This window comes from Chaetomium strumarium (assembly GCF_033439665.1).
Source record: "Chaetomium strumarium strain CBS 333.67 chromosome Unknown B0T15scaffold_6, whole genome shotgun sequence".
Classification (NCBI taxonomy): domain Eukaryota; kingdom Fungi; phylum Ascomycota; class Sordariomycetes; order Sordariales; family Chaetomiaceae; genus Chaetomium; species Chaetomium strumarium.
The window spans coordinates 2,414,191-2,522,326 of record NW_026944434.1 but is presented as its reverse complement, the minus strand read 5'-3'; the positions used below and the strand labels follow the sequence as shown (position 1 = coordinate 2,522,326).

Here is a 108,136-nt window from a genome sequence, read left to right as displayed (position 1 = left end):
CTAGAATATGTTCTCCACTAGATCAACCCGCCCCAGTATAATCGATTATAATGCAAACCGCAATTACTTCTTGTTCCCCTTAAGTCGGCAAGAACCGCCTCGCAAAGTCCCTGCACCGTAAGGACTGGTGCCATACCCAGCCACGACACTCATCCTGAAGCTTCTTCTGCAGATCCTCGCTCTGAAACACATGCTCGGACGCATTACCCCCGTTCCTGGTCGTCAGAGACAGTCGAACCCCTTCGCGGAACCGAAGCGAATACGCAAGGAGTTCGGGGGGATTGTAGACCTTAACCTTCTTGATGGCGTTACACTGGATACAGTGATCATGGGTGGAGTTGTTGCTCTTGATTTTGAGGGCGTACGTGGCATTGATGTGCTCTAGCAGCATCAAGTCGATTTGCGCTGTACAGTACGTGCTGCCCGCGGTTATATAACGAACGGAGCCCCCCCTTCTCTTGTCTACTTCGCCATCAAACCTGCGAAGTTCAGAGTTCCGCCATGCCCCCATCCTCGTCCTCGTCCTCCCACCTTTCCCTCGAACTGGACTCATCATCAACCTCGCCATCCGTTATCAACCCCATCAGCGTGTCAAACTCCTCGGCGGAGAGATCGTCCAGCTCCTGGTCCACTTCATTCACCATGAAGGCAATGCCCGCCGGGGTCGTCATGAAAATGTTGAGCCAGAAGTTGGCCATTGCTTCGTCGTCATTGCTATCGTCATCGGAGATAGGGTCCTCTTCGTCGTCCGCCTGATCATCGGTTTGCTGCTCGTCCGCCCCCTGTTCGCCGTCCTCAAGTAGCCAAGACGAGGACAGGGAGGGCGATGAAGTGTACATGCCTTCGAGTATTGACGGGACATCGAAATCAGTGTCATCACTGATGTTGAAGTCCGCGTCGGACGGTGACGGCATGTCGAACCATGCCCGCAGAGCGGAGAATAGTGAGGATTCCGAAGTGGAGTGGGGTAGTAGGGTTTCATCGCTGAGCGGCAAAGATGATCGCGGCAGAGTGGGCAGCGGTGTTGCGGCAATCGTATTTGCAGGTGCATTAAAAGGGAGATTGTTGTTGGTGGTTGACAAAGTGTCCTCGTCGTCTTCAGCGTCCCAGCTGCTCTCCCACTCGTCGTCGGCGTCGTAAGGAGAATCAAAGTCGTGATGGTTGCTCTGGCCTTCGCCTTCGCCTTCGCTATCATAGGCCAAAAGGCCACCAGTTGTAGGGGCCAAACTGTTGTGGTCCATTGGGTCCGCGTTCAGGGGGGAGTCCTGACGCGCCGTATATCGGATCGTGACGGTGTGGAGATCCGAACCGATATCAGCCATATTTGACATTGGACGTATGAGCGACTAGAGATTTTGAAGTCTGATAGTGCGTTGCTGGGGGATGAGGCTGTCACGACTCTTAAGATCCGATGGAAGCAAGCACCGGAATCAAAGTGTCGACGCAATTTCGGTCGTCTTTTTCGGTGATGTCTTTAGAGCAATGTTCCTTAATTGGAGAGATATAGGATGAAAACGGGCGATTGAGCCAATGGTATGGCGTAGTGTTGGATAAAAGGTAGATGAGGTGTATTGGGAATGGGATGATATGTTGTGGAGTTGTGATGATGAAGTCGGTTTGAACCTCAAGGAACCTTGGGGAGGAGAAAGCAAGCCTGTCGGGGTTCTGTTCAGCAAATTCATATGCGACGGCACGCTTGATCAAAACTGAATTGGCCCGAAAGTCGTTCCAAAACCCGTGCCCACGATAGCATTGCTATGTAGTCCATTGGGAAGGCGCGCCGCTTCATTCATTAATCCGGACTCCCGGCTCGCGCCACACGACCAGCGCATAACACAATAGCATCATAGCCATCCTCTATTCCCAGCTCAAATTCAATGCTCAAGCGCATCCTCAAACAACCTTCTCAACTGGTCCCTCTCTTGCTCCAGCTCCTTCGCCAGTCCCGGCGCCAGCACCAACACCCGCGCCTGCGGGATTGTGCCCTCGACCAGTTCCTCGATATGCTCGCGCCCGAATCCCAGCTCCCTCAGGCCCTTCGGCTGGTCGCCCAAGTCCGCAAGAAACTTGGTCAGTGCCTCGGCCAGCACCTCGCCCGCACTCTCCCTCTTCACATTGCTGACATCCACGCCAAACGCCTCCGCCGCCGCAAGATGGCGCTCCGGGTTGGACGGCCCCGTGAAGCGAAACACGGCCGGCGCCGACACGGCGACGGAAACTCCGTGCGGAATGATGGGCGCATCGACCTCATACCCGGCATGCTTGTAGCCCGGGTTCTGGCCTGAGATCGGGTACGACATGCCATGGCACAGATGCACCCCCGCATTGCCGAACCCGACGCCCGCCAGCGTGCTCGCTAGCAGCATCTCGCTCTGTGCCTCCATGTCCTCCGGGTCACGGACGGAGCGTGGCAGGTACTTGACCGTCGACCGCAGCGCGTTGAGCGAGAAGATGTCGCTGATGGGGTTGGCGCCCTGGTAGGCCGGGCGGAGGATGGGGTTGGTCGGGCGCGGGGTGCGCTCGTTGAACGGGATGGCGGTCCATGACTCGAGCGAGTGGCACAGCACGTCCAACCCGGAGCTGGCCTTCACGGCGGCGGGCATGGTGCGCGTGTTGAGCGGGTCGCAGATGCCCAGCGTCGGCTTGAGGTTGCGGTGGGCGACGCCCGTCTTGGCGCGCCGCGAGGCGAGGTCGAAGATGGCGGTGCCCGTCGTCTCACTGCCCGTGCCGGCGGTCGTGGGTACAGCGATGAGCGGGCGCAGCTTGCGGTCGATGGGCCGCCCCTTGCCGAGCGGCGCGTTGACAAAGTCCAGGAAGTCGGCGTCCGGGTAGCACGAGTACAGGTTCATCAGCTTGGCCGTGTCGATGACCGACCCCCCGCCCACGGCCAGGAAGGCGTCCGGTGCGTACGGCTTGACCCACTCGATGGCTTCCTTGACGCTGTAATCCTTCGGCTCGACCTTCACCCCGGTGTACACTCTGTACTCCACCCCTTCCCCGTCCAACGCCTCCCGCACCTGCCTCATCGCCTCCAGCTTGTCTACCGTCGCATCTGTGACCACGCACACCCGCTTGGCCCCCATGTTCTTGAGGTCCATCCCCACCTCCCTCGTGACGCCCGGTCCAAACCGGATAGAGGACGCAGCCATCTCAAAGGCATACTCCTTCTGCAGGGAGGCGTCCCGCGGCGTGGCGTAGCCACGTGCCCCTGTCCCGGTCCCGGTGTTGACGAGACGGGAGTTGGTGCGGTCCGCGAAGCGGGTGATGGTGGATGAAACGGAAGGCGAAGCATGGTTGTGGTGATGATGGTTAGGGTTGGAGTGGCAGGGGCAAGAGGGTGGATGTGAGAACTGGATGGTTCGTAGGAGGTTTACTGCTCTTGCCGCCCGCTGTAAGAAGGGTGAATCGGGAAGTTAATGTTTGGTCACCGGAGCGTGGCAGTTACCTTGTTTGGGGTGAGACGAGAAGGGCGGTTGACTTACATTGGGCACGATCCGAATTGCTGCTCCCATGTTTTGAGGTGATCGAGATAACCTATCTACACTCTGGTGGCTCAGGATTCGGAGGTTCCTAACAGATGGTGAGGTTTAAACCTCGTATTGAGTTCAAAGGCAGGAACGACGTGGTTCCCGCGGCAGAGAAACACGCCGAGCACATTGCCGTCACCCCTCGGACCGAGCCCCAGCTTTCCCCACACTCCGGCTAAGCAACTCCCGAGCGGGTGGATCGTGGCGGGATTAAGCTCGTTTCCCCGCTCGCTTCTCATAGGCTACCCGCATTAACCCCGGATTTCTTGGCGATGGCAGCGATGGCGGTGACATCAGTCAGGCCGCTAGTCACTACAGCTAGTGATCTCGGCGGAAGTAACGGTAACATACACATGACCGACTTGGAACTCGTCCATGCTGTAATTTATTGAATTTGCCAATAGTGAACACCAGCCCTAACACCACCCATCTAACCCAACTAATATACTTCCAACACATACCTCCCCTCCTCCTTCAACCGCTCAATCTCCTTCCTCGGATCCACCTTGCGCCCACTCTCCCTAGCCTCCACCGCGATCGCCTCTTCCAACACAGCCGTGACATCGGGCACCGGCCACGTCGGTCCGCACAGGTAGAAGGACCCTTGCTCCTTGATGTATGCCTTGACAATGTCCGCCATAGTCTGGCGCATGCGGTCCTGGATGTAGATCTTCTGCGGCTGGTCGCGCGAGAAGGCCGCGCCCAGCAGCGTGATGACCCCGGCATCCAGGTAGGCCTCCCACTCCTCGCCGTACAGGTACTCCTCCCGTTGGTGGCGGCTGCCCAGGTACAGCAGGATGGCGCCGATCTCCTTGCCCTGCGCCTTCTGCATGGCGCGGTACTGAACGAATGCGCGGAAGGGGGCGAGACCCGTGCCGAGACCGGCCATAATCAGGGGAGCCGTGTCCTCGGTGGGCAGTTTCATGACTGACGGCTTGACCGACGCCGTGACGGCGGTGCCCGGCTTGAGCTGTGAGAGGTAGCGCGTGGCCTGGCCGTAGCGCGTGCGGCCCTTGGTGTCGACCCAGTCGACGACCACGATCATGAGCGCGACCGAGGTTGGCGTGACGGCCTGCGCAGAGGCGATGCTGTATTCGCGGCGCTTGAGCGGCGCGACGATGCGCACGAGGTCGCCGAAGGCCGGGTGCGCCGAGCGGAAGGTTTGCAGCACGTCGACGTAGGTGACAGTGTCAACCTCGGACAGCCGTTTGAACTCGTCGGCGCCTTCCTTGCCGCCGAGGAACTCGAGCTTCTTCTTTTCGGCCTCGTCCGTGGCGAACTCGGCAAGCGACTCGAAGAAGCGCTTGGGCGGCTTGCCCAGGATGTCGATGTTCTGAACCAAAGACTGGTACACGGTTCGCGTTTCCGACACGGTAGCGTCCTCGCGCGAGGGCACCTGAACGAGATCGTCGGCATTGAGGCCGTAGAACTCAATGAAGTCGAGCACCTGCTGTGGGTCGTTGTCGGCGTGGATGCCGAGGGCTTCGCCAATGTTGTATGTGAGACCCGAATCGCCAAGGTCAAACTCAATGTGGAAGATGTTCCGGTCGTAGGTGAGCGGTGTTAGCCGGCGGTTCTCCTTGACGTGAATGGTGAACGTCTTGACCGGGAGGTCCGGACGCAGATCGGCCTGCGTCCCGTAGGACTCCTTGAAAACGAGCCCCTTGGCCGCTTCCTGCCAGTTATCGAGCTTGAGCGCAGGCTCCGGCTCGTCCTTCTGGAATGCCACAAAACTTGTGGGCTTCAGCGTATGGACAAGAGGGGTTGTCATGGCTTCGGGCGAAGTCTCGCTCCAGGCGGCAGGGACATCAACCTTTTTGAGCGCTTGTTGAAGGGCGTCGGCAACCTCGGTCATGGTCACTTGATCCTCGGCGGCTTCAGCCAACTTGCGGAATGCCTCCACCGTGATATCGGGACGAGCAACCCGCAAGAAAGCAAGCTGGGTAAGCAGCTGGACATCCTTCTCCAAGGCAGGGGAGAAGGAAGAATCCAGCACGAAAAGCTCGACGCCTTTCTCATGGATCTCCTTCCTTGACGAAGCGGGGATCCGCTTTTCGAAATCCTCCTCTTTGAAGTTGGGCAGCCGCAGAATGAGTTTGCTACCAGACTTCGATCCCTTGACGATATCGACATCCTTGAGCAGCTTCTCCTCACCGACGAAGACAACATCAGCTTCCTCGATGGCAAAAGGCGCTTCAATCGGCTTCCCACAACTGCGGACATCAGTGCGAACAGCACCGCCTTGGACGAGATTGTCGTAGACCTCGTGGATGTACACATTGTTTGGAGCTTCGCTAGCAAGAAGTTTGCCAAGAGCCGACGGTGCTGCCAGGGCCGCCGAGTTGTCGACGTCCCAGAACGTATACTGGAGGGCTTGCTCCAGAGAGTGCAGGGCCAGGCTGACCTCGCCTTGGGCGTCCTTGTTACTGAGCCGGTGAATAATTGAAGCAATCGAGCTAGGGGTGTGGGCAGTCGACGCCGCGTACTTGACGTCGACAACAGCTGGCTCGTGCGACCAGCGGTCAGCGAACGAGACGGCGGTGAGCACATCCGAGTACAGCACGGACTGCATCGACGCGTCGTCAACAGCCGCGCCATCACGAACTTGCCCTAGCACCGCGATCTGGCGGACAGATTCGGGGAGGGCCTCCAGGAACGCCTCCTCGATAAACGGCCGGTAGATGCGGATATTGACCGCGCCCACCTTCTTGCCCTCAGCCGCCAGCGTGTTCACAACCTGCTTGGCAAGTCGTGCCTCGACGCTGCCAAAGACGACAAGAACCAACTCTGGCGCCTCGTGCCCATGGTACTCGAAGGGGGCATACCGCGTGCCCAGTTCGTTGTTGAACAGGTGCAGAAGCTCGACCACCTTTCCAGCAGTGTCCAGCCTCTTGTTCAGGGCGCCGGCCGCCTTGGCAAGTTTCTGGTAGATGCCGGCAATGGCCGTCTCGCTCAGAGCATCCACCACCCTCAGGGTCTCCCTTGCGGTGCGGATTCCGTCATAGACGTGGAGAGTCGGCAGCAAGGTAGCCAGGAGTGTCGCCAGCAGGGACATGTGCTGGGCCTCATGTGCGGACGCAGTGGAAACGAGGGCCAGCCCGAGGTCCTCGGCAATGTGTAGCGCGCTCTCGTACTCGGTGATGAGGCCGTCGCGGGCCGAGTAGTCCACTGCTGGGATATGCGCAACGAAGGGACTGGCAACGCCGTAGAGGAGAGAGAGCTGGTCCAGAGCAGCGCGAAGGTGCCGGAGGCTCAGCGAGGGAGCCAGCAGGGACTGGGGGATATGCCGTTTGCTGAGATCGAAGTCCTTGGAGAAGATGTAACCCAGCGCAAAGGTGCCGGCGCCGGCTCGGGTTTGCAGTGGCACTACGGTCGTGGTTTCGCCGTGGATGTTCTTCTCGCCAACGCGAGACCACTCCTTAACGGCCTCATCAAGGTTGAAGGTCTCGGGCGAGAATGAGAAGATCTTGTCTGAGAGCTTGTACGCCGTCTGCTGGACCAGCAGCTGGCCGGTGACATAGGTTGGCCCGGAAATGGCACCAAGCGGGATTATCTGCTTCCCGAAGCCGGTGTTCTCGAGCCTCTCAGGAGCGCGCTGGCTATCTGAACCGGGCGCGACGCCCCCCGTGGCCAGATCCTGCTTCAATTGCATGATGGGTGACTTGCCCAAGGCTCCAATGGCAGGAGTAGGGAGCTTCTTGAAGGCGTGTTCAAGATCTGAGACTCGGCGGCTCGCAAAGTGTCGAGGCAGGAGTGACGAAAGTGACCCTGGGCCTGCCTCAAACCGCTTGCAGACGTCGAGAACAGAGAGGAACGACTGCGCCAGCGGGAACAGCTGGAATTGCACGGCTGGAAAAGAGTGGACAAGGAGAAGATTCAGCATAAGGAGATGTTCATCCTATTCCTACCTGGGCGCCCTTTTGGCTACCCGCGCCGGCCAGCGGCTGACCTTCTCCATAAGTGCCGCGGGACATTAGTGCATGGCAAAATTTCTGGACTGCTTGCTCACCAATGCTGCATCAACTCGAAGTCGTGTTGATGGAGGTCGATTGCGTGATTGACGCTAACCGGATGTGGCGAGGTTGGTATCCACAACCCGTGCGTTCTCGCTTTTGTCAGCAGGCACGTGCCGTGCCACATCTTGGGCTCCGATCCCGGTGCGGTGGCGGCCCGGAAGCGATGTCTTGGCACGGCGGACAACCCACTTTCTCAACGTCGGACCCGGATCGGGCCTTTGTGATCATGGATTTGCAGCCGCTCAGGGGTATAGCTATAGCCTCAGCTCCAGCCCAAGTCTTGGTTCAGCTACTCCATTAGTAGATTAAGATCGATGAATTGCGGATATATGGCCTCGTGGACACGATTCATTCTCTAGAGCCGTTACCCACAGTACGGATATCTCTGGAGCATTCCGCGTTTTCAACCGCCCATTGTCCCCTCGATGCGCTACTTGCTTCCGCGACGTCGTCGCATTAGGTCTAGATTCTCTTGATAGCGGTCCACGCAAGATTGCGGATCAGCTCATTGCCGAGGACTTAGAAGCGGGCAGTGGCTACAGGACCTTGGCCAAGGCATCAGATAACCGCTGGCATCATTCCAGTTTTCAGCTCCGAGACAGTCCAATTGAGCAGTAGTGTCCTAGGACTGCCCCAAGATTGCGGTTGATATTGCGGCCGAGCCTTGCAGGGTATGGGGGGTTTGATTGAATAATCCGAAGCAGCGGCAGCTTGGGCAAGCGTGCCATATTCAAGATATTGTAATTCAGAGATCGAACTTCGAGGGTCCAGTCTACCTGCGATCTGGATCGGTGTTGGCCTTGTACGCTGCACAACAATGGCCACAGGGCAACTAAGGTTAGCATTAGAGAATGTCTCACGAGTTATAAGTCACTCTTAGCGTTTTCCTATGTGTGTGAACTGTGAAGCAAGATAGAGAATGGAATAATGGATGTCACGCCAAAAGAGAAACCGACTTAGTCTGAGAAAAATGCAGTTTGCCCTGATTTGCCCCGTTACCCTGAACGAGCATTTCGGCGGTGCTTAGAGCTTTCTGATAAAAATGAACGGGCAGATTTATAGTTGAATATTGGGCAACTAAGAGGCGGCCGTGCTTGGAGATAGAGGGCTACTAAATGAACCATGGACAGTGTAGTCGCCAAGTGGTCACGTGTCGGCTGCGGCCCCTGTAGCGATGTCGTCATCCGAGCAGCGTTGCAGCCCTTGAGTACCTTACTACGTGTATTCCGTAACACCTGTACACCTCAGCTGCAGAGCCTCGGGCTGTGGTCTTACTGTCGGGCATACACATCATTTATCCTTACATGCCTTAGGTATTGAACCGCTTCAATTGACGTCCAAAATTCATGCCCGGCATATTCAGGGCATTCGTTCCCACTTGTTCGAACTGATAGCTGAATAAGATCCACTTTGTAAATCGCCCCACAGAGACATCTGACTTCCCTCACACATTCTTTTGTTAGTTGATCAACTTCTGACCACTGCGTGAATTGTGCGTGAAACCTGCCGATTCTTTCCCCTTCCAAGCAAGACAAAGTCTGCGGCCACGGATGGCGAGCGAAGCAACTGCAACTATTTAATAATGTGACAGCCAGCCATTCCATCGCCCTTCGCCCTTCGCTTCTCCCGCGTGCCTTGTTTCCTGTCAAACTTGGTGCCTTCTCAACTTATCCCGTACATTGCCTCGCCTTGAGTTACCAATCGTTCTCAGCCGTTGGGCCCCCACGTCTCCACAAGAACGTAGCAAACACGCCGCCGAGACGGGGGAGCGTACTTCAGCCGAGATCCCGGCGCTGCTTGCCCCCGATTTCCTATTAGGGAAATTCTTTAATATACGTCCTTCCGTGCCACACGCCAGACCAGCATCGCCAATCGCCCTGGTCACCCACGAGTCTGCCACGTTGGACAGCGAGCAGCCGAACGTCCTGTGTACAGGCGTACCACACTCAAGAGTTCCGACCAGCCGAATATCACCATGGCACCCGCCCACCGCCGGCCCGTAGCGGCCAGGCCACCCGACACCATCTCAACCTCGTTCCTCTTGGCCAACCTTCACTGTCCTACCTGCGTCTTGGCTATAAAGAGCGCCCTTCAGGAATCCTGCGGCGAACATATCAACTGGGTCTCCCCCAATGTGGTCACTTCCGTGGTGACGGTCGAGCACGCCCCAGCAGCATCTCTCCAGCAAATGCGCATGGCCCTTGAGGAGAGCGGCTTCGAGGTATGCGCAATCTATACGTCTGCCGGCGACGTATCTGACGTAGACGTGGACCTGGAAGCCGGTGGGAGCCAGGGGAACGGCGAGAGCAGCAGTCACAGCAGGCATCACCCAGTGTCCGCACTCAGCCGCTGGTTCATGCCGTCCGGGTCACCGGCGCCTCAAGCACAGAAGGTTCGAGCCCACCTCGAAAACTGCGAACAGTGCCGGAGCACCATGGGGTCAGTGTTGGACGTGAAGCGGGTTCTGGAGGACAGATCCGCCCATGTCAGCCTGGCGTCGAGCAACAGTCCCAACCCGCAGATAGGCGGGGAATCGAAGCCGTTCGTCGTGGCCGAAAACACTGAAGATGCCTCAGTCCAGCCGCTTTGGAGAGCCACGCTCGCCGTCGGTGGCATGACGTGCTCCGCATGTTCGAACATGATCGCAGAGGGCCTGACGAGGCACGACTGGATCTCCAGTGTCACAGTCAACCTGCTCGGCAACAGCGTCACGGTAGACCTGAAGGACGGGAACAAGGCCGACGAGCTCGTCCAAGCCATCGAGGATCTCGGGTATGAAGCAACCTTGGACTCGGTCGCCGAGCTCAGCCAGGGGAGGCGCAAGGGCGCGAGCAGCTCCGACACCTGGCGGGCAACGTTGGCCATCGGCGGAATGACGTGCGCGTCCTGCGCCAACGGAATCACGAGGGAGATGAAGAAAAAGGGTTGGGTTAAGGATATCACGGTCAATATGCTCACCAACAGCGCCACAGTCGACTTCGACGGTCGGGATAACGCCGACAAGCTGGTGCAGGAGATCGAGGATCTTGGGTACGACGCAGCCCTTGATGCCGTGGTCAGCCTGGCTCAAGAGGCTTCGGAGGAGCACGAGCGGACGGTCGAAATAAAGATCGACGGCCTATACTGCGAGCATTGCCCGGACCGAGTCACCCAGAGTCTCGCGGGTTTCAGGCGGCAGTTGGAGGTCATCACCCAACCGACCCGCCAAAGGCCCATCATGAAGATCTCGTACGTCCCTGACGCGCCGTCCTTCACCATCAGGAGGATCCTGGCAGCCATCGAGGCAAGCGACCCCGGCTTCACCGCCTCGATCTACCACCCTCCGAGTCTCGAGGAGCGGTCCAAGCAGATCCAGCGCAGACACCGGATGCAGATCCTCGCGCGCGTCATCTTCACCGGCATCGTCTGCATCCCCACCTTCACCATCGGCATCGTCTACATGAGTCTGCTGCCGGACAGTGAGTCGAAGCACTTCATCATGGCGCCATGGACATCAGGCATCAGCCGGGCGCAGATCGCTTTGTTTGTCATGGCCACGCCGGTCTACTTCTTCGCCGCCGACCTGTTCCACCGCCGCGCCGTCAAGGAGATAAGAACCATCTGGCGTCCGGCGAGTAGAGTTCCTTTTCTCCAGCGGTTCTACCGCTTCGGCAGCATGAACACGCTCATGTCGCTCGGCACCACCATCGCGTACGTCTCCTCGGTCAGCCAGATGATTGCTGCTGCGGCGCACCGGCCGGACGAGATCAACGACTCCAACTTCTACTTCGACTCGGTGGTGTTTCTGACTTTCTTCCTGCTGCTGGGGAGACTGATCGAGAGCTACAGCAAGGCGAAGACTGGCGACGCCGTGGAGTCGCTAGGGAAGCTGCGGCCGACGACGGCGGTCCTGATAGAAGGATACGGCTCTGAGAAGGAGGCGGATGTCGTCACAAAGGCGGACCTGCTCGACTTTGGCGACGTCGTGCGCGTCACACACGGCGCTTCGCCCCCGGCTGATGGCACGGTTGTCCACGGTGAAAGCAGCTTCGATGAGTCTAGCCTGACAGGCGAGTCACGGCCGGTGAAGAAGGCGCCTGGCGGCGAGGTGTTCTCGGGCACGGTCAACAAGGGTGCCTCTGTTCTGGTGAAGATAACCGGTGCGGCTGGTTCGTCGCTTCTGGACCAGATCGTCAACGTCGTCCGCGAGGGTCAGACGAAGCGAGCTCCAATCGAGCAGGTTGCCGATCTGTTGACGTCCTACTTTGTCCCTGTCGTCACCCTCATCGCTGTCCTCACCTGGATTATCTGGCTCTCCCTCGGGCTAGGCGGCCGCATCCCGGGCCACTATCTGGACGTCGCCTCCGGTGGCTGGGTCGCATTTTCGCTGCAATTCGCGATCGCAGTTTTCGTCGTGGCATGTCCCTGTGGCCTCGCTCTCGCAGCCCCGACCGCCATCTTCGTGGGCAGCGGCCTCGCAGCGAAGCACGGCATTCTAGCCAAGGGCGGCGGTGAGGCCTTCGAAAAGGCCAGTCGGATCGACTGTGTTGTGTTCGACAAAACGGGGACCTTGACCATGGGCGGAGAGCCAGAAATCACCGACTCGGAGGTTTTCCCAGAAGACGCGGCCCAAAGAGACTCCCTCGTGGCAGCCTTGAAAGCAGTCGAAGAGAACAGCAGCCACCCAATTGCCAAAGCCATCGTCTCCTTCTGCAGCGCGCAAACCTCCTCCAAGGCCACCATCGACAACCTCCAAGAAGTGCCCGGAAAAGGCATGAAAGCCGTCTACCATGGAATCACACCCTCCTCGTCATTCGAGCTCGCCGTCGGCAACGAGTCCTTCATGGCCGACTTCTCTGTTGCCATCCCGCCAGAGACCAACCAGACCCTTCAGCGCTGGAAAGGCGAAGCCAAATCCGTTGCCCTGGTCGCCACGAAGCCCCTGCAAGTCTCCGCCACATGGACCCTGGCAGCAGTGCTCTCCATCTCCGATCCGATCCGCCCAGAAGCACCGGGCATCGTCCGTGCCCTCCAGTCCCGCGGCACCCGCGTCTGGATGCTCTCCGGCGACAACCCGACCACAGCGGCGGCCGTCGCCTCACAACTGGGCATCCCCGCAGACCAGGTCATCGCCGGCGTCCTGCCGACGGGCAAGGCTGAGAAGATCAAGTATCTCCAGTCCACCGTCCGAGCACGCACTGGCCGCGGAGGGAATCAAGAGGCTGCGACGAGGAGGGCGATGGTGGCGATGGTGGGCGACGGTATCAACGACAGCCCCGCGCTGGCGACGGCCGACGTCGGCATCGCGATCGGCAGCGGCGCCGACGTGGCCATCAGCACGGCCGACTTCGTGCTGGTCAAGAGCGACCTGCGGGCCGTGGTGGATCTGCACGACCTGTCACAGGTCGTGCTGCGGAGGATCAAGCTCAACTTCGGCTGGGCCGTGGTGTACAACTGCCTGGCGCTGCCTGTCGCGGCAGGCGCGCTCTATCCCATCACCGATCAGCATGGGAATCATGTCCGGCTCGATCCTGTGTGGGCTAGCCTGGCCATGGCGCTGAGCAGTATTAGTGTGGTGCTGAGCTCGCTTGCGTTGAAGGTGAATGTGAGAGGGATTGGGTATCGGCACCGGAAGATTGATTGAGGTGTTCTTGTTTTGATTCTTTTATTTCTTACCAGCGCAACAGGGAGGGGATTATTAGGGACAACTGATTGGGATGGGCAGCATGAGAGGGATGGTTGCACACAGCGGACTGATAGATACCCGTAGCGTTTGTAATGCCTGGTTTGGGGAAGTACATGTACTAGTACGTACGGATATGCATGTGGCATGTTCATACCCTAGCGTGAATACTGAGGCTACCCTTACGGATAGGCGTCACCTCGATTGTAGTGTGAATATGTGAGGTGACTTTCAAGCCAGTTGGGGATCCAAGAGACCGAGCGAGAGAATGGAAGGGGTTTGATCTGGTGAGCAAGCTCACACTGTGTGGACTCTCCACGCGTTATCGTAGGGGTATCGTAGCTGTGGGAGGAAACCACCAAGTCGTCTTAGCATTGCATTTGACGGCACAGGTTAAGAACAACAAAGGCCGGGCAGGTAGAACAATGGCCGGGCCAAACAGATATGGTAAAACGCATCAAACTGGCCAAAACAGAGCATTTTTGAAGGGTTTGATAGGTTTATTGCATTTCTATAGATTCTAGGACCTCGAATTACAGTATTCTAGCTATTTACGCATCTAATATACTATGTACACGCGCGTATTATCCTAACTAGGTTCGCGATACAGTATGTCAACAGGGTCTGCGATATAGTAAGTCGTTGACATTTGCAATTAGGTATATCGACTAGGTGTGACGACTAGATGCAATTGAACAGGGTCAAGCCGGCTGTTGTTGTCATTCTATTTCGTGAATCTAAGGTTGAGGAAAGGAAAGAGAAGTTCTGAGTCGGTGGCCCAGAACATTACACGAAGATATTCCTGATTTGTGGGTCATGTGACCGATGCTCCACAACAGCCGTCAATCAGGGAGGTCGTGGGTTCGACCCCCGCCTGGGGCGACACCCATACCGACCGTGACACTGCCCAGCCTTTGTTGTTCTTACCTGTGCCGTCAAATGATGGTTTCCTCCCATGGAGGTATAGATTGGAACATCCTGGTCGCCCCCCAACAAGCTCCAAACTCCTCCGAACACTGCCCAAACAAAGAAGCAAACAGCTTCAGCACGGCTCCATCGTTAACTTTTCGGACCTACATGCATGATCATTTTGGGTTTTGTGAAGCTCAGAGTAAATTTGTCACTTCGTGTCGCAGAAAGCAGGACTGTTTGTTTCAAACGCCATCAAGCTGAAGCCGATCAGTCTTGAAGAACAGTGGGGTCATCACCGTGGTTACCGGTACCTGACCTAACACTGGATTTGGTTAACGTTACTGCGCGCCGCATCTAAACTCGCGCCGGCGGAGCGCAGTACAGCCGGCAGAGTACAACACATGAAATACTAGTCGAACTGCGGCGCAATTCCTAGTCATCATGAATTCCACTGTCAAGCGCAAGTTCAACGTGCTCCTCCAAGGCATCGGCAACCGAACGCCGACCGACCGAGAAAGCAGCCTCGCCGAACCCGCATCTTCCCCAGCTTCGCAGCTCTCCTCCCACTATCCGCCGGCAACAATGACAAGCGATGACACCCTCGACAGCTTCAAGAAGCGCCGGGTCGGCGGGCCGGTCTCGACACCCTCAAAATACGGCATGCTACAGGGAAGCCCAATGCGATCGTCGCCAGCTAGCATACGTACCGTACCGCCGACGACTTCCGTCTCGAACATTTCTCTTCGGAAATGGACGCCCGGGTCCGGCAGTCCTGCGGCAGACGGAAAGGAGGGCCTTCCACCACCGCCAAAGTACTGCCCAGGTGATCGCGACCAGCTTCTCAGGCGGCTGGCGACTTTCCAGGAGATAACCGATTGGGCGCCCAAACCGGACCGGGTCAACGAGGTGGAGTGGGCAAGGCGCGGCTGGGTGTGCCAGGGCAAGGAGCGCGTGAAGTGCACGCTCTGTGGACGGGAGCTGGTCGTCAAGGTGAACCGGAAAGAGGTGGACGGCAGGGAGATCGCGGTGCTGATTGCATCGGAGATTGCTGAGTCGGTGGTGAGCAAATACGTCGAGCTAATTGTTGAGGCGCATGCGGAGGACTGTCTATGGCGGAAGAAGGGGTGTGAAGGTAATGCTCGTCTGCCATCCCTTTACACCGGTGCTCGAGTACTAACATTTTCATAGAATCGCTCCTTCGTCTGCCTCTTCCCAACCCCAAACTCGCCCTCCAAGGCCTGCGGCAACGCTACGACGAGCTCTGCGAACGCGCTGCGTTTTTGCCATACGAGTTCAACCTCCGGCTCCCACCGACACTAGACCTGGATACGGTCATCTGCGATCTCCCGCCTACTTTCTTCACCGACCCGCCCCCACCGCCAGACAAAGCCAACCCACCGAATCCCTCCTCAACCTCCGCGTCCTCTCCACCACCGATCAACCGTCCGGCCCTCGCACTCGCCCTGCTAGGCTGGCAATCACTCACCCATCCGACGCTCGGTAACCCCGTACCGAACAGCGCCTCCTGCCACACCTGCCTGCGTCGCCTAGGGCTATGGATGTTCAAATCGCGCGAGATCGACCCGGCAACCAACGAGGTCCTTGTACCCGCGCCTATGGACCACCTTGACCCGCTACGCGAGCACCGCTTCTTTTGTCCGTGGAAGAACGCGGTGGCGCAGCGTAACCCGGGCCTCGCGAGGCCCCTTGCTAAGGGGGAGAGGGAACTGCCTGCGTGGGAGGTGCTTGTTCAGGGGTTGAGGAATGAAGCGCTCATTCGGGAGAGGGTGGACGGGGGGAGTACTAAGAGGAAGAAGAACAACGATGCGGCGGCTGGGCATGGGAGGAGTAAGAGTAGCGGTGTTGTCCCTGCGACGACCGGTGAGCCGAAGACGCCCGAGCGTGCGCGGCCTACCACGGTGGCGGGGGCGCCGAGGATAATGGTTGGAGATGCGGAAGAAGAAGAGGGAAGGGGTGGTGATGGGCTCCAGGAGGAAAAGGTGGACGACGAGGAGGCTAGGAAGAAGAAGGACATGGATATGATGTCGCGGCTGAGGAGGGTCAAGAGCTTGTTCAACACCAAGGCAGGGGGTAAGTTGAAGAAGCTGAGTAGCAGGCCGGGAACTTCGCATTCTAATATCGGCGGGGAGTAAGGGGCCAAGGGGCTGCGTATTCTGCATTGAAGGACATCATGTGAACTGGACATAATAACCGGCAGTTGTCAGATAGCATGGCTGTAATCTAGACCTCTGCAATTTTGGAAGCATCAGAGAAGGACGGACTCAAATACCAAGCGGTTTTCCTCGCAACCAAACAAAGCGCTGCTGCAAGCCCGACATGAGGGAACGGAAGCAAGCGTAGTCAAGTACTTATTGTCTGTACATGCGAGATCAAAGAAAAAGAAATTGTGCCCCGGTCGTAATGAGAACAGAAAAATAAACATTCATCCGAACTCAGGGGCTGTCCGGGGATTGAACCCGGGACCTCTCGCAGAATTGTGGTTGATCCAATCAGGCAACCCAAAGCGAGAATCATACCACTAGACCAACAGCCCAGTTATGCGTGTGCGATATCGGAGTTTCCGACACGTCATGGCATCTCATAAGCGCGCAACTGAGCCTCTTCCGACTTCACTGTTGTTTTCCTGACTGGAAGTTGGGAACATTTGGCTTCAGCCTCGGGTATATTACGGAATCGCAGCGGGAGTTCCTGTAGCTAGCTTGAAGTATTTGAGTGTGATTCTGGTTTGTCATGCTTAGGGGAAGCGCCTCTAGTAATGTTAGGCTTATAAGGACTAGCATTGTGCTACTGTAGGCGAAAACTACCAAGTCCTCTTGGCATTGCATTTGACAGCATAAGTAAGAACAACAAAGGTCAAGCAGCTAAACAGATATGGTAAAACGTATCAAACTGGCTAAAACAGCGTTTTCTAGGCTTTTAGGGCCATTTTACATAGTTTCATAGATTTAGGGACCTCGAATTACCCTATTCCAAGTGCTTAACGTACATGATAAGCGAGTGACCCAGACAAGCGAATGACCCACTTCCTACACGACGCGACATCTTTGCACTCAACAACAAAATTTCCTCTACCATCCAAAATGCCCTCTACTTCAAAAGAAGGCCAGATAATATTGGCTCTCCAAGCTCTTCAAAACGACAAGAATCTAAGCGAACGAGCCGCAGCTAAGATCTATGGGGTTGACCGTAGGACCCTGGGGCGCCGACGCGCCGGCAAGCCTGCACGATACGATCTTCCAGCCAACTCGCGCAAGCTCACAGATCTAGAAGAGAAGGCGATAGTTCAATATGTCAATGAGCTATCTGCACGTGCATTCCCGCCTAGGTTGTATGGTGTGGAAGATATGGCCAACCAACTACTGCGCGAACGCGACGCGCCCCCTGTTGGCAAACGCTGGGCTTACAACTTCGTTAAACGCCGGCCAGAGCTCCGTACGCGATATACACGTAGATACGACTACTAGAGGGCTAGATGCAAAGATCCAGACGTTATTCGCGAGTGGTTTAGGCTTGTGCAGAACACTAAGGCCAAGTATAGTATTGTGGATGACGATGTCTATAACTTTGACGAGACCGGGTTTATGATAGGCATTATCTTTACGGGTATGGTTGTTACGACCTCAGATGGCCGGAGCAAGGCTAAGCTGGCCCAGCCTGGCACTCGCGAGTGGGCAACAGTGATCCAAGGAGTCAATGCTCTCGGCTAGGCTATCCCTCCGTTCATCATCTTGGCCGTGCAATACCACCTCGTCAACTGGTATACCGAGTGCAACCTCCCGGCCGACTGGCGCATCGCAACCACCGAGAACGGCTGGACTACCAACACAGTAGGCCTTGATTGGATCAAGCACTTCAACTACCATACAGCGCCTCGGACAAAGGGCAAATACCGGCTGTTGATCCTCGATGGCCACGAAAGCCACCACTCGACCGAGTTCGAGCTCTACTGCCAGCAGAACAACATTATCACGCTCTGCATGCCTCCACATTCCTCCCACCTCCTCCAGCCACTTGATGTTGGCTGCTTTGGGCCGTTGAAGCAAGGGTACGATGGCTGTAATGCACCAGGTGGCCCTCCTTCAGGCAGAGGTGTCTTCGCTCCGCAAGGCTAACGAGGCGCTAAGCAAGCGCCGGAGAGCCAAAAAAAACACGTGTGCGGCTTGGAGGATCACTTACTGTGCAGGAGGCACAGGAGGTGGTAAGCCAGGGGGCTATAGGTGGGGAGGCAATGCAAGAAACACAGCTGGATGGTAGTGGTGCTGGTGGGGGTCGTACGAAGGTTTGGTGCTGTGGTGTATGCGGCAAGCCTGGTCATAATGCCCGCACTTGCCAGGAGGTTGCAGAAGCATCTGATTCAGCCGTTTCTGATGTAATTGTAGTTGGTTGATAGTTTTGTTGTTTTATAATTGAGGATAATGTTTGTAGGGTAGTGGAGAGTGGGTCATTCGCTTGTCTGGGTCACTCGCTTATCATGTACGTTATAGCCACATGCGCGTGCATAATACCCCTGTCTGCTATAGTACATCAACCGGGTTTGCAATCTGATATATTGTCACAGTTGGTATGAGTGTCGCTCCAGGCGGGGGTCGAACTCATGACCTCCTTAATTGATGGCTGTTATGAAGCACCAATCATATAACTAGTCATATGATCCACAAATTATGTCATGAGGGCCGTCGTTCAAGGCTAGGGTCAAGCTTCTAGTGGTAAACTGACTGCATTGTAAGAATATTGAACTTGCAGAAGGAAAGAAATCCTCGAGACTGTAAGGTAGGCTTTAAATACAAGATGCGAGTAGGTCTGAGCTTGTATGCATGATGTAATAGAACATGTATAATAAATCATTACTTAGGATGATGAATCATTATACATATAAATGATATCATCATCATGGTCAGTGCGTTTCACTATCACAAATTAGGAATATCTTGTAATGTTCTGGGCTACTGACTTAGAACTTCTCTTTCCTTTTCTCAATCTTAGATTCATGAAATAGAATGACAATAATAGCTAGCTTGACCTTATTCAATTACATCTAGTTATTACACTAGAGTAGTAATAGCCTTAGTAGATGTAGTAAGAGCTATTCTAATACTTATAGAAGTAGAATTATTTTAGTTTACTATTATACTTACTTATATTTTATTAGACTTACTTATACTAGTTAGTTCTATATTTAAAGGTTAGTGTGATAGTGGAACCTACCATACTATAGCATAGGCTATTGCTTAGTTATGTGCCCAGCTTCTAATGCATGCATGCATGATTAGTCAACCTAGTTAGTGCCCTACCTTCCACATCTGAGTACATGCCCTATATCCTATATTTAGACTTCTTTACACCTTGCAGTCTTCAAGGATTCCTTTTCTCCTGTAAGTTCAATATTCTTACAATGCAGTCAGTTGCCTACTAGAACCTTGAGTCTGGCCTACAATGACAGTCACCATAACAATAGTATGATGAGTTCCACTGTCACACTTACTACATATTATACGTACCGAGCATTTAATACAGATATAGAAGGTATGCGTGTAGTAGTGCATAGACCACTTTTAGGTTTTTTAACATACTCTACTACCAGCTTCTATAGGTTTCCACCCACAGTAAAGTTTGCCTTTATAGAGGCTTAAGAGGGTCATTGCATTATGAGCATTGGTCATAAGATAGTAGTCTGCTCAGCAAACACGCCTTTAGATGCCTTTAAGAGGTACAAACGCATTTAATAATCCGGTCAATGAAACTTCCTAATAAGTTTTCAAGACCTAGCATTGTATTGCCTGCTCGGTTTCCTAGTTATTTTTAAGCTGTTCTTAAGAAAGAAAGCATCTGCATTCAAGCACCTGCACCTTAGAGCCTGCAGTGAATTGGATCGAGTACTAAGTCAGTTTCCACCATAACTTGGCTTTCGAAATCAAAAAACTTCGGAGCTCTATTAACGTTAGCTGCAGCTACGCCGGGTCAAACTGGATTGATTTGTCGATTCCTAGTCGCTGCTTCTATGCACAATCTCCAACGGGGTTGCTTTGTGTTTAGCCATAAACATCATGTGCCGATTGAATTCGAATATCCCGTACATAGAACGCAATTTCAGTCACATTTTTCAATAACAGATTCGGCTCAATGGTCTAGTGGTATGATTCGCGCTTCGGGTGGATAACCCACCGCCTGAGAACAGGCAGAAGATGTGCGAGGTCTCGGGTTCGATCCCCGATTGAGCCCTATCTCCAAGAAATCTATGACTTTTGCTGTTACGTCCACCCTTTTTCCTTCACATTTTTCCTTCACATTTTTCCTTCGCAAACGCTCCGCTCCCGTTTCCATGCTCTCTTACAAGCTCTTGTTGGCCATCTTGTCGTTAACAGGCTCAAGGCTCTCGGGATTGGCCATGTTTGCTTCAGTTCGCGAAGACAGAAACGTGGCTGGCTAGTTATCTCATTGCGTGCTGTTTTTCGCGCCTATGATACCACATTGCTGTAATCATCCAAACACGACATGTTACTTCTCTACCACATTACCTAGTACTAGTAGCCTGATAGGTATTGAGCCCAGACGACTTGTGTGTCGCTCCTAACAGGTCATACAACCATGTCACCGCGACACAGAACTTCGCCAGTTTTCCAACATAGTATGGAATGAATAAGTCAACGTGGACGCCATGCTGTGTCACCCTGGTAGCCACTTTCATCGGCTACGTGCCACAAGAGCACCAACGCCAACGACATTGTTGCATGTGTCGAACCCAGTTTGTTTAGAGGACCTAAGGCATCTGATGTCTGATATCTCGACCTACGACGCACCGTCGCTCAACAGCGGCCGCAAATATACACATGTCCTGCTCTCATGACAGAAACGCATTTATGAGCGCCGTACAAGGAAGGACAAATTGGATCTACACTGCTTCTACAGATCGTACATATCCCAAAGAAGGCCTCAACATAATCTGTGTATATCCCACAACCCCTTACGCCGTCATCCTAGCTGAAATCTCACCCTCCGTCATGCTACAATGTGCAGCCTTCGATCTCGAAAGTCCCCGCCATAACGCTACGACCCCCAACCTCCATAGTTCATAGACCTCCTTCCTCCATCAAGCTCGCTGACCCGACCTAGCCATTCCCCCCGCAAGCAACATCAATACTCCGCCCCAACCCAGTCCAGCACCGCACAGACAACCTCAACAGCCACGACCGCGCCCCTCGCGGCCATCGCCACCACGCTCTCTACCAACAGCACAGCCATCCACACCGCCGCAAACGCCGCCTCGCGCATGGTGCTCAACCCCCTTAGCACCCAGGCCAGCGCAACAGCCATGGCCACAGCAGCGACGGCATCACGCCCGGGGCCCGTCCCCCTCCCCCTTCCTCTTCGTGCTATACCAGCAGCACCGGGGCCATCCAGGCCCAGTTCATAGTCACAGTCATATTGCGAAGGGGAAGACGTCCAGCTCCGGGTTCGCGCGGTGGTCCAGGCTAGTCAATGCCCACCACCCCTTCCACCGCCCGCACCCACACCCACACCGGCAGCGGCGGTGGAGGTGGTGGCAGCGGTGGCCATCAAGAGCCGACGATTCTTTCTCATCAGCTGGTTGAGGCTCTTCTCGAGCTTTTCCGTCTCCTTGCGCGCGGCCGAGAGGGCCTGCTCTGCGTCTTCGAGCGACATGAGCGGGACGTTGCCGAAGGGGCCCGGCGAAGAGAAGTTGACACCCTGCGTGGCGGCTGCGGCTGTAACTGCGGAGGAGGACGGCGAGGAAGGCGGTTGTTGATGCTGTTGCTGCAATTGTTGGTGGCTGTGGTGGTGGTGCCCCGATGCGGAGGAGGCAAAGACTTCCTCCACACTGGGGAGTTGAGCGTTGATATCGCCGAGATGGTCCTCGTGCAGAGAAGGGTTTGGCAGCCCGTGCGGCAGCTGAGGAAGGTAGTGATGCTGATGATGATGATGATGATGAAGCCCGTGTTGACGGTGTGAAGAATCATCTGCGAACGCGCCCACCGGGCCGGGGTAGCTCAGCTCTGGAGGCGCGGCGCCCGCGTCTAACATGTCGTGGGATCCTGGGTGGTTGCCGATGCTGCCGTACAGCCATGGCGCAACCGAACTAAGGTTACCAGTTGCCGTGCCGCGCGGATCAGCGGTCCACGTGGACATCGCCTTTGGCAGACTCATGTCTCTAGCATTGAGGTTCAGCCGGGGCAGAACATATTGGTTGATGTAGTAGATGGCTTCCTCGCGCTGGATCTTGTTGACGGGATCAGAAGGGTAGGCACCAGGGGCAGGCGGGAAATAGCTGGGAGGCCCGTTGGGCACGGCGCGTCCTTTGATGAGACTGAATCCGCCGCCGGCTTCGTGGCGCAAGGGGACGAAGGCGGCCGGACTGGCGGTCGCTTCGGCAACGAGCTGTTGCAGTTCGAGGAACCGATCTTCTTCTTCGGTGCTGAGATTACGGATGCAGTCACCATTGGGAGTCAGCAGGATGCGAGTGCCGTCGATGATCTTGCGGACGGGCTTGCCGGCAAGGAGCGCGGCCTGGTCGTCCTCCGTGACGATGGACTTGGTCGAGGTCATGGAATTCCTGGCCACCAGGTCCCGAAGCCCCGGCTTATGATTCGCATCGGGCCGCGACTTGTCCAACTGGACATTGACCGGCCGGAAGAAAGGCAGGGTATCGAGCGTGTCGGACACCAGTCCGGCCGCCTGAAGGTCGTGGAGAACTGAAGCCGGGGTTGGCAGGGTTCGGGGCGTCGACGGATCCAGATGTCTCTCTCTCTTTACGCTCGTCTGCTTCAGGTCGCTAAACCTGCCCTTGTGCAGCAACGGCTCGTCAGTCAACGTGGTTGTCTCGTTCGCCGTCGAACGATAAGCCGAAGACTCTTCCTTGACTTCCTTGGTTTCTTTGACTTCCTTGACTTCCTTGACCTCGACAGGCTCAGTGTTCTCTGCGGGTTCCTTTGTCTCCTTGACAGACGGTGAATTAGCCGCTAGCGGCGTCCCTGGACGGCTCACAGCGGGCGTCGCCGTCTTGCTGCCCGTCTTCTCCTTTTCCTTCTTCTGCTTCTTCTTACGCCCGATGATGGGGCCGATCTCAACGGTAGGCTCGACCTTGACCGGCTGCGCCGCAATGGTCGCTGACTCCTTCTTCAACGCCTCCTTGCGCTGTTTACGTTGCTGACTCTTGGTGGTAGTCCGCATCGGAGCGGAGCCAATCTTGTTGGACGGCGGAGGAGAGTCCGTGCGGGACGCCGAGATGGAAGCCGAGATGATCGACGCGCTGTCAGAGATCATCTCGCTGACCGGCGTCTCCGGGCGAATGGCCGAAGCCGCGACCGACCGCACGGCTGGAGTTGATAGCATGGGAGTCGAAGGGTTTTCTGTCTTGGGCGTCGACACTAGTCTGAGGGTTTTCGGCGCTGCGCGGGTCAGAGATGGGGCGGAAACCGGCGTGGGAGTCGGGAGCGCCGGGAACACCGAGTCTCGATCCGCCGGCGTCTTGTCTGTCGCCGACGGCGCCTCTACATTCCTGATTTGGGCCGCCTTGGTAGCCGCGGCGATATTCAAGATGCCAGGAACTGGGCGCTTCTCCTGCTTCTCTTTCTTGTCGGCTGCCTTCTCCCGCCCCTTTTCGATGGCCTTTGCCTCTGGCTTCGGAACCTCGCTCGTTTCAGGCGCAGACGCAGGTGAAGGCGAAGGTGCGATCGAAGTCTTCTCCTTTTCCTTTGCATTCTCCTTTACCTTCTCAGCATGCTTCTCTTGCGTCTTTTTACCACTTGATGCAGCAGCCTTGTTGTTAGACACCGCCTTTGGTTGAGGAACCGGAGTCGCAGCTCGCTGAGACTTGGGCGAGCTGAGCGCTGGAAAGTCTTCATCCTGCAGGACCTTTTGCGATTTTGCTTTGGCAATCTCCTTTGACAGGCCGCTTTCCGCGGCAAGTGCCTTGACGGCTTTCTTGGATGATTCGGACAAGGACTGTAGGGTTGCCTTCTTGGTGAGCGGGCTAGAAACAGCTACGGCTGACTTCACGGGGAGCTTGGGTAGCGCAACAGGTGGCGTCTGACGTCCGACACTCGTGGTTTGTAGAGACAAGTGCGAGACGGCCGGAGATGAATGTGCGCTCGGGAACGAGAACCCAGGCGGAACGGCCGGAGTCCCAGAGCGGCGCGGCGAGTCGAATGAGCCAGGGGGCTGGCGAATGTTGGTGTCGACAGGCTCGTCAGCGACAAGCGCCTCGATGCTTAACCTCACCTCGTCCAGGGAGGAGAGTTCAAGTTCGTCATCTACAGTAGTCCGATATTAGCCTCTTCTCTCACGTGAGTGAAATGGACGCATCAGAAGCAGAAGCAGAAAGCAGAAAGCAGACTTCGAGGCACCCCGACTGCCCAGGGGAGGGAGCAACACAACAAGCCAGCGCCGCTATATACAAGAGGGCTTGGGTTACGTCAAGAGTACCATCATCGTCTTCCAGGAACTGTGAAAGTGCGAAGTTCGCCGTTATCGAAGAAAGCGATGTAAATGATGCTTTATTTGACCACCGTTACCACCTCGGCCCCGACGGTGCAAAACCTGGGGCCCAAGTTAACGTACATGGAAAAAACATTAGAGGAAGACGATGAGGAGCTTGCCTGACGTGACCCGATAATCCCGGCGATGCAAAGACCCCGAACCCGAGAAAGCAAATGGACAGAGGGGGTCCAGAAGTTGCGTAAACCCGAGAAGGGCACCATTCCCTTCCGCGCCCAAAATGTGCAAATGACGCCAAATCAAAGGCGGCTCCTCCGTCAGGAACAGCGCTTCTGTGATGCTCCATGGATAATAGATTCTGCGCAACTCCCTTAATTGCCCTCGTGAAAACTCATGCCGCTCGTTGCCAATGACGCCGTTGTGATATATAATGTGACAGTCAAGGAAACCACGTGTTGCTTGCTCCCTCCCAAGAGATTGACAGAAAGAATATCATCGAAAAGCGCAAAGAGTCGCAGTCGCGGCAGGCAAGATGCTGGGTAGCAGGCTCACCATGCCCTGTATCCCGGATTGTACATCATGCCAGGATTGTTGTACCCACCTTGCGACTGACCACCGAACAGTCCCTGTCCGAGTCCGGCATTGCTCTGTTGCTGCAGATGCTGCTGGGACTGCATTCTCGCCTGCAGGATACTCGGGTCCGCAAGATCTACTAAGCCACTCCCCCCAGAGGAGGAAGTGTTAGCGTGTCTGTGCTTCTTCCCCTTCTTCTTCTGCTTTGAACCCAAGTCTTGGAAGGCTCCAGGCTGAGAACCGTAGAGCATTGCCAGGTGGCTCGAGGCAGGAGCTGGGGTGGAGGAGGTGGAGGGTGGGTACTGGTTTGGGAAGGAAGAGAACATGTACTCACGCTTTCCGGCATCATGAGCCTGGGAGCCAGCACCCCGACCGCGGAAGAGCTGCAGCATCTCGCTTTCCTTGGAAGCGCCACCGAACGCTGCCGAGGGGAAACCGTGCTGTCCAAACACGCCCGGCGGTGTACCCGTCGACTTGAGTCCCGGCGGCGGGCCGGGCATGGAAGCGGCGTAGTACTGGCCGCCTGATTGGTTGTGATGTATTGCTGGCATCATCGACGACTGCTGCGCCATGATGCGGGGATTCGCTGCTAGCTTCACAGACGTAGCAGATGTGGCATCTCTGTTATCGTTGGCGAAACTGAAGCGGGAGCCCTGGCGGTTGTGCCCCTGGCCCTGAAACAGGTTCGCCTGCGCGGACAGGTGGTCGACGAACGTGCCCGGTTGTCGCATGAACGCCGGCTGCTGAGGCGTCACGGTGCGGCTGCCGATGGATCCCAGATTGGCGGCCGTCTGGGCAAAGCCGGAGCCGACAGCCTGGCTGAAGAGTCCATCCGTACTGGCCCTTTGAATGGGCGGCTGCGCGACCCGGCGCGGGTCAAAGCCAGGCGCGTCGCGGCTATGATCCCGGTCCTCGGGCTCGCCGCCTAGCGCAAGGCTGCCGCTGCTCTCAGGTTCGCCTTCAGAGGGTTCCCTAACGCCACCCGATTGCTGATCACCCACGCTGCTGTTGTCTTCGGATGCACGGAGAGCGCGCCGGCGCATCCCACCCCGGGCGTCGAAAAGCGGCGGATAGAGCCTATTGAACTCATCGGGCAACAGATCACCCCCAACCTTCGGCCACGTGAGTGAGCAGCCTTCCAGTGACTTGAGCAGGGCCTTGAGAGCGTCTTGCGGGATACGCTTGGCTCTCTCGACTGGCGTACTGGCGGACTTCGACTGACCCGCGGCTAAGGCAGTCCGTGCCCCGGCTGCAGTCGTCGAGGGCTCTGCTGGGGCATCTTCCACGGCGGATTCGGCAGTCGCTGGTAACGAGCTCGAGATGGCTGGGCTGGGCGCCGCACCACTTGTGGCATGGCTGCCGCGGCGACTACGAACTTGCGGATTGCGCGCCCAGTTTGCTGAAGGCGGAAGCGCGGGGCCATCGCCGTTGTCGGATCCGTCTTTACTAGAGCTTCTCGCCATCGGCTGCGCGACAGCGGGGGATGGTGACGGGTGAGCTTGTTGCCGCGAAGCAGAACGTGAGGCGCCGGTGTTCTGGATAGGCCGCTGTGAGTTGATGCTGTTGATCGAGGACAAATCCTGCCGGCTGTAGCTATCCTCCTCGTCGCCCAACTCATGCAAGAACATGCACTGCCGATTCGTGCACTGTTCGTGTCGAAGCCAGGCCGAGCAATATTTCGTCGTCCCGAGTTGGGCCCTCAACACTCTGTCGCCATTTTGAGAGCCGTTAACTGCCTGGATGCACCGCGCTGCGTCCTCCTTTTTCTCGAAGGTCACATAGACGCCTAAAGACTGGTTCTGGCCGTCGTTGCCCTTGCGACTGCTGATCGAGATTTTGAGTATGTTTCCATATTGACCGAAGAATTCGGGCTTGCGAAGGGTCTTGAGCAACTCATCCTCGCGGACCGTCGGCGTCAACCCGGTCACGTAAACCAAGTTCTTTTGGACAACTCGAACGCCAACCAAGTTCTTGCGATTCTCTTTCTCGGCCTCGCGTTTCTGTGCTTCTTTCTGACGCTGTTCAGCGGCTCGCTTTTTTTGGTTCTTCTGTATGTTCGCTCGGAATTCGGCGATTCTAGCTGCTGTCAGCACTGAGCGATAGCTCCAAAGCGTGACGAGTCGGCTTACTCCTCCTGCGTGACGACTTTCCATTGAATGGTTTTGTCATCGTATGGTCGGCGACATGCCGGGCATAACCCGTTCATATTTGTCCGGATATTGTTGAAACAGAACTGGCAAATCTGATATCCACACGGACATGGTCGGAAGTTCCGGTCGGACAGATCGAACTCCTCGATGCAAAGGGGGCTGCCGAAAGTGTTAGGAAGGAGAGGCTGTTACGGGAAGCGGAACCGGTGGACTAGACAGCGGGCAGGCGGGAGAGGGATATTCGGCAGGATCGCCGTTGGGAAGCACATACCAGCAGTCGTCCTCATCGTCGATGAATGTGTCTTGAGGCGCCATGGTTTTGATGTGGTCGGTGGCGGGTGGAAAGGTGCAGCACTACCCAGCAACGTGTGGTCGCGCTCGGTAGGAAAGGTCGGGAGGCAAACGGTTGATCGGAAGCTGCTACGCTTGCGCAACGAGTACAGCAGGATCAGGCCAGGTATCGCTGGATGTTTGAGAATCGCACAGTGCAAAGGAAAGGAAAACAAGAGATCCGTCTATTGAACGCCTGGTACGAATTACAATGAGGACATGAGCGTCCTGCGAAATGCTTGGTTTTGAAATCGGCGTGGGGAATGGGTGAAAGGAGCAAATGGAGGTCGACGCAGAGCCTTCAGTAGAAGGTTCCTTATGCGCTAAACCCGCTTCGGCTTAGCTTACCCTTGCACGTGTCGCGCCGATTATGGTTGGTGAGCGCGAACTCGCAGCTTTTCGATTCTGTGAGTGAGACATCACGTGACTCGATTTTGGCCAACCGAGCTCCAGGGTCGACGTCAACCAGAAACCCGATCGTCCGCAGCAGCGTCGTGGATCGAGGCCACCGGCTGATTCTCGATCAATTGGCTCCCAGTTTGCCTAACCTCGATCATGGCCACCAAACTCTGCAGAAGCCGGGCCCTGGCGTCCGTTCTACGGCCGGCAAAGCCATCGATCGCAACTCGCTCCGACGTTGTGGTGCGGTGTTTCGCGACAACTGCTGCCCGCGCAGACGTCGCAGTTCCCAAGGACGCACCAAACCCACGCGCTGCGCCGCGCGATCATGTTGGCACTCTCAAGGCGCCCCTCGTCAATCCAGCCGACAAATTCCAGTCCAAGGCCGACGACCTGCACAAGTACGGCTCTTGGCTGATGGGCTGTCTCCCCAAATTCATTCAGCAGTTCTCGGTCTGGAAGGACGAGTTGACTATCTACATCTGCCCCTCCGGCGTCATTCCAGTCTTTTCCTTCTTGAAGTGTAAGAACCTTAGTAGACTGGGCGCTTGTATCGATTCGAGTCATGGTAGCTGATCGGACCCAGACAACACCGCTGCCGAATTCACTGCGATCAGCGACATCACTGCCGTCGACTTCCCGACCCGTGACCAACGATTTGAGGTTGTTTACAACCTGCTTAGTGTCCGCCATAATGCGCGGATCCGGGTCAAGACGTACGCCGACGAGGTAACGCCGGTTCCCAGCATTACCAGCATCTACGAAGGCGCCAACTGGTACGAGCGCGAGGTGTACGACTTGTTTGGCGTGTTCTTCGTTGGCCACCCGGATCTGCGCCGCATCATGACAGACTATGGCTTCGAGGGCCACCCGCTGCGCAAGGACTTCCCGGTTACCGGCTACACCGAGATTCGGTACGACGAAGAGAAGAAGCGTATCGTGACCGAGCCCCTCGAGCTCACACAGGCGTTCCGCAACTTCGAGGGAGGTTCCAGTGCCTGGGAGCAGATTGGGCCTGGCGTGGACCGGACTCCCGACACATTCAAGCTACCAACGCCGAAACCGGAAGAGAAGACTGAGGAGAAGAAATAGAGCAGCCTCGGTGACATTGTACATATTGTGCCAACAAAAAGATACAACAACCAACCCCGGTGCCTATGAGCGAGTGGGACACGCAGGCGTTCTTCTTTTCCTCTTTCTGACCAGCCTACCGTTCTGGCGCGAGTTGGGATACGGAGTGACTGAACCTGTCTGTCGCTGTGCTGGAGTCGGCGAGTTCTCTGTATCTACTCAGCAGCCTTTCTCCGAACCCGCCCGTTTTGACCAGTACCGAAACACGACAGTAGAGGATATACATCAACTGCTTTCTTGAGCGGATTGGGGATGTGGGAGACGAACCTGCCGGGCAAAGAACTCCGTCCACTCGTTGCATTAAGCAGCCGTGACCGGTCAAGGTTTCTGTGATCCTCTCCTGTCACCCTTGGGACAGCTAGCATTCAATTTGCATATCATCCCGCAGAATGGCACCCCGCTCATGGGAGCGCCGACCCTAACCCGGAAGTAGCCCACGCTATATCATGCGACCCATGAACCCCCGAGTCAGTTGGCCAACTCATCAGCCACCTCATTCCCCCGTTAAGTACAGTACGTGCCGGTTAATCCACTCCTTCCATTCCTAGCACACAGCTCCAGAATGTCGAAAGGCGCAACGTTTCAAATTGCTTGACGCGCCATGTCAGAGTCGGGCTTTTCTAACCGACCAGGGACGCAGAGTCTCAGACTCGGTGGCACCCAAGTGGAGTGCGTCGCAATTCTCACCTCTGTTGGTACCTCGTAATGGATCAAGGGGTTTTGCATGTAGTGCTTTACGTCTTTCAAACTCAGGTAATCGCTCAGGCCTAGCGAGTCTTGTCTTCCGAGTCACGCCTCTCGAGTCTTGTCTGCCCCTTCACGAGAGATCGTTGCCCTTACTCGCGAACTCTGACAATGGAGAGGACATCCAAGTCGATCACATGCTAACTAGACCACCGGCAGTGTTTGGAATTTTTTGATTAACCAACAGCAAATGAGTATCCAACCGTAACTATGCCAGTGCTAAACGGAGCCCAAACCCCCCCCTCTCTCCGCGTTGAGGCAGACATTAGTCGCCCAAAGCTGGGTATATGTGGCGATATATGTACAAAGAATGCTCCCTGCCTCTTCCCGTCGCCTTCCCTTCAAACACAACCCCCATCGCATGCTCGGTTCAGAGACGGCCCTTGTAGCCCTTGGGAGCGAGGTTGACATTGTACTCGAGCTCCAGCGTGGCCTTGTCGTCCCCCTGGAGCGGCTTGAAGTCAACAACCAGATCGGGCTTGACGGCGAAGACGGTGTCGCTCTTGATCCACGGGTCGTCGCTGGGGTACAGCTGGGTCGTGCAGCCCTGGTACTCCGGATGCGTAACCATGATGTGGATGTGGGCCGGGCGCATGGGGTGGCGGTCCATCATGGTCAGGAGCTGCCACGAGGGTCCGTCGCGCGGCAGCGAGTAGGCGGTCGGGTGCAGGCAGTAGAACCAGTAGCGGCCGTTCTCGTCGGCGCGGAACTTGCCGCGCAGGTTGTTGGGCGTCTGGTTCTCCGGGTCCTGAAAGTCGTACTTGCCGTTGGCCGAGGCCTGCCAGATGTCGAAGACGGCGCCGGGGATAGGCTTGCCCGTGGTGATGTCGCGGATCACGCCGTGCATCTTGGTCACGCGGCCGCCAGCGGGCACGCCGTCTTGGAAGATGATGCCACCGAGCTCGCGGAACGGCGCATTGGGTGACCAGAACGGCCCCAGGATGGAGGAGGAGGTTGGGTCCATGCCCGTCTCAGAAACGATCTTATGGGCGATCTCGTCCACGAGGCTAAAAGAGTGGTGTTAGGGAGGATTTGTCCCTCTTGATACACGCCTCGAAGGGGGAAGAACCTACGACTCCAGCCCAATAACATCGCAGATGCGATGGGTCTCGTTCCGTGTCTTGTTGCTCTTCACATAGATCTCGCCGAGGGCATTGATGAACTTGACGCCCTCCATCCACTCGTCAATAGTGAGCTCAACCTCCCGGGCAAAGTCATGGATGTGGCGGATCAAAGCACCGAGTACTTCGCGGTTTCGTGGTGTGGTGTTGGGGCCCATGCCATTGATAACCTGATCTGTGAAGTTGGGGTCGAACCTGTGGAAGGGCTTGTCGGACGCCATCTTGAGGAGAGGATACGTGAGGGTGGTTGTGTGGCAATTGTGACTGACCAAAGATGGAAATATATGGAGAAGGAGTATACACAATAAGTATCAAAGGCTTGGGTATCAGAGAACTGAGAGAACTGGGAATAGAGAAGGGAAAAGGAGGCAACGGTGCCAGACAGAGCACGGCGCTGCGACTTAAATAGACCCGGAGCCAGGCACTCGCCTCAGCCTCGCCCTGCCTACCTTACACACTGTGAAGCATCACCGCGGATGGTGAGTGCATCCCAGCCGACGAGAGAGGATGCCGGCCACTCAAGTGGCATCATTTCCCCGCCGAGGACACTCGGGGGCTGCCACGGCAGCTTGGCCCATCCCCAGATCACCAGCACGGGAGTGGGGTCGGCGCAGAAGGCAAAGTCGGGAGAAATTTAGCCCTGCCTGGAGATCCCATCGTCACGCCTGCAGAACGCAAGGAACGGCTGCCCCTCAGCCGAGCGCCCGGAAACCCCGGGCGCTGCACCCCGGTCGCCTGCCTGCTAACGTGCCGTGCTCTTGGCGCTGCTGTGACCTTTCATGAATCGCCGTCTGGATCATCAATCTGTCAATCTGCACCAAAATGTTCACCACACGGTATCCACACCAACAGGTCTCATGTTTGCGACTTTCCGATTCTCTCAATCTCAAACTGGCAGGACCCGTCGCTCTCTGTCCCCTCGCATTTCTGTGTTTTGCCACGTCGTCCAACGGCGGCAGTGTGAGGAATGGGACCCGGCTTCGCGGTTGCTTTACACAGCAACGTACGGAGTAGACGGCACTACAACCCCTGGGTGAGCCTTTTACCTCTCAGGTCCGGTTGTGGGTGCGCATATCATAGTGTATGCGCCCGGACTGGGGAAGAAGGTTTCGGACAACGCGAAAGGCCGTGTCATGTGTGATCCACTTGACGTTAATTCCGAGCACACCGAGTGGGTGGTGACCAAATCTGCTTTCCATCTCCCGCCACCGTTACCGTAACCCCACATTGCGATCCCGAAGACTGGAGCGCCAGCGAGGGGTAAAGATTCACACGGCGTCCTACAGAATGATACCGCTCTGTGCCAAGAAGAAAGCAGCCTGGCAAGAAAATGGAAGAATCGTAACTGGAGACTGACAGGCGCCTTTAGTGTAGCCATAATTCCAAACACCCACTACCAGCTAAACACCATTTCTGATATCGTATGATCCGCCTTTCATCCTGCGGCTGCTCTTTGCCCAGAGTGCTGCCAATCCTACGTTTGCCGTCCCAACGCCCAGCATACCGAACTCCCGGCCTCCGTAGCCGACGTCGCTTCTCAGCCATGCCCCTCCACCACTTAATGATCGGGACTTGGACCCCGCCAGGGGCCATCTTCACAGTCCAATTCGACGACGAAAACCTCACCCTGAAGCTGGTCAAGCGCACAGAGATTCCGCACGACGAGCCGATATCATGGATGACCTTCGACGTAGGACACCAACTGGCTGTGAAGTGATGCGGGGACAGCACCAAGCAGCTTACAAAAGGAACAGCATGCCAAGAAGAACCTCTACGGCGCGGCCATGAAGAAATGGTCCAGCTTCGCCGTCCGTAGTCCGACCGAGATTGTCCATGAGGCATCACATCCCATGGGCGGCGACCGTGCGTTTCACTCCGTTCCAGTCAAGTCCACTGTGTCGCTACTACTACAGACCGCGAGCGAGCCCTGACCAGCTTCGCAGCCCTGGCGAACAGCTCCGACACCAACACGCGCGCCATCTTTCTCCTTGCGGCCAAACAGCCGCCGTACGCCGTCTATGCTAACCCCTTCTACAAGCACGCCGGCTACGGCAACGTCTTCTCCGTCTCGGAGACGGGCAAGCTCGACAAGAACGTCCAAAACTACGCGTATCAGCCCAACACGGGCATCCACGGCATGGTGTTCGACCCGACCGAGACGTATCTCTACTCGGCCGACCTGACGGCCAACAAGCTGTGGACGCACCACAAGCTGCCCTCGGGCGAGGTCGAGCTGGTCGGCAGCATCGATGCCCCGGACCCGGGCGACCACCCGCGCTGGGTCGCCATGCACCCGACCGGCAACTACCTGTACGCCCTGATGGAGGCGGGAAACCGCATCTGCGAGTACGTCATCGACCCGGCCACCCGCATGCCCGTGTACACGCACCACAGCTACCCGCTCATCCCGCCGGGCATCCCCGCGCGCGACCGGGAGACGGGCAAGGGCCTGTACCGCGCCGACGTGGTGGCCCTCACCGTCAGCGGCAGGTACATGTTTGCGTCGTCGCGCGCCAACCGGTTCGACCTGCAGGGCTACGTCGCCGCCTTCAGGCTGCGCGACTGCGGCAGCATCGAGCGGCAGATCTGCCTGAACCCCACGCCGACCAGCGGCGGCCATAGCAATGCCGTCTCGCCGTGCGACTTCAGCGACGAGTGGCTGGCCATCACCGACGACCAGGAGGGCTGGCTCGAGATGTACCGCTGGAAGGACGAGTTCCTGCACCGCGTCGCCCGCGTGCGCATCCCCGAGCCCGGGTTTGGCATGAATGCGATCTGGTATGACTGAGTGTAGTTAGTGTGTAGTGCGAAATTGACGGAATATACCACAATTGTCAAGACAGCGCGCTCCTTCTATTCTGACCGGGGTGGGAAACCCCCAAGATGTACTAATACGTGATATACGGTCAGACATAAGGTACCTACCAGGTAGTACCGTCTTCCGGGGATTACAGACTGCCTCTATCTTATCATCAAAGGGACGTACGAGGTGCCGTCCTCGCACGTTAGTATAGCTGTTGCGCATGATGACTTTGGTTTATGTACCCGGTATACTATCTAGCAGCTCAGTCCGGACAGCCATACTTCGAGCGAGGTGCAAGAGACGCCGTCAACATGTATTGTACACAGGTCCGCTCCAGGACACGCAAAGAGACTGGTCGACCAACACACTCAACATTCGTGCGGACATGGCGAGGCTGATTAGTTTCATTCGGATACCTAGATATTTCTCAGACTTCTTTAAGGATACCAGGTGGCTGCTTGTGGTGGTTGCGACGGTCTACCAATGCCATAATACCTTGATAGGGCCAAATGAAAAGTCGAACAGCAACAAACAAGGGATAATAGTATAGTGGTCAGTACTTCTCGTTGTGGTCAAGGACCGACTTCCGAGAGGACCCAGGTTCGATTCCTGGTTATCCCATTCTTTTGCGTTTTTTTCCGGCTATCAACTGATCACCGAGTATTTTGCTTATTTTGTCACCTACCCTGGACCTTGAGCATGGCGACAGGATGATTCAATGTTGTTTCTCCTAGCCATGGCCCTCACGCACCAAATCTCAGGGAAGTGATTGTATGAACACTGAAATTTGCTGTGTTTTTTCCGTCTGTTCCGTTGTGGAGTACTGAAACGTCAGCACATTGGCATCGCGATTCCCAACCTGAAGGTGCGGGGAAACCGACGACCGAAAGCTCACAATTCACTTACCCAACCTTGAAGATTCCGAAAGTCGATGCCCGTAGGAAAGTCCGAATCTCACAAACAATCCAGGGCTAGGCCGTATATCAAACTCATTACACTCCTTGTGTTGCCCGTGATCCTGGCCGTCATTCTCCCCCGCCTGAATCTCATCTTTAACCACCTTGCCCGCCACTCCTCAAAGACAACCATCACCACGATGACATCCAATATCTACGCCCGCGAGCTCGAGGTCGCCCAGCTGGCGGTGCAGCGCGCCTCCATTCTCACCAAGCGTGTTTTCCACGAAAAAGCCAAGGGCACCGTGTCTAAGGACGACAAGTCGCCCGTTACCATTGGCGACTTTGGCGCGCAGGCCCTCATTATTGCCGCGCTCAAGGCCAACTTCCCGCAGGACGCCATCGTCGCAGAGGAGGAGGCCGCCCAGCTGCGCGAGGACGCGCAGCTCAGGGAGCAGATCTGGCAGCTGGTGCGGGAGACTAAGCTGGATGATGTGCAGGCCGAGGGTCTGCTTGGCGGTGGCATTAAGGATGTCGATGAGATGTTGGAGGTGCTGGACCGCGGGCGCAGCGAAGGCGGTCGGGTTGGGCGGGTGTGGACGATCGATCCCATCGACGGGACGAAGGGGTTCCTGCGGGGCGGCCAATATGCCGTGGCGCTGGCGCTGCTGGAGGACGGCGACGTCAAGGTCGGCGTGCTGGGGTGCCCTAACCTACCGGTCGACGACTCCGCGCCACTGACTGCGGATATCGGCGCCAACCAGACGGATGATGAGGGAAGGGGCGTGATCTTCTCCGCTGTGATCGGACTAGGGGCTACGAGCAGGCCGCTGCGCACGGGCGCGCTGGCGGAGGGTACCAGGATTTCGATGAAGCCGACCACCGAGATGAAGAACGCGAGCTTCTGCGAGAGTGTGGAGGCGGGACACTCGAACCAGTCTGAAGCAGCGCAGATTGCGCAGAAGCTGGGCATTACGAACCCGAGCGTCAGGATGGATTCGCAGGCCAAGTACGGCTCGATTGCCAGGGGTGCTGGGGATATCTACCTGCGTCTGCCGACCTCCAAGACCTACCAGGAGAAGATCTGGGATCATGCAGCGGGTGACTTGATCGTCCGGGAGGCTGGAGGCCAGGTCACCGATACCAGGGGGCAGCGTCTTGACTTTGGGGTCGGCAGGACGCTGGCTACCAACAGCGGCGTGATTGCGGCGCCCGCTGCAGTCCACAGCCAAGTGCTTGAGGCCGTTCAGGAGGTGCTGGGGCTGAAATAAGCAGTCGGCGCAATTCAATGCCCAATAATGTACATATATTTTATTGCACAGATACAGCCACACAAAAGTCCGGCGGCGCGAGGCCCTACTTCTAGACATACAAGCACCCACGTCCCGCGACTTTATTTAATCTTCTTCTGCTTCAGCTTGATCGTCTCGTCGTTGACAAAGATACCCTTGCCCTTGTATGGCTCGGGCACTCTCCACCTGCGGATCTCGGCGGCGAACTGCATGACCTGCCTTTTGTTGATGCCCTCGAGTAGCACTCTCGTCGGTTGTGGTGCGCTGGCCTTCATTCCCAAGGGCAGGCCCATCTCCACCGGGTGTGAGAAGCCTAGCTTCAGGCAGACAAACTGCTGCCCGGGGTATTCCTCCTTCTCTGGCCGCGGCTCGACCGTCGCCCTGAAACCGATTCCCACTAGACGCAGCACGGCCGTGTGACCCTCTGACACACCCATAATGTTGTTGTTGAGGTCCGCCCATGTCGTCCCTGCAAGATACCATGTTAGTTCTTGGGTTCGCTGCATCGTTTGTGGCTTTCACGGTCCCATACCCCACATTTCCCTCTGCGCCTTGTGTTCCTGATCCTTCACGCTCAGCACCACCGTCCGCCCCTCTTCATCGTGGTCGATATTGATGAACTCGGGGATTTCAAGCGTAAGTTCCCCTGGAAAACGTCAACCCCTGTCCCAACAGCTCCCACCTCCGGGCGCAAAGCAGGCCTGCTCACCCAGTTGCCCTTTCACCCTCACGTTCCTCTTATACGTCTTGAGGTACGACGTCATGTTCTTCTTCAGGTACAGGTCGCTTATTTCGATGTCCACGCCGGGCGGCACCGAGAGGGGCGTCCTGCCGAGCTTGGAGGGCCGGCTCGTCGTCGCCCAGAAACTGCGCTTAGCTAGTGTCTGGAAGGCTGGAACGAGGAAGCTCGGTAATGTGACGGTTGACGGCGCCGAGCAGGTCCCCAGCCGTTGCAGGACCTGCCTCCCTATCCTTGGTGCGAGCATTGTGGGTGATGGCGGACTGCGGGATCGCGACACGCGCAGCGACCGGGTCTGGATGTCGCTCCTGCCCTCAAAAAAGAACGGACGCCGGCAAAGCATCGGGTGGACCCACTCCGAAGACGCTTATCGATACGCTAAGGAGCCACGCCACGGTCATGTCACCCCTAACCCTTACATAGTGTGACATTTCCCACATTGTGTTGCAATAAACGACGTTACGACAACTGAGAGTCCAGACAACACAGCACTTGCAACCTGGAACGTCACAACAACTTAACTGGAATACAAGAAGTATAATACATGGTTACATGACTTCTGCCTCCTCTTTTATTTTTTATCTTCCAATCTCCTACTTGGGATCCCTGCTGTGTGGATAGTAACACGGTATGCTCGTAATTAGAAATCCGGACTCTAGAGTCCGAGCATGATATTTTCCAATGGACAACTTGAAGAGTACAATTGCAACATAGAAAGGACTTCGAGCAATATAAGAGGAAATATAAGGCATTCAAACTTTGAGAAGATGTCAAACATTCAACACATTAAGGATAGTATGTGGCTTGTAACAACACCGGACATATAGCCTTCGCAGGGTTGCCGAATGGATACCGTTTGTGCCACGACTCTGATAGGATTTTTCGAGAGTTTGTTTGGGAAGACCTGAAAGCACATGAAGCCCCGGGGGAATGAGCAGAGCGTTGGTGAGAGTATCAATGTATCTCGCCAAGTGGTTCTCACAAGGGACATACTCCTTAGCAAGAGGAATTCGGTACTGGGAAGCAGTCCCCTCGCTTCAATGACACGCTTGCATTCCCTTTCAGAGTATCACTTGTCCGCCACCCGGTTTTCCAGACCCAAGGTGCGAGCCTGTGCAACCAGCCAATGATTCAACAACATGTGTACCGGGCCGAGCCAGGTTAAGCTATCGCAACTCTCTCGTGAGCAGTTTGTCAACCTCACTTTGACTCACGCCACAATCAGCGACAACTCGTCCCCTGCCACACCGTTCCAAGCTTCCACTGCAGTGCAAGTTGCTCTTTCCTTCCCTATCATCACGACCTCCAAGGCTCCACGAAAATTCTCCTTCCCCAGGTTGCGCCTTCTCATTTCAACACAATAGCCGCCCACAAGCATTAACTGATTTTCCGTTTCTTTCATAATCTCTTAATCTACTAAGGTATCTCAGCCATCACAGTGCCCGTCTCTCTCAGTTTTGAGGGTTTTCTAACATCGAAGAAACTCTTCAGCATACAATGACAAACATGCAGGCCCTCCTACTCATCCTGACACTTTCGGCGCGCTGCATCGGTGCCTTGACTTGGAGAAATGAGAGAAGATCGTCAGTCAGTGAGTTGTTTCGTCATCCTTTGGTGCCTGGGTCATATTAATCAATCATTCCATAGCAGCACCAAGCTCGGACAAGCCATCCGAGCTCGTCGAGAACTCCAGGTTACCAAACATCTACGCCGTAGCCCTCAGCGAACTACAAGAACTCGAGTCAGAACCTCTCTGCCATCGCGTGGCTGCGCGTCTTCTAGTCAACAATTGTCAGTTGGTGGACGGCAAGGACGAGGCGACAATCCTCACCGACAGCGGTCGGCAGGTTCGTGACTTCGTCGACTCCTACGCTGCAAGTCTAGCTATCTGCGATCTTGAACGCGGAAGCTTCGCAATACCGAAAGAGTGCGCCAAATTTCGGGAGCCATCACTCAGTCAAATCGCTATGAGGAACGGACCCCAACTGCATGTTAGCCCGGGCGAAATCGGACTGTGTCTCTCTGCGCTCGCGGCGTCAGACGCCGCTTGGAGTACTTGGGTGAGCTATCGCCATAAAGCATTACGGTTTTGTGAAGCGGCTCGAGCAGATAACGAGAAGGGTGAGTGCGTTTGATCAACGAATGCTGGATCGCGATTGACGGACTTGGCAGCTCAGAACATATTGCTTTATCAGCGACTTACACGAGTTATCTCCCGCCTAACCGATGGGGTTGAGGCTGAGCTGCAGAAACGGATGAATGATCTTGATAATCGCGCCCGGCAATCAATCGAGAGGCTCGAGCAGCTGACGCCACAGATTGGGCGACTCAGTGAAGGGCTGGCTCGAGTAGAGAGCTATCTCTCAGAGGACTTGGATATGGTTCTCAGGAAGTCTTCGATTTCCGCCCGCGACGGACTCCAACACGCGGAAAACCTTCAGCAACTTCTGGGAGTCTTGCTCGCCAATGTCCTCGAGAGCAACTCCAGGTTAGCCTTCGCCCACGAACAGTCACTCCAGCAAGCCTCTCAAAGGGTCAATGAGGATATGGGTGCTCTGATGGCAGTTGTTTCTACAGCCATAGCCTCTTCCACTTCTCTGCAGCAGCAAATCGTGAGTCTACAGTTTGATCTCATTTCCTAAAGATCGCCTAATTGACACTCTCCCAAGCAATTCACCAATGAACGCGCCGTGGTGCTCGCTCAACGCCAGGACACCCTTGAGCAAGGCATGAACCGGTTGGCTACGGCAACTGAGACCCTGTCCACGAAGCTTCAAGACCACTCAAGCATGCTCAAGCAAGCCAACAACATCACAAACGAAATCCTCGATTCGCTAGAAGAAACTGCCGCCGCCGCATCCTCGATTACGGAATCTTTCTTCCTTGGCGCGACAACTCGGAGCTGGTGGCCGTTGCTTGTTTTCCCTACAGCCTCTCTCGTCATGGGATCATACGGGCTCCCGCCATCCATTTTCCGAAACCTCGGGTTGCTGGCAGTTGGCGAATTCGTCGGTTTGGTGGTTTCAAGTTACGATCAGCTTACAGCCCAGCTATTCGGTGGTTGGGACGTTGCGACCAATACAACGGCATCCTCACTCTGACGGTCGATGCTCTTTCACCATTTTTTCTAATCGTCTTCCTTTCTGGCGCACGGCGTCCGGTTGTCTACAACGCTCAGTATCTGCAGCGGGTCGAGGGGGGCTAGAGCCATTTTTAGCGCACATCGCAGGATCTTGGAACTTCATTATATCATAGCGAGATACCCAATTGCATCGTCCATAGCTATGATAGCGAGGAACAAAATACCCTGGCCGGTATCACAGACTTGAGATACAAACTTTGGCAAGTCGAATAACTCCCTAGAACTGGCCAGTTCCCGAATAAGGGACAATTCCGAGTGACTGGGCAAAGTATATCGTATGTAAGCACAGCCAACCTGGATCTTTCCAGCAAGTAACAAGACGTAAGCACTACCTACCTTGGTACCTATACGGTACCGGTGAATGGAATGAAGATAGCAGACTGGGGCTTTTGTTCAGAAAATGTAACTCTCCCGTGATCCCTCGGAAAGGTCACATCTGATCCCCGCTGTGCAATATGTCGTGCAGGCTCGACAATCAACTGACGCACCATTTACGTCAGCTCGACTTACCTCTCTTGCTTATAGCCTTGGTATTTTGTTCTTCCCGGTGGATTCATGAAGATGATGAGCTTACACGGCCAACTTCTGCTGCCAATGTTTCAGACGCCCTGGCAGCAAATGGGTTGGGGGAGACGTCTGTCGAGGTCATGACCAAGGGGCGACGGCATAGCATAGCCAAGCAGACCCAAGCAAAACAGGAGTTTTTACACCCACCCATCCTACATTCTAAGCCTGACGTCGTCAGTGCCGTCTGAGGTAATGCTCTTTCCCTTCCCTAGCAGTGAATCGGTTTAGAGGAGGGAGCCTCCCCAAAACTGGCAATGGAGCAGCAAAAACATACCTGTTGACCGCCAGGTTCGGATCCCTATCGCTGAGTTTCTTACGAGGCCGAACGATCATGCGAAACACAAAACGACGCTTACAGTTACGATATCGGTCTAGTTCCCAATATCAGAGGCCCTTCAAAACAGGAACCGTGTCTTCAAGGCGTGAGCAGAATACGCAAAAAATGCCTGGTATTACCAGGTAGTTGAGGCAGCTCGAGAAAGGGTCACCGGTGGACGAGGATGTGAGAGAGCAATTCCGGATCTCCCGCCCGCCGCCCAATCTCTGGCCCACCGGCGGTCCCCGCAACGAGAGTGGCAGAGCCGCCTCTCCAAGACGTTGGAGGAACCGCAGAAATGCGACTGTTCCATAGCAGGTATGTTGTAATCCGCCTTGATATTGGTATCGTTGCAGTCAGTTATCCCTGGGCAGCTTAGAAACGTATACATCGAGCCACGTTTCATTCATTGTCTATCTCAGCATGAAACGACCACTGCGTAAGGCCAGCGCCCTTGTCTGGAAAGACTTCCACCTTCCTGGTGTGGACAAACGTAACCATAAAGACGCCCGATAAAGCCATGGTTGAGTGTGACTCAACACAGATGAAACCTTCGACCATTGGCAGTTTCCCAGGTCGAATATCAGGAAGACTATTCCCAAGGGTCAGAAACCTCGAGGATCAAGGCTATGACGTTGCGCAGGAAGATTGTCACATGCCTCTTGTCGTCAAGGCTGTATGGCCCGTAGCAGTTCATGATCAGGTAGTTGCCATCATCAAGATCTTCTGCGGTCGCCTTGTTTCCATGCCTAGCGCTCTCAGTGGCCTCCTTTGTCCCCGGACCGGTAGCCGCAGCTTTCGTTGATGCCGGTTCTGCTGCTGTTGTCCCTGTTGCCGCCTCCGCCGTCGGTCCCGTCGACCATGATGCTGTCTGTTGTGTTGCCATGGCCGCGGCGGTTGCGGTCCGTCCTCGGTTCTGGCTGGGCGAGCTGTTCTTCGACGGCGGTGTCACAGGACGAGATCCTCCGCGGAGGTACCTTTCGTACGCCTGGCCCCACTCGGAAATCGTGATGAACAAATAGCGGTAGTCCTGAGAGATAAGGATCCTCCTGTACGCCAGATCCTGACATCAGCATGTATGTCCCTGACTTACGGCTGCTTCGGCCACGGGCAATGAACGGTTCGGGGGCAGACAAAGGCAATGGAGCGGGAATAGGAGGCAAGCAAGGTGATGCGGTGGGGGTTATGGCAGGGAGGGAAACTTCCATTTTCCTTTAGTTTGTTCATTTAGAGATGAAGAAAGAGAAGAGAAGACGGATAACTGTACCGGTATTTCCCATCGTCGCTTGTATGCAGCACACCCTCCCTTCGCTTGTCCTTCGTCTTGGCGTCCAGACTAGTTGAGATCCATGTCGCCATTTGACAAGCTTCCTGCCACTCGATCTTCTGTTGGGCTATACGGCGCACGTACGGCTTCACCTCCAGGATCGCAAGCGTATATCCCGGACCTATACCGTTATACAGGATGCCGTCTGTTTTCGCCTCGCAGATAGAATCGCCCGCGGGGCCAAGCCGAAAAGTCTGTCGGGTCGGCATCCATGCCAATCCCTCTCGCCCTGCGATGGTGCCAATACCCGAACAGAGAGTTGTGGTCACCAGCAGGTGTATCAACGCCGAGTTGACGATCTCTTCATCTTTGGATCGGTCCCTTTCAAGCTCCATGCTTTCCGGACTAATGACCTCTAGCTGATCCGTTGGAGGCAGCGCTGAACCCACATCTCCTCGCCCTGGCGGAGACGGTGTCCGTGGCGGCTTTCGCGACGCTTGTTCCTGGATATCGAGGCGGCCCAACTGCTCGGACACGGCCTGCTCGGCGGCTTCTCTCTGTCTTTGCCTGTCTTTCAATCTCTCAAACCTTCTGATCTTCGGTGTGCCTCCCTCTTCCGTGGTGCCATAGTTCTTTCTACAGTATAAGCACTTATTTCCACTATAATGGGCTTAGTGCAAACCAGATCTGACTTACACTAGCCTAGCCATGAACCTAAGCACATTCGACCACTCAACACCGCTCAACATAACATCAAGCCAATTACGAATATCACCATATTCATTACCCTTGAAGGATTGCATTCTCTACTCCGTACTACGAAGTAGTACATTCGGACTGCATTCGACTACCGTCTCCACTTATTCAATGAAGAAAAGGAGTAACCGCCTTGGGCTTAGGGGCAATCTCTGTTCTCCAATCCGAAGAAGCGCTGGGCAGTGGGAAGATTTGGGTGGGGGCAGGGGGCGGGGGGGGTTTGTCGTTATATAACCTTAACCCGAAAGAATGCTGGAAAGAATCCTTTACTTTTCGGGCAGCCGTTCCGGCACTTGGAAGAATCAACCAACTTTACCCCTGTTTTCACCACACATACTCACTTGATTCAAGTCTGTGCCTTATAATTGGAGACTAACTTTGCGGCCAAATCGATGGGATTGCGCATTTGCAAGTTTGCATTGCCCAACTCTATTTGTGCAACGGTCTCAAGTTATCTCCGCCACTTGTTATACGAGCTCCACCGCTTCCACACCGCTTCTGCAGCCCGCAGCATGACGTATCATTCCTCGAAACATCATCTTCCTCATCGACAACTCGGAAGCTACGGCAACTCATCCTCGTATTGACCCTAATAAAATAGAGACCATCGTCAACAAATGATCCGCGGTTTGCGCGCCACCCAAGTGCTGTGCCTAAAGCGACGGTGGCCAATGATAAACCTCTGGTGTCTAACCGGAATCCAGATCGCCCGCCACCTTTATCAGCCACACACCGAAATTTGGTTGGTAGCCAGATCGCGCACGTCGCATAAGTAATATTTACAGGCACGACTACGGATATGTTGTCTTGTAATGTTTACTTGCGTGATCTGGCTACTAGCCAAATTCTGGTATGTGGCTGATGTTAGATTACAGTGCTTCCAGATACAGTTAGACACCGTCGCTTTAGACACAGCGCACCCGAGAGGTCGCCGTGGCTGCGCCAGGAGATCTGCATAAGCTTCTCTGTTTGAGGCTGTGATATGGCAAGGAATGGCTGGCAGAGTAATCTTCCGATGACACTGTATATACGTAGGGAGGTAGGCAACTCTCTCCCAATATTTGTGGATCCGGGGTTACTTTGGACGGTAGTTATGATATGATGTGAGATGGCTGTGCACTTTCGGTGTCGGTCCGCTTGGGAAGCTACTACTATGTGTGAGTTCAGGTTGTGTATATAACCTACCCATTCAACACCGCATTATCTCGAACAAAACCTCCTACACACATAACCAAACCTCAACCAAAAACAACCCTCCCATCAAAAACAAACTTCACACACCACCTCGGTCCAACGAAACCCCAGCCCATCTAACCAGCACCATGCGCTTCTCCACTCTCGCAACAGCCCTCACATCGGCAACCCTGGCGTCCTCCCGCCTAATCGGCATCGCAGCCCCCTCAACGCTCGCTCCCAAGAGCACATTCACCCTCACCCTCCTCTCGGAAGGCTACATCCAAACCGTCGCCGACGTCGCCGTAGCCTGGGGTTTCTCCCTCGCCCCCGGCTACCCCGGTTCCCTTGGCTCTTTCAGCGATTCCGCGTACCTAGGTGCTGAGAAGAGCAACCAGGGGCAAGATAACGTTACTATTACTGCGACGGTGCCGGAGGGATTGGCGGGGGACGCGTATAAAGGTCAGGAGATCTTGTTGAGTGTGGGAATCTATTCGTTGTATGGTGCTAGTGGAGGCGCGACGGTTACGGGGTTTAATGTCTCGGTTAAGGTTGGGGAGGAGACGGGCGGGGAGATTGTCCAGAGTGAGGGGCAGGCTTGGATTCAGAACAGCGTCCAGTAGGGGGTGGAATGCTGAACGGGAGTGGGGATGAGGATGGAGAGATGGAAGATGTTGTGGGAAACTGTTTGAGCGTACTTGTTCAGCGGTTGCTGCGCGAAAGATGTTTAGAGTCTTAGACACTTGGGCTTGATGTGTATACCATAACTACTGTTAATCAGCATCGACATCACAAGCATTCGAACTATTTGAATGCTTGTGTGACAGTATACCATGGCACAGGACTGATATGTTCTGTTCATAACGAAGTACCGAAGCAGCTGTGACCTGGGCGACAGGGAGGGGGGTATGGGTTCATGACGCAGGTTGGCGTTGTAAAGTGATCCGGGTTGACTTGGACGGAGGTAGGTGAGTGGCAAATGGACGGAATAATAAAGAAGTGAATTTCTCTTCGTAAAGTACACCAATTAGCTCCAGGCCTGTCAGGGACCTCAGGGTCGGCTCCTGCTCAACACTGCATCGCTAGGCCGCATTGAGACTGGCAGCGAGCTCCTGCTTGATCAGTCCCAGGGCCCGCCGTGAGGTCAGGAGCGGGTGGACATGGTGAGCGGTGCTGCAAGATGCAGGCATGGTGATTGTGATGGTGGTCTTAAGGGGCTGTGGTTGTGGAGGTTGTGGTGAGGCCGTAGCTGGGTTGCCTTCTGTGACGAAGAGCAGTTCAACCGATGCGGTGGTGTAAGTATGCCATCGCTAAAGTAAAATGAAGACCACCTCATCAAACCTAACATGGAATCCACAGTAATTCCTGACTACTATGAGCTTGCCGGGTACCCTGCGGAGCAGCGGGTGGGAGCATGAACAAAACAATGGGTATCCATTCAGACATATACGGTATGTACCATGTTTACAAGATCATCACCACTACTCCCCAAAGTCCTCATCAATCCTTTCCCTCAACCACTCCGCCACCATCGCCTCCCCCTCTTTCCCCAATAACCCCAGTCCCATCCCCGTTCTCTCCTTATCCACCACCATCAGAGACTCCAGTGAATGGAAGGAAGAAGACGGAAGCTCACAACTCTGCACGCGCCGCTCAATCTCCCGCATCCTCGGGTCCTCCTCGCCCCTAGCACTATTAACTCCACTACCCCCGGGATCTCCCTCCCACTCCCACTCCCACGGCGGGGGCCCCTTCGGTCGCAGCTCTTGCATGTCCAGGCTGCGCATCATCAGGCCGATGAGCTCCATCGCTTGCACGCGGAAGTTGCTTTTGCTGGTGCTTGCTCCTCGGCGGCGGAGGCGGCGTCCTGCGTCGACCGGGGATTCCGGTGGATGAGGCAGCGAATGCAGAGAGGAGTATTCGCGCGGGCGGTCGTAAAGGAAGAGAGTCGGTGGTAGGCGCAGGGTTGAGTCGCGCGGTGGGAAGGCGAGGTAGCCTTTCCGTGGCGGGTTGGCTTGTTTCGCGAGGGTGGCGGCTTTGGCGAGGAGGGATTCTGCTGATTCTGCTTCCTCCTCCGGGGCGGCGGATTCGGTGTCGGGAGTAGGGGAAGACGTGGAGGAGCTAGAAGTGGAACTACCGGCCAGGCTGCCGACTGCTGCTGTGAATTCATCGGACAGGGAGGAGTTCGGGGGAAACAGCGGGGTGGTGAAATCGTCTGGGACATGCAGGTCTGCGGAGTGGAAGAACAAACATGTCGAGACAAAAGGGTCGAAGAGGTTTGATGGGTCGGAAAAGAGGGCCCGTGTTAGGTGCTTGAGTTCGGTGAAGATGCCCTCTTCCTCGAAAGGGGCTGGACTGTCGTCGACACTGGCGGAAGAAAGACCGAATCCCAGACCCCTCCCCGTTCCGGGGGATTCCGGCTTGAACCTGAGTTTGTGGATCGGGTGGTCCGGAAGAAACATAGTCCAATTGTAGATGCCGTTGTGGGCGACCAGCCCGCGGATGGTCATTGGAAGGGAGCGAACCGGGACGTGAGCTTCAGTCAGCGCCAGGCCAGCGGCAAGGCTCGCACCGAGATAGGAACCGCAGACATAGGCAGGACGCGGATTTGCTGAGCTATCGCTGCCGGATCCGAGGTTGGCCGCAATCCAGGAGTACCCGAAGCTGACGTCGTGGAGAGGCGTGGGCCAATGAAGGGGGAGTTCCGGCTTGTGCTCTTCCTCCTGTGCCTGCCACCTGTAATGGATGACAGCTGTTGGGTAGTCCACAAGACATGATGGTAGCGGCGTGCTGAGGCCAGGGCCAGGCTGGGAGAAAGGTGGTATGAAGATGAGCAAGGGGCGTTCCGCGTCTTGCTTCGACACGTTATGGAGACTGGGTCAGATTAGATTGTGGACAGGAAACGTTCGGTGAAGCGCATTTTACCTGACGGTAATGTCGCCCGCGGATGCACAAGGCACACGGACGTGTTCAATCGTGGGCTGGGCGCTAAGGAACCTCACTTGGAAGCATCGGGATGTAGATCGAGGGACGCGCCAAACCGGGGGTTTCCACAACCGCAGCCATCGAGACATAAAAGGAAGAAAAGGGGGAAAAGTAAATAGAAAGTTTAATACAACTGCTGGTGGAATGAGAAAGGCAAGACAAAGATTTTGGCCCCCTATCTATCACGTATATTTGAGTTTATCGAGGACCCCTTGACACACTGGACCCCAAAGGTTGTTGACTGTAGTTTCTCATGTGAATCCAGCCCCTGCATAAGTGGAAGAGATCTAAACCAATAATAATACTTCACTCGATAAGCTAGATAAGGTGCCTCGGTGCCAACCCGCTGGGATTCCAAGCTCGCCAAGCTTTGTTGCACTGCAGCTCGACGTCATGGCACGTTCCGGAATGGTGCTAATAATGGCTGGAATCAGATCAAACGAATGAGATGAACCGGCCCTGAGTAGCCTGGATCTTCCCAGAAAGCTTACCATGATGGGTGCGAAGCAAGAGGCAGTGCAAGTCTGGTAGGGACCGTCAATCTCGTACTTCGGTCTGGTCTGGCCGACACGATGAACGACGCCGGCACCGACGTCCACGATCATGAGGTGTCCCAACATGAAGCGGACGACCGAGCCCACCTGGGCCCTAGGTGAGTTAGGTGTTGTAAGTGTCAGGTGGTTAGATGATCTGTAAGTGCGCTGACAGAAACGCCTGTGCTCAAGCCGTTGGTGGTTCGCTTCCTCGGCCTTTCCGATGATCGCCGGCACCCTAGGCCCTGTCGCGTCGGCATTCAGCATCTGCGCACTCGTCAAGCCATGGCGGCAGAGCTACCCGCCTGGGACTGATATCAGCTCGGCCCCGTTCATCCCGGACCCGCGCTGGCTGACGGCCATCAACGCCGTTCAACTGGTTATCGCCATCCTGGCCAACATGGCCCTATTCCTGAACATGACCCGGAGGCTCAGCTTCACCATTGCCCAGCCCGTCACCATCGTCGGGTGGTACGTCTCGTCGTTCGCCCTGCTCTCTCTCACGGCCACTGCATCGGGACCCCTCGTCATCCAGCCATCCGACGAATTCGTCTGGTCACAGGCCTTCTACTACGGCATCTACTCCGCAGTGCTCTACTTCCTGGTCGCCTCCCTCATGGTCGTCACCTACATCGGTGCTCAGGCCGGCCGCTATCCCAAGGACTTCATCCTCACGCCGAGCCAGCGCACTCTGATGCTGCAGACCATTCTGTTCCTCTTGTATCTGCTTCTCGGAGCGCTGTTGTTCAGCAAACTGGAGGGCTGGTCCTACCTTGACGGCGTATACTGGGCCGCGGTGACGCTCTTCACCGTAGGCTTTGGTGATTTCTACGCGACCAAAGGCGCGTCGCGAGGCCTGCTTATCCCTTACTCGCTCGTCGGCATCATCAGTCTCGGCCTTGTCATCGGCTCCATCCGCAGCCTGGTGCTCGACCGCGGCAAACAACGGGTGGGTGCTCGCATGGTGGAAAAGGGCCGGCGGAGGACCCTGCGACGGCTGACACAGAAGGGACAAGACGACATTCTGGTGCCGATCACGGACGGCCCGCCCACCATGGCTTCCCGCCGAACCGACTGTTTGGGGCTGACCGAGTTTGAGCGGAGGGAGCTCGAGTTCAAGTTGATGCGCAAGATACAGGACACGGCTGCCCGCCGCCGGCGCTGGATTGCCCTGTGCGTATCGACAAGTAGTTGGCTGATGCTGTGGCTGGTTGGCGCCAAGGTATTCCAGACATGCGAAGCGCCGTACCAGGGCTGGGTTTACTTTGATGGAGTGTACTTTACCTTTGTGAGCCTGACCACTATCGGCTACGGCGACATCACGCCCGTGTCCAACGCAGGCAAGTCGTTTTGGGTGTTCTGGGCGCTGCTCGCCTTGCCGACCACGACCGTGTTGATTTCGGATGCTGGAGACACCGTGGTCAAGGGAATCCGGGACGCCACCGATCAGATCGCGACAGTGACCATCCTTCCCAGCGAGCAGGGCTTCAAGAGGGACCTCAAGCGGCTGTTGCGGACACTGTCCTGCGGCGCCTTGTTCGGCGACGATGAAAACGTCAAGGAAGAGCCCCCGGGCCTTCTCGGCCAAGCCGCGCACTTCAAGTTGGGCGTGACCGACGGCAATAACGACAATGGCCACGACGACCCCGAAGAGGCAATGCAGCAAGACGAGGCCGACATCGAAGCGGAGGGCGTCAATACCGCCCGCACCAAAGGAAAGCGTGCCCAACGCGAGCAATCCGAAGGGCTTCACTCCGAGAGAGTCGAAGCTAACGCTACCGATGAAGCCTCCCGTCCGCATCATCCCCCCAGCAGCAATCCCAATCCAACAAATCTTCCCAACAACCGAATAACCTTCTCCGACCCGTTCCCTCCTTCCAACAACTCACATACACCACCACCACGCCCACACTCACCGTCGCGATCCAAATCCAGCCGCAGCCGGAGCCGCAGCCATTCCATCCCGCGCCAACATCTCCCGTCCATCCCCACGAACAAGCACGACTACCACATCATCCTGATCGACGAGATCCACCGCGTCGCCCAGCACCTGAAGCACCACCCGCCGCAAAAATACTCGTTCCACGAATGGGCCTGGTATCTCCGGCTCATCGGCGAGGACGAGGCGAATGCGGAGCGGCACCGCAAGGCGAACCCGCATGTCAAGACCAAGAAGGGACGGCCGGTGGCAGGGAGGGCGCCGGATGATCAGGGTCGTCTGGGTGGCGGTCGGGGCGGGCAAGCTGGGGAAGGGGACATGAAAGAAGGAGAGAAGGAGACGGAAGAGCCAGCGCTGCCCTGGAGCTGGGTCGGGAGTAGGAGTCCGTTGATGGGCTCGCAGGAGGAGGCCGAGTGGATCCTCGAGAGGCTGATTGCGCGGTTGGGCGCGGAGTTGAGGGCCGCGCGAGACGGGAAGCTTTGAGAGGGTTGCGAAAGAGGCGGGCATCTGGAGTCGGGAGCGGGATGTGTACTGTTTTTGGATTTGGGTGGCTAAGTGTGTGTTTTGGATAAGGGCAGATGAATATATGAGGGTTACCCGGAATGAGCATCTTAGAAGCGCTACTACTAGCATTCAGTTTGCGATAATAGGCAGTAACCATTGGCGTTGCCCTTTGCCACCTCGTCTCCATCTCGTGTTCAGTCAATGGTTGTAATCGAGCCTTTAGAACGCTTTATCCAGCACATATTGCCCGACCCTGTAACAAGGAATCATCTATAAGTCTAAGGTACTACCTAGTACACTACTAGGTTCCTTTGTACTGTTTTGCTCGCTTTCTGTGCAGGAGATTCCAAGTTTACCACCTGATCTTCGCACCTCCAAATCACTCTACATATGACCCCAGTGTATCATGACCAGCCAAAAAGGATATATACAGAGAATGTATGTGTGAAGATGCCAAGCGAGAAAAAAAAATAAATAAAGAAATAAATATGCAGAAAGAAAAGTTCCCGTCAGGGTCTATACTGGGACTCGGCTTCCCTCGCTCTTTCCAAAACATCACGCTGATGCCACGCCATGCAACCAACTTGAACCGACCAACACAACAGAAAGGCCTCCCTCCCAAATAGATGCAGACCTTCAAATCAAAGAGCAACGCCCCCTGCTTTATTTTCCAGACCGCCACCAGCTCTTCTTCTTCTTCCCCTCCTGATTCTCATACCCCTCCTCGCGGACATTATGCCGCCCGACAACGGTCAAAAAGACCTGGTCCAGCGTGGTGGGGCTGACACTGTAGTGCTCCACGCCGAGGTACTCCCTGTTCTCTTCCAGGAGCACGACCAGCCTGCCAATGGCTGACCCCGACGACGACGAGGAGGAGGAGGCCAGTCCGCCGGCAACAGCAGCAGACGTGATCTCATCTGGCAGCCGCCGGCGATCATCATCAGCATCATCATAATCATCAGAAGAAGAAGGAGAACGACCATGCCGGCGGCTCGGCTGCGCGGCGACAGCACCGACAGGCACGCTGAAGCGCATCTGGCCGTGGTATGTCTTGTCCTCGACGGCGGCCGCGTCGCCAAACGTGCGGCGCACCCAGTCGCGGACCCGCTCCACGTCCTCGTCACTCGTCCTCGGCGCGCCCTTGCACACCAGATGCACGTGCAGCCGGTCGCCGAACCGCGCCCGCAGCGCGTCGATGCTGCCCATGGCCAGCATGCGCTTGGCCAGGATGCCCGCCCGCCCGGCCAGCGCGTCCGCCTCCTCCATGGAATGCGTCGTCAGCAGGATGCTCCGGCCGGGCACCGTCGCCGCCAGCGTGCGCCACATGACCCGCTTCGCCGCCGCGTCCAGCCCGGAACTGGGTTCGTCGAGCAGCACCACGGTCGGATTCCCCATCAGCGCGATGCCCAGGCTCAGCTTCCGCTTGTTGCCCCCGGACAGGGCATGCGCCTGCCGATCGCGAAAGGCCGCCAACCCGACTGCTCTCAAGACAGCCGAGACGTTGTGCGCCACGTCCGGAATGCCCCTGACCCGAGCATAGAACCGCAGGTGTTCCTCCACGGTCATGGCATCGACGGCGTCGAACTGGGGGCACACGCCCAAGTGGGTGCGCGCGGCGGCGAGGTGGCGCGTGACCGAGGCGTCCTCGACAAACACGTCGCCCCCCGAGGAGGAGGGTTTCAGATCGCCGCGGATGACCGAGATGGTCGTGGACTTGCCCGCGCCGTTGGGGCCCAGCAGGGCAAACACCTCGCCGTGCGGCACGCCGAAGGTGACGTTGTCGACGGCCGTGTTGTTGCCCCGGAAGGTTTTGGTCAGGTTGATCACGCGCAGGCCGTCGGTTGGATTATTGGTCGTATTATTATTATTATTACCACCCTGGTTGTTTTTGTCGGTGGCAGTAGCAGAGGAGGATTTGACGCGGACCAGCTCGTTGGCGACTTCTTCGTCCGAGATGGCGGCGCGTTCGTTGTCCAGCGCTGTGGCGGCGGCGGGATGGGTAGTAGTGGAAGAGGAGGAGCGGAAGGAGCGAGAGAAGATGCGCCAGACGGAAAAGCCTGCGCTGCCGCCGTCGGCCCAGACCAGGACGAGGAAGAGCAGGATGGATTGGATGATCAGATACAGGATCGGGCCGCCGTACTGCACCAGACTGCCCGGGTGGGACGAGAGCGCGTGGCCGTCGCAGGCGGTCGAGAAGAGGTTGAGCGCCACGAACAGCGCGCGCACGACGGAGCAGATGGGCGCCACGACGGAAAGCACAAAGTGGATGACGAGGATCAGGCTGTCGATGCGGTTGACGGGCGCGTACACGATGACGCACATGTAGGCGATCAGATAGAGGAGCAGCATGATGACCTGCCCCGCCGCGGTGAAGGCGTAGGCGGACAGCTGGTTGGCGCTGAACAGCGAGACGTTGTACGCGAGCAGCGTCGACGCCAAGCCGTGGAGGATCAGGACCAGAAACACATAGCCGAGGTGGTACCACAGGTTGGGCGCGAGACCGGCGAAGAGCGCGATGCTGATGACGGCGCCGGCCAGCACAACGAGGAAGTCAAAACCCGTGTAGGCCAGCCACAGCGGCAGCGGCCGGACGCCGTTCGAATACTGCAGGCCGCGGACGTTGCGGCGCCGCTCCAGGTTGGGATACAGCGCGAAGAAGGCCGGGTACGCGCAGAGCGCGAGGCCGACGTACACGAGCAGCTGGATCGAGTTGCCCGCGTCGGGCGCAAAGGGCCGGTCGAAGAAGACGTACGTCGACGCGATGGTCTGGTTGGTCAGGAGCATGTCCATCGCCCAGTTTCCGAACCACGCGTTGATCATCTCAGCGCCGTTGCCCATGTACGCGAGCGTCGGGCGGGAGTGGTCGTCGCCGAGCCAGATGCCGGCCGGCGTGATGTTCCTGCGGTACTGCACGACCGCGTGGTTGAACTCGTCGAACGAGTTGACGAGCGTCAGGTTCTTGAAGAAGCCAGCAGGGCTGGCCGCAGCCCGCGCAGCCAGCGCATTGCCGCTGTCTCCCATTATTCCCATGGAGCTGAGGTAGATGGGCGCGAAGAGGCGCATCAGGGTCGACTCGCTGAACTTGTCCGGCGGGCCCCCGACCAGGAACAGCTCGAAGTCGTCAAAGATATTGATGGCCGTCTCCCTCGTCGACTGGTCGCCCGGCGAGCACCCGGCCGCTTGTTGGTGCCGGACGAAGAGCATCACCAGGCCGGCCGCGGCAACGGGGATCACAAACGCCGCCATGGACGGGAACCAGTTGCCCTTGAAGATGACGCACCGCTTGAGGAACAGCACCCACGTCTGCCGCAGGAACCCGATCGGCCGGCCCGACATGAGCTCGAGGCCCTTTTCCGCTTCGGTGGCCTCGGCCACGGTCGCCTTCTCCTCTGACGACTTCTCGTCCGCCGAGCGGAGAACACCGCCACCGCCACCCTCACCCCGGACCTCCTCCGCAAGCTGCAAGAACACATCCTCGATCGTCGGGCCCGAAAACCGGTAGTCCGAAATACCCGCCGCCTCCAGCTCGCGGATCACCACGGCAGCCTTCGCCGAAGTGCTCGCAACGTACGCAGCCTCCTCATGCGTCGCCTTCTTCCTCACCCCTGCGATATCGGGTAGCCGCGGGATCAGCTTCGGGGTGTTCACGTGGATCCGGTACCCGCCGCCCAGCCGGTCCTTCAGCTCGACCGACGTGCCCTGGGCGCGCAGGTTGCCCTTGGACATGACGGCGATGTAGTCGGCCAGCAGATCGGCCTCATCCAGGAAGTGGGTGGTCAGGATCATGGTCCGCCGCCCGCGCTCCGCCAGCAGGATATCCCAGATCTTGCGGCGGCTGAGCGGGTCGAGCCCCGAAGAGACCTCGTCGACGCAGCACACGGCGCTGCCGCCCGTGAGCATCATGCCCAGCTGCAGCTTGCGCTTCTGGCCGCCCGACAGCGTGCGCGACTGCGCCTTGATCTTTGTTTCGAGGTCGACGGCGAGCACGAGCTGGCGGATCTCGTCCGCCGTCGCGTGGCGGAGCGGCGACTTGAGCTTGTTGAAGATGCGGATGTGCTCGAACACGGTCAGCTCGTCCCACAGCACGTTCTTCTGCGGCGCGATGCCCAGCCCGCCCGTGCCGTCGATGGTGATGCGCCCGCTGCTGGCCCGGTTAATGCCCGCGATGGTGTCGAGCGTCGTGCTCTTGCCGCTGCCGTTGGCGCCGAGCAGCGCGAGGATCTGGCCGCGGTGCGCGCGCAGCGTGAGCTTGTTGACCGCCACCACGGGTTCTTTGGGCTTGGAGAGGAAGCCGAACATGCGGCGGAGGATGCCGGGCTTGTAGACCTTGGTAAACTCGTCGAGCTGGACGGCGCAGTCCGCGCCGAGGCCGCCGCGGTCCTCGCCCACGACGATGTTACGCCCGCTCGAGGTGGTGCCGTGCAGCCATCGCTCGACCAGGGCGCCGAGGACCGGGTAGAAGACGACCTGCACGCCGAGGAAGACGAAGAAGACGATGCCGGGGAGGCTCCAGGGGCTGGTGGGCGGCGGCTGGAGCAGGTCGGTCGGCCACAGCTGCTGCTCCCAGCGGGCGAGCAGCGAGATGAAGTAGGTAAAGTTGCACGGAGTGAAGAGCAGGCTCAGCGCGATGACGGTGCCCGTCTGCGGCCAGCTGATGACCTGCGCGATGATGGCCAGCACGATGTAGATGATGGTGAGCGACACGCCGCTCAGCTGCGACTTCTTGAAGAAGGCGGCGCCGAGGATCGACATGGAGCCCAGCGCCAGCCCGGAGAAGATGAAGTACAGCACGATGACGGCCGCGCTCGTGTGCGGGAAGACGCCGCCCCACAGGATCAGCGCCGCGATGACCCAAGCCGGCGCGTACAGCAGCGAGAACGACACGTGGTACGACAGCAGCCGGGCCGCCTGGGGCTGCCACCGGCTCCGGGTCGCCATCATGGCCTCCAGCAGCGTCGACATGCCCGACTCGCGCTCCGTGGCGATGAAGCCGGCCATGTGGTAGACGATGCCGATGATGCACACGATGAAGACGACGCCCAGCGCGTTCATGATGACGGCCTGGTAGTTGACGCGGATCCGGTCGGCGAGCTCGTCCTGCGTGAGCGTCGTGAAGGGGTACTGGTCGACGGCCGCGGGAAGCGCCACCGCGCCGCCGTCGGTGCCGTTGTTCCGCCGCGAGATGGCCGAGTCCACGGCGTGCTGCATGGGCAGCATGTAGACCTGGCCGTCGTTGGTGTCCCTGTCGACGTTGATGCGCCCGGCGCCCAGCGAGGCGTCGGCGCGGAGCGTGTAGTTCCACACGCCGCCTCCGCCCTCGGTGGGAGAGCCGTGGAAGATGACGGCGCCATAGCACGGCGTGACGCCGCGGAGCGACGCGCGGCAGATGTAGGGGACGTCGTCCTCGCTGGCCAGGACCGTCGCGTTCGTGCCCGCGCCCCTCACCGTGTCCGCCAGGTCGCCGATGACGCGCTCAATGTCGCCCCCCGTGTAGCCGTTGTGCACAAACACGACGTGCTCCCTGCCGCTTCCCTGTGCCAGCTGCAGCGCGTCGGGCAGAGAGCGGATCGGCTGCGCAGGGCTGATGCCGAACCGTGCCGACGGCGAGAAGAGGTTCTTGGCGAAGCTCAGGAAGGCCGTGAGGATGACGGGCAGCACGAGTGCCCGGATCACCGTCGCAAAACTGTGCCTCCCCAGCACAATCAGCCAGTTCTTCAGCACCAGCGTCCATGTTTGCCGGAGGAGCGCCATGTCGGCGCCCGCCCGGAGGTTAATTTAGCGTATTTTACTACTGTCTGTCGGCCCTTCCCGTTCCCGTTCTCGGCCTACGATCGGCGTGACGTTTTCACGATTGCAGTTGGTTTGTCTCGGGTCGTGCCGGTGCTACGGCGTCGGTTCGGGCCACCACAATTGGTCGAATCCCCAGCGTCGTCGAGTTAGTTGCTTGATTGAAACGAGCGTCTTGGGCCTGTTTTCCGTCTGCTCCCTCTGCCTGATTGCTTGCTTGCTGGCTTACCGAATTTATCCACGACTCATGAGATGACCATCGTAGTGATACGGCCGTTTATTAAGACGGTCACTGTAGAATTTAGGATCACGGAGATGTGTCAAAGGTGGGATGGGATGTAGGGCCGCTGCGGAGATTCCGGGTATGTACTTTTATTTGCTTGGGAAGCAAATGCGCGAGTGCTCCTTCAGTCACGCTCTGCCAGGCTTAGCCTCCGTCATAGAAGTGAAGGCCAAGCAGCGCTAACACAATTCAATTGGAGCAGCCTGCGCCCTTTGTCGCTCGCTTGTGGGTAGACACCCAGACTCGAAGACAATGAATCATCGGGCGATCCTGTTGTGCCGACTCGGGCTCGGTTTCGGTCGCGGCTTATCGGCTTTGGTCGAACCGTGCCTCGCCGTATCTCCGCAGCTGAGCCGCACAAAAGTGGGGGTGCATTTTCCCTCAGGGGCTTTTAAGCGCTTTGAAGGAGGCCCACAGCCCACTGGGCAAAATGCCAAGTCAGGGGCCGCGTCATCAACAAGTCAAACAACCTCATACCGGTATGGCACATGAGGGTGTCGTCCAGGGCATCGCCGTCGCCGTGAGCCCGATTGTGTATTCTGTGTCTAGCTTAGGTAACTGTCTACTCCCTTAGCTGATAGTGCATTCCTAACCTAGATCCCGACACATCAGCCAGACAACTGCAAACAGAACCAGGGCTTACTCTCCCAGCCATCCACGCTCTTTCACCACTATCTAAGGTATCCTCATCTATTTGTGCGCTGCACGACGTCAGCAAGCGAGATCCGGCCACAACACTCGGCAGTTGGCACTTACGAATGCCCTCCTCGGGAAGGGGCTGTACGTCAACCAGCTCAGCCGCAAACGGCTCCTTGGGTCCCTGCTTCTCCTCACGCAAGAACGGGAAGGCCAAGACTTCTCGGATCGCGTAGTTGTTCGTGATGAACTGCCCAGCCTGTTAGTCTGGCCTCAAAAGACCCTGTTGATCTCGGGGATGCCGTACCATCGCAAGACGGTCGATTCCGAGGCCCCATCCACCCGTTGGCGGCACTGTGGTTACACCAATCAGTAATCTGCTTGATACATGCATCAGCACGGAGCTCGACACTTACGGCCAAACTCAAGCGCATTCAGGAAGCTCTCGTCCACAATTTGCCTGCAGCCAAGCACTGATGTTAGCCATTGCTCATTTCGGTACACAGGATCCGGCACGCACGCCTCGTCATCGCCCTGGGCCTTCTGCCGGGCCTGCTCCTCGAAGCGGAGTCTCTGATCGAAGGGGTTGTTTAACTCGGTGTACGCGTTCGCAATCTCCTTCTTACAGACAAACGCCCTATCCAACCGTTAGAGACTCGGCCGGAAGACCAGCAGGATGCCGCACGGGAACCTACTCAAATCTCTCGCAGAGACCCTTCTTGGACCGGTGATACTTGGCCAGGGGACTCATCACCTGCGGGTGCTCAACTGCACGCCAGATCAGCATTCATCCTCCCGTCAATCCCTTGCCAGCAAAACTCACGGATGAAGGTTGGGTTGACGCAAGTGCTCTCGATGAATTCACCGGTGAGCTTGTCGATCATGCGGGAGTTCGTGAGCGGCGGCGGGCACTCGACGCCCATCTTCTTGCAGACTTTCTGCAGAAACTTGTTGGTCTCTTCCGTGTGGAGTTCCTCCGAAGGAGGGAACTTCTCGCCCGTCGCCTCCTCGAGCGCAGGGATCATCTCAACCCTGCGCCACGGCGCCTCCCAGTTCACTTCGTACGTCTCACCGTGCTGCGTGGTGAAGGTCGTCTTGTAAGAGCCGGTGAGCTCTTTGACAAGCGACGATACCAGCTTCTCAGTTATGTCCATGAGGTCATACATATCGGCATACGCCCAGTAGAACTCGCAAGACGTGAACTCGGGGTTGTGTGTGAGGTCGACGCCCTCGTTGCGGAAATTCTTGCCGATCTCAAACACCTTGCCGAACTGGCCCACAATCATCTTCTTGAGGAACAGCTCGGGCGCGACTCTCATGTACATGTCGATATCCAAGTCGTTGTGGTGGGTGATAAACGGAAGCTGAGAATCGTCAGCATGCTTCACCCGCCGCCCCCTTAGCTCCTGGCAGTTTATACTTACAGCAGTGGCGCCGCCGGCAATGGCATGCATCATTGGAGTCTCGACCTCAATAAACTGGTGCTCGTGGAAGACTAGGACACCGTTAGCCCCTGGCCGCGGTATTCGAAGTACCACACTTACAGTCACGGATGAAGCGAACCATCCGGCTGCGCTGCCAAAGTACCTGGCGAGTCCGGTCGTTCCACAGCATATCAAGATGCCTCATGCGCGCCCTGAAACAAAGGCCAGTAAGCAACAACCCAACATAACCCCTCGCCGGGCAGCAAGTAAAGTGAAAGAGAAAAAAGAAAAAAAATACTACGCACCTCTGCTCGGGGTCCGCAAACGGGAAGCGCACGCTAGGCAGCATGTGCAAGCACGGGCTGAGCAGCACGATCTCGGTCGCAAAGACCGACAGCTCACCCTCCTTGCCCTCAGCCAGCCTGTTCTTGGGGTTGGTGCGGCCGGCATAGCCGACAATGCCGATGACATCGCCGCGGCGGATGTGCTCGTGCTGCTTCTCGAAGGGCGTGCCGCCTTCCTTGACCAGCTGCGCCTGGCACACGACCTGCAGCTGCGTGCCGATGCTGACCGTGGTGGCGGAGGTGCGGATGTCTAAGTTGCTTGTGAGTTAGAGGGGGGAGCGTCTGAAAGGGGTGAGAAGCAGGGCAGAATTACCGTAGAAAATCAGCTTCGAGCCGCTTGCGCGCTTGTTGTAGATGCGGCCTGCGAACCGGAGCTCCTTGCTCTCGTCCGTCTCGCCTGACTTGAGGTGGCCGAATTCCTCAAAGAACTTGGTATCGTCGTATGTGACGTGGAACTTGTGCGGGTACGGGTTGGTCTCCGGGTTCTTGAGCACTTATTCGGGGAGGCAGTTAGCGAGTGTTGCTGTGTGGACGTGAACGCCGGTGGGAATTGCTCCCTCGCGACCTACGCTCGTTGATGTGCCGACTCCGGATCTCGTAGTACTGATTTGGGTTCAGGTCTTTCTCCTCCTCGCCCGAGGCACCCTTCGGCTTGCTTGAGGCCTTGGCCGGAGCAGCAGCAGCCTTGGCCGCCTTCTCGGCCTCCTTCTGCCGCTGCTTCTGGCGCTTCTTCAGTTCCGTCTTGGACACACGCTCGCCGGTGACTTCGTCCAGGTGGAGGTTGGCAACCCCGTCGGTCGGAGGCGCGGGTGCGGTCGAGTCAGCCATGGTGGTGATAGTATTGCTGTTCTGGGCTTGTGGAAAGCAACCGACGACCAGAGCCCAATGCAGATGTCTGATTCTTTTCTGTCGTGTTGCGGGGGCCAGGTTTTGATCGCGCCGACGACCCAAGTCAACCGAATTGTAAAATAAACCCCACCGCGGGGTATTTTTTCCTGAGACCGTGTTGAGTCACAGCCCTGGCGTCGGAGAGGCATGAGATGGGTGGGTCAACGATTGACGCTCACAACCCTAACCCAGCCCTTCTCTCTGTCACTGACGCTGGCAGTAACTACGAGTACTACTAGTACGGAAACGTTACACAGTAAACACAGTAACTATTGCCTCTGAGACTGGTAATCAGCAATGGGTAACCCCGTTGAGAAATTGAATAGATCTCGCATGCTCACATCTATATACCGACTCCTCCGTCCTGTTAATATACGCCCTTACCTTTCTATTTAATTTACACGAGTAAGAACAAGTCTTACAAGAAAGTAGGTTCTATATCCCCCTGTCTGAACGCGGACTGTGGTTTCATCCCGCATCCAATTCCGAATCTTTGTGTTCTCGCCGCCGAACTCGCAGAGCAGTGGTCATGTCCAGCTGGGCGTCCGGTCGTGTCCATGGATCTGTCCCTGGTCAAGGCCACCATGGCCAGCCATGCCGCCATCGCTCGTGCTCCTCCTGGACCCTCCCGCTTGCGGCCGTGTCCGCAACACTTGCAGTTGTCCTATTTGCTGTGCCTGCATAGGAACAGCCAGTTGGAACTGATGCTGCGCCGGCTGAAGTTGCTGGTTGACGTATTCCCCTGGGTCATCGTCCATATCGGCATCAGCGTCAGCATCGGTATCGCCTTCTGCATCGCTGTCCGGCGCAGGGTCTGGATCTGGATCCCCCTCCGCATCTGACTCGCCGAGCTGACCGCTCATATCCTCATCCTCGCCCTCTCCTGTTTGTGTGCTCATCGAAGGCGCTATGCTGGGAGCGGCGGGTATGCTCATCGCATGTGGCGGGAAGGATGTTATTGCTGAGGGAGCAGAAGCAGGGTAAGTCGTCCCTTGTGGGATAGTTGTAGACGGGTACTGCTGCCGCGACTGGTGTATCCCGTGATTTTGCTGACGTAGGGAGCTTGGGCTGGACTCTCCCAGGATTCCTGCGTTCAACGGCCGTTGCGCCTCGAGACCGGAGGTTGCTGAGCGAGACGATACAATGACAGTCTTCCATCGATCAATGACCGACGAAACAAGAGTACTCAGGTCCGTGTGGCGATCAGCAAGGTCCAATCCCACTGGATGTTTTCCGTCCGTCAGCCCTTCCTCCAGCATGAGTGACAGTACTTTCTCCCCAACGTAAACTGTCGAGGGTGGTGCGAGATTAAACTCCCGCGGCTGTTGGAGACAAGTCAACTGCTCGATTTGCGTCTTCAAAGTCGCAATCTCTTGTTTGAGCAAATGTTGTCCTTCTTTCAGCTTGCTCACTTCCTTCTGTTTCCTGCCAACACCCCGAGCGAGCTCCAGCCTCCATAGTTGTTCGCGCTGCTCCTGCGCGAGGCCATTCCAAATCGCGTAGGCTGCGTTGAGATGATCGTACACGTGCTTTTCCATCTTCTCGGCTGCCGCTTCAGCCTTCCGGGCCTCGGTTTCCCTGTCCGTAACGGCGAGGTTCAAGGGGCGAGCGTACGCCGGCCCCTCGGTGACGGCCGTAGTGGCTGAGACACAGGCAATCTTCCATCGCCTAAACTCCTCCTGGAAGTAGGCGTGTAGCGCCTCCAGTTGGCTCTGCCCAGGAGGGAGAATTGACCACGAGGTGAGCGTGGCGTGCTGCGTTGAGGCGAACAGCGTCGGTGGAGGCTGGAGGCACTGTAGTGTGAGAGCCGGGAAGTCTAACGAGAACGGGTCAAAGTCAAACGGCATCGAGCCAGTGTCGAGTTTCTGTCTGTCAAATCAAGTCAGTAACTGGAGCTGGGGAAGATAAGGCGGCGGGAAAGGGCAACAGACTTGGCAGCTCTCAACGAACCAAGCAGTTCCCGCAAGGCCAGCTCTGCAGCTCGCGATGTGTCCTGGGCTTCCTGGACCTGATGCCTCAATTCCAACTGCTGCTTCAATGTTTGCCGGTTGACAGGGTGCTGAGGTAACCTGAGCTTTGGTCCTCGACCAGCTCCATCTGCATTGAAGCAACCGCTCACCCCGCCCTCTGACGCCGTGAGATCATTATTAACCCCGCTGGCGTCCCAGGAGGTGTTGAACGGATAGCTCCTCGGAGTCATGCCCAGTGCCGGCGTTCCGCTTGTGTGGGTGAGTGGAGAACTCGCGGCAGGAGACTCGGTGTTTCCAGGACTCCTCCTTGAACATGTGGTGTGAGCGCCAGATAGCGACGCCGAAGCGGCCCGCCGTGCTACACTACCCTTCGGCTGCCGACGGGTGATATTCTGCCTGATCTTTCGAATGGCTTCTACATCGTGCACACCGTCCGGCGCCTTCGGATTCTTCTCCCGGATGTAGAGATCGAGATGGCGGCCCAGAGACGAAGACGTAAAGGCTTGCTGACAGTAGGGACAGGTCTTGTCCTTCACGGCCTTAGTCATGTTCGCCCCTTCGGGACGGTTCGTTGTCTCCTCCATCTTGCTTGGGGTCGGATCGACGGGGTGGATGACGAGCCGAAGACGAAGGAAAGCACATTGAAGGGCAAACCAAACACGGTAATGTTAATTGCTCAGACGGTTGCTCCCTTCATCCGAGCTTTGCAGACCACAGCCCTAGAGAAGGATATGGCAGAGAGACCTGGGGGAGATCAGTGGTTTAAGTGCCTGTGGCGACTCGAAGGAGTGGACTCTTCTTGGTTCTGAGTTCTGACACTGCCATCAACACCAGAGACGTGCTTCATATTATTTAGGCCCCTTTTCCCGACTGGGTAGCATTCCCCGGACAGGGCAGGTATTAGCAACAACAAGGGTCCGACTGAAGATTATACTGAACGTTACTGTGTAGACCTCGGGTCGTTTCGACGCAGTGTCTGTTTGCCCTGTAACTGAGAAGGGATTCAGGAAGGTGGGAAGTAATGGGACGTCCTGTAATCCATACCCCGAGTCAAGTACCATGACTGGGTTGTCATCTTTGGCCGTGACTGTCCTCCTGTTGGCCGGCAACAATGCTCTGCAAGCCAAACGCTTCCCTCGTTTTCTGCATCCAATACAGTGCAAAGGCTGCTCAGATCCATCCCGCTTATTCATGGGCCTTTCAGTTTTCCAGACTGTCCGCAGTGCACTGCAAGTGGATTCACCGTTTCCCAGCACCCCTGTCAATCGCCTTTCATTCGACTCGTGAAATCTGACCGGGGCGAAGCCGAACCACTTCCAGGTTGTCACCGTCATTCACATGGCGCTGATCTTCAGCCTAGAGTGCAGGCGTTGGTCATCTGTCCCGGGGTCCCAGAAGTGACAGCCATTGTCCAAGCTCATGAGATCGCAAGGCTTTCGGGGCCAGCTCCGCTTCGGCAGCAGCAGCAGCATTGATACGTAAATACCCGGGCCACCCGGGGGTTATTGACGGTTATTAGAGCCACCGTAGTGCTGTATCACATGCTGGGGGCCTCTTCCTTGCTAGGATCCCATAGCTCCCGTGTTTGGCAAGCAATTGCTTTTTTGGTTAGCTCCTTGTCATGACAATTCCCACAACCGTTAGGAACACTCGTGACCGTTGCAGGTGATGTTCCGTCCATTGTCTTCCTGACGCAGATCGGGACTGAGCCGACCAGAACTCTCTTGTGGGAGCATCTCATCAACGCGATTCAAATGAGGTCCCGTGGAGTCGTATCCGGGGTGCCTGTACCGGGTCCGTTGCCGGACCAATGGCCGGCTTCTTGGCGGACCCGAACGTTTCGCGAGTCTCCAGGGCAGTTCCGCCGGAGTGGATTGACCCTCGATTGGAGAGAATCCGCATCACCTGTGCTTGACCTCCAACGTCCCGTCACTCCGCGTGCCCTCAACCAATGCAGGTTTAAGATCAGAGGGCCTCTGTTGAACCAGATCGAGTCGACATATCTCCTCCGCCTTGCAGAGAACATGACAGAGCCGTTCCGTTCAGCTTTGTCTGAAAGTCGGAGGGAGGTGTGTCCGCGGAAGGACACGGTTACAATCTTCTGGAAAATGCCAACTCCTCCATGTGTTCGGCAACCTTGGTTCTCAATTTCGGATCTGGCTGCCAATACCACCCTCGGGGTCGAATAATCCTCCCAATCTGGCATCGTGAAAACCAGCGCGGCGGATCGGTACCGAGTAGGTGAGAGATCCCGCAGAATGAATTGAAGCAATACCTGTGCACGAAGTGAGCACTGCAATGGGCACGTAGTGTAGCTCGGCGGGGTGGGAGACATGCCCGGTTTGCACCTGCCCGAGACCAAAAGCATCAATCAGGTCGCGCCTGCCACAACATGCTCCCAGGTCTGCCCAGCAGAAAGTTCCAATTCAATTGAAGTTCCAATTTCCGGTTTTTCAACCGAAAACCAACTTGATATTGCTGGCCCACTGCTTTCGAGTCTTCGGGTTCTTATTGTGCACATTCGTTGTCATGCAACTCATCAGCCTGCTTCTAAACTCGGATAACTAGTTCGAAAGGCGCAAAAGAAGTACATAGTACATACGGAATCCAGTCACGTGATGAAGCGAGCCACTATAACGGCGCCCCCGGTCCAGACCCCAGTTTTCTTTCGCGTGTTCGCGCCGGACAAGCAGCCATCGCGACTTTGATATCTCGCATATCGAGCTACAGTGTAACCGCAAGCGCAAGCACCCCAGCTTCAGAGAAATCGCTTTGTGATTCCCTGCTGACTGAGACACTCCCCTAATCTCTACCAGGATGCCGCCAGGTAAGCCCACGGTAGCCACTTTGATATGCAATGCGATTGGAGCGCGAGCGGTCGCGTCGCGTCGCCAGTCGCAATACCTCGCCATCGCCGGCCAACTGGATGCCCTACAGCTTCTTCATCGTCTAACCGCGTGCTGCAGCATTCAGCGACGAGGAGCCATCAGACGTCGAAATTGAACAGTCGAGCACGAAGAAGTTGGGTCGCGGGAAAAAGCCCGTGTCGTACCAGGACAACCTCGACGAAGAGGATGTCAAGAACGGAACGAATGGTTCGAATGATCTTGAAGCGGACGATGATAACGAGGATGGAGACGAGGAGGAAGTGTATGAATACAGCTATGCGTTGAAGCCAATGCACACTTCGCTAATCTCTTGTTAGCTATGTCGTGGAGAAGATCATGTCACATATGATTGATCCAAAGGTGAGGCACTGATCACATAACCAGTCCTTCAGGCTAAGTCTAACAGTGACAAGCAGGGAAAACCATACTTCGAGGTCAAGTGGGAGGGCTATGATGACGAGGCCGACCGAACATGGGAGCCAGAAGAGAACCTGGTGTAAGATTCGGCCGCATTCCACGCGACGGATTTGCGCTGACCCATCTTTTCAGGGAGAATGCCTCCGAAGCCCTAAACGAATACCTCCAGAGCATTGGCGGCAGAGAAAAGCTCTTGGAAGAAACTGCAAAGGTGCTTAAGAGCAAGAAGAGGGGGCGACCTTCCCCATCCACACCACAGCCCACCCAAAAAAGGTCACGGAGGAATGGGGGCCACCCGGTGGACTCGGAGCCGCCGCTTAGTGCGAAGGCCGCAACGTGGAAGCCGCCACCGGGTAGCTGGGAGGACCACATTGCCCAACTAGATGCTTGCGAGGATGAGGTGACCCACAAGCTCGTGGTATACGTGACGTGGAAAAACGGGCACAAAACCCAGCATGAGACGAGTGTGATTTACCAGAGGTGTCCACAGAAGGTACGTGATGTATGAGCGACCCGTGCAATGAGTTCAGAGAGCTCACCATTTCTAGATGTTGCAATTCTATGAGCGGCACGTTCGGATCATCAAACGAGATCCTGAATTAGATTCCGCTTGAAAATTTTGTGAGCGCTGGTCTCTCGATGCCACCCTACCGCCCCTCGGCAATGAGTTCGTGCCTGGGAGAGACATTCACACAGCCCATCCAGGCCAAGAGGTATCTGGCAGGAGACGGTATTACCGATCTTCGGAATTCACTGGCAAACGTCAGATCTCTCACTGCTTCTTTGCATAGTCTTGAGTGTTTATCTGAAAGCGAGTTCGGTTGATTGTATCGTTAAGTTTTGTTGGGCTTCTATCCAACGGACCCCTTTTCGAGTTTGTAGTTACTAGTAATACGCAGCTTGCAACGAAAAGGACCTACCTACCTTAGCTAACTGCAAACACTGTCCATCGCACTCGCGCCGTTATGGCGCACCTCAGCCCTTCGACAAAGCTAAGGTGCCCCTGGTTTGGACGCATCCTTCTGAACCCTAATTTGAGAAGGCTGGTCGGCGAGGTCGGCTCCATAAGTGCGGTCCGTGCCCACCCTGTGACATGCTAGGCTTGGCGCCGCGAAACGGCTGCTAACAGGCTGGCTGCCACCAGCCTTCTCTTTTATTTGGTTTTCACAATTGGGTGGCGGGGCAACAAGGTATTTTACTTCGGCGCCTGCTTTCCCGCCTCGAGTGGTTGGCGTAGCCCAACCTCACTTGTGCATCTTACATTTCACGCATCTGTTTAATGTCGTTACGGGTTCTCATGTGGTGTTGTTCGTTTGTCTAGCTTTTGCGCATCACAACACTCAAGCTTACTGTTAAGGGAGTACTGTCTGCTTTACATGAAGGCATCCCGTTGCACAAGTTTGCTGTCGCTTCAACCCCCGCAACAGCGACGTGCTTACTGCTGTGAGTTCTTCCCTCTCAGGCGTCGCTACCTACCGAACTTGTTGCAGCTAATAACGTGTCCAACAGAGTTCGCTTTGACTGTCAGGACTCAGGACTGACAGACCCCACGCCGTCGCCGCACCGCCATAGCTCGAATAGCTTAAAGCTCAGTACCCACTTCAGCTTCCACTTACACGACTGACCCACCAAATTACCAACAATACCATCACCGCACCGGCCACAGACCGCCTTCTTGAGGAGCGCAGTTTGTCTCGCAGCTACCCTGCGCCGTTGCCTACCCTGTCTAGAGTTCCCGGTCCGCCCCGTGCCGTCTCCGGTTGCCTTTCGGGCCTTCACTCCACACACCCATTCGTTTTAAGACCTGCCTGCACAAGGATAGGAAAGGAGAAGGACAGACCACGCCTGCCGCACAGGGGAAAAGACAGGCAAAATGAAGCAAAACGACGTCATAGCCGTCATCATCATCGTGCTGTTCATCCTGCTGGCCCTGATCGCATTCGGCATCTATCGTTTGGTCAGTGCTGCGCGGGAGAATGTGCACGGGACGGTGACGACATCCTCGGATAGCAGCGGGAGCAGTGGGATGGATGGCCGTTAACCGAGCCGTGGGTGATGATCAGTCGTTTCACACACGGAGAAGCGGCAAGGGGACCCGGTGGCGTCAGGGGCTACGGGGCACCCAAACCAGAGCGCTGCCTGTGAGGGTGCAACGCTCACTCTCTTGATGGTCTCCGCGCATCTAACGTTACGCTATTGCGTGCATGTCATTTATGGGACATGGTGCAGGTTTCCGGCCCCACCTGGTTGACTTGATTGTCGCCGGGCGGACGAGGGGTATCAATCTTCCAGAAGGAAGGCTGAGCCTTCGGCTCCTTGACACCGGAAGGCGATGGAGTCCCAACCGGATGGATACGAGATGACGATGAGCATGTGTTTGATGAGAAATATGGGCGGGGCGATCTGTCGTTGTTTCATCGGCATTGCATATCAGGGGTCAATGGTACATACTTTCAGGGGAACGGCGTTCTGGGCTCATAAAGTGGGCGGGCTAGGCGATCCAACGCGTTTTCTAGAAGACGGCAGGGGATGAGAGATTTGATTGTGACGAATATCCGTGGAACTTACAGATACATGTATTGTGGCTTTTGTATATAGAAATCCGTAAATGTTAGCGGTTGCCTGTCTTGGAAGTCAAAACCAGTTATTTCATAAAGTCCAGAGGGTAAACACCTGGTTCGAATGGTCGCCGTGAGCCTCTCTTCAACTTCAACGACTTGTGTGGATGATAAGCTCATAGAACAATGGGACGGTGTGCCAAGCTTCACCTTCAGTGCGCCTTTGGTTCTTCCTGCCCGCATTGATTTGTCATACAGCGAGCGGCCTTTGAGAGGCTTGAACATTCCACGTCCAACATAGCACAGCTAACTGTTGCAGCTTGATCTGCCAGAAATGATTTGAAGAATAAAGATGTGTTACAAGGCAACCTTCCCATGATCTCTGTGTGCGGGTGCATACTGTTCTTCCTTGGATTTGTATCTCAGAGTCTTGCTAACGCTAGTCAACCGCTGTTCCGGGACTGGAGCTCTCTTTCCGTGTTCAACCCCCTCGAGTACAACAACTACCAGTACTTTGCCATGACAACACTGCTGCAACACAGCAACGGCTGGCACCCGGGTGAGAAAGCCATCCACAGTCTGCTCAAGGTGCCCACGTCAGGCCGCCAAAACCCCACAGCTTCTGGCTTGCCCGCTTCGTATGCTCACCGTGTTACCGTATCGTCTCTCCTGGCCGTCGGGACACTGGACGACCAAGGGAGGCCATGGACCTGCATCTGGGGTGGCGAACGCGGCTTTGCACGCGCGGTAGCTCAAGACATTCTCGCCATGCAGAGCCTAGTCAACAAGGCCCATGACCCGGTCGTAGAGGCCCTGCTGGGTAGCGTGGCTGACGGAGAAGTCCTCCAGCCCGAGGACGGCACGACCATGAGCGCTCTGAGCATCGATCTCGAAACCCGGGACCGTGTCAAGCTGGCTGGAAAGATGGTCGTTGGCTCTGTTGCTACGCGACAGGGCGGCGGAGACATCGCGGAAGCACAGCTCGCGATGCTTGTCCAAGAGAGCTTGGGTAACTGCCCAAAGTATCTCAACCGCAAGACCGTCCGCGCCCATGTCCCCTCGCCCCACCTGGTCTCGTCCGCTCTGCCTCTTCCATCAGAAGCCCTGGCTCTGATCCAAAAGGCGGACATGTTCTTCCTCTCATCAACCAACGGGCAGACTATGGACACGAACCATCGTGGAGGCCCCGCGGGGTTCGTGCGCGTCGTGAGCAACTCGCCTATTGAGGACGGAGGGAACGGCGACGGTGTAGTCTTGGTCTACCCAGAATACTCCGGCAACCGTCTCTATCAAACCCTTGGCAACCTGCATATCAACCCACTGGTTGGCATTGTCATCCCTGACTTCGAAACCTCCGATGTCCTGTATCTCACCGGCGAGACACAAGTGCTCGTCGGCTCCTCTGCGGCTGCAATCATGCCGCACACCAGCCTCGCCGTCAAGATCAAGCTCCGTTCGGCGCGCTTCGTCAAAGACGGCCTGTCCTTCCGCGGCACCACAGGGGAGCCCAGCCCGTACAACCCTCCAGTCCGCCGACTAGCGAGCGAACGTCCGCCTTCATTAGTCGAATCAATACAGACCTCCCCCCTTGCAACAGCAACCCTCGTCCGCAGGGAGCCCCTCACACCGAGCATCGCCCGCTTCACCTTCCGCATGCGTCAACAGCATGGCGTGAAGCCGTGCACGTGGCAGGCAGGGCAGCACATAACCCTCTCCTTCGCATCAGAACTCGACATGGGCTGGAGCCACATGAACGACGCCGATCCGCAGAGCTTGAACGACGATTTCGTCCGGACCTTCACCATCTCCAATCCCCCACCGTCAGCACCACTGTCGGCGCGCGAAATGGCGGAAGGCGTCGAGGTACAGCTGACTCTCCGCAGACACGGCGCAGCGACAAACCTGCTCTTCGCCCATCCGCTTCATGCGACGGCTGCGCCGCTGGAGGTGCCGGTGCTGGGAATCGCCGGGGAGGCGCGGTTTCGCATCGCTTCTTCGACAGGTGATCATGCGACTACCAAGAAGGCGGTGTTTGTGGCAGGCGGGATAGGCATCACGCCTCTTTTGGCGCAGGCGCCTGGTTTGTTGGCGGCGTCGTCATCGGGACAAGGGCGGCAGCGCCTTGAGGTGCTATGGAGTCTGCGAGCGGAGGATTTGGTGTTGGCGGTGGATGCATTTGAGTGGATTCCTGGGCTGGGAGACGTGACGAGGGTATTTGTTACGGGCGTCCATGAAGGCAATGGCGATAATGATGCGACGATTGGCAGGCTGAGGAAGCTAGGAGCGCGGGTTGATGTTAGGAGGATCGGACAGGCGGATGTGCTTGAGGTGAGGGATACTGAGAGAGGGACGAGGTATTTTGCTTGCGCCAATCCAAGGTTGCTTATATCGGTAATGGAGTGGCTTGCGGAAGAGGAAGTTGCGTTTGAGAGTTTCGAGTATTGATACCGTAGGGGTGGATGCTCAGGGGCTCAGGGGGTGTTTGGGCTGGGTGTCCTGTTGCCGTGGCCCCGGCAACCGACGGGACAAGGAGACCAGCCTTCGCACCATTCTGAGCGCTCTGAATGAGCAATGAACTTGATTTGTTTTTGCAATTGCCATATACAAACTGTATTCCGGCCGTATAAGCACCATAGAGTCCTATCGGAATGAATCTTAGCTACCGTATGTTTGGTTCCTCTTTGCGGTTGCGAGAGAAGATGAGGGAGCCGGCTCATACACAGTAATAGTACGTACGGCACAGTACTGGTACAGTGCGGTATACAGTTATTGACGACGATATCGGAACACGATTTCCAGCTGCATGTATGTAGCCTGGGAGGCCTCGCATCCAACGGACATTATAAGATTAACTTGGATAAGGTATATCTAAGGTACCTTTCTATCTATGCCGGGCACCTACACTATTGCCTGCTATGTAACCGTAACTAAGCCAGGAATGCTTGGAGGAACCTAGATGAGACTGGCACTGGTGGCACGGCGGCAGTCCTTCGAAAGGAGACCCGATGGTTGACTCAGAACCAACACGGGGTTGTTAGATACCTACAGTGCCCGGGGAAGGCGTTCTGATTACCCTGCTGGATTCATCTGATAAAACCGTTGCGTGAGAGGTTGCGTCTTTTACATCATTTCTGGTCTAAGCTTAACTCTGGCAACGGGCCGCTAATAACAAGATCCGTTCCAGGACCCCCGGTACAGTATGTACTAGCTAAAAAGCCCCGCGCCACCGGCTTAGTTAGTACTTCGTACCCTGAATTAATAACCAACTGGAAGCTCCTCCATCGCTTATACCTAGCCTACCGGTTTGTTCCTCGAACAGACAACCCAACTGACCTGTGCCAAAAATATTCCGACCTTCGTTGACGCCGACAGACTCGCTGCAGATCGGCGGCTGCAACGATTGAAGACGCTCGCTCAACTGATACTGTCGTTGCGCCCGGGCCCCGATAGCGCACGTTTGCCTTCCAGAGCTGTTCGGCATCACACCTGCGGCTCCGATTTCAGACTGCCGTGGCCCCGCATCCTCGGCAGAACCATCACGATCCGAACACGCTTGCGTCACCCGCTGCTATCTGCGAAAGCCCTCGTTCCGACATCGCCGCCGTCAGGCAATATCGATCACGATGACTTCGGGATCCATCGACTCGGGCACGCAAACGCCCAGCGCGCACATCGAGCAGTCACCGCTTGACGGCGCGCAGACACCATATACGTTTCCTACCCACAAGTTGAAGCGACGGCAAACACAGCCAGGAAAGACGCCGCTTGTGCTGGTAGCTTGCGGGTCATTCTCTCGTACGTTTCATCCTTGAGCGTTCTTGTAGCATTCGAAGACAGCCGTTTCTGACGGACTGACCATCCCAGCGATCACCTACCTCCACCTGCGCATGTTTGAGATGGCCTCCGATTTCGTCCGGTTCAACACGGACTTCGAGGTGTGCGCCGGTTATCTATCACCGGTACGGCAATCCGAATTTCCGTTTCGACACACACATGGGTTGGCGCTGACGCATGGCTGCAGGTCAGCGACGCTTACAAGAAGGTGGGGCTGGCCCCCGGCCACCACAGGGTCAACATGTGCTCCCGAGCCGTTGAGCATTCGCCATGGCTCATGGTCGACCCGTACGAGACGGTGAATTGCGATGAGAATGGCCAGCCGCAGTACGTCCCGACCGCTAAGGTCTTGCGGCACTTTGACCACGAGATCAACACGGTGCTGGGAGGTATTGAGGGAACGGACGGGCAAATGAGGAAAGCCCGTATCGCGCTTCTGGCTGGTACGGTTGATTTTGAGAGACGTGGAAATATGCCGCTAACATCACGACTCATAGGTGCCGATTTAGTCATGTCCATGGGTATGTTTGTCCATCACGTATCGGGGACCGCGCAAGCTAACAAGCATCACTAGGCGAGCCCGGCCTCTGGGCGCCAAAGGATCTAGATACGATCCTCGGTCAGTATGGCGCGTTTATCATCGAGCGCTCCGGAACCGATATCGACGAGGCCCTTGCCTCGCTCAGGCAGTACGAGCACAACATCTGGGTGATCAGCCAGGTCATCCAAAACGATATCAGCTCTACGAAAGTGCGCTTGTTCCTGAAGAAGGACCTCAGCGTTCGGTACCTAATCCCAGACCCTGTTGTAGAGGTTTGACATCCCTGCTCCAGAAACTCCCAAGTTTCGTGCACTCACTTATGCATGGCAGTACATCGAGGAGCACGGCCTCTTCCAAGAGCCAAAGCCGAACAAGTCAAGAGACAACACGCCGGATGTCACCGCCGGACCGTCAAATCAAAAGCCTGCCAAGGGCTGAGTGAGCGCGATGCTCACAACAGAGAAGCTGATGATGATAAGCGACACATCGCGAAGCGATGCCGCCTGAAAGGGGACATCTTCTGAATTTTAACGGTGAGAACGATCGTCCAAGACGGCGACGAGTTCTGCCGTCAACACTGTATTACCTCGACACCGGGCTTTGAGATACCCCGAGACGTATCAGATGGGAGGCGTTCGTGGCTTTGGGAAGCCGTTCGCGGCTGCAGAAGGGCGCCGAGCCCGCGTTGCATTTTACGTACATGGAAAGACAGACCGCTGCCATAATGGCTTGCGCCTTGTCGATTCCACTATCTGGGTATTGGTATGCGGTCATAGACAGGTGCTTCCTCGGCAGAGGGGCGTTTATGGACCTAATCAATCCTGACGATGGTCATGAGTTCACATCTACGCGTTGAGTTCGTTGATGACATCATTGTTATTTTTGCAAGCATGGCATGGTTGAGCGGGCTGTCGGCGCCTGTGGCTTGCATCCGCGCAGCGGGAACATGCAAGCAGGGACGTCCGGCTCCCGTACTCTGGAAAGGGCCACCGCGCCTCGCCAGAATAGCCTGGAAGGTCACCCATGCCATTTTCTTGGTCGAGTTGAGATCATCGGGAAACTTGTACGGCCAACGACTGGTTGCTTGGACAGCCTTCGACCTGCAGGATGCGAGCTTTTCGTCCTTGTGCTGAAATGGGCTCAGCTGCTTGATATCGTCCGCAGCACGAGTGAGGGCCGCTTGGATTCGCTGCCAACCCATTGTCAATCAACGCGCATTGCATTGTGCGCTCGTCTGCTGGTACTTACATCCTGGTACTTGGAATGACTGCCTTTCAGCGATGTCTCGATCTCTAGCTGCGAGAAGTACACCATGCCACGGCTGTCGCCATCGGACCAGCACTTGATGCCATCGTAGAGGCGCTGAAGTCTGCGAAGCATCGAATCGAGATGGTCCTTGCGATACGGGAGGACTGCCTCGTCCAACCACCGGCGCAGTCTAGGAATGCCCGTGTATAGCTTCGATGGGAAACCTGGCATCGGTTTCTTTCTTTTCAAGAGGTCGCGGAACGCTGTGGCACAGACTGGGAAGACTTCAATGGAGCCATCGTACTTCTCCTTGTGGTGCTCAGCGAGGCGGGCCAGCTTCCTCTGGCGCCGGCCAAAGTCCGTACGGATCCGCTTCTTGATGTACTGGTTGCGGATGAAGACGCAACGGTACTTCCGCCGGCTTTCAAGTCTTGCTAGGGCGCAGTCGAGTTGAGCTGCGTAGTTAGAGAGATTCTTCCTCAACGTGAGTTGCTTGCCCCCAGCTCGCGTCAAATCCCTCCGCTTGTTTCTCATTTTCTGTACCTTGTTTCGCTGGTTCTCTGAAGGAGACTTAGCTACCAGACACCTCCCAGAGAGAAAGACGAGTCAGGCGGGTTTACTACTTACTGTCGCCTTTAAGGGCGTCCATCTTGTCCTTCAGATTTGCGCATTTTTGGTCATGGACTCCAGCTTCCGCTCGGCCTTCTTCAGAAGCTTGTGCGCCTCATTGCATTTGGTTGAGACGGACTTGATCTCCTCGGCGTCCTCCTGAAACCCAGCATCTTCTCTTGCGTCCTTGCAGCCTTTGCAAAAAGGCATCGCAATCCATGTCATCCATCTTTGTGACCATAACACAGAAACTGTCCTTTCTGTACTTGCCGTCAAGCTGCATACGAAGCTCTTGCTGATTGCTCATCAGTTTGGCGCCCGTCTTTTCGTCAACTGCGCGAATGGCAGGAGTCACTATGGCCGTGACCGAGAGCTCCCTGTAGTACCCTTCCGCTAAGCAGCGCGGTCCTCCACCTAAACCGAGGCTGTCACTTTTGTAGAAGGCCGAAAGCCCGAAGGTGTTCGTACCATGTCTGAGAGCCCTGGAAGATCCACCAGAACAACCCCATGCTTGAGAATCTCAGCTTTCACATAGATGCGAACCTCCTTGATGAGAGGCCAGGCCGTAATACCTTCCGCAGTTGGCGTCGAATCAAGATACTGTTTCACATCCGCAGCAAAGTCATCCAAGTCTGATGAGTGTATGGTTATGGTTTCGCCCAGCAGGTTGACAATGTCGTGGTGCTCAGCCAGGACCGACTCGACCGTGTAGACGCGATCCTCGAGCTCATTTTCGTCGAGTCCCCAAACCGCGCATACCTAGTGGATGCCTCTGGAGATGATGTCGGTGAATTCCTCGATTGCCCGGAAACGCTCCTCTTCATCTTCAAACTCCTCGTCCCTGATCTCCTTATGCTCGGCCACGGCATCCAGGACGTCTTCAAGCTCATTGACTACGTCGTCCTTGCTGCGGAAAGTGACCTCGGCCCTGAACTCGCGGCCCTCAGTGTCATCGTAGTTCCATGCGATCCGACACACAGTTGCTGTGGCCGCTTCGGTGCTGCTGGAAGGAAATAGTTCGGGATACTCGAGGGGAGCATTTAGCAGCGAGGTTTTGCCTGCTCCTGTGGCGCCTGCAACCGCCCACTAAAATCTCGAGGCCTTTATTTGCTTCTTCCAATTCCGCTATTAGGTGTCAGCCTTGAACGGGGCGCTGTATAAGGCAAAATAAGAAAGGGAAACTCAACCTATCTCCTTCATCCAGTCACGAATTTCATTGCCGCCCATCAGATTAAATGCTGCACTGTGGCGAGAACTCATGCAGGCTATGCCTTCTCCGAGTTGGTCGCAAAAGTTGATCAGCATAAGTGAAGGCATCATCGGTTGCCTTTTGATTCAATGACACTCTGGCATGGATATCGTCTTTAGCGCACTGAAGCCACGCAAAGCTAGGGGCGGCCTGCTCCGCAGTCGAGTTATTTGAAGCTCTGTTCTCCATGACGGTGAGAAGTGCTGCAGCCCGTTCGACTCCAACCTTTGGGCGAGTTAGCTCTAGGTTCCGATCAAAGAAGGCAGACGCCTTAGTGAATGAGGATGGCACTCGAAATTGGAAAGAGTATTCAAGTTTTCCATTCGCGAACAACAACCTCAAAATGCTAAGAACAGAACATAGGAGCAAGATCAAGGGAAGGTTTTACAGAAATCGTTTGCGGAAGCAAATAGTATAAAACACGAATACCATAAAACCATACGGAGCTTTACAGATGGGCGAGACTGAGAATAGACCTGGATTCATACATGTACCGCTCTGAAAAGGCCGAGTCACCGAGCCTTAGTGAGTGCAGTCGGTAGATCGTAGATGCTGCAGGAAAGTGGCGAGAAGGAGAAGTGATCTGATGTTAGAGACTGAGATGTTGGATGTCAACCGAAGAAGCTGAAGAGGGGAGAAAAAAGTGGGAAATGGTGCTGGGAAGAAAGCACACCAAATGAAGCTGGATGAGAGAAAGAAAGTGTGAGAGGAGAAAGGTGGTAGAAGGAGCTGACAATTGAGAGGAAGTAGAAGGATAAATTGAGTAGCAGGTTAGTCGGTCGATGGGATGGCCCCCATTCCCGTAGTTCACTTGATGAAGCCAGTTGTCGAAGAAGAACCAGCAAGACGGAGGAGAAGTTACCTATCTAAGGCTGAATAAACTTAATCACATCTTAATACCAGCTTTAGGCGTCACCAGTTTACCATACCGGGAGAAACCTAGGGTTTGGGTAAACAGTCAACTCTCATCTGCTCACATCAGTGAGTTGGAAACGGAGACCCGAAGGGGGGGGGGGACCTGATGCGCACCTAATGTACATGAACCCAAAGACTCGCAGCTGATGTTGCAGTGTGCAGAGAGGTCAGAGGCATACAAGCGGTCTGAATATGCCCACCTAAGCCAGGGAACTGGCTTATATGTGGGAGGGCTTGAAAGCCATACTGAACATAAAGACCACAAAGGTCATTAGTGGTTCAACAGCTGAGCTCGTCTTTACAAAACTCAGGCTCTCTGCTTGTGCGTCTCCGCAATATGGAACGGACAGAGTAAACAAAAGGGGCCGAAACGGGAAACAAACGGATAATGCCGGGTGCCATTAACTCTCACATATTCTGGCATAACACTGTACTATGTAGTTGCAGTGTCATTCTCCATCCATGTGCGTCTCTCACTTGCCCGCGTCCTAGCCCGAAGGTTCCCTGGTTGTTCCCTACCAGCGGCATCCTGCGTTCGAATCGGAACCGCGGTCACGGTCGTCATCCGGGGCATGCCGCCACCCACACACGGCTTTCGAACGCAAAGATTCAAGATTCGTCGACAAGATGCTGCTTGGGTGGTAGCGACTGGAACAGCTCGGTGAAGAGACCCTTCGTTTGAAGTCCTCATGCTTGCAGGTGGATGTCTAGTTAGGAAGCTGGGGTAAGAGGGAAGCATGGACGGTCGTACGAGTCGTAAAGCCAATCATAGCCGCTATATCGGAGAAACTGTGGAGTACATCTGCTCCGTGCTCGGGTTCTCCATCCACTTCTTTCTCACCCTCTCCAGTCTCTAATTCTCAACAGCCAAGGAGGCCACGACCCAAAACTCAATCGTTGTGATATCTGTAAAGCGCTGGTTCTTGGCTTGTCAATGTCGACATGGGATCCAGAAGTCCAGAGTATGACGGTCGCAGGAACTTTCATGGTACGTGACCGCCTTTTGGCCTAGATTTGAGCTGTATGTGCTCATTCGCATCAGGCGACTCATTTGAATGGCATGAATCGGAGCTTGTGGGGGGCGGAGAGCCGCGAGGCTCACACATGGGCCGCGACGGAGATGGTCGCTTCGGAGATAATGGGGCCGGCGAAGACGATGAGAGCGACAGCGACGGCGAGGGTGAACATGAGGGCCAGGGCGGTGAAGTAAGGCTGGCATCAGCAGCGGCTTCGCTCTCTACCGAAGCTGCAGCCACGCAAAAGAAACGTAAGCGGCCCAACAGGAAGCGGCCCAAGAAGAAGAACAAGGGAGGTCTCAAGCAGTCGTCGCCGCCGAGAGTCCCGCTGAGCCAGCTGTTTCCATCCGGCGAATACCCCGTGGGTGAAGTTCAAAGCTACCGCGATCAGCCTGCAGATTTGGCTGTGGAAGACCATTGCACCGTGCGGACAACGTCTGCCGAGTTGCGCTACAACAGCCGGCAACGTCACTGGGAGGATGAAACGTTCGTCCAGAACTACCGCAAAGCGGCTGAGGTGCACCGCCAGACTCGCCGTTGGGTGCAAGAGACAGCCAAGCCAGGCCAGACTCTCCAGGACATTGCGGTAGGGATCGAGGACAGTGTCCGGGCCCTGCTGGATAATGCCGGCTTGGGCCCCGGAGACGGTCTCAAGTCCGGCATGGGCTTCCCCACCGGTCTCTGCCTCAATCATCAGGTCGCGCACTATACGCCCAACCCCGGCCAGAAGCCGGTCGTGCTGCAGCAGCAAGATGTCCTGACGGTTGACTTTGGCGTACATATCAACGGCTGGATCGTCGATAGCGCCTTCACCATGGCGTTTGACCCGACGTATGACAACCTGTTGGCCGCGGTCAAGGATGCCACCAACACTGGTGTCAAGGTAGCAAACCCCCCATGAAGAGTTGGCTGCACTCGGTACTCACGACAGGTTTCACAGACTGCCGGCGTCGACGTGCGCATCAGCGACGTCAGCGCGGCCATCCAAGAGGCAATGGAAAGCTACGAGGTCGAGATCCGCGGCAAGACCTATCCCGTCAAGCCCATCCGGAACCTCTCTGGCCACAACATAGCGCAGTACCATATCCACGGCGGCAAGTCCATCCCGTTTGTGAAGAACAGGGACCAAACCAAGATGGAAGAGGGAGAGGTGTTCGCCATCGAGACGTTTGGCTCCACAGGCCGCGGCTACATTGTTGACGATGTGAGTCTTCCCGCCTATCCGGAATTAGAGATCAAATGTTGATTCTGGCTGCCCAAACTACTAGGTGGGCGTCTACGGGTATGGCCTCAACAACGATGCCCCGCTGAACGTGCCGGTCTCGCTCTCCTCTGCCAAGCGACTGCACAAGACCATCAGGGAGAATTTCGGCACCATTGTCTTCTGCCGGCGCTATCTCGAGCGTCTCGGCGTGGAGAAGTATCTGGCCGGGGTAAGTTCCGGGCTGTTGCGTGGTATCGGTTGGTGAGTCGATGACTGACAGAAACGTGACAGATGAACTGCCTCGTCGCGAATGGCATTGTTGAGGAATACCAACCTCTGATGGACATTAAAGGGTCGTACTCGGCCCAATTCGAGCATGTAGGTCTATTCTTTATTTGGTCTTTTGTTATGGGACAACATGGGGGACTAACATATTCCTGCCGGTCAGACCTTCCTCCTTCGTGAGACTCACAAGGAGGTCTTCAGTCGTGGAGACGACTATTAAATTGGTATAGCTCAGTTACGGAATGGCGTTGCGGGTTTGCAGGTTCTGCAGTTTTTGTGTCTCGTGCTTGTCCCTTGGTGTTGGTTTTTTCCCCCTACAGGGGTTGTTTCCCAGCACTGTTACGCGAATGCGGAGGGGCCTCACATAGCATGACTGAAATTGATCTCGGTGTGAAATACATTTGGCGTGTGCAGTAGTCCCGAGCTTTGTTTGTTGTCCCCGAGTCGAGGCTTTCTATTCATCTACCGCAAACACGAAAGGCTAACCCCAGTTTGCCGACCGATTCAACATCCAACAGGACCTCTAAAGGGCACAGATAGAGTATAGGGGCTCACAAAAGGTTCCATGTGGTCAAAAGCTGGTAACCCCAATCCGCTAAGTAGCCGACCTTTTCAAGTCCTCTGCCGGCACATTATCCCTTCGTCCAAGCAATCCTCGGGGGAGCTTCCGGCGGTATGTCTCACTGCGTTTCCACTGCCCGTGACGATGGGCGGCGCTCTCTTCAAGCCGACCCTTGAAACTCCAATCTTGCCTCTCCGTCCCGTCCTCCTCTCTCATTGCGCCCCCCGGCGCGTTGTGGTGCTCTGTTTCGGACATGCGGTTGGTGTTGCCGAGCAAGGCCACCGCCATGCACCTATCTCGCATCGCAAGCCTTGAAATGACGGCTGCAAGTACACTTCTGGGCGCAACCCGGGTGCTCTCCATGGGAGGCAACCGAGGAGAGTCGCTTTCTATCTGCCTCGCTTGGAAGACCCGATCTGAAATAGGTGATCTCGGAGCATGGCTCACCAATTGCCCGCCAGGTACTCTCTCACAAACGTCGTTGGCCACTCGGCGTAAGTGTTATACTCAGGAGGCAGTGCGTTGACAACTCGCTCCATCCATGCGATGCAGCTCTTCGCACGGTAGGCGAACCGCCACCCAAGCTTGCCCAGCGCCATGTGGCCGATGGCAAACTCGATGAGGATGAAGTGCAAGAGGAGGAGCTGACCGCCGTGGTTGCTGGCGTCTGTCAACGAGAGGAAGTCTTCGTTGCTCGCGTGGAATACTAGGGTATACTGAGCGGCGAACTGGGCAAAGGCTGGACGCAGCTGTCAGCTGTAGTGCATACAAGAATAGGGCGGGCTCGGTGAAAGCTAGGTCAGGTAGTTAGCGACAGACCTTCAGCCGCGGACCACATCGCTAACTTTGCGATGCGTTCTGTCGAAGCAATGAGCCGGATCTCTAGCGGGCTTGTGCATAGGGGAGCCAGTGCCCGCAGTGACTTCAGGAAGTCATCAATCACGACTTCTTGGTCTCGCCGCAGCGCGAACCCTCCTGGTCCGAGAGCCCTCCTAACGCTCTGAGAGTAGCCCGCCTGGGTGAACTCCTGGAAGAGCGAATCTCTGAAAGACAGCAGCGATTCTTTGGCGATGAGGTGGCAGCCCTTGATCATTGACATGAACTCGTTCATTCCATCAGGCATGCACGAGGCCTGGAAGGCCAGTGCCATCATGGCACCAAACCGGGCGTCGCCCTCGGCGGCGGACCGGGCAGGCGTGCTCAGGGCCTGGTTCAGACATTGAATGGCTTTGACACGGTGAGACAGCGCCTGGGCCGAGAAGTCGGCGCCATAGATGGTGAGATGCGAGGCGGCCATTCCCAGCATAGCATGCATCAAGTAATCATACTACGGGCTCGGCAGTCAGCACTTACAGTTTGTCTGTAGGAAGGGCACGGAGGACACTAGGGAACAGACAGTGTGCGACATCGTAGCCACGCTGCCCCATATGTGGTCGCCAAAGATGGGCAGCGGCGGATACCCGGCGACAAGGAAGTGATGGAAGAAGCGCATGTCGGCGTGGGTGAAGAAGGTTGGGCTCGACTGGAGCGGAGCTGATGGCGAACTGATCACGGATAATGCGGCCTCGTCCGATGCCGAGAGGCCCGGCGCCGACTGGGACCGGCCGTCCGGGTACTTGCAGACAAGGCCGATGCGAGTGCAGTTGGAGCATTCTGGCCGGGTCTCCTGGCATTTGACTTTCCTTCGCTTGCAGTTAAAGCAACCCCGACGCGATTTGGTGTGTCCCTTTCTCGGGATCGGCCTTCGACGAGGTGGCATATTCAGTTCTGTGACCGATGCGGGCGGAGTTTCGGTGGTGGATGCCGGCGGGCCCGAGTCAGGGGAGGCGGCTCCGTCCGGCGAACTCGCAGTTTCCATGATCATCATCATCCTCGGATTCGCCGCATGTGCTGTCTGCCCCGGATCGGACTCGTCCATCAGAATGTCTTCTAAGGGGGCTTAGGATTACTGGTTGAGGACGGCTGAAGCCTTTTGAGATCTTCCGGTCTCGTGCAGCTTACGTTGAGGCTGTCGTAAAGGCCTAAGGGGGTTTTGTCAGCTCCCGGGTTGGATAAGGCGCCGACGCGTGGCATTGGAGGCCATAAGCCACTCCCGTCCTGCGCGGAAAGCGGAAAGGCTAATCCAAGCCAGCGCCGCTTGACGCCCGAATTTCCGATTCGTTCGTGAACGAAGATGTCACGCGTCCCGACACTGTCAGCATCGGAGGGCAGCGGGCTGTGCAAAGCTGGTTTATGTACAGTCGGGTCTACAGTACTACTGTTATTCCGTAGTGTAGTCGCACCCAACTGGGCTTTCATGTCACATCTTACTGCGTATTGACAGAACACCGCCACCTAAAGTATGGATTACGTAATACAGTTCGACCCTTGAATGATTAGCGCCTGACTTGAACGACCAGGAAAAGCCCCCAGCATTTCAGCCCCTGTCGCTTGTTCCGCGCTAACAATCATTCAGGGTTTAAACTGTACACTACCGTTGCAATGTGGGTCTAGCGGGCTTGTCGGGGCGACCCGGCTATTCGCACACTCATGTCGCACATAGATGCAACTTGCACTCTACCACGTATCTACGAAATACATAGGGACTAAACGCGCAGATAAAATAGCGTGCATTACTAACAGCTCTAGGCTCCATTGCTTCTCCAAGCAATTCAGCTAGTTTTAAGCGGTCTGGCAATACTTATATATACTTGTCTTCTAGCAAGTTATGGTTTATGTTTTGGCTGGTCGAGGTGGTGAGCGAGGGTTAGGGGTATGTAGTACAGTATTGTCTGCAAGCGTGAGGAAATTGCGTACAAAATTTGGGGTGGTTTGACTCTCTGGCGCCCACCTATATTGTTGCATGATGTACGATTAGGCGACATGGGTGTGCGTAGGCTTGTCGTGAGTAACTTACATGGTAACGTTCTGGTTTTCACCAAGACTGGCCTTGAGAAAGCAGTAGGCAGCCTCATCCTTCGAGTAGTGCTCTTAATGCTGATACTAACTAAGTTACAGAAAGAATATTTGCTGATCTCTTCTTCTGAATCGAGGTCTCTTGTTGGGACTATTTCAGCGGAAATACGAAGTATATACCTTAAGTAAGTGCAGAAATGATTAATTACGTGGACGCATCCTGACTTTTACGGAATATTTCCATCTTGGCATTGATACCCCGTAAGATTGTAGGTCTATTTGCTTCTCGAAGCGCACTCATCTTCATTGGGAAAGCCTTCCGATTTGTGCAGCACCTAGATGTATTGAAAGAGGCCCTGATGTGTCCTGTGACGGATACCGTAGTTGTTCCCGTGGTGACGTGTAATTACATACATTAGTTGCTGCCATACCCAGAAGTGGTCGATTTAAGCTCACCCATCCGACGTCATCGGCCGCTTGGCCCAAGTGACACCGCCTCTGGGCTGTCGAGCGGTGGCCCACATGCCGGAGCTGTCCGACCACCGGAACCTCCCATGTGACGAACAGTACTTCGTCATACTCAAGAATCATGGACGGAAGAGTGTTGCCATCTTCCAAGTTATTGACCTCACACATTGCGCACTGTACGCATAAGCTGCTCAAATGGTCGAGTTTCATCCACCTAGCCTTGATCGTTTTATTAGTTTCTATCAAACCACCTTAATTGGCTGCGCTGCATGTGCCCAGCACTCAGAACCCTGGAACCACTTCCTAGTAGTACTGCTCCTTTCTAAACCACCATAAACTTTCTCGAGTCATCATTCCGCGATAAACTGCAACGGAACCTAGTCTGTTCCACATTGGTCATCTATTTCACCGCGAAAGTTCCTGTGGCCACCCCAACTGGCATTTGAAAGCAGCGGACCGAGGCCAGTCGTCGGTGTGCGCGCCGTGTGCCGAGGCTTCAACGAACAAGACACGCCACGAGCCTCCGCTAAAGCTTACATCGGTCGATCTGCGCAGCAAGACGCGCTCCATATCAACTGCGCCAACGCCGGCTGAAAAGTTCCTAGCTCCAAGTGTCGACATCGTCTGTGTAGAGCTGCAAAGATGCCGCACACATACGCCACGGGACCAACCCCGTTGCACAAGGTGCAAAAGCCTCCTTACACAGTCGAAGCATCGGGCTTTCGGCCGGTCGAGAGCGAGACGATCCCGCGACGGCATCCCAAGGCAAAATATGGCCTGATTGAGCGACCGGCTCCCGATGTCAACACCACCTTCGACCTTCTCAAGCGCAGTGCAGAGCTCTACAGCAACGAGCCCGCCGTGGGCAGCCGGAAGCTGATCAAGACTCACAAAGAAGAGAAGAAGATCCCCAAGGTCGTCGACGGTCAAACGAAGGAGGTCGAGAAAGAATGGACATACTACGAACTCTCAAATTACTCGTACATGACGTACAAAGAATACTTTGCCATGGTGCTGCAAGTGGGTGCTGGCTTGAGGAAGCTGGGGTTGTCTCCAAAGGATAGGTTGCACATTTTTGCCACTACGAGGTGAGCTACCCTAATCGTGTCGCATTTCCAAGCATTCGTACTGACTGGCTTGGTAGTCCTCAATGGCTGGCAATGGCGCATGCGTGCTCCTCGCAGTCTATGGCCATAGTTACAGCATACGACACTCTCGGCGAGAGTGGCGTCGAGCACTCGCTAGTGCAGAGCAAGGCAAACGCCATGTTTGTCGATCCTCACCTCTTCAAGACAATAAGGAACCCACTCAAGAAGGCAGAATCGGTCAAGGTCTTGGTGTACAACGAGGCTAGTCACCTGCCCGTTTCCGAGGCCGAACTCGAGGAGTTCAAGTCCTCCTACCCGGAACTCACCGTTCTGTCGTTCGAAGAGCTTCGCGCTCTTGGCGAAGACAACCCGACAGAGCCTGTGTTGCCTGGTCCGGAAGAGTTATACTGCATCATGTACACCTCGGGGAGCACCGGCCCGCCGAAAGGTGTCCCCGTGTCCCACGCCGGCTTCGTCGCTGCCGTGGCGGGCCTGTACACCGTTATGGAAGAGGCTGTCAGCCACCGCGAGTACGTCCTGGCATACCTGCCGCTAGCTCACATCTTTGAGCTGGTGCTCGAGAATCTGGTCATTTTTGTCGGTGCCACCCTCGGGTACGGCCACCCGCGGACTCTCGCAGATACAAGCATGCGTAACTGTCATGGTGACATGCGCACCTTTGCACCGACTGTCATGGTTGGCGTCCCTCAGATATGGGAAACCGTTAAGAAAGGCATCGAAAGCAAAGTCAACTCTTCCGGCGCGGTCACCCGCACGCTCTTCTGGTCCGCCGTCAGCCTGAAATCCTTCCTCGTCCGGAACGGGCTCCCCGGCGCCGGCATCCTCGATCGCCTTGTGTTTTCCAAAGTCCGCGAAATGACCGGAGGCCGGCTGCGCTTCATTGTCAACGGTGCAAGCGGCATCGCAGCCCCAACCTTGCACTTCATGTCGATGGTGGTCGCGCCCATGCTCAACGGCTACGGCCTGACTGAGACCTGCGGCAACGGCGCGCTCGGCTGCCCCTTGCAGTGGACGCCCGACGCAATCGGGCCCATTCCCGCTGCGGTCGAGGTCAAGCTCGTCTCCCTCCCAGACCTGGACTATTCCACTGCGGCCACCCCGCCGCAGGGAGAGATCCTCATTCGCGGCGCGCCGGTACTCAAGGAGTACTTTGAGAACCCCGAGGAAACAGCCAAGGCAGTCACACCCGACGGGTGGTTCCGCACGGGCGACATCGGCCAGTTCGACGCCGATGGCCATGTCCGCGTCATCGACCGCGTCAAGAACTTGGTCAAGCTCCAGGGCGGCGAGTACATCGCGCTGGAGAAGCTGGAAGCCATCTACCGCGGCGTCGGGTATGTGCAGAACATCATGGTGCACGGGGACAGCTCGAACCCCCGGCCGATTGCGATTGTGGTGGCGAACGACAAGGCGCTGGCTAAGAAAGCCCGGGAGTTAGGCGTCGAGGAGAAAGGGATGCATACCGACAAGAGGGTGAGGGGTGCGGTGCTCAAGGCGCTGCAGGATGTGGCGAAGAAGGAGAACCTCAGCGCCATGGAGACGGTGGCTGGGGTGGTGATTGTTGATGAAGAGTGGACGCCCGCGAATGTGAGTGCTTACCAGTTTCTCTGCTTGTGCTTAGAGCCGAGAGCTATGAATTGCTAACGCCGTAATAGGGCCTTGTGACGGCCACGCAAAAGATCAATCGAAAGACAATCAGAGAGAAGTACGAAAAGGAGATCAAGGATTGCATGGCTGGGAAATAGTTGAAACAGGATGGTCGTTGCATCTGGTCGTTGGGATTTGTATGATGATGTTCGTCTGGGTATGACCATTATTGGGTTTGGCGGAGTTGTGCTGAGCCTGATGGTCTAGGAACTGTGTCTTTATCTTTTGCTCCCTCTCAAGCGCTCATCTAGACTAGAAATGAAGTCACGCATAGTTCTCATCTAACTGAGTAGCACGGATTCGATGCAATTGGTATCTTGGGCAATATTAACAACCAGCAAAACACCGCCAGCTTCCCCCAAGCGCCAGGCTCCTCCCATCTCTTGAGAGATATGCATGCAAAACGAATTACAGGGCGCTTCCTGTCCTCCTAAGGCTGTATGTGCACAAGTCGTAGCTATGTCTTTCGTCACGTTCATCCCTGCTATCCAAAAGCAGAACCCCTTACGCCGAACTAACAATTCACATCAAACTCCCCACCCCTCAAAGCAAAATACCCTCCAGATGTAAGCTCTCAGGTGCCCCGCCGGCGATAAAACACCATATACGCCGACGTATTCCCACTCTGATACATCGTCTCGGTCACATCATCGGGCCTATTGCTCCCAATCTTGACCCTGTCAACGATATGGTCGTTGCACCGAAACCAATCGGTTGGGTCCTTGGACGTCTCGTCCTGCACGTAGCTGAAGTAATGCCCCCCGTTGATGCCCTGTCCGACATGCACGGTCACCGCATAGCAATCATACCGCATGCGTCCCGCAAAATGCCGGTCGTCGGACATGTCCATGTCCGGGTCCGGCTCGGCGCAGTAGCGCGTGAGGTCGAGATCGCGGATAGGGAACCGCACTTTGGTGTGGATCTTACCCGAAAACATCAAACGGTTGCTGAATCCGCCGGCGCCGGAGCCGTGGAAGCGGTTGAAGCAGAAGACGAGGCGGTCGGGGAGGCGGGCGAATCTTGCCTTGCGCGTGCGTCCCGGTTGCTTGCAGGTCTCGCAGACGAGGTCGGGGAAATCCTCCGAGGTCTGGTGATTTGCGAGAAGGCTGTCAAGGTCGGTTGCGTGGCCCATGCCAGCAAGGTTGAGGATCCAGACATCGCAGGGCTGGAAGAGGCGGATCTCTTGCCGGCAGGCGCGGTTATGGCAGCGCGAGATGAACACTTCAAGACCACGGAAGTACTTGTCTACGAGAGAGGAGCTAGCCTTTGAGTATTCGCGCCAGTAGTCCACGGCGTTTTGGATAACGGAGCCATTGTCGGGAGTGTATGGCTTTTCCTCCTTGGGAGGCTTCTTGTCTCGATGGGTATTCGTCTCGTCATGGATGTTGTCCATGATGAATGAATAGAATTCTTGGGCATCTTGCTGGGAGGGGCCACCGAAGATCTCGCTCTCTGCCTTCTTTCTACCGTCCGCACCCTTGGAATGGATGAAGTAGAGGTACTCCTATAAGGAAAGTAAGCAGACAATCACCTCCAGCTTTCGGATGGGGAACAAACCATAAGCGTCCTGGCCTGGAGGGCCTCGAATGTCCCTAGGTTGAGCCAATGGAACAGGTTTGCCAAGCATTTGATGAGTAGCTGTGGGTTTTCGAGTTGCTCATCCGGCTTCTTTGGCACCTTGTACGCATCTTTCCATTCCCCCGACCATACCTCTCGCGCAAAGCCCGGCGTGGCGAACATGGCTTGCAGCGAGCTGTTCGCGAAGCAAAGGACACCAGTATTTTGCAGTCCTGTCCGATTCTTCCGTACGGTGTCGATGGCCTTCGATGAAGACTTCTTAGCCAGTGCAACAGAGCTGTCTTCGGTTTCAGCGAGCCCACTATAGCTCCTACGAGGCACTGCGGGGGGAGGGCGAGCAGGCGGGGAAGGGAGAGATGTGTAGAGATTCTCTTCATGCGATAGACGGTAGTGAAACGGGCTCTGCGGCCGGCTCGATGGGGGGCTGACCGGAGACACCATCGATTCCCGCGTCTCCGCAATTGGAGGGAACCGACGGAGGAAGTCTTCGGTTGTCCTGAGCGGGGAGATGGCACCGCGCTGTGTAATGGAATCCTCCCACCGCTTGGCCTCTGCGGGATCCTGAATTGGTCGGGTCACATGCTTCTGGCGAGGGTTTAGGAATGACCTTGCCATGGGCGTCGACGTGAACTTCTTTGTCGTGGTTGTCGAGGACGACTGCAGGCTCCCACTGCCAACCATGCTCGTCCATGCGTCTAGACCCCCCCTCAGCAGTTTTGGCGCAGCCTTCGACCCAAGCCCACTCGAGAAGTCGTACTGGCTGAGAGCATTGAATAGGCCTGATACGGCTCTCTCTTCCTGGGTTTGTGGGTTACCCAACACGAGTTCGGAGTTCTGATCATAGAAAACGATCAAGTCAAACTCGTGCCGCTTCTCAAAGAGCAGTTGCTCTGCTGTCGGCGCCAGAACCATGCTGTCTGCGATCTGGTTCGCCGAGATATGAGGTCTTGAGAGCACTTCAGGTTCGAGGCAAATAGTTGCCTGTGACATGATGTGGCCGTCATCAAATTCCTCGCGGCTTCTGATATCAATCAGCAGGATCGACAAGTCCTTGGCCCCCGCCCTCATAAGCCGCATAAATTCCTCGACGGATATTGTGTCACCGTCAGGGACAGACAGCTTAGTCCGCTTCGTGTTTGCCGGCCCAAAGGTTTGGGTCGGTGTTGAGCTCTCGGCAGCGGTGGTCGGTTTGACGCTCTTTGTCTTGCTCAGGGATGCCGTCGAGTTCGTCCTTGTGAACATGGCACGAGGAGCACTTGAGGGCAATGCAGCAGTTTCACTAGAAATGGTCCCTCTTGCAGGGTTGTAAATGGCGTCAGGTATCTTGGGTAATTGGGTTATAATCTCAGAGATAGGCGTGCCTGCGGGCGGCGCTTCCGGAGGCTTTGCGCGCCCTGGCAACTCTGGTGGGACGATAGGTTGTGTTCTGATGCGCGGGTCTTGTGTAGGCCTGGTAGTACCCGCCCGCAGATTTGAAAACCGTTGAAGCAGATCCTGGGTCTTGATCGACGTAGTCACAGCACCTGAGATCGCATTGCCTTGGAGGCCCTGGGGTTTCGGGTGTACTACCGGCTTGCTTTTCGAGGAAGGCGATACCGGATACTCCAGGACACCATTTTCCTTCCCGGCATGATCGCCATTCATAGAGTTGCCCATGTCCTGCCGGTTCAGGTACCCATTCTCGGCGAACAGTGCGCGACTATGAGTTGGCTGCACACCCGTCCTAGCATTGTCTGCTTTAATGTGTTCTTTAATGGCCTCAAAATCACCGTGGGCTGCGTGAGCCTGTCGAAGCAGCCGCTGGTAGCGCTCGAACTGTGCCTTGTTGTCTCGCTGAAGCGACACCCATCCCTTGTTTTTTTTTATGATGTCCAGAAGGATAAGGTTCGCCCGTATGTAGTCCTTCAGTGCAAGGTCTGGCCTCCCGAATGACTTGGACGCCTCGGCCTGCCGCAGAAGTGTCTCGGCCATCTGAATTACTTTCTCCACGGGCGCGGAAGCGTCCACCTCAACAGTAACCAAGACGACATCGTCGACATGCGGCAGGGGCCGCTTTCCTCCCTTGGCACCATCCGTGTGCCCACCGAGCCATCCTACGCGCGCAGACCCAGCATGGTCCAGGACGGTGGTCGAGCCTGGCATTTCGGGGCCAGCAAGCGCCTATGCTGTTCGTCAGGGAGCGGGTATGCGGCGAATAGATGCAGAAACGCCGAGGACAGCGCACCGGAGCGAAGTAAAGGGATCCTCTTCGATTATAAATTGTTCATGACTAGGAGGCCGCTTCCTGGCTGATGTGTCGATCCGGGCGGGGCTCGGCGGATGGGAATCTGCTGCTAAGCGGTTTCTGAAGCAGACGCGTTGTCGAGTGGTTAAACGGTAAGTGAAGGACAGCAGCTGGCGCAGAAGATTCGTAAAATGGCTGCTTTGTAGTGGCGGCACCCATTCTTTGTTGGAAGATTCTCAATTCTTGGAGCGGGTGCTCTCTTGAATTCAGTACATCCCAGCCTGTGTTGTCATGTGGAGCGTCTGGGGCAGTGGCACCTTGGTGGACCGCCGTGGCGGGACGCTCGAATGCGGCGGTTATCCGTCGGTGTTTGGGCTTGGCAGTGGCTCAGGTGCTGATGGCAACTACCATGTATAGTAGACATAGCCTCTGGGAGGAGCTCCTAAAGAAAGAAAGTGAAAGAAAGAAAAAAATAACTAGAAAAAGGCACAGGGAATAAAACTAGATCCTCAGGGGAACTGCTCCGTTTAACCGATTGTGGTATAGGCGAGGATAGGTAACTCAAGAGAGGCGCTCGAGAGGCGTAACACTACACTAAGTAATACGTAAAGCCACAGCCTTGAAGTTCATAACCCCACCATATGCTGACTGATATCTTGAGTGGGCCAAGGATGAATTGAGTAGCACTCTTGGCAAGCTTGTGAGGCAAGGTCTATGCTCGACCTAGCGGCCCACACCTACGTACCGATACGTAACCAACAGCAGGCAGATGCATCACGACTTGTCATTTCTCTGTCGCCAACAACATCCGCTCTGTTACTTGCGATCTGCGCACTTCCTTGAGTCGCGCCATTCAGTTGGTCCGCTCGCGTTTTGGGTCGACACCCGCCAAGGACGCCCGGCAGCAGTTCATCAACCTCTCGACGACCCCACGAACTGCGTCCTCGCGCACGCGTTCGCGAACAGCAGTTCTCTCGACCAAAACTATCTGCCCTCAAGATGATGGGGTGGTGGTCGTCTGGGGCTAACAGTGCCCTAGATGAGCAGATAGACAAGGCTACGAGCAGCAGCCTGTACGATCCCATCGCCGGGATGCCACAGCGACATGAGCTAACCCGGGTCCATCCGCAGTGAAGATATCGCCCTCAATCTCGAGATTTCCGATGTAATTAGATCGAAAACGGTCCAGCCCAAAGAAGCCATGCGCTCCCTGAAAAAGCGCATCAACAATAAGAACCCCAACACCCAGCTCAGCGCCCTAAACGTACGTAAGGCTCAAACCCTCCCCCATCCTCCCGGAGGAGCGAATGGACGCCGGCCGACTAACTTGGGTCAGCTCACCGACACTTGTGTGAAAAATGGCGGTTCCCATTTCCTTACCGAAATTGCGTCTCGAGAGTTCATGGAGAGCTTGGTGTCCCTTCTGAAGGCTGCCGGCCCCGCTACCGTAAACGCCGAAGTGCGGGCCAAAATTCTTGAGCTCATTCAGTCCTGGGCCACAGCAACCGAGGGCCGCTATGAACTAGGCTACATTGGGGAAGTGTACAGGACCCTTCAGCGGGAGGGATTCCAGTTTCCACCCCGAGTTACCGTCGCCAGCAGCATGATCGATAGTAGCGCGGTATGTCCCTCGTCTGTCTCGATGCTGTGGGCCAGATGCTGACGCTGTTCAGCCTCCTGAATGGGTTGACTCGGACGTATGTATGCGATGCAGGACCGCATTCACCTTCACCAACAGGAAACACCACTGTCGCAATTGTGGCAACTGCTTCGACCAGCAATGCTCCAGCAAGACGCTCCCCCTTCCTCATCTTGGCATCATGCAGCCGGTTCGCGTGGACGATGGGTGCTACGCCAGACTTACCGACAAGTCATCTAGAAGCGGAGGATATGGCCAAGAACGTTCCCCCACTTACTCGTCGTTTCCAGCCAAAGTCCGAGGATCTTCCATGCAGCCACGGAACGCTCGGGTGGATGATGGCTTTGACGAAGATCTCAAGAAGGCCCTGGCGATGAGCCTTGAGGAAGTACAGAAACATTCTCTTGGCTATGCCCCCTCTGCGACGAATGGAACATCTGTCAGTCAGCCGAAGGTCAACGGGAACTCGCCATCCAAGGTTGCTGAAGAGGAGGACGAGGACCTGAAGGCTGCCATTGCAGCCTCATTGGCAGATATGGAGGAACAAAAGAAGAAACATGCTGCGGCGCTGAAGGAGCAAGCCTCCAATGTGGCGTCATCGTCCTCAACCGTGCCTTTTGCACTTCCGAAAAACGACTACGAGCTGACGCCTGTGGAAGCGGAGAACATCAATTTGTTCGCCACTCTTGTCGACCGCCTCCAAACGCAACCCCCAGGGACGATTCTTCGCGAGCCGCAAATTCAAGAACTCTACGACAGCATTGGTGCTCTGCGGCCGAAGCTCGCTCGGACGTATGGGGAGACCATGAGCAAGCACGGTACGTTCGACCAGAAATCCTTTCACTAATACAGGGCTGACCCAACGCAGACACACTACTTGACTTGCATGCGAAGCTTTCGACAGTTGTGCGTTACTACGATCGGATGCTCGAGGAGCGCTTATCCAAAGCCTATAGCCAGCACAGCATAGGGGGCTACAATCTTCCACCGCCGAGGCAAGCCCCTGGTCCGTATCCTTCATTGGCACCAAGTGCACCGGGCGCCGCCGGACCGGCGGAGAACTTCTACACTGGCGAGCAGCAGCAGGATTACAGCCGCCCAGTGGCCCCGCCTGCATATCCCCAACCAACACCGCAGCCGCAATATGGAGCATACGACAAGCGAGGTTCCGTTGCCGGGCCTCCGAGCAACCAATACCCCCCTCAACAGATGCCTCATCACACAGGAAGCTGGGGCCCTGCGTTGCCCGCCCAGGCACCGCAGTATCACCAGCAACCAAGCTATCCGCCGAATGCAGCCTCGGCTCCTCCGGATCAATCGCAACAGGCACCGGCTTCGGGGCAGTTATCCGTGCCTGCCGCAGGCGATTCCGTCGGCACTACCCCGACTGCCGATCCCAACGCATCCTACTATCTCAACTCACAACCTCAGCAACAGCCTCAGCAGCCTTCTAGCTCTCAGGCCGACCCTACCATGTCCCCCTATCCCAACCTTGTTCAATCGATGCATTCGTATCAACCGTCCCTCCCTCAGACGCCCGCATCTATCCCAGCTCAACCGTCTCAGCCGCAGCAGACGCACCAGGCACCGCCCCAAGCTCAGCAACCGTACTGGCAGCATCCTGCCGCTCAGCAGACGCAGCTGCCGCCTGTCTGGCAATCGCAAGCTCCTCCTAGTGCTGCATACGCCGGCTACGCCCAGGATGCCTTCCCTTCTGTCCCACAACATGCTCCCAAGCAGCCGCAGCAGCCAGTTATGGAGGAAAGCTTGATCGATCTTTGAATGCAGAGGTGGCGTTTTTGGAGTCAGGCGAGAATCATAGTCCAGAAGAAAGGGTTGTTCGGATGGGAGAATGTGGGGCATTGGCTAGGATCCTGTCTAGTAGGGCGTTTCGGGAAAGGACAATCAAGGCGCTTCATCTTGGGGGAGGAGGTGGGGTGGGGGGTAGATGTCAATTGTGTATAACATGCAGCGGAATGGTTGGGGAAGAATGGTAGGACGGTATTTCCAACAATCGCGCCGTCCTTCTTCGATCATTTGCCAACATGTTGGCTATCAGTGCGTCGGCTCATAACTTTCTAGGTGTCCGCTAGTCAGTCTAACAAGACACACATGAGTGGTTCTAGACAGCGTGCTTCGTACATGAGGACTAGTGAGAACGGGTCGAGTTACCATTCACGATAAGAGTTATCCATTGGAATGGGACTATTCATAAGGAATCTCAAGAGATCTGTGGTCGTGTTCCTCCATCCTCCTTAACCACCCCGCCAATGACCGCATAGCGGGAGTGCGCGTGGTTTCTAGCACCGCTCACATCGGAGCTGCCAAAGTTGGACAGCAGGTGGAGCCTAACGAGATGTCGGCCAAACCCTCGCTACGCAGTACACGTGTAGATTGGAACCCGCCAATGACTCACTGAGCATTTCGTATTGTGCGGATCCTACGTTGATCCGTACGCAAATCTTTCTCTAGATCTCAAGGTACTCTTGCTTTAGATCACTTTGGGTCTTATAAACAAACAAACCCGACACTTTACGTGGGCCAAGTACTTGTACAAGGTCAGATCTTTCCTGTGTCTTTGTCCGTGCATTATCACTTCAAGTTTCATCCCAGCACTCACCTTCAACCTCACCAAACCTGGAACCCCGACTCAAAATGCCCACCTACGTGCATCTGGTCCGCCATGCTCAAGGTTTCCACAACCTGTGCGCCGCAAATCACTCACTCCCAGACCCGGACCTGACGCCTCTCGGCAAGGAGCAATGTGCCGCACTGCAGAAGACCTTCCCCTTCCAGGACCAGATCACCCACCTCGTCGCCTCCCCGCTGCGCCGCACCATCTACACCTGCCTGCTCTCCTTCGAGCCGGCCGTCAAGGCAGGCAAACGGGTCATCGCTCTGCCGGAAGTCCAGGAAGTCTCGCCGCTGCCGTGCGACACGGGCTCGTCAGCGGAGACTCTGGCGGGGGAGTTTGCTGAGAAAGTTGACCTGGGCCTGGTGAAGGACGGGTGGAACGACAAGGCGGGTGCGAGCCCCTTTGCGCCGGCGATGGATCGGCTCGAGGCCAGGGCGCGCAAGGCGCGGGTTTGGCTGCGGGAGCTGGGCCGGCAGTTCGAGCGGGAGCAGCCCGGGGTGGATGCACACATCATCGTGGTCACGCATGGCGGGTTCTTGCACTTCTTGACGCAGGACTGGGACGGCATGAATCCGGCTGCGGGAACCGGGTGGGCGAACACGGAGTGGCGGACCTATGAGTTCGTGGATGAAAAGGGCGAGGACGCGGATGCGAGTCTGCGGGAGACCAAGGTTAGCTGGCGGCGCAGGAGGGGAAGCGCACAGCCCCTGACCGAGACGGAGCAGATGGAATTGAGGGTTGCAACCAAAAGTCGGATGGAGGAGGAGTGGGGGGGTCAGTTTTGAGCAGAGGAACCGGTAGCTTTGATTTGCCAGGCTGGGTCAAGTTGATCGGATGGTCAGGGCTCGGGCCGGTGCTGCAGGCCGGTGATCTTCGTGGTCTCCTAAATTACGGCGTTTTATCGAGTCGTTTTCATTAGACGTTTGGTTCTTAGAGCGCACTGAGGCGCCCCCACGATGTGGGAATCGAGACGTCTGCAACAAATGTGCGGCATATCAAGGACTAGATAGATGCTTAGACCAGTTATCGGTAGACCGTTATAGACCGACCATTGGAAGCCAGAGAGCACGGCAGACGGCAGCGAGAGTAGACAGTTCGGGATGCACGGCATGCAGATCGGAGTGCCTCGGTCCATTTATAAACACTTTAAGAAGCGCGCGGCAAGAATGGATTGTGCTTGGTGCTACGCGCCATCTCCAACACGCTTTTCCTTGACAGGTGTAACATCAATACAACGGTTGTCGAGCACGTTTGGCCGCGAAAGCCACGATGCAGTTCGGATCAGCGCAGGGTTGACCACTTAGTGAGGCTAACGTGGCATCGCATTGGCAGCCTGTTGCCAGTGTTCCCGCGACGAGCCTATGTCATCTGATCGAATCGTTCCAGTTCAACATCTTCAACATCCCACAGCGGTCACTGTTGTGTAAACCGTTGGCCTTCTCCAGAAATGCTTGGTAGGGCGGTCCATCATCTCGTCGATGCCGAGCAGACGCCACTCGCCTTTCTGCTGCTTCGGAATTGAGTTTCCGTGTTTTGCAATAAACCCCTTGGACTCGACGTTCTCGTCAGTGGTTGGGCCGATGTTTCATGGCGTGTGAACTCAAATGGGGCATGCAAGGGCCGGCCTACTGGGCCAATCAACGGGTGAATGCGCCTCTCCCGACTCAGGGCCAGGGGCAGAATTGACAGGGCTTCGGAGCCTCCAGCCTTGTACAGAGAATTGGCAGTTGAAGCTGCTCTCCTGCGCCAATTGGGCTTGCTATCTTGTAGCATTCTAAGACAAGCGGATCCTCCCCCACACTCGATCGGGAAACCGGCCAATTTCACAAGCCATCCGGGGCCGAATTGTGGGACCCTCCTCCATCCGTTCCTCATCCCTGTCCGGATTGATCCCCCTTATCATCCACTCTTGTCACAGGGACCCCTTCACACTCCCTTCCCGGACTGTCATGGCGGCCTCTCCAGATGAGCTTGCCCGAGGGTGACCGACTGTCTAGTCATTCATTTTATCCCAACAGCAGACTCATGGCAGCTTTTCGTTGAATCAGACAGCTCACTATTCACCACAACAACAGGCTATTGTTTCCAGCTATTGTAACATTTGCCTATTCAACACATGCAGCAGCAACCCCTCGTCTGCCAGCCTTGTCGCGCATTCTTCTCCATCGGCCGATCCGACACCAGGGCTTGGAAACTCGCCCAGCCGATCAAACCAGGAACCCAGCAGACAATCTCTAATCTATCAAGTCATCATCACTCTTTGCCCAACCAACCCAACAACGCCTCGACGGCGTTTCGGGACCGCGCACTCACTATCGGGCTCCCCTTCCTCCAATCCGACCAAGCAGAGGCCGGTCCATTGCTGTCATCTCCACCAGACTAGCGGACCGCGGCAGCCCTCTCCTTGTCTCTCTGGTGGTCGCATTGTTTTCCAAACCTACGGACCCCGGGCTTCCACGACCATCGCGATGCTAGCAGGGACGAAACGTTGTTGAGGCCGCTGCTGGCCTTTCCGAATCCCATCATTCGACCCACTTTCTGACGTTTCCCTCTTTTGGTGTCTCTTTTCTTCGCTCGACGTGACCTCACCGTCGCCGAAAACCTGGAGTTGTCTGGCTCCTTCGCCGAGCTAAACACAGTCGATCTCTTCGCGGGCGAAGACCGACTTGTGTAGAGGGAATGACGACGATCTGACTTTATCCAATACCTTTGAGATACCCCCGACGACACATTGATCTGTGTCGACAATTTGAAATTCGTCAATTTCTCGACAGCGTCGACATATCGATCTTCTTCACTTGGCTAGCCTGGTTCTTCGCGCCTGGTTTGCGCCGTCTATACAATGGGTTTCCTCAGCCATCGCCGACGCGATGTTGAAGTTAACCCAGAGCAGAAGTGGGATTTCATCGTGAGTGACATACGAAGAACGAGTCAACGCGACCTGCAAGCTGATATGCGATCTTCAGAGCCTCAATGACTTCAAGTCCACTTCTTGCTTCACACCCTTCGCTTACGGCTACCTCTGGTTCTCTCTGATTATTTCCCTCGCCGTCTATGCCGTCGATGTCTTCACCGCATACCAGCTGCTAGCTTTCAACAAGTGGTCCTCGCAAATTGAGCCCACTCAGCTGGTTCCCTTCGACATCTCAAAATGGATCTTCTCCATCTGCATCATCCTCTCATTCGCCAACCTCGCATACGAATATTTCCGCGCCGTGACCATCATGCGACGTGGAAGCGTTGCTGAGTGCTTTCTGGATAGTTTAGCCGCGCGACTGGAAAGTATCCGGTTGGGGAGCGGCAGAGGATGGAAGCGGTTCCTTGTCTTCGCGGAATTGACGAAGAGCAAGAAGGGGGCCGAGTACATCGCCCTGTTTACCTTTTTCAGCTTTCAGTGTAAGGTGCTCCAGTTTGAGATTAGGGACCTCGGCGCAGCCTGCTAACCCTGGGGAAGCTTGGATCCGCACGATTGTTTGTTCCGGGCCTCGGCAAGCTATCAATGCCCTCACTCTCTACTCGGTCTACAATGCCAAGCTTCAGATCAACGGGTCCAACTTCGAGTCGTCCCTCTCCAACTTTGTTGATAAGATCAGGGCTCTTGCTGCGGAGGAACCTCGACAGGCTGCTGTCCTATCTGGCATGCTCTTCACTCTCGTTATCTGGGTTTTCTCATTCCTGTCTCTTCTGTTAGCCGCTCTCTTCTTTGTCTTCTTCTTGTGGAGCTACATTCCTCGCGAAGACGGCGGCTTGACCGGCTTCTGCGAGCGCAAGGTCAACAAGAGACTCAAACAGATCGTCTCCATCAAGATCAACAAGGCCTTTGCCGAGGAGGAGCGTAAGCGGAAGAAAGCAGAGCTCAAGGCCGCCCGGAAGACAGGCGAAGAGAGGCCGATGACGATGAAGCCTTCTCTCCCCGTGCTTGGCGGCGACAACCTTCCCGAGATGCCGTCCCTTAACCGGGCGGATACTTTCGCCTCCTTTTCTGAGAAGCCTTCGCTCTCGAGCATGTCCGGGAGCTTCGAAATGAGCCCTCTGGATCGGAAGCCGACGATTCCATTACGGTCAGACACCAAGGAGTCAGGAGCGAGTCCGTATTCCTCGAAAGCGTCACTGCTCAACAGCGCTGCCGATATGGGCATGGCCGGTTCAGAGTCACGCATCCCGACTCTGCCGCCGGTTGAGCTTGACGCCTACCACCCGGTCCGCACTGCGACTCCCGCGTCCAACGGGGGCTTTGGGTTTCCTGTTCAACAACTCCAGCGGATGGGCTCAAATGGTTCATCTCTTCGCGCCGGCTATACAGCCAGCCCCGCTCCATATTCCTCTGAGACCGCACCGTCCCTCCCGCTGCCAGTCGCGACGCCAGCTGGTCCTTACAAAAATTACAGAGGACAGGGCCCGAATCAATCGAAGGACAGGTGGCCCAACCCTATCAACGCCAGGTCTCCCTTTGACGACCCCTCAAGCGGTCGTGCTAGCCCCGCTCCGTCAACGAATTCGTATCGCAGCGGTCCAATGTCCCCGCGCGGGAATGGTCCTGATGGCTACCCCATCCGCAGTGTCACCAACTCGATGCCCCCTAGGGGGCCGGCCCAGTTTGCTCCTCCTCCAAGATCCAGGACGGCGCCAATGCAGCCATACCATCGCCCGACCGGTAGCAGCGGCTCGATGAGGAGTATGCAGAGCGCAGGCCGATCGTACAATCAGCCATACCATCAGCCTAGTGCCAGCAACAGTTCTCTCAGAAACATGATCAGCGCGGTCACGTACGATGAGCCAGACACCAACGGCGAGTATGGGTATGCGGGGCAGCCGAACCCAATGACGGCCAGAAACCCGACGGGTCCTTCTCATGGAGGGTACGGTAACAACGGATGGAATCAAGACTTGGAGAGGGGAGGTGGGCCGAGATATTAACATTGATGGATGACTTTGATTTTCACACAAACAACACCTGAGTAATTTCTAATCCAGCCGGTTCATCGCTGGATCTATAGGTATCGGGCAGGACGCTCACGATACTCTCTTGGGAGCCGTTCGAGACGCCAATTCACTCGGTGTATGCTCCAGCCGCATTACTGGGTCTACGCCGTGTTTATACATGTACATATTATGTTTGAATACCCATGGGTTGATGATGGTTGCTTGGGTGGGATCTTCCTTCACTTCATGACTTGGGGGGGATGGTTTATAGGATGAGATGGCACAAACAAAGGGCGGCATTCTCTTCGATCGACGTTCAGAGTCTGTGTCTGTCCGCGTTGCTCTCTCGTGACCTTCATGTCCTTCGTTCAGGTAAGCTAGGCGCCACTTGATCATGGGAGGCCCATGACCCTTTCGGGTGGTAACTCAAGAGCAAGACTAAGCCGCCGTTTCCAGAGCGCCGGTTTCAAATGCTAGGAAGCCTCGGTTCGTCGAGACCAATGTTCCACTCCGTCGTCAGAGATTCGGTGCTAGTGATTTGTCTCATGTGTATTTATTGTATGCATTCTGAGTCTGTGGTGGTTAGACATGGTGGTTTTCTATAAGCCTGTTTGTTCCCTGCAAGTCCCTAAATCTGAATTGGAATTCAACGCAATCTTGAACCGGTGAAACGAAAGCGCCAAACCCTGGTATCTGTAAACCCATTTGCTTGCGAAACTTTTGAAGGGTACACATAACTCATCCCAAGGTCAAACCAGTAAACTCGTCGGCGATCCCATGACCGAACGCCCAGCCACGCCCTGTCCCTGATATCCCAAAGGACCGGACAGCCGGCTTTAAAGCATGTCGTAGGGTATCATCAACGGCCTACTGCTTGACGAAAACGCGCGTGCATATGTCCTTGTCTGAGCAGCTGACCTACCTAGGCAAACTGCTCCCCACTAGCGCTAGTAGATGGCTCTGTCTTGGGCGTAATCGACGAATCTATTGTTCTTGCCTTAAGAGAACTTATTTCTTAGGTACTATCCAAGATTAGTACACTCTTATACGAAAGAATATCCACTCACGTGTGTTATATGTATTTGTTGCAGGGCGTGGCGTGTTTCGATGGACAGCCCCTAGGGCGGTTTTACCTTGAGAGTCTCTTGTAGGCAAATTGAACCGACCGGGTAATCAGACATCGAATACTTAGAGCCAGGAACTTCCAAAGAGTGTAGAGATGATAGAAGAGCCGCGCCTTGTTACGAGAAAGAAACTTGCTTGAGGAAGAAGAGATATTAGGTCTAAGGAGTTTGCAAAACAAGATCCTACCGTCCCATAATTCGGGCAGAATCCTGAACGGTTCTGACCGCTTAGCAATAAAGCACAATGGATCAAGGTAGGTTCCAAGAAATGGAATCAATGAACGCGATAAAAGGGGCTAGGAGGAAGGAGAACAGTATAAAAAGCACTCAAGAGAAGGTTACTCTTCTCCGCCTCGGTGGTGGAGGAGATTGGTCGGTTAGGTCGGAGAGAAGAAGGCGCAGCAGTGTGGTTGGCGAATTGAACTTAAGAAAGAGGGTAAGGGGAAGATGGAGGTGGCCGCCCGAGTAATTGTCTCAGTCCAGATAGAGCCAGTTAGGGCAGGAAGGAAGAATCAAGCTTTCAGCTAGAACCGTGTTCTAAAGAGCTCACGAGTGAAATCATGAAGTCGCGGTTTATTAGCCGAGGAGACGATGGGAAGATGGAAGGAGTAGGGTCTAGAATGTGAGACGGAAATGCTGGACTAAGCGCGGGAGATTGGTTTCTGCGCATCTGACACTTCGCACGGGTTGAGGGTTGGGAGGAAGGGAAGCAAATATGCTCACGAAGATAATGCGGTAGCCTTATACTTCGGCAAAGTGTCTGAATGCACGGACGATACATACACGCTGAGTAGTTGTTCGGCCCATCCATGGCTGTTGCTAAAATTCAGCAAAGAGGGAATCGAAAAAGGGGGTTGCCTGAAGTCAACAAAAGCTCCCCCGGTTGCTGCGACGACCGCTGACCAGTCCGGCATCATGTCGCTCACCAGCTCCTTAGGCCTGACTCTAAACCGAGACTGTCAATCATTGGATACTCTTCCTCTAAAAACCAGCTTCAATCATACCCAATAGATCTCAATTGTAAGAGTGGCTTCCATCATAGGGTACCCTCCTTCGCGGGGAAGCTCGACGAGAAGCTGTGGTCATTCCGATCTCCCAACGTCCATCGGGCGATTCCGCACTCCCTTCTAGGCATTTGTATTACATCCACCTGCAAATCGCCAGAATAACCAAAGCTTAAACCCCGTTTGGAGAATCTGTTATCCGGTTCCGCATCTTCCCGGGGTCCGACGTCAGACCGAGTCAGTCTGTCCGGTTCTGCAAGCCCTCCATATTTGGCAACCGAACTTGGCGCACGTCAACGAGGTGTCCCTGACATGTGAAAATGCCACCCATATACGCCGATAGACAGTGGTATGGGAAGATGCTCCGAGACGAGACAGAGACTGTAACTTCATTGTCTCGTGGACATGCAGATCACCCACGAGCAGTGGCCGCGTTCCATATAAACGGTCTCATTACCAGAAAGGGAGAAGGCTTCTCCGATTCAGTTTAAGAGAATCGTTGACGGCACTCGGAAGCACTCCTCGACAATAGACGAGCGTTGCAGAACCCCATCTCGATGTACAAAAGCTGTGGTAGCTACAGTACCTAGAGTTGCTCTCTGTGTTGATAAGAGCTAGGCAGGCTGGATGGTAGGAACCGCATAGTCTTCCGTCCCAACACGAAATATTTCCAGATACAGGCAGTCTAGAAGAAAATAAAAAGAATTCATTTAATTTACTAGTAGATCAGACGAGATGAGCGAACTAACCTTCAATTCTCCGACGAACACAAGCTCATCACTGACATCATTGTCTAGTCTCTGCTTCTCTTCAGCTCCACACGACCACGACTTCAGAGCAAACCGTGCCACTCACAAGCCACGAACTCTGAAGCTGCCCAACCGAGTCAGAGATCTCATCCTGTGCCGGGCAACATACTCACAGTCAACCGGTATGTATTCTCGAGGCATTGTACATGCATCCACCGCCAGGCTCTCGTACATGGACATAACAACGTCTGCCCACCGTTTGGCCGAGGAAATATGACCCCGACATGGGCTTGTTTTCAGGCAGGCTAGCCCTGACATGCTTCACACAGGCCTCATCGACGTGGAGGAGGAGGTCGCTCTCTTGACGATCTTTGCCACATAACCTTTAGGTTTCCCGCGAATTAAGGCCATCCCTGTCTAGGGGTCCTCCCGGTTTGTCCGTTGGGTAAGAGAGTAAGGGTCCAAGGTGGATCATCTCGGGTGGGAGGAGAAGAGAAGCGTAGGAGGAAAGGGAGAAGGATGCGCAAAGGCTGCACGCTCATAACCCAATACCCTGATGAATAGGCGGGTCAAGTTTCGACGTGTACTGCCTGCGGGCGGAGCATGGAGCCATCCATGCTGAAACCAGAGGAGATTAATTACTTAGTCATGAAGCGAGTACTGTAGGGTACGGTCGCTGCCCGCCGCCACTGAGAGGAACTTGTACTGACTACCTCCCATCATGTGCCGTCCGCAGAAATATCTGCCGAGTTAGCTTTCGTCAGGGGCCCGTGGAACTGCCGGCGTCCGGCTACGACGCCCGGCGAGTCATATAGCCGGGAATTGCCTCGGGAGTGTGGAGCCCGGCGAAGGCTTCTGGAAGCCTTCTTAATTAGGAAATGTTTCGGGAATAATGCCGCTGGCCCCGCTTTGCTTTGGTCTCTGGGTCCAGGAGTCTGGAAGGAGACATACCGTCCGACGAAGGCCCGATACCCGTAACTAATGGTAGGTATATGTACTCCGAACGTCAAGCGAGCCCGCGAAACCCGGCAGTGCCCGGCAACGTTGTCTGCTGTTGTGATTTTGTCAGCAGTGACGGGGGCTTCGAAAAACCCTGACAGCCTGGCTCAGCTCATGGTGGCATGCCCCAATAATGCGATAGGCCGAGGTGTCTCCGTAACTCTGTTCCGAGACATGGCTTCGACAAGCCAAACCGCCGATATCACTACCTACCTTGTCAATGGAACAAGCTGAATGACTTGTTATCCCACTGACTTGCAGGTTAACATGGCCAATTGTGCCGCATCCCGCACACTGCGCCATTGCGACTTGCGAGTTTAGGAGGGTCTTGGGTCCAGTTGCTGACGCTCGAAACCCAAGGTGGAGAGTGGCCAAGCCAGGAACAGACGGGTCTGTCCGTTGAAGGTTTGGATTGTGGTAAAGCCCTCTGCAGAAAGGTATACATCGGGGTAACCTCCAGAGATCAACAATAGGCCGAGGGACCCAAGCCACCGGGAAACCGACGCTGTGCTGGCATCGATGATACTGCGGAAAAGGGCTGGTCGTCAAGCTGCGAAGAGATTCACCAGCCCCCACCCTTCCATCGGCTAAGTGACAGTCAAACGAATAGACGGGTTGCCGAGTGGTGGTGAAGTTCGAGTCCGGCGGAAGGAGACCAATGTCAAGCGCAACAATGCGGCTGTAAAAGTCGGTGAGCCGGCGCAGTCCGCGATGATTTGTACACGATTGCTCACGGCAGAAAGCTTGTCGCGAGGCAAATGCAACCATGCGGCTTCGACAAGCCCTACGCGCAGATATGATGCAACACGACACCACCAATCTGCCTCCCCTGCCAGCTCAGAGCTGCCATTGCCCAACGAAACAGATGACGCTCGAGCACGAGCTACCCCTCCATGTCCCGCTTGTGCGCGGGGCTTTTGCTGTCATGCATTGAAGCGTGCCCGACAGCGGAAGCTGTCAGCCAACCGAGCTGCACAAGCCGCACCTTGCTGATGAATTGTCTCCCGTTTTCAAGACAAAACTGTGAAAATGGCCCGGCTTCTATAAGGAACTTGTCAAAATTGTTCGTATATATTTTACATGCGTTAAGGAATTGTCTCAATATCATGGCTTTGCGTCGGATATGGGGAAGTACTGTACATACCGCGGTGCGCACATCATGTTACAAGTGACTTGCTTCCTATCCGAGCCTTAGTTGTACAGTACCCAGCCAGCCGCTGCTCATTATCTCTTGCTTCAATCTGATATATCTACCTGGTAGGTGGTATCGTGATATTAGGTAAGGGGAAACGGTGCGACTTTATTCTCGCTACGTCCACGGCACGAAGGCGCAAGCTCTAGTCATCACATCGGTAACCGCTGAAGTTCAAGTTGTGGCAATCGGACAAAGTACTCTTCATTCGAGGTTCCGCGTCGCTCTACCCTTCTGAGAGAGCTATTTGAGTCTTCGTGGCAGGGTTTTCTCTCTGGCAATCTTCAAATGCGAAACGTTCAACGACCTTGGGCCCCACGGACTGTGTATTATTTTAGTACTTTGGGACGAGTGGCTTCCGCTTCCCGCATCAAGGACGAGGGCACACCTGCGAAAGTCCTCCAGTAAGCACATCTACGAACGATCTGTTTATGCGAGTGCGGTCCCAGTTCTAGGGTATTGAGTTCTAGAACTAAGATAATACCCTAAGCACTTGCGGCTGCCAAACGGAGCAATACTAGTACATAGGTGCTGTACAAGTACCATCTGGTCATGATGGCGTCATTGTTCACCCGATGCCCGGTCTAGAGCTGAGTCCCTTCAAGAGTGGGAGAGCTACCGGTTAGAACGCCAATGATATCTATTGCCAGGCAACGACGCCTACTGTTTGTCATTTTCTCGTGAAATCTACCCGCCGTGATGCATCGTAACCGGCCCTGGAAGTCTTAATAGGGACTGGCTTGTAACGACCGCGGGTTAGTGGTGTGCGATGGTGATGCCGTCCGCGATTGGCACCACCTCCACACCCTTCCCATTGCAGATTTCACTTGACGCGCGCATGCCTTGAAAGATAAAATACAGGTCCATTTTACTCCCTTGGGATCAAATGAACTCACAGAGATACCTGCTATGAGCGGCTTACACTAATTCAAGACGCTTCAGGCTCGAAAAGTCCCCCGCCCACGGTGACCCACAACCAGCCGTAGAAGTGGGATGAATTCCTCAGGACCCCGCTCGCCGCGCACTGGGCCATCAGAAGAACACACAACTTGAATGCGTAAGCAAAACCCATGGGTGAGGGTCCGGGAAAGGCCAGAGAGGGGTGATTAGGCATTGCTGAGCTTGGGCAAAAGGTTAACAACATGAGGTAGTTCTTCGGCTGTGGCAGATGATAACGAGGTTAGTGGATAGCTCTGTAGGTGACTCAGATGTGTAAGAAGTGCCAGGCTTCTAACAAGCAAGCAAGATGCGGCAGGATCAATAAAATACTAAAAAGCCATCTTGCTACCTCCCGATTGACCAACCCTAAACCGACCCTTGCCGATGTTTTGCATCATGTCTCTGCACGCCACGCCAGAACGACTTGGGACGCTCACTCCACCGAAGCCTTAACTTCCACTTGACCTCCTTGCTTGAGTCCTCAAACCGAATGATATACAGTACGAACGGATCAAAGTCGTTGGTTCTCGACGGTTCGGTCTGTGGGTGAAGAACATTATTCTGGCGTGAAGCCGGGCCGGTGCCCCTTACACAAGCGGACGGAACGGAACCGGTGGTAACTTGGAACGCAACCTGCAATAGGCCATTCCTAGTGATCGAACTTGCACCGGGGAGGAAGGAAAACTGGAACCAGGTGTTGGGTGTGGCAGACATGCTGTAAGTGAGAGGTCTGGGCCAACGGCAGAAATTGGCTCAAGTTGCACCAGAGGGTACCATCGAGTGTACTACATGTAGGTAGCATAATGTGAGCCTTGTTCGGGTGGCCTCGATCCGATCGGGTAGACGGTCTGCTGTCGTGAATCGTGATCCTGGTACCCGAAGCACTGTATTTCTGCAAATGGAAGTAGAGGTCTGAAGTACAGTAACAGTACAACCTGTGTCTGCCAAGTCTGGCGAGTTTTGACATCACCGTACACTGCCAGGATAACCTGAACTGAGGGCCAACGGCGATGAAATTGAGGAACAAACGAGCACGGAACCTGATCAAGGTATCGCAACCATTTCAGCATGCTCTCCGACGTGGCTCGGAATGTTCCAGCATCCTGCCCTTTCACATGATACATGTGCCGTGACAGTTCAGCCACTTCGTAATGTGTGCCACACACGAGCAAATAACAAAGAGGCGAAGTCGAGAACAAGACCAAAGAGAGTGAACAAGGGAAAAATACAATCTTCTTCGGGCACATGCCTCTCCATTCGGGACCGCTCAGTCGAACAGAACAATTTGCCCGCGCGGTCTAGACTTGACTCATGAAAAAGATAGCTCTAAGTGAAGAGTGGTGATGTATGGTTACGGAGGAAGCCGAAGGAGGGATGGGCAAACGAACATCGCAGAGAAAAGAAAGAGATTTCCGTAAACATTAGGATGTCAGTCCCAACACCTCACCTGATCTGGGTACCATTGTCGTTGATCATTAGCACTTGGAAGGGCCCGAGGGGCTTCGGGTTATTAGCCAGAGTTCGGAGTCGAGTTTACTTTCTGCTCACTGTGATGGGCACCCAGGGCACCGACTCTGCAATGGACAAGGATGGTCTTAAATATCCTTTTAGTCTGTTTTCCTCGTCTTTTGGTGACTTGTAATATTTTTAGTGTAGATGTGACAACTGAGCGTGGGACGCATCGCCTAACGCTGGGCTTGCTGTGTCAACTCCTTGTACTGTATTTTCCTCTCCGACTAACTCCGTTTTCTCCTCCTCACTGCATCCCATTAAAGCGAGCATGTCTGAGAGCACACCCCGCTCTGACACGCCATGCGTCCTCTACCAAGCAGAAAGACGGAAGCGCCCTCCCGCGGTCGCCCGCTGGCGCTTCCCAGCCATAGAGTACATACATCCGTCTCCCTTCTTGCCTGGACGAAAAAGCAGATGCAGCCAGTGGTATCATGATGGGGGAAAAAGGTAACGCCGCTTGATGATGAAACCAGAAAGAAAAACGAAAAGCGCGATACGGACTGATGCATCGCAAGCCAAGTGATGTTCCGTGTCGTAAGCCGTGGCCGGCCGCAATGCTTGAACCGAATATGTAATACACAGCAGCGATAATAGGCTGCCGCTCTGGGGTATCCTTCCGTAGATACAAGTGAAATCTGTCGTAAGGTTGTTGGCGAGCAAGGTGAATGCATTACCAGGCCGGCGCTTGACCAGCGAAGGGGTTCTGGAAGTATTGGTCCCAGCTATTCGGATTGGTATCCACGTCCTTGTCTTTGTTCATGAAGGGCCTCTCTGGGTACTGCCTCAGATTCGCCACATCAGTTGAGGTGTGCCGACGCTTCAGGACTGCGTTGGCGGTAGAGGTCCTGTGGGACCGTTCGAGAAGGAGGTTTCTCCGGAGGGACTCGGTCAACTCAGTGGCCATCATGTTACGCCGAGTTGTGCGCGGGGAGAGCGCGGCTTGGTGATGCATTCCTGTGGCAGCCGCGTTGATCGGCTGTGCTGAGGACCGGGGTACTTCGTTGATGGACCTCATTGGCGGTGCGCGCGCGGTACCCCTTTTCATCATCAATGGTGCTTCGTCCGAGTCATTCGGTGACGCAACAAGTGAGGGTCCATTGAGCGATGTCCGGGTTCGGGGAAGAGCAGATGTTGACTGCGACGCAAGGTTGCCGAGTCTCTGGGAACGGGGATTATTGGCCGCGAGCATGAGGGTGATGAGTGACCGACGCGAGGGTAGATGGGCGGTGGAGTCCACGCGTTTGAAGTCAATCTTCTCGTCAACACTTGAGCGGCCGCTTTCCTCGCCGGACTCCTCCTCCCAATCTTCGTCGTCGTCGTCAATGGCGCTCTCATCAATATAATCATCCTCGGTATCGCTAATAGCCGACGACGTATAGGTCTGAGTTACAACTTGATTGTTGAATGAGGTGGTCTTTTTCTGCCCGTACGTCGTAGGTTTCTGAAGATGCTGTACACCCTGTGGGGAATCGTCCTCGCCAGACGAGCCACCAAGCTGGAACATCTTTGTTCTCGGTGGAACGGCGAGCTGCTTCTTCGTTTCCGCATCGTCCTTGAAGGATTCTTCATCCGAGCCCGAGGATCCCCCGAGGGCGAACTTTGCTTGCTGTTTCTTGGGCAGGATAATCTTGGGAGTTGGGCCATCCGTGGGCTCAGGGATCGCAGACGGAGAAGGGCCCTTTGTAGGTTGGGAGGTGATGCGACACATGGGTATCTGGGACGGCGAGAAACCTCGCGTAACGATGGTCCGACTTTGCGCCACCGTCTCCGATACTTTTTCCATCGGGATCGACTCGGGCGAGGTATTTTCAGAAGTCTCGCACGGCGACTCGGTGCTACTAAAACCGGTTCGCTCCTGCTCGGGGGGGCTCGTCGGGCTCGTCGGTGTCTCGGATAGAGAGCGAGGGAGGATGGGCAGGGGAGCGTTCAGCGGCTCCTTGGCCTCCACAATCGAGAGGACCATTTTCTCCAGTTCGTCCGAGGTGATGTGGCGCTCGCGGCCGCGACTGCGACTGCTTGCACACGAATCCTGTCTCTGTATCCTCGGGCGTACGATGTCCATCGGTGCTGAGTCCGTTGTGAAGTCAACGGCCTCTTCGTCGGCCACTGAGTCAACGCTTCCGGAAAGCTGAGGCAGGTCGTCGGCGACCATCCCGCTGGGATACTGTATGTCCTGCGGCTTGCTGGTCGCGCTGCTACCGCAGGCTGACGCGAGGAGCTCTTGGCCCTCACAGCAGAATGTCTCCCGGTTCCACAGCCGCCAGCTCAAATTTTCCAGTCTCCTTCCTTGAGCGACCGACTCGCGACACCTTGCGAAGACTACTCTACGTGTTAGCGGACTGTGCTGATGCTGAGATCAAGCAGGCAAACTGACCGGTCCACATGCTGAAGAGATTCGCGGGGTTTGTTGTGTCGACCTTGTGGATGACATGTGTGTCAATCTGCAGGACAGGCGCCTCTAAAGACAACGGCATGATGACGACGTACTGCTCGAACTCTCGAGCAGGTTCTGGATTCCTATCAGAAGCAATGTTGATTTCGCCAAAGATGGCCACAGTTGTCGTTTGTGCGTGTGCTGGTGTGGGAGGTTCGCGATCAGAGTGCTCAGCTGAATGCGGCTCTCGGATCTGCACTGCACCCGTAGCGAAGTGAGATCGGTGATCCGGATCTCGTATATGCTGGATACTGCTTGAGTCCTCTCGGCTTTCGTTGAATTGGCTCAGATTCGTGTGATCGAGCCCTTGGTGTTATGAATTTAACGACGTCGGCGAAATCGCGTCTCGTAAAACCCTGTCTTCGACTAAGTGCCACTGCTTGTCGAGTCACCGGTGATGGCGTTCGGGACACTCGATTACGTGCGGTCGTGCAGTAATTGACCAATTCCCGTGTTGCGG

At 55.7% G+C, this 108,136-nt stretch overlaps 34 protein-coding genes and 3 non-coding genes across 37 annotated transcripts; 17 read left to right on the top strand and 20 right to left on the bottom strand.

Annotated features, from left to right (window-relative positions):
- Nucleotides 1–254: 254 nt before the first annotated feature.
- B0T15DRAFT_540672 (uncharacterized protein) lies at nt 255–1,347 on the bottom strand. Its single transcript, XM_062869800.1, has one exon. The coding sequence runs from the start codon at nt 1,329–1,331 to the stop codon at nt 489–491; it is 843 nt and encodes a 280-aa protein (XP_062719365.1). The 5' UTR covers nt 1,332–1,347; the 3' UTR covers nt 255–488.
- Nucleotides 1,348–1,686: 339 nt separating this feature from the next.
- On the bottom strand, nt 1,687–3,640 carry B0T15DRAFT_420915 (iron-containing alcohol dehydrogenase-domain containing protein). Its single transcript, XM_062865547.1, has 2 exons — nt 3,483–3,640; nt 1,687–3,389 (listed from the first exon to the last, which is right to left on the bottom strand). Exons 1-2 carry the CDS (start codon nt 3,510–3,512, stop codon nt 1,875–1,877), a joined length of 1,545 nt encoding a protein of 514 aa, XP_062719364.1. The 5' UTR covers nt 3,513–3,640; the 3' UTR covers nt 1,687–1,874.
- Nucleotides 3,641–3,643: 3 nt separating this feature from the next.
- Nucleotides 3,644–7,586, bottom strand: B0T15DRAFT_540670 (uncharacterized protein). Its single transcript, XM_062869799.1, has one exon. It carries the CDS (start codon nt 7,408–7,410, stop codon nt 3,967–3,969), a length of 3,444 nt encoding a protein of 1,147 aa, XP_062719363.1. The 5' UTR covers nt 7,411–7,586; the 3' UTR covers nt 3,644–3,966.
- A 1,932-nt stretch (nt 7,587–9,518) lies between these two features.
- On the top strand, nt 9,519–16,458 carry B0T15DRAFT_513738 (copper-exporting ATPase-like protein; the record flags this gene model as incomplete). Its single annotated transcript, XM_062868062.1, has 7 exons — nt 9,519–13,127; nt 13,446–13,492; nt 13,803–13,839; nt 14,342–14,400; nt 14,531–15,249; nt 15,306–16,208; nt 16,382–16,458. The coding sequence occupies 7 exons, from the start codon at nt 9,519–9,521 to the stop codon at nt 16,456–16,458; spliced, it is 5,451 nt and encodes a 1,816-aa protein (XP_062719362.1).
- A 115-nt stretch (nt 16,459–16,573) lies between these two features.
- B0T15DRAFT_t179 lies at nt 16,574–16,671 on the bottom strand. Its single transcript has one exon. It is a non-coding gene; the product is annotated as a tRNA-Pro (tRNA).
- Nucleotides 16,672–20,252: 3,581 nt separating this feature from the next.
- B0T15DRAFT_t188 lies at nt 20,253–20,357 on the top strand. The gene has a single exon. It is a non-coding gene; the product is annotated as a tRNA-Pro (tRNA).
- A 4,593-nt stretch (nt 20,358–24,950) lies between these two features.
- B0T15DRAFT_279911 (RNA recognition domain-containing protein) lies at nt 24,951–27,901 on the bottom strand. Its single transcript, XM_062863564.1, has 3 exons — nt 27,582–27,901; nt 27,290–27,469; nt 24,951–27,236 (listed from the first exon to the last, which is right to left on the bottom strand). Exons 1-3 carry the CDS (start codon nt 27,623–27,625, stop codon nt 25,136–25,138), a joined length of 2,325 nt encoding a protein of 774 aa, XP_062719361.1. The 5' UTR covers nt 27,626–27,901; the 3' UTR covers nt 24,951–25,135.
- Nucleotides 27,902–28,049: 148 nt separating this feature from the next.
- On the top strand, nt 28,050–29,189 carry B0T15DRAFT_279852 (NADH-ubiquinone oxidoreductase 30.4 kDa subunit-like protein). Its single transcript, XM_062863563.1, has 2 exons — nt 28,050–28,562; nt 28,626–29,189. The coding sequence occupies exons 1-2, from the start codon at nt 28,196–28,198 to the stop codon at nt 29,129–29,131; spliced, it is 873 nt and encodes a 290-aa protein (XP_062719360.1). The 5' UTR covers nt 28,050–28,195; the 3' UTR covers nt 29,132–29,189.
- Nucleotides 29,190–30,088: 899 nt separating this feature from the next.
- On the bottom strand, nt 30,089–31,690 carry B0T15DRAFT_439207 (Intradiol ring-cleavage dioxygenase-like protein). Its single transcript, XM_062865885.1, has 2 exons — nt 30,988–31,690; nt 30,089–30,921 (listed from the first exon to the last, which is right to left on the bottom strand). The coding sequence occupies exons 1-2, from the start codon at nt 31,254–31,256 to the stop codon at nt 30,285–30,287; spliced, it is 906 nt and encodes a 301-aa protein (XP_062719359.1). The 5' UTR covers nt 31,257–31,690; the 3' UTR covers nt 30,089–30,284.
- Nucleotides 31,691–32,578: 888 nt separating this feature from the next.
- Nucleotides 32,579–33,823, top strand: B0T15DRAFT_496117 (uncharacterized protein; the record flags this gene model as incomplete). Its single annotated transcript, XM_062867162.1, has 3 exons — nt 32,579–32,725; nt 32,790–32,898; nt 32,979–33,823. The coding sequence occupies 3 exons, from the start codon at nt 32,579–32,581 to the stop codon at nt 33,821–33,823; spliced, it is 1,101 nt and encodes a 366-aa protein (XP_062719358.1).
- Nucleotides 33,824–34,373: 550 nt separating this feature from the next.
- Nucleotides 34,374–34,459, top strand: B0T15DRAFT_t189. Its single transcript has one exon. It is a non-coding gene; the product is annotated as a tRNA-His (tRNA).
- A 228-nt stretch (nt 34,460–34,687) lies between these two features.
- Nucleotides 34,688–36,502, top strand: B0T15DRAFT_279783 (uncharacterized protein). Its single transcript, XM_062863562.1, has one exon. The coding sequence runs from the start codon at nt 34,770–34,772 to the stop codon at nt 36,003–36,005; it is 1,236 nt and encodes a 411-aa protein (XP_062719357.1). The 5' UTR covers nt 34,688–34,769; the 3' UTR covers nt 36,006–36,502.
- B0T15DRAFT_420891 (mitochondrial 54S ribosomal protein YmL16) lies at nt 36,107–37,067 on the bottom strand. Its single transcript, XM_062865546.1, has 3 exons — nt 36,736–37,067; nt 36,559–36,672; nt 36,107–36,495 (listed from the first exon to the last, which is right to left on the bottom strand). The coding sequence occupies exons 1-3, from the start codon at nt 37,010–37,012 to the stop codon at nt 36,128–36,130; spliced, it is 759 nt and encodes a 252-aa protein (XP_062719356.1). The 5' UTR covers nt 37,013–37,067; the 3' UTR covers nt 36,107–36,127.
- A 771-nt stretch (nt 37,068–37,838) lies between these two features.
- B0T15DRAFT_540637 (uncharacterized protein) lies at nt 37,839–40,107 on the top strand. Its single transcript, XM_062869798.1, has 5 exons — nt 37,839–38,186; nt 38,257–38,356; nt 38,413–38,886; nt 38,938–39,377; nt 39,435–40,107. Exons 2-5 carry the CDS (start codon nt 38,263–38,265, stop codon nt 39,864–39,866), a joined length of 1,440 nt encoding a protein of 479 aa, XP_062719355.1. The 5' UTR covers nt 37,839–38,186; nt 38,257–38,262; the 3' UTR covers nt 39,867–40,107.
- Nucleotides 40,108–41,382: 1,275 nt separating this feature from the next.
- Nucleotides 41,383–42,767, bottom strand: B0T15DRAFT_496114 (uncharacterized protein; the record flags this gene model as incomplete). The annotated part of the gene is made up of 3 exons (XM_062867161.1): nt 41,383–41,839; nt 42,058–42,693; nt 42,754–42,767. 3 exons carry the CDS (start codon nt 42,765–42,767, stop codon nt 41,383–41,385), a joined length of 1,107 nt encoding a protein of 368 aa, XP_062719354.1.
- A 1,001-nt stretch (nt 42,768–43,768) lies between these two features.
- On the top strand, nt 43,769–44,661 carry B0T15DRAFT_279698 (uncharacterized protein). Its single transcript, XM_062863561.1, has one exon. The coding sequence runs from the start codon at nt 44,136–44,138 to the stop codon at nt 44,607–44,609; it is 474 nt and encodes a 157-aa protein (XP_062719353.1). The 5' UTR covers nt 43,769–44,135; the 3' UTR covers nt 44,610–44,661.
- An 806-nt stretch (nt 44,662–45,467) lies between these two features.
- On the bottom strand, nt 45,468–47,198 carry B0T15DRAFT_420885 (uncharacterized protein; the record flags this gene model as incomplete). Its single annotated transcript, XM_062865545.1, has 2 exons — nt 46,912–47,198; nt 45,468–46,860 (listed from the first exon to the last, which is right to left on the bottom strand). Exons 1-2 carry the CDS (start codon nt 47,058–47,060, stop codon nt 45,468–45,470), a joined length of 1,542 nt encoding a protein of 513 aa, XP_062719352.1. The 5' UTR covers nt 47,061–47,198.
- Nucleotides 47,199–47,350: 152 nt separating this feature from the next.
- B0T15DRAFT_279549 (uncharacterized protein) lies at nt 47,351–50,268 on the top strand. Its single transcript, XM_062863560.1, has one exon. The coding sequence runs from the start codon at nt 47,728–47,730 to the stop codon at nt 49,924–49,926; it is 2,199 nt and encodes a 732-aa protein (XP_062719351.1). The 5' UTR covers nt 47,351–47,727; the 3' UTR covers nt 49,927–50,268.
- A 342-nt stretch (nt 50,269–50,610) lies between these two features.
- B0T15DRAFT_569095 (uncharacterized protein) lies at nt 50,611–55,698 on the bottom strand (the record flags this gene model as incomplete). The annotated part of the gene is made up of 2 exons (XM_062870794.1): nt 50,611–50,864; nt 50,928–55,698. 2 exons carry the CDS (start codon nt 55,696–55,698, stop codon nt 50,611–50,613), a joined length of 5,025 nt encoding a protein of 1,674 aa, XP_062719350.1.
- Nucleotides 55,699–56,707: 1,009 nt separating this feature from the next.
- Nucleotides 56,708–59,249, bottom strand: B0T15DRAFT_496109 (uncharacterized protein; the record flags this gene model as incomplete). The annotated part of the gene is made up of 12 exons (XM_062867160.1): nt 56,708–56,718; nt 56,774–56,903; nt 56,961–57,007; nt 57,070–57,113; nt 57,174–57,290; nt 57,349–57,421; nt 57,477–58,017; nt 58,078–58,148; nt 58,198–58,289; nt 58,383–58,671; nt 58,735–58,914; nt 58,991–59,249. The coding sequence occupies 12 exons, from the start codon at nt 59,247–59,249 to the stop codon at nt 56,708–56,710; spliced, it is 1,854 nt and encodes a 617-aa protein (XP_062719349.1).
- Nucleotides 59,250–59,770: 521 nt separating this feature from the next.
- B0T15DRAFT_279472 (uncharacterized protein) lies at nt 59,771–61,995 on the bottom strand. Its single transcript, XM_062863559.1, has 2 exons — nt 61,241–61,995; nt 59,771–61,178 (listed from the first exon to the last, which is right to left on the bottom strand). The coding sequence occupies exons 1-2, from the start codon at nt 61,861–61,863 to the stop codon at nt 59,837–59,839; spliced, it is 1,965 nt and encodes a 654-aa protein (XP_062719348.1). The 5' UTR covers nt 61,864–61,995; the 3' UTR covers nt 59,771–59,836.
- Nucleotides 61,996–62,821: 826 nt separating this feature from the next.
- B0T15DRAFT_279400 (uncharacterized protein) lies at nt 62,822–63,819 on the bottom strand. The gene has a single exon (XM_062863558.1). It carries the CDS (start codon nt 63,645–63,647, stop codon nt 63,030–63,032), a length of 618 nt encoding a protein of 205 aa, XP_062719347.1. The 5' UTR covers nt 63,648–63,819; the 3' UTR covers nt 62,822–63,029.
- Nucleotides 63,820–63,964: 145 nt separating this feature from the next.
- B0T15DRAFT_540616 (uncharacterized protein) lies at nt 63,965–65,684 on the top strand. The gene is made up of 6 exons (XM_062869797.1): nt 63,965–64,106; nt 64,246–64,429; nt 64,485–64,527; nt 64,581–64,663; nt 64,717–65,077; nt 65,133–65,684. Exons 1-6 carry the CDS (start codon nt 64,097–64,099, stop codon nt 65,196–65,198), a joined length of 747 nt encoding a protein of 248 aa, XP_062719346.1. The 5' UTR covers nt 63,965–64,096; the 3' UTR covers nt 65,199–65,684.
- A 1,977-nt stretch (nt 65,685–67,661) lies between these two features.
- Nucleotides 67,662–69,587, top strand: B0T15DRAFT_402338 (uncharacterized protein; the record flags this gene model as incomplete). Its single annotated transcript, XM_062865155.1, has 1 exon — nt 67,662–69,587. One exon carries the CDS (start codon nt 67,662–67,664, stop codon nt 69,585–69,587), a length of 1,926 nt encoding a protein of 641 aa, XP_062719345.1.
- A 1,178-nt stretch (nt 69,588–70,765) lies between these two features.
- B0T15DRAFT_496105 (uncharacterized protein) lies at nt 70,766–71,955 on the top strand (the record flags this gene model as incomplete). Its single annotated transcript, XM_062867159.1, has 6 exons — nt 70,766–70,937; nt 71,007–71,101; nt 71,164–71,419; nt 71,474–71,497; nt 71,551–71,783; nt 71,848–71,955. The coding sequence occupies 6 exons, from the start codon at nt 70,766–70,768 to the stop codon at nt 71,953–71,955; spliced, it is 888 nt and encodes a 295-aa protein (XP_062719344.1).
- Nucleotides 71,956–72,184: 229 nt separating this feature from the next.
- On the bottom strand, nt 72,185–73,875 carry B0T15DRAFT_279212 (uncharacterized protein). The gene is made up of 3 exons (XM_062863556.1): nt 73,393–73,875; nt 72,766–73,325; nt 72,185–72,706 (listed from the first exon to the last, which is right to left on the bottom strand). Exons 1-3 carry the CDS (start codon nt 73,412–73,414, stop codon nt 72,329–72,331), a joined length of 960 nt encoding a protein of 319 aa, XP_062719343.1. The 5' UTR covers nt 73,415–73,875; the 3' UTR covers nt 72,185–72,328.
- B0T15DRAFT_496103 (uncharacterized protein) lies at nt 73,423–73,883 on the bottom strand (the record flags this gene model as incomplete). Its single annotated transcript, XM_062867158.1, has 3 exons — nt 73,423–73,568; nt 73,660–73,751; nt 73,843–73,883. The coding sequence occupies 3 exons, from the start codon at nt 73,881–73,883 to the stop codon at nt 73,423–73,425; spliced, it is 279 nt and encodes a 92-aa protein (XP_062719342.1).
- Nucleotides 73,884–74,133: 250 nt separating this feature from the next.
- On the bottom strand, nt 74,134–74,812 carry B0T15DRAFT_496102 (uncharacterized protein; the record flags this gene model as incomplete). Its single annotated transcript, XM_062867157.1, has 2 exons — nt 74,134–74,377; nt 74,748–74,812. 2 exons carry the CDS (start codon nt 74,810–74,812, stop codon nt 74,134–74,136), a joined length of 309 nt encoding a protein of 102 aa, XP_062719341.1.
- Nucleotides 74,813–76,296: 1,484 nt separating this feature from the next.
- On the top strand, nt 76,297–78,450 carry B0T15DRAFT_439176 (peptidase M24, structural domain-containing protein). The gene is made up of 6 exons (XM_062865884.1): nt 76,297–76,526; nt 76,581–77,437; nt 77,495–77,758; nt 77,823–77,987; nt 78,050–78,136; nt 78,207–78,450. The coding sequence occupies exons 1-6, from the start codon at nt 76,481–76,483 to the stop codon at nt 78,261–78,263; spliced, it is 1,476 nt and encodes a 491-aa protein (XP_062719340.1). The 5' UTR covers nt 76,297–76,480; the 3' UTR covers nt 78,264–78,450.
- B0T15DRAFT_576878 (uncharacterized protein) lies at nt 78,451–82,136 on the bottom strand (the record flags this gene model as incomplete). The annotated part of the gene is made up of 9 exons (XM_062871044.1): nt 78,451–78,897; nt 79,053–79,344; nt 79,425–79,932; nt 80,002–80,499; nt 80,607–80,830; nt 81,144–81,190; nt 81,502–81,528; nt 81,915–81,922; nt 81,957–82,136. 9 exons carry the CDS (start codon nt 82,134–82,136, stop codon nt 78,639–78,641), a joined length of 2,043 nt encoding a protein of 680 aa, XP_062719339.1. The 3' UTR covers nt 78,451–78,638.
- Nucleotides 82,137–82,394: 258 nt separating this feature from the next.
- On the top strand, nt 82,395–84,914 carry B0T15DRAFT_279110 (uncharacterized protein). The gene is made up of 3 exons (XM_062863555.1): nt 82,395–83,056; nt 83,113–84,664; nt 84,733–84,914. Exons 1-3 carry the CDS (start codon nt 82,611–82,613, stop codon nt 84,820–84,822), a joined length of 2,088 nt encoding a protein of 695 aa, XP_062719338.1. The 5' UTR covers nt 82,395–82,610; the 3' UTR covers nt 84,823–84,914.
- Nucleotides 84,915–85,298: 384 nt separating this feature from the next.
- Nucleotides 85,299–88,444, bottom strand: B0T15DRAFT_486930 (uncharacterized protein; the record flags this gene model as incomplete). Its single annotated transcript, XM_062866395.1, has 2 exons — nt 85,299–86,228; nt 86,282–88,444. 2 exons carry the CDS (start codon nt 88,442–88,444, stop codon nt 85,299–85,301), a joined length of 3,093 nt encoding a protein of 1,030 aa, XP_062719337.1.
- A 789-nt stretch (nt 88,445–89,233) lies between these two features.
- B0T15DRAFT_540566 (uncharacterized protein) lies at nt 89,234–92,410 on the top strand. Its single transcript, XM_062869796.1, has 5 exons — nt 89,234–89,599; nt 89,658–89,790; nt 89,863–90,147; nt 90,200–90,983; nt 91,034–92,410. Exons 1-5 carry the CDS (start codon nt 89,526–89,528, stop codon nt 91,945–91,947), a joined length of 2,190 nt encoding a protein of 729 aa, XP_062719336.1. The 5' UTR covers nt 89,234–89,525; the 3' UTR covers nt 91,948–92,410.
- A 170-nt stretch (nt 92,411–92,580) lies between these two features.
- B0T15DRAFT_540565 (histidine phosphatase superfamily) lies at nt 92,581–93,970 on the top strand. The gene has a single exon (XM_062869795.1). The coding sequence runs from the start codon at nt 92,821–92,823 to the stop codon at nt 93,583–93,585; it is 765 nt and encodes a 254-aa protein (XP_062719335.1). The 5' UTR covers nt 92,581–92,820; the 3' UTR covers nt 93,586–93,970.
- A 1,236-nt stretch (nt 93,971–95,206) lies between these two features.
- On the top strand, nt 95,207–97,850 carry B0T15DRAFT_279036 (uncharacterized protein). Its single transcript, XM_062863553.1, has 3 exons — nt 95,207–95,708; nt 95,767–96,196; nt 96,255–97,850. The coding sequence occupies exons 1-3, from the start codon at nt 95,643–95,645 to the stop codon at nt 97,715–97,717; spliced, it is 1,959 nt and encodes a 652-aa protein (XP_062719334.1). The 5' UTR covers nt 95,207–95,642; the 3' UTR covers nt 97,718–97,850.
- A 3,421-nt stretch (nt 97,851–101,271) lies between these two features.
- On the bottom strand, nt 101,272–102,621 carry B0T15DRAFT_279014 (uncharacterized protein). The gene has a single exon (XM_062863552.1). It carries the CDS (start codon nt 102,365–102,367, stop codon nt 101,666–101,668), a length of 702 nt encoding a protein of 233 aa, XP_062719333.1. The 5' UTR covers nt 102,368–102,621; the 3' UTR covers nt 101,272–101,665.
- A 3,141-nt stretch (nt 102,622–105,762) lies between these two features.
- B0T15DRAFT_278969 (uncharacterized protein) lies at nt 105,763–107,904 on the bottom strand. The gene is made up of 2 exons (XM_062863551.1): nt 107,617–107,904; nt 105,763–107,561 (listed from the first exon to the last, which is right to left on the bottom strand). Exons 1-2 carry the CDS (start codon nt 107,714–107,716, stop codon nt 105,913–105,915), a joined length of 1,749 nt encoding a protein of 582 aa, XP_062719332.1. The 5' UTR covers nt 107,717–107,904; the 3' UTR covers nt 105,763–105,912.
- Nucleotides 107,905–108,136: the final 232 nt, after the last annotated feature.

Coding starts and splice junctions, on each gene's coding strand:
- B0T15DRAFT_540672 (XM_062869800.1), bottom strand. CDS start 1,331: ATGTCAAATATGGCTGATATCGGTTCGGATCTCCACACCGTCACGATC.
- B0T15DRAFT_420915 (XM_062865547.1), bottom strand. CDS start 3,512: ATGGGAGCAGCAATTCGGATCGTGCCCAAT. Junction 3,390..3,482: donor CAATTCGGATCGTGCCCAAT/GTAAGTCAACCG, acceptor CCCTTCTTACAG/CGGGCGGCAAGAGCAGTAAA.
- B0T15DRAFT_540670 (XM_062869799.1), bottom strand. CDS start 7,410: ATGCTGAATCTTCTCCTTGTCCACTCTTTTCCAGCCGTGCAATTCCAG.
- B0T15DRAFT_279911 (XM_062863564.1), bottom strand. CDS start 27,625: ATGGCGCCTCAAGACACATTCATCGACGATGAGGACGACTGCTG. Junction 27,470..27,581: donor GACGATGAGGACGACTGCTG/GTATGTGCTTCC, acceptor CACTTTCGGCAG/CCCCCTTTGCATCGAGGAGT. Junction 27,237..27,289: donor AAAGTCGTCACGCAGGAGGA/GTAAGCCGACTC, acceptor GACAGCAGCTAG/AATCGCCGAATTCCGAGCGA.
- B0T15DRAFT_279852 (XM_062863563.1), top strand. CDS start 28,196: ATGGCCACCAAACTCTGCAGAAGCCGGGCCCTGGCGTCCGTTCTACGG. Junction 28,563..28,625: donor AGTCTTTTCCTTCTTGAAGT/GTAAGAACCTTA, acceptor GATCGGACCCAG/ACAACACCGCTGCCGAATTC.
- B0T15DRAFT_439207 (XM_062865885.1), bottom strand. CDS start 31,256: ATGGCGTCCGACAAGCCCTTCCACAGGTTCGACCCCAACTTCACAGAT. Junction 30,922..30,987: donor GATGTTATTGGGCTGGAGTC/GTAGGTTCTTCC, acceptor CCACTCTTTTAG/CCTCGTGGACGAGATCGCCC.
- B0T15DRAFT_279783 (XM_062863562.1), top strand. CDS start 34,770: ATGCCCGTAGGAAAGTCCGAATCTCACAAACAATCCAGGGCTAGGCCG.
- B0T15DRAFT_420891 (XM_062865546.1), bottom strand. CDS start 37,012: ATGCTCGCACCAAGGATAGGGAGGCAGGTCCTGCAACGGCTGGGGACC. Junction 36,673..36,735: donor GAGGGTGAAAGGGCAACTGG/GTGAGCAGGCCT, acceptor GACGTTTTCCAG/GGGAACTTACGCTTGAAATC. Junction 36,496..36,558: donor GGCGCAGAGGGAAATGTGGG/GTATGGGACCGT, acceptor GGTATCTTGCAG/GGACGACATGGGCGGACCTC.
- B0T15DRAFT_540637 (XM_062869798.1), top strand. CDS start 38,263: ATGACAAACATGCAGGCCCTCCTACTCATCCTGACACTTTCGGCGCGC. Junction 38,887..38,937: donor TCGAGCAGATAACGAGAAGG/GTGAGTGCGTTT, acceptor CGGACTTGGCAG/CTCAGAACATATTGCTTTAT. Junction 39,378..39,434: donor CTTCTCTGCAGCAGCAAATC/GTGAGTCTACAG, acceptor CACTCTCCCAAG/CAATTCACCAATGAACGCGC.
- B0T15DRAFT_279698 (XM_062863561.1), top strand. CDS start 44,136: ATGCGCTTCTCCACTCTCGCAACAGCCCTCACATCGGCAACCCTGGCG.
- B0T15DRAFT_279549 (XM_062863560.1), top strand. CDS start 47,728: ATGATCGCCGGCACCCTAGGCCCTGTCGCGTCGGCATTCAGCATCTGC.
- B0T15DRAFT_279472 (XM_062863559.1), bottom strand. CDS start 61,863: ATGGAGGAGACAACGAACCGTCCCGAAGGGGCGAACATGACTAAGGCC. Junction 61,179..61,240: donor GGTTCGTTGAGAGCTGCCAA/GTCTGTTGCCCT, acceptor TTGATTTGACAG/ACAGAAACTCGACACTGGCT.
- B0T15DRAFT_279400 (XM_062863558.1), bottom strand. CDS start 63,647: ATGCTTTTGGTCTCGGGCAGGTGCAAACCGGGCATGTCTCCCACCCCG.
- B0T15DRAFT_540616 (XM_062869797.1), top strand. Junction 64,430..64,484: donor GATGGAGACGAGGAGGAAGT/GTATGAATACAG, acceptor ATCTCTTGTTAG/CTATGTCGTGGAGAAGATCA. Junction 65,078..65,132: donor ACCAGAGGTGTCCACAGAAG/GTACGTGATGTA, acceptor CACCATTTCTAG/ATGTTGCAATTCTATGAGCG.
- B0T15DRAFT_279212 (XM_062863556.1), bottom strand. CDS start 73,414: ATGGACGCCCTTAAAGGCGACA. Junction 73,326..73,392: donor GGACGCCCTTAAAGGCGACA/GTAAGTAGTAAA, acceptor AGTCTCCTTCAG/AGAACCAGCGAAACAAGGTA. Junction 72,707..72,765: donor GTCATTCCAAGTACCAGGAT/GTAAGTACCAGC, acceptor ATGGGTTGGCAG/CGAATCCAAGCGGCCCTCAC.
- B0T15DRAFT_439176 (XM_062865884.1), top strand. CDS start 76,481: ATGGGATCCAGAAGTCCAGAGTATGACGGTCGCAGGAACTTTCATG. Junction 76,527..76,580: donor CGGTCGCAGGAACTTTCATG/GTACGTGACCGC, acceptor CATTCGCATCAG/GCGACTCATTTGAATGGCAT. Junction 77,988..78,049: donor TGGAGAAGTATCTGGCCGGG/GTAAGTTCCGGG, acceptor GAAACGTGACAG/ATGAACTGCCTCGTCGCGAA.
- B0T15DRAFT_279110 (XM_062863555.1), top strand. CDS start 82,611: ATGCCGCACACATACGCCACGGGACCAACCCCGTTGCACAAGGTGCAA. Junction 83,057..83,112: donor CACATTTTTGCCACTACGAG/GTGAGCTACCCT, acceptor CTGGCTTGGTAG/TCCTCAATGGCTGGCAATGG. Junction 84,665..84,732: donor AAGAGTGGACGCCCGCGAAT/GTGAGTGCTTAC, acceptor ACGCCGTAATAG/GGCCTTGTGACGGCCACGCA.
- B0T15DRAFT_540566 (XM_062869796.1), top strand. CDS start 89,526: ATGATGGGGTGGTGGTCGTCTGGGGCTAACAGTGCCCTAGATGAGCAG. Junction 90,148..90,199: donor GCATGATCGATAGTAGCGCG/GTATGTCCCTCG, acceptor GACGCTGTTCAG/CCTCCTGAATGGGTTGACTC. Junction 90,984..91,033: donor GGAGACCATGAGCAAGCACG/GTACGTTCGACC, acceptor GACCCAACGCAG/ACACACTACTTGACTTGCAT.
- B0T15DRAFT_540565 (XM_062869795.1), top strand. CDS start 92,821: ATGCCCACCTACGTGCATCTGGTCCGCCATGCTCAAGGTTTCCACAAC.
- B0T15DRAFT_279036 (XM_062863553.1), top strand. CDS start 95,643: ATGGGTTTCCTCAGCCATCGCCGACGCGATGTTGAAGTTAACCCAGAG. Junction 95,709..95,766: donor AGCAGAAGTGGGATTTCATC/GTGAGTGACATA, acceptor TGCGATCTTCAG/AGCCTCAATGACTTCAAGTC. Junction 96,197..96,254: donor TACCTTTTTCAGCTTTCAGT/GTAAGGTGCTCC, acceptor ACCCTGGGGAAG/CTTGGATCCGCACGATTGTT.
- B0T15DRAFT_279014 (XM_062863552.1), bottom strand. CDS start 102,367: ATGGTTGCATTTGCCTCGCGACAAGCTTTCTGCCGTGAGCAATCGTGT.
- B0T15DRAFT_278969 (XM_062863551.1), bottom strand. CDS start 107,716: ATGCCGTTGTCTTTAGAGGCGCCTGTCCTGCAGATTGACACACATGTC. Junction 107,562..107,616: donor TCTCTTCAGCATGTGGACCG/GTCAGTTTGCCT, acceptor CACGTAGAGTAG/TCTTCGCAAGGTGTCGCGAG.